Source organism: Citrus clementina, unplaced genomic scaffold, assembly GCF_000493195.1.
Source record: "Citrus clementina cultivar Clemenules unplaced genomic scaffold, Citrus_clementina_v1.0 scaffold_1, whole genome shotgun sequence".
NCBI classification, from domain to species: Eukaryota; Viridiplantae; Streptophyta; class Magnoliopsida; order Sapindales; family Rutaceae; genus Citrus; species Citrus x clementina.
In genome coordinates, this window is record NW_006263303.1 from 25,898,113 (window position 1) to 26,015,947 (window position 117,835).

The window sequence follows — 117,835 nt, forward strand, 5'->3', positions numbered from 1 at the left end:
TTTGGGGTTTAGATTTGAGGAATTTTTTTTTAGCTTATTTGTTTATTTTTTCAGTTTGGCCATCTGGATGCTGAGACTTAGATGTTGCTACTTGCTAGTGATTCAACTTGTCAATCAATTTGGTGGGTTGAGTCCCATAGACTTTGTTAGGATTTTGCTGTGGTTGTGAGAAATGGAACTTGCCTGCTTAATATAAATATCTGTTTTCAAGAATTTGATTGAGTTTCTCTCTTTGATTGCCGTACGAGAGCACTTTATAGTTTAAACCTTGAATTCAAGGATTGTTTGTTAAACATGACTGTGGTTCAGTTTGGTATGGTTGTGGGGCCATAGTTTTGTATTTTCCGCATCTTCTCCACTTTTCTTGGTTGCCTTTCCATATATAGAGATGCTCTCCCCGTCTATTCATTTGCAAAGATGGAAATCCTGAGAATGGTTGGTGCTGTTTTTAGTTTCCTGCTATTTCTGCAATTTTGGGGAATCTTTGCGTCTGGGTTTGCAATACAGTCAAAGGTTTGAAGGCTATTCTGGAAGTGATTACTGCGGGTTGGACCTCTCACTAGGTATGTACTTATATGAAATGTTGGTTTGGATTTTACATTTAAAAGATGTGCTATAGTATCAGTATCACAAATGTGTAGCTCTATGAAGTTTGGTCTATGTTTGTGATAAAAATTTTGGAGCTTTAATATCTATTACCTTTTCTCAGCCAAGTTGTCTTTCAGTCCTGGAAGAAAAAATTTACAAAAGGAGGTGAAGGAAGAACCGAAAACCCATGATGCTGGTCAAAATTTCCATCCTAGAGAAGAGAAGAACTATTCTGGATCTCTTTCAACTACCAAAAAGGTTGGGATAGCTGCAACTGGATTGTTCGTCATGTCTTGTGCTCTTCTCTGTCCTTGCTTTTATAAAAAACGGAAAGCAACTGCCCACACTGTTCTTGCCAGGGACCCAAATTCAAGTAAGCCTTCTTATAGGAATCTCATACAATGTCATGATGACAAAATTCTAACCATTTATAGCTCCAGATATGCTTCACAATTTTATGCAGCTATACAACTGAATGATTTTTTTTAATTAAGAATCCCCTGTAATGGCATGTACAATTTATTCATCTACTATTCTACTGTATTCTTAGTCTTCATTTCCTCTTTTTGGTGATAACTTGGCTAGCTTATGTTTTATGTAAATCATGTCACAATTGGCATTCTTGATTCTCGATGCTATATTAACAGAGAAACAATTCTGTTCTTGCAGTGGATTCTGCTTCCTCCTTAGACGTGAATTCTGGTTCTGAAAAGGTTTCTGGTGCTGATAAGGTTCCACCAAGTCCAATGAGGGTACCACCTAGTCCTTCTAGATTCACAATGTCTCCAAAACTTAATAGAATTGGATCTGTACATCTCAATATGAGTCAGGTTGTCAAAGCTACCCGTAATTTCTCACCATCACTACGAATTGGTGAAGGTGGCTTTGGAACTGTCTACAAGGCCCAGCTAGAAGATGGCCTGCTGGTCGCCATTAAACGAGCAAAGAAGGTAAGGCAGTCCTCCATATGTTTGGCAATTCTTCTTGTGCCATAGTTTTTCACCATTTTAATATTTTTGGGAATTCTTTCTCCTTGGTTGGTGAAGTTTATCTTATGGGAGATATCCATATCAAGGCTCCTATATTATTGGGTTGACTCTACTACCTAGGAGTTCTTTTCTAGAGTACATGGCATTGGGCCTCTTGAACCTTGGATGGGTGGTATTCTAGGCATAGAGTGCCTTTAGAATTATGTCTTGTTTGGGATTGAGGTGTTGTAACTTTTAAGTTACAATTGCTATAGAAAAAAAAGTTGTAACTATGAAGAAAAAGTTAATAGTATGTAGTAAATATAAATTTTAAATAATAATTTTGACAAAATTATTAAAGATATAATAGATCTTTCATTATACAATTGAAAAATCATATCAACATAACTTTTAAGTTACAGCAGTTAGTGTTTATCAAACACTTTAGAGCTGTAACTTTTAAGCTACAGCTGTCCAACCTTAATCCCAAACACATCCTTAGACCTCTATTATATTGATTATGTTCTAGGGAGGAACCATAGGTTTGGTTAACCATGACTTATTTAAAGATCTCACTGTAGACATTTGCTTAAAGGTTTTGAACATGTTGGGAGATAGACTCAATCAGCTTGGTTAACAGTTCAATATCAATTTGTTATCCCATAGGTAGAGAGTCATGTGGGCTTTACAAGTCCATTTTAGTGCTAGTAATATCATCTTTTGGGTTAGTACCTTATTTACTCCGAAGGGTTAGGTGAGGCTGCTTAATTTCAATAAGAGTCTGAGTCCTGACTCTTGCAAGGTTATGGGCATAAAAGGAGAAAGAAAATAAAATTTTGAGGCAGTAGTGGCCCCTTGCAGCCTAAACTTGCTATGGTTTGAAATCATTCAAAAGAGTGGCAGCTACGCAGGTTTGAATGATAAATGCTGTGACTGGAGGGGCCGGAGAACAAAAGTTTATCAAGTTATCTTATAAATAATGGTGGAAATGTAGGATGAACCAGAGTTAATATATTCTAAAGCCATAAGTTGATGACATGGTTAATATTTATTTATTCGATAAAGGAGTCCTTATATTGTGGCATTATAAGTCTCCTTTTACCGGATAACGTTGCCTAATTTTCAGTTCTCCTTAACCTTATGTTTCTAAATTGATTGTATTGGTAATGAACATGCACATGTCAGAAGTTGATCTTCTGATCAAATGAATGATCATGGGAAATTAGCTTTCTTCTTATCACTGGTTTTGTCAAATGAATGATCTTAGATAACTGAATTTTCTGGTTTTATTCATCTCACTTGTACAGGAGCAGTTTGAGAACCTGCAAACCGAATTCAGTAGTGAAGTTGAACTTCTATCCAAAATTGATCATCGGAATCTAGTGAAGCTACTTGGTTTTGTTGATAAGGGAAATGAGCGCCTTATTATAACAGAGTTCGTACCAAATGGTACACTTAGAGAACATTTGGATGGTAAGATTGCTAAAATTTGCTATTTAACCAGATTGCGAATGCTAACATTTTTGCTGTTTCTTTCTTTCTTTGGACAGGTCAGTATGGAAAAACCCTGGATTTTAATCAGCGGCTTGAGATAGCTATTGATGTTGCCCATGGACTAACATATCTCCATTTATATGCAGGTGAAAATTTTTGGACTTGGTTAATAGTTTCTAAGATTATCAATTTATCATCTAGAATTGCATTTTGTTATTATTAACACCTAATGACCAACTGTAGAACAAAAGGGGAAGAAAAACTATGTTGAATGTACTGTATTGTCTGGAATTATTGGTGTAATACTTCAAACTTATTGGTAGGGTTAATGATAACTGACCTTGAATCAAATTGCAATGACGGAATGAAACTTGCCTTAATTTTGTTCAAGTCTCAATTAGATTCTGTTCTTGACTCTGTTTCCATTGTAAATGCAGCCTTTTGAGTTTTGATGCAAAACAATTGGTCTCTACTTTTAAGTGTCAGATCTTAGTATTGCCTATAAGATGAAAAGAGAAAATCATTATCAGACCTTTTATTTCATAAATCTTTATGATTGTATTGCAATTCATAACTAAGTTATTGACTTCTACATTTATATTCTTATCAATGGCACTACCTCTATGATATTTTGCATGATTGTAGTAAGTGGTGGTCTTCCTAATCCATTGAGAAATCCTACAATTGCAGCTGCAACTTTCTTATCCCTCTGTTAGCCCTCAGTAATTAATTCTATTCTCATGCTCATTTCATCAATTCTGTATTTTCTTTTATTAACAAATGGCCAATTTTATATCTTTTCTTGGAATAGAGAAGCAAATTATCCATCGAGATGTGAAGTCATCCAACATCCTTCTGACGGAGAGTATGAGAGCAAAAGTGGCTGATTTTGGATTTGCAAGGCTTGGTCCAATGGATTCTGATCGAACGCACATTTCAACCAAAGTGAAAGGAACAGTTGGTTATCTTGATCCTGAATATATGAAGACCTATCAACTCACCACCAAGAGTGATGTATACTCATTTGGGGTTTTACTTCTTGAGATTCTAACTGGACGCCGTCCTGTAGAGTTGAAGAGACCACCTGAAGAGCGGGTGACCCTTAGATGGGTAAGATTGTCTTCTTTTGACAATATTTTGATTCTGACAGATTGCTTGTAAGCTAAATCTGCATGGAATAATGGTAATTGCCCTTTCATGCAACAGAAACTTGTTGGATATGTTGGATCCTTAAAAGTATATATTGTTTTCGTTGTGCAGGCCTTCAAGAGATACAATGAAGGAAACCTATTGGATATGGTGGATCCTTCAATTAAGGAAGTAATCAGTATGGAGATACTTACCAAAATGTTTGGTTTGGCAATTCAGTGTGCAGCTCCAATACGAAATGATCGGCCGGACATGAAATCAGTTGGAGAGCAGTTATGGGCAATTAGAGCAGACTCCCTTAAGAGCGTAAAGAAAGGGTAGCAATATAAATTTGAGCGTGGTTTTGCTCTTAATTTTATTTTAGCTTTGTTGTAAAAAATGAAAACCAAAAAGAGAAAGGGAATATGGTCATTTGCAGCATCTCAACATCACTTGTTCTTTGGCTTTCCGGTTTTTATGTTTTTTTTTTTTTAAGTTGTTTCTTCAAATTGTTATTACAAAGATAATTGCAAACTTATGGCAAGTGTCAGCAGGAAATGGGGCATCTCTTCTTTGTACGTCTCTTTGCTGTTGGCCTACTCGTTGACAAACATTTTTTTTTTAAATGTTATTTATTTATTTATTTATTTATTTTTAATACTCTTATACAGGATTATTATTAATATTATATCAGATATTATATTAATTATTACAATTAATATTTACAAATAAATTATACAACTGGAACCTCCTCTTGACATGTATTCATTTGAATTTTTGTCCAAATTCTTTAAACCCTCTCTAATATTAGAGGAGTGTCCACTCTACTAATATTTCGTAAGAGAGAAATCGTCTTTACTCAATTATTTGATATTGAAAGAGGACTGAAATTAACTCTCATAATATTTTTATAGAAAGGTTCTTTCTTCACCTGGTTGTTGATTCAAACTTTGATTTTTTTCTAACTATGCATTGTCGTCTTCTTTTTAATGACTTTCAGGAGGGGGATAAATATAATATTTATCCTAAAGTTGGGTGATGATTTATTGACTAAGGTCAAGAATGCTGTACACCGTCATAAATAGTATTTCAATTTTTCTGTTTTTGATTAAAATGATATTAATTGATCGGATGGTATGGTGAGAAAAAGAAAAAATGGCACCACCCCTACCTTTGCATGATTCAGGAGCTTTGTGCGGCTCAAGAACATTATTTAGAAGCTTCGATTTTCGAGTGTGTGCGATGAGTGATGACTGAGATTTGCTAAAACAGTTTTAATGAAGGCGGGAAGCGAATCCTCAATCTTTTCCACCTGCTCCTTGCCAGCAAAGGATTCAAAGCCAATATATGTTCTGGCATGAAATCGTGCCTTGTCAGGATACCCACAACCGGTGATCCCTGCAATTAAGTAGCAGTTGAATTACTAATGGGACACATATGATTGTCAGAAACTATCAATAAAACCACACCATTCCGCAGCAAAGCAAAAGAAGAGATGGTGCTCATGCAAGGACAATAAGAAGAAACTGCAAACCCCACAACTGCAAACACAAGGGCAATGCGCTTAGGGGATCAAATAATTTACTTCAGAAATATCCATAGCAGTAACCGAACTGGCCCATAAAATTGGACAGATAAAATGATTGCAAGTCTAACAAGTTGAGTAATCGATCATTCTAAAAGCTTAGCTCCTAGGAAACAGTGCAACAGGCCTCTTCACAGGTAAGATAACATGTCAACCAACAGACTATCCACACAGGTCCAAACACATGCCGTACAAATACACATATTAATAACAAAGATCCTCTTCTTATGGCTTATATAATTTGATTCATATAGTATGGACATTTCCGTAGTTTCAAAGAGGAGACCTCCAAGTCAGGCTTCAAAGCATATAACAAATAATTTCAAAATTTTGAACTTTTTGAAAATGACCCAACAATAGTTCTAACTCGAATAAAGCACATTGTGTAATCGAGGAATCATGACCAGTAAAAAGGAGAACCACTCAGCACACAATAAATTGGATATGTGGAGAATCATATTACCATTTGGACGTGGTTCAAGAATGAAACTTGACAGAATAAACTAAAGATAGCTGATGTAGTTCAGGACCAAGTAAAAAAAGAATAAAAGGTAAGCAAAAGGATAGAGTCTCTTACATTGGAGATCTTAGGTATCACCAGCAAGTGCCTCAAACCAACTTCTCGAAAAAGAATGAGAGCCTTAGCCAGTGACATTGTCTCCACAACTGTATAAGGCGATGCATTTGCGAACGGATGCAAATCTACATACATCTCCATCTCTTCCTCTGATAATTCGATATCTTCTATTTTGTCACCATTGCCGGAGCCCCTTTTTGCAAAATCCACTGCTGAGAACTGACTGAAAGCATCATTGACAGTTGGATTTGGAGTGGGCAAGAAAGCTTTCTTCTTTAACAGTGTAATGAGGTGGGCTCGAAGGATTAAACCATAGAGAATTGGGGTCTCGGAAAGTGGATTCTCGTCAATTACAGGAAATCCGTTATGCCTTGTAGTTCTGAGAACATGAACTACATTACCAGCCTTCTCAATTCCATGAAACAGCTGAAGAGGGGCTGTAACTACATCACCAACCGTCAGCTGTCTCATGTAAGGCTCAACATGAGTTTCCAGATAAGGAAATCCCTTTGCCTTCATTATCAGGTCATATATATTGCCATTGAAAGCATCTGCTACAGTCTTGGAAATGAGAAGAACCAGCATTATCATAGGCAGCAATAGTAGATTATTAGTTAGTTCTAGGATAATAACACATAGAGAAACTGTCATCCTCATGGATCCACCAAGAAATGAAGCAGCACCCAGCACAGCATAAAGGCCATGATTAAGATTTGAGTGTGAACCAACTAACATTCCAACAAACCGTCCATAGGATGCTCCCGTAACAATAGCAGGAACAAAAAGACCGGCAGGAGCAACAATCCCATAGCTTAAAACACTAAGAGAAAAGCATGTGACAAAAAATATGAGCATTGATGAATGCTGAAACTCCTTATCAGTGTCCTTGCTGAAAAGGTTTCTGATAGCATCATCATTTGTATTGAATATTAGGCTAGCAAGATCATTATAATAACCAGGAGCGCACTGAAATTTCTTGTAGTTTCCAGACCGGCCAATTGTTGGACATGCTTCCGATGCATCAGATGGACAAGGACGGCAAGATGCAAGCCATGGTAATCCGAAAAGAAGACACGATGTCAAAATGGATATTGTGCAAGCAAGAAAAATTTTAGGAGCAATACCCTTCCTGGAAAAGGAAAAACATAATGGAAATGAGCTTCCCAAACAAATATTAGATCAGATACTGAAAAAGTTTTATTTTTTCTCCAATTGCTTACTCATTAATGAAGTTGTAAATCCGGAGAACCTTATCTAAAAGAAAATTGTACAAACTTCCCAATATGCCTCCTACAACTCCAAGGAGAAGCACAAGGGGAACATCAGCTAGGTGATATGAAGCATCTGCTGAATATACATCATACATTATCAGTCCCCCTGTGCCAAATAGCCCACACTTGCCACTCTTACAAATATCAATAAAAGCTCTGAGCAGAATTGCAACAATAGCTGTTGTGAAGAAAGCTCTCCATAGAAGGGCACTTCTCCACCTGCAAGATAAAATTTTCATATCCAGTAAATATTAAAGAATCCACCTTTACAAGGAGAACCGAAGAATCCATGTTTTATACCCACTCATGGAGATCTGCTGAAAATGTGCTGTTGCTAATAGAACGATGGATGATCTTGGCAAACCATTCTACTTTCCCTCAGCATACCAAAAGCATGAACCATGAAGGATTCTTAGCTAAACATTAACTTAACATAGCAATACCAGAAAAATGGGAATTTCTAAATTTTAAGCAAATGAAATTGTGGTAATTCTTTTTTTTTATATATATATATATATTTTAAAGCAACAAATAAAAAATGACTTCCAAAGACAATGAAAGGAAGTTGAGATGGGTAGATTGGTATACCAAGATGCCATTTCTTCAATAGCAAACAGCAAACCACCAACTGGAGCACGAAAAGCGGCAGCAATACCAGCTGCTGACCCACATGTTACAAAATCTCGCCGGTCTCGGTCATTTTTGAAAAAGCGTAACCATTTCCATGTTAAGCCATATTTCTTTGACCCACCCTGCCCCAGTAGGGATGCAACACATGCACCAGTATGCACCATGGGTCCTGCTTTTCCAACTAGAAGAGAAGATGAAACAGCAGAAATGCTTCCAATTATCTGCACATTGAACAAACATGAAAGATACCTTTACTTTAGAAAACAATAAACTTAACTTAAAAGGTACATGAAACATTTATCCTAGTGTAGAATAGAATATCCAAAGACTTTCAGCAAGTTTGGTCAGATAAAACAAAGAATCCTATTAATGTATAAAAACTACCATCAAAAGAAAATCAGAGAAGAGACTGAGATACCAGAGTTAGTAGTGACTGAGTAATTTTGAAGCCTACAACTCTATCCAAATTAACATACTCACGAAGCCCTTCTGAAAGCTAACATGAAAAAGCAAGCAGTAACCAACATGTATCCCTCACCATTTACATAAACAATCACGATACCGCCTTAAAGCATGGCTTATCAACCAATTAAGTATGAATAATATAAACAAACGTACCTTAATAACCAAAGTCCGAAACGACAATATTCCCGGGGCATCAACACCATTAAGGTAAGCCTTCACTTCCGGTATGCCGGAACCAGCTGCCGCCGGCGCAACAGTAGCCGTAACAATAGACGCAAACAGAGTAAGTACTAAATTCGGAATTGAGAAGGCCAGAAACGCCATTCCAAACCTGTAACGACAACAAACCCACCACAATTATAATTACATCATCATCACTATAAATAAATAAATAAATAAATAAATAAAAATTAAATTAAATTAAATCAAGAGTGAGAGCATGTATATAAATACTTGTTGGCGAGCATCATATTGGAAGTAACAACAAATTTGGTGCCGGCAATATTCTCAACGGCAAGATTGTTTAAAAAGCCAATGAGGCCAACAATCAAACCAATCAAGAAGCAAAGCGACCACTTCATGAATATGTACTGAATCATCTGGTTTCTGCCACGTGTCCTCCAATCCTCCTTGAAGAAATCATTCTCAGCTATCTCGTAGTCAAGACTCTCGATGGGGCACACATCAGCCCCGACAAGCGCTACTTGGGAAGTTGAGTTGCTGATGCTCGATCTTGATCTTTGATGCGACAGCAGAGGCACCGTCAATGATTCCGGGTCCTGCCCTCCCTCCACCCCCGCCGTATTCAAGTTTTCAAAAGCAGCAGCGGTGGCCATCTTTTCTGTTGGTGGTTGGGTTTTCATCTGTGGATGATTATATTTATTTATTTACCATTGTACAGAGAGATTATAAAAGATTAGAAGGCGGAATTAAATTGAATTGAAGTCGAAAGAGATGGAGTTTGAGAGCGAGTTGGATTCTACAACTGAAAACGAAAAGTGCTACAATTACAGATTTCCACCTGGAGTTTCAGACTTTCAGCTTCAGTTTTCCGTTTCAGTTTAAGTCGTGCTCTCTTAAACGTCACACCTCACTGGTCTCATGGCAGCACGTATTTTGTCGTGTGCAATAAAGTTCGATTCTTTTTGTTTTTCCAATTTTTTTTTAATTTATAGTTGTTGGTTTTTTTCTCTCTCTCTCTCTCTCTTTTTTTCTCCCTAGTTTTAATAGAACAACTTTTTCTCTCAGGGGAATCTTGTTCAAATTTAAACACGTAATATCTTTTCCGCATGAGAACAGCGAGACAAAAAAAAGTAAATAATAAAAAAAATAAAATTATTTTATCTCTTAAAAAAAAAAACGTACTCATGAAATAATATTCAAATCTCTCTATTAAATTCTCGACATTACAATTTGACTTTTAGATGGAAAGTTTATTATTTCTCATTGAAAAAAATTACTCCCTTTTAAATGGAAAGTTTGTTTCTCATTAAAAAAACAATTATTTTCTCGGTGTAAATAACTAATTTTTAGTTACTAAATCAAGATTGCAGAATGCATACTTTTTAAGAGAGAGATAAATCATAAACGGATCTTCTCACCACATTTTTTTTTTTCCAAAAAAAAAAAAAGCATAAGAGCGTTTTTTTTTGTATTTAAGCAAAATGCAAAGTACCTTGTCGTAATTTTCCTATGCAAACAAATTGTTGGAGCAATCGAGATCCACGTCACTTGTATCCGTATCCAGTTGTCCCCATGTGGCGCCAAGTTTTGGGACTCCGGAAACTTCGTTCGAAGTTCGAACAAAGAATTGATGGCGCCTACCGCTACGGAATCTCAAATCTGTCCCTATTCCCGCAACTGTTTATATGTCCCGGTCGATCAGAGGCTCGGCTTCTCTCCCCCACCCCTAGCCGTTTTCGGTTTGGACGAAGCACAAGGGGGGACCTTTTTTTTTTTTTTTTTGGGTTTCCCGTTTCGTATTCTTATCGGTAGATAGCGTCTTGAAACGCTTTTATGTTGGTTCTTCTATTAAAGAAGAAGCCTCACCGGTGATGGTCGGCCTGTCTAGAGAGGATAGTCTGCTTCTTCGCCTATTCGGCTGGTCCTGGTGGCGGACTGGTAGGGGCGCCACGAAAGAGGGTAATGATCGTGTGTAGCACGGTACGTCTGGATCAAAATGAATTAACCACCACTACTATCCAATACGTGTCCCTATGACGTCGTTTTGTTATTATTATTAATATTATGGATCCGCCCACGGTGCATAATCTGCAGTCTGCACCGTGCAGCCAAAATGATATGAGCCGTTAGATAACGACAAAGAAAATAAGTGGTGTAGAAAATTGTCAGATGAAAAAATGAATACAGATTGATTAGAGGGGAAATCGGGTAGCACTGAATCACTGATGTTACTGAAAATATATATGTACACATAAATGTGAAAAGTGAAAATCCCTCTTTCTTCTCCGTTCCATCAGTGCGGCTATGATGAAGAGTAGGAATCCATATTATAATAGGATTAGTTTCCTTATTAACTAAAGTTTAAAATTTTTAAATTCCTTTTTAATTTAGAATTTTGTTTCCCTTTCAATTTAGGATTTTGTTTTTCCTTCATGAATTAGGATAATTACTACTACTATAAATAGCTCCCTCTTGTAACATTTGAAGGAGAGAATTTTGAGTTTAATAATATTTCAATTTTCAAATCTCTTTGTGAGTATTTGAACAGTTAATTCTTGGTATTCTACGGAATCAACGAGTCTTAACCCCTAAATTTACGGTATTCTTTTGAATCAACGTGAATTTAGTTGTTCTTTTGTTCCGGTATTCTCTAGAATCAACGGAATATTTTGAACATTAAACTTCCGCTGCATCAGTTTGGTATCAGAGCAAAACCTGGTATCACCAATCTAACTTCATCTACCACAAAACCTTTCCTTTTTCCCTTTTTGATTTTTTTCGTTTAGCTTAAAAAAAAAAACATAACTTTTTCAGACAAACCACCACCACCATCATACTTACCAACCCAAAATCTTTCAGATCCACCCATCCTTACTCGATTTCTGACCACTGTCATCGGAAATCTAAAACTTTTGCTTAATTACAGTTTCGGCCTAAGATTTTTATTTACTTTCAGTTTAGCCCCACTACCTTTTTAAACCCGAATTTAAAAAAAAAATGCCTCCAAGAAAAGCTCGTGATGCTCAAGAAGATGTTTCGAAAGATGAATCCCTGGCTAGTATGACAGCCAGAATTGATATGTTAGCTGCACAAATGGCACGAATGGCAGAGTTACTTGACGAACGCCATTGTACTCCAGAACGTGAAGACAAATCAAGTGGAAGCTTTGCTAACCCATTCTCTGGGCGTCGCCCTAAAACTGAGTCTACTGATGACAGAAGACGGGAATATGGGTTGAGAATTGACATTCCCGAATTTCAAGGAAGTGGTCGACCTGAAGAATTATTGGATTGGATTAACGCCATTGAGGAAGTTTTCGAATACAAAGAAGTTCCTGAAAATAAACTAGTTTCGCTTGCTGCAACTCGATTTCGTGGAAGAGCAGCAGCTTGGTGGCAACAAACTAAGCTCACAAGGATTAGGCAAGGCAAAAAGAAGATTGATTCTTGGGAAAAGTTCAAGAAGCACTTGCGTGGAGCATTCTTGCCTCATAATTACGCCAAACTGTTATACCAACAGCTACAGAATTTAAGGCAAGGTAATCGATCAGTGGATGATTACACTACAGAATTCCATTGGTTGGTGGCACGCAATGACTTGACAGAGACAGAAGAGCAACAGGTTTCCCGCTATATTGGAGGCCTACGATCTCAATTTCAAGACCAATTAAATTTACTTGACCCATACTCTGTTTCAGAGGCACACCAACAAGCCTTGCAGTTGGAGAAGCAATTTAGTCGACGTACTAATGACTCAAGCTTTCGGGGTGCTCAAAGTGTTGTTCGTGATAATTCAAACCCGACTTCCCAATTTCGTACTTTCACTCCTCCAAATCCTCCAAATAAAACTAGTAAGCCTAGTGAAATCGGTCAAAGCAGCAAAACCCAATCCTCGGGTTCGGGATTACGCTGTTTTAATTGCGGAGAAAATGGGCACCGAATGACAGAATGTAAAAAGGGAGGAAAATATGGTAAAGGCTTATTCGTAGGCACAGAGGAAAGCGAAGACTATCAGGAGGAAGAAACTGAAGAGTTTGCTGTAGAACCAACTTTTGATAGTAGTGGTAGCGCTCAATCTGTTGAAGAACATGGTGATAGCGGACCAATGTTGATCGTGAACCGTGCATTCTTCACTCCTAAAGGTCAGGACAAAGACAAGTGGCTACGACAAAATATCTTTCAGACTACTTGCACAATTGGGGGTAAAGTATGTCGTATGGTCATAGACTCCGGCAGTTGCGAGAATGTCATTTCAGAAGAAGCCATAACAAAGCTAAATTTAAAGACAGAACCTCATCAAACTCCATACAAGCTCACATGGCTGAAGAAGGGGAATCAAGTGACAGTATCGAAATGTTGTTTAGTTTCCTTATCCATTGGTTCAATTTATAAAGACAAAATTTGGTGTGATGTTGTGGCTATGGATGCTTGTCATCTATTACTGGGTAGACCTTGGCAATATGATCGAAACGTAGTGCATGATGGGAAGAGAAACACCTACAGCTTTATGTTTAACAACACCAAGATCGTTCTCCTACCTAACAAGGAGTTTACTCTCCAGCAAGACTTGGGTAATTATTTGTTAAGCAAGAAGCAATTTATAGATGTTGTAGCAGAGACAAAGAGAATCTACATTTTATTGGGAAAAGAGAGTAACGGTAATTCAAAGATTCCTGAAGCTGTGACACATATTCTGGCGGAATTTCAAGATTTGTTCCCCAAGGAGCTACCACAGGGTTTACCACCTCTTCGGGATATACAACACCAAATTGATTTGGTACCAGGTTCTACACTACCAAATCGACCTCATTATCGTATGAGTCCTATAGAACATGAGGAATTAAGGCGCCAAGTAGAAGAGTTACTAGAAAAGGGATTTATCCGTGAAAGTCTTAGTCCCTGTGCAGTCCCTGCTTTATTGACTCCAAAGAAAGATGGTTCTTGGAGGATGTGCGTGGACAGTCGAGCTATCAATAAAATTACAGTTCGATATCGTTTTCCAATCCCTCGATTAGATGACTTGTTAGATCAACTCAGTGGAGCAACAATTTTTACCAAACTTGATTTGAAAAGTGGCTACCATCAAATTCGAATACGACCTGGAGATGAATGGAAAACAGCTTTTAAAATTCGCGAAGGGTTATACGAGTGGTTGGTAATGCCGTTTGGCTTATCCAATGCTCCGAGTACTTTTATGCGAGTCATGAATCAAGTTCTTCGCCCTTTCATTGGAAAGTTTGTGGTTGTTTACTTCGATGATATACTTATATATAGCACCAGCCACGAGTTACATCTACAACATTTGAGAGAAGTGCTTTCAGCCTTAAGAGCAGCAAGTTTATACACAGCAGTAAACAAGTGTATTTTCTTAACAGAGAAAGTATTATTTTTGGGATATGTGGTGTCGAAAGATGGTATATCTGTTGACCAATCAAAAGTGGATGCTATTCGAGATTGGCCTCCGCCAACTACTTTATCCGCCACCAGAAGTTTCCATGGATTGGCCTCTTTTTACAGGCGATTCATTCCTCATTTCAGTACTATTATGGCACCAATCACGGATTGCATGAAAGGAGGAAAATTCTCTTGGACAGAGGCAGCTACTAAGGCATTCGAGATTATCAAAGAAAAGTTGATTACTGCCCCAGTACTTGCTCTACCAGATTTTTCGCTCACTTTTGAGGTACATTGTGATGCTTCTAAGGTCGGCATTGGAGCTGGTCTTAGCCAACAAGGATTACCCCGCACTCAGAGGGGTATGGATTTAATATTTGTTGTTGTTGATCGATTCTCGAAAATGGCTCACTTCATTGCTTGCAAGAAGACTACAGACGCTTTGACTGTTGCTCGCCTATTCTTCAAGGAAGTCTATAGATTGCATGGTTTACCAAGTTCTATAGTATCTGATCGGGATACACGATTTCTTAGCCATTTTTGGAAGACATTATGGAAATTGACTAACACTCGCCTGAATTTTAGTAGTGCTTACCACCCACAAACAGATGGTCAAACTGAAGTTGTCAACCGCTCTTTAGGAAACCATCTGCGTAGTCTAGTTGGCGATAACTTGAAGATGTGGGATCAAAAGTTATATCAATTCGAGTTTACTTATAACCGTGCAGTTAAGCGTAGTACTGGTTTAAGCCCTTTTCAGGTAAATTACAGATATAATCCACGAGCTCCCATTGACTTGGCTCCAGTTCTAAATTTAGTTCGCAAAAGTGGTAAAGCAGAAGACTTTATTGAGCAGCTTCAGAAGATTCATGAAACTACGCAAGAGTCTTTGAAGCAGACGACCGAAGGTTATAAAATTATGGCAGACAAAAAACGTCGAGCTTTAGAATTTCAAGTGGGAGATTTTGTTTGGATTATCCTAACTAAAGATAGATTCTCAGTTGGTGAGTACAACAAACTTTCTGCCAGGAAAATCGGCCCTTTGGAGATTATAGAGAAGATAAATCCTAATGCCTACAGATTAAAGCTTCCTAGTCATATCCGCACTGCAGATGTATTTAATGTTAAGCATCTTATTCCTTACAGAGGTGATCATGATGAAGATGTTGCTGATAATCCGAATTCGCGGGCGAATTCTCTCCACCCTGGGGGGAATGATGAAGAGTAGGAATCCATATTATACTAGGATTAGTTTCCTTATTAACTAAAGTTTAAGACTTTTAAATTCCTTTCTAATTTAGAATTTTGTTTCCCTTTCAATTTAGGATTTTGTTTTTCCTTCATGAATTAGGATAATTACTACTACTATAAATAGCTCCCTCTTGTAACCTTTGAAGGAGAGAATTTTGAGTTTAATAATATTTCAATTTTCAAATCTCTTTGTGAGTATTTGAACAGTTAATTCTTGGTATTCTACGGAATCAACGAGTCTTAACCCCTAAATTCACGGTATTCTTTTGAATCAACGTGAATTTAGTTGTTCTTTTGTTCCGGTATTCTCTAGAATCAACGGAATATTTTGAACATTAAACTTCCGCTGCATCAGGCTATGTCACCGTCGCCGACCACCTCTCATCACTCTTAATAGGGATATTTGCGGATTGAATTTTACATATTAAATATTAATTTATATCTGATTTATGATTTTATAAATTATAAATTTATAATCTAATCTAATTGACGGATTGGTAAAATTCAATCTAAATATAATATATATTTTTGTAGATTAAATACGGATTTGACTCAATCCATATCCAATCCATTATTTTACGAAAATCTTTAATTTTGTCCAATTTACGAAGTAACTAAATTAAAAAAAATATAGAGTAATGATACAGCCACAAACTTTTGTACAAACTTATTTTGTACAAACTGATGTGGCATGGGTTGAATTAAATATCACTTGGCTCACATAATTTATTTTTATTAATTTATATTTTCATTCGACCAATGAATTAATGCCACGTCAGTTTGTACAAAATTAGTTTGTACAAGAGTTTGTGGATGTATCATTACTCTAAAATATATAATATAAAATAGTTTTACTATCAATTAAATTAAAAATTGAATAATATTTAAATAAATTAATTGTTTAAATAAAGCTAGAATAATACTTCCAAAGTTTCAAAATATAACACATCGAAAAGAAAAAAAAATCTTATTTGTTTAGATCAATACATGAAAATTAACTGAAATTATGAATTTAAATATATATACAAAATTTGAAATCTAAGAGCTTGGATGAAACATGAAGAAATTAAGAAATTTGAAGAGTTCGAAAAGCTTGAAATGAAAATAAGAAATTAAGCTAATTACCTCAAGTGATGAAGCGAAATAGTGATGACTTGTGCGGCAGCCAGGTAGAGGTTTGATGTTATATGCTAAAATGTTTTATTTAGCTTAGGATTTTTTGTTTTGCTTTAGGATTTTTAATGTTTAAGAAGCTATATTTGCTTATCTAATTATTCAAATTTTTTATTTTATATTATTATTGAATAAGATGTAATATGCTATTAATTTAACTATATTTTAACTTATTTATTTATTAGTAAGTAGCAATGCTACATTTATATTTTATTTTTTAATTAAATAAATATTTTTTTTGCTGATTCACAGATTTTTTTCCGAATTTACATAAGTAAATCCGTATCCAATTCACCGACTACGGATTTTCGAGTTGTCAAGATAATTCAATACACGAATCCACAAATTAGATTTTTACGGATCGTTTTTTTTTTTATCACGATTTGAGCGGATCAAATTGGATTATGAACATCCCAACCTCTTGCATCACTGGACCCAACCCAAATCCGCCACAAATTTATGGACCCATTTCTTTATCGTTTTAGTTCTATTGCTTCATCTTCCTCTCTTATTTAGAAGTGTTTGTCAACTGAGCGTCTAAAGGTCATTATCATTTTAGTTCTATTGCTTCATCTTCCTCTACTATTTAGAAGGTTCCCTCAGCTGAACGTCTAAAGATCATTACGCGGGTAAAAAGCTAATCATGTTACTCATTTAATAAAGAAAAAAAAAACTAAGGGAATGAGGGTGGATGCCAGTTTTATTTGTAAATATCCTTGACCTTGGAATATGTGTCCGCACTAAACGGGTTTAATTTTCATTCTTTTAGTATTATTAATTTAGATATAGTAGGAATTTATCATTCTTTTATTAATATGTAAAAATTTAGAAAATGTTCCATTTAAGGTTTGTTTGTGATTGCTTTTAAGTAGTTCAAAAGTGATTTTGAAGAGTTAAAAATTAAGTTTAGTATTTAGTTAATCTTTATTTTAATATTATATCCATTTCATTCATTTGTATTTTTACGGCAATTTAATAATTAAATTTACCAAACACAAATAACTTCTTTAAAAAATTCAAAGTACTTTTATAGATAAACTTTACCAAATGTTAATTAATTCTCTTCGCAACTAATTATTTTTATAACATATCTAACAATAATTCAAATAAACTATCTTTTCTATAAAATAAATTTAATATTTACCAGCTCCATTATAACTTCAACCTTCAAAAAAACTAAGAGAATATGCTTTCACAACATTTTGATGCAATTTAAATTTATGTCATTTTATAATTATTAAAGCTACTGATTTTTTTTTTAAAAAAACAAACTTTTAGGAAGAAACTTTGAGAAGTAAAATATTGATTCTTTTACAAGGAAACTCTAGCAGTTTAGATATATGATCGATGAGATGTTTTTTAAGGAAAATTTTTCTTTACCATCTCTTGAGTCTTGATGAGGTATGTGAAGGTTGGATCTAAAATTACATAAGGCCAATTTGGGATTATTGTTTGGAGGCTCACATATGATTTTGAGAAGTTAAAATTGGTTTTTTATTTTAATTTTTTTTTTCCAGAATCACCTAATTATTTAGTAGATTTTGAAAAACATTTTCAATATAACAGTGTTTATTGTATTTAAGCGAAGTCCTTGTCGTAATTCAGATGGGTATGGAGATCGACGCGAGCAGTGTCCGTAACTAGTTGTCAGCATGTTGCGTCAAGTTGGGGGAAACTTCCACGTTCTTCGAACAAAGTTGGGCAGTTTTTTAGATTTTTTTTTTGGTGACAAAACAAAGACTGGTAGTCTGGTCCTGGTACGGTAGGTAGGGCAGGACGCCACGTCCGATTCAAATTTAATTACCATATCACCTCTATGAACTCTCCGGTAAGTGCTGCTATGACGTCGTTTTGTTATTGTTATTCGCTTATTCGTTTTATTTATTTGGTTGGATAAATTTTTTCAGTGGATCTGTGGGTGGGCAATTCTTGGAATAACGCGTGTTACAACTTATATGAGGTTGCCAAATTGATAGTGGGTATTTTTTGAAATTTAAGGAAATTTTATAGCGAGATAACTAGGTCTTCAAATTTTAAATTCATTAGGTCACTAAATGAAGAATAATTTTTTTTTAAAAAAAAAACAAATGAGAAAAATTTTAATAAATGGGAAAGCTTTATTAATATGAAAAATTGAGAGCAAAATTACAAGTTACATAATAACACGATACTTAGGCAAATCTCAAGTATCTTATAAAAGATTCTTCCAAATGAAAACTAAATGATCCTGCTAAGTGAAAAAAAAAAATTGCAAGATAATCTATGTTTACCCGAAGAATCAACAACTAAATTCTTCTTTATGTGAATATGAGAACCCTTAAATTCCATCTCCTTTAATAAATGAAGACAATTAACCCATTTATTGTGAAGAGCCCCAAGAGAGTTATAATCTTTGATTAAAAGTATTGGGGAGAAGTCACTCTCCAACCATATTCAACGCCAATCATTACAGAAGACAACCTCAATAATTAAGATAAAAGCATATAACTTTGTAAAAAAAAGACGATTTGATGGCCAAGACACAAAGCAAAGCAACCTTTGACGACGCCGTTAAAGCCTCTATAAATAACAACACAAGACGAATAACTTGAATTCATTTTCACTAACCCATCCATAGTAATCTTAACCCAAGATATTATTGGTGAATGCCATAATATCAAAATACCGTAAAAATCTTTGGAACTCTAGGTAAAGCCTGTTCAAATTTAAAATGTCATAGATGGGGGCATTTCCAATAGCATGACCAGGGCATGTCATACTTCAATAAACTAGATGGGAAGACATCCAGGTTTGAACACGAGGAGCTCGAATCATCAAAAATAAATTTCCATTATTTGAGAACCTTTCAATATTTAGGAAAGAAAAAAGACATCTACACCCTTAAGTTTGAGAAAATAGTTATTAACACCCTCAAGTTTTTTTAAAATGATACCAAAATCTCCTTTTTATTATTATACCCTTTATTTCTATTATCTCAAAAGAATTGACTTTAAATTTTTTAATAAATGCAAATATTATATAAATAACATAATCTATGCCGCAGACTAACAACACTAAAATATTTTAATAAATTTAACTATGTAAATTATCAAATTTATTTTAATAAAATATTATTATTTTTTGTAGATATTTTAAATAAATATTTGCATTAAATACATTTTACAATTAAAAAAAATTGACATACTAATAATGTTAAAATCATTATTTTATATAATATTTAAAATAATTTAATTTTTAATACATTTATTTTAATATTTTTATTGTATTTATTATAAAATATTAAAATTAATTTTATTGAAATAATAGAGATAAAAAGTGTTATGATCGTAAAACCATTTCTTTAAATTTTGAAGGTGTAGATATAAAAAAGAATCTTCCATTATTTGAGAATTGAAATTTCAACCTCATCTTGAGGAAGATAATAATAATAATAATAATAATAATAATAATAATAATAAAGTTAGAAGAAACATCATTCCTTACCTTTTTTTTTCTCTCTAATTTATTCCATTTGAAGTAGGTAGTCACATGACTCACATGGAACACATTTTCTACTTGATGATCAGATTCACGTGATCAACACTCGAAATAATAATTAAATCAAGTGTCACCACCACAAATGGCTTTGAGGTACCAAGTTGATCAAACAATGTTACTTTTTTCCCTGATCAATTATTACATTTAAAAAATGATTGAAATTTACAGATTTGGATACTTTTAAAATCAACGTTTGGACAGAATCTTTGCCGTCGTATTATGCTACCCAGTGCGCCACCAAACTTAGAAAATGCATAAAATCTTTTGCTAAAAAAAGATAAATATCATTCCCAAAATTTGTTTGTTTCTTTATTTTAATAAAAAGTTGCTGCTCAACTTTGTAGATTATATTGAATAAAAGAACCCAGAAGCTGGCAGCAATTCAACTGATACATCATCATCATCATCATCATCACCATAATAATACCACTTCAAGAGCTACAAAAGGCTATTGGCCTTTGGAGAGCTTCTGCATTTGGAATTAGCCGGAAGACGTGGACCCTAATTTAAAATCAACCCACCTTCCTACATCTATTAATCCACTACAAACACAAAATGTTTGATTCCGAAAATTTACTAGCCAAAATATCATTATTCAGTGGGTGGCTGGGCCGTGGCCTTCTTAATACTAACTCAAAATGGGAATATCATTGTAACGAAGTTGGGGGTTGAATATCAGTTAGTGTACCTATATCTATATCTATATAACAGTGCTTATTTGGTGAGAGTTCTCATATTTTGAATAAAGTGTGAGAAAGTTGTTACGTCATACGATTTAATAGTATAATAGGCATTATATGTAGAATTAAATTCGATTAAGAAATCCCGCACCGTAGTTAAATTGGAATCTCAATTTAAACGATTGAATTTGAATTCAATTGCCTATTATCTTTTCATTTTAAAATGAGAAGATTTCTAACTAGATTTCTAACTACACGTACGTTTAGGAGGTACGGTTACAAATGAGAAGATTTCTAACTTCATTTATATCCAGAAGGCAGAAGCTTATAACCCCGACTAGTCACCATGGTCGAATGTCGATCGATATCGGGGACTTGGCCACTTGGGCACTTGGCAGTGTTGTTCCGCAGTAGCATTCTTCGGCGCACGATATTTTTTCATGGTAACATATAAAGATATCATTGGTCAACAAATAACATGTATAATTATTTTTGCAATTAATTCTTGGCCATAAGTAAATTATTTTTGTTATGAATTAGAGGGAATGAATGTTATAATTTAAAGGAATCGTATGTAAGTAATTATTTAAAAATGATATGAACAAATGATGTTTAAATCACATAAAAATAAAGATTGAAGAAATAAAAATAAAATACTTTAAAATAAAAAATGAATTGTGTATTGTCATTAGTAAAGAAAGAATAATATATAAACATTAGTAAGTGGAGCACTTATATTTTTTAATTATAAAAACATTAATAGAGAAATATGTCCATGTTGTTAACAAATTCAGATAGTTTTAACATTTGTCCATGTTGCCCATTTTACTTTTTGGCATGTAGCTACCCTCCAAACTAAAAGAATGACATTTTTTTTCTTTTTTCTTTTCTTTTCATTGTGCTTAAAGAATATAAACAACTAACATAAACATATTCTAAACTTAAATATTTTAATTTCATTATCATTAAACAACCGTCAAGTAATAAAAGCAAGCCCTAAATAGGCCGCTTAATCTCATCGATCTATTGCTTCATTGACTCCAAATTAATAATGATGATAATTTTTAAAATAAACATATTATTTCAAAAGCAATTCGTTCCTTCATTGGCTTAAAATTATTACGATTTTTTTTAAAAAAATATTATTTATATCATATATTAAAATTTAAGATACTACAGGGGGGTTAAAAAACATTTCCCTGTCCTCCAAGCGTTATTACTATACTAAATGAGGTTGCAGTAAAAGCAGGCTCAAGTCAACAACCGGATCAGGCCATTATTGGATTTTTGACAGCCGCAACGGAAGCAGGCCTAACAAGAACACAAGGCTGGGATTGAGATTCAGTCTTTACCTAAGGCAACAAAACAAACCCACCGGCCCACACACCCAATAACGGCGCACTGACGCCGACCGGCTGCTGCCGTCTTCAGCAGCTTCTCTGCCACTGTCCAGCCGCCGCCGTCGTCAGCCGCGCAAGGTACAGTTATTGTATGTATTTGTGCAAGCTTCCAGCCACTACGATTTTGTGCAAGAACTGAAGAAATTATTGTATGTATTGAATTTTTTTCAAACTCGGCAGTATGTACTGAAATTTTAAATACATGATTCGTGATGTATAAGAATTGACTTTGGAATTAGGACTTCTATTTGGCTAAATTATATATGTATATATTATGATTTACTGATTTAGAATGAATTTGAAATTGAATTTGGCCAGGTTGGTTCCATGATGAATGGTCCCAGCACGGAAGATAGGATCAGCTGTTTACCCAATGCAATCCTTTGTCACATCCTTTCATTTCTTCCCACAAAGTATGCCGTGGCAACTTGCGTTTTATCCTCAACATGGAAGCTTGTTTGGACTTCGCTTCCCAATCTTTGCTTTGACGACAGATTATGCTTGGAGTTTCAACGCAATTTAGATTTGTCTACCGTTGCTTCGACCAGGTTTGAGAATTTTGTAAATCGTGTGCTTCTTTCTGCCTCGGGAAACATTAACAAGTTTTCTCTCCGTTGTTGCGGGCTTGTGGACTCTTCACGTTTGAAATTATGGGTTTCTTTTGCAACTATGCGTAATGTTTGTGAAATTGAAATTTCTCTTAATGATGATGAGTGTATTGAGTTGCCTCATTGCATTTACACTTGCAAAACACTTGAAGTTCTTAAACTGGATATGAACTTTTTTATCAAGACCCCTCCTACAATTTTTTTCCCAAGTGCCAAGACTCTTCATGTTATATTAAATACTATAGATAACAACTTCTCTGACTGGCTATTTTCCAAATGCCCTGCCCTTGAAGATTTGTCAATAAAGGGATATATTTATGGTACTGATTCAGTGACTTTAAATATTCCATCCCTTACTTTGAAGAGGCTAAGGTTAGAATTAGAGGCCCCTGAAGAAGACTATATCACAAAGTACAAGGTTATCATCAGGGCCCCAAACCTTGAACAACTCTACATCAGGGATCACGGCCCAGGATTGTATGCGGTGCATGAACTACATTCCTTAACCAAAGCAGTTGTTGATTATGGAATTGAGTGCATCCTAGATTATGATTCGCCTGAAGATGTGGCGCAAGCAGATGTGGCGCAAGCAGTGGTGGATATGCTCAGAGATATCAAAAATATCAAATCTTTGTCCTTGTCTAGTGGCACCATGTTTGTAAGTCTTAATCCAATATGCTCTTTCTATTATATTTTGAGCCTCTGCTATACATATTTAGTGTTCACTTTGATGCATGTCTTCTATTAAATATAGTATTCTTGAAACTGACTGATGGTGCGATTTCTATTTTTTGAGGAAAAACATTAACAGGAAGTTCTATTTCCACCTGAATGCTTTTTAATTATTGTCTTTGTCTTCATGGAAGGCTCTTGACAGACTTGACTATGCTAATGACCACTCCTTTCCTACATTTCCCTTTCTAAACCGTTTAGAAGTGGAAGGAGTTGGAGCTTGTGGTTGGCAATCAGTTGCACACATCTTCAGTAGAATGCCTAGGTTGGAATCAATTGTCTTTGAGGAGGTGAGGATGTGATGAACTTTTGCATGGACTGTTACGGAAACTTTTGCCTCTGATGTTTATTTTATTTTGTTTTTTCAATCAGGGAGTTGATTTTGAGTGGCCTGAACCATCACTGGTGCTTGGTTGTTTGTTGTCACATGTCAAGATAATCGTAATTGGGGAATTTGAAGGTGAGGAAAATGAAATGAAACTGATCAAATACTTGTTAAAGAATGGTGAAGTTTTGAATGCAATGATAATTGGGGGAGAGCAGTTTCAGAGAAGGGGTTCGAAGGAAGAGGTTTATGAGCAAATATTATTGTTTGAAAGAGGCTCCAAGACTTGTCAAGTTAGGGTCCTCTGATAGTTTTCAATTAGATCTCCACTGTTTTTTGTATACGGCCAGAAAAGGTGGTGAAGGTGAAGAAGGAAGTGGTTCTCCAGGTAAAAGAATGAGATACTCAAATAGTTCAATTATTGCACACTGAAATTAGTCTTTACATACAAAGTTAGTTGGGCTTGATTTTGTTATCATATATATCACTGAGGTGATGGTGGTACTATAGATTTATGATTCTTTTTTTGAAACTATGATTGCTTTTTAAAGGTTTATAGTGGTATAAAATGCCAGTACTGATGTCTCATGAATGTCATTAGCTTGTAATGCATGTGGATGCGAATTTTTTAGGAATTGAGCCGATGTCCTTGTACAACTCGTGCATGGATTTAAAAATAATTCACTCTACAGCTCATATGATGATAATTTTGCACAACACAATGGGAACGTGTACTCGAATGGATGTTCAAATCTATTAAGATTAACATACTATCCCACAACAGATAACTGTCTTACTGAAAAGAAGCCATGTTGGAACGGATGGATGTTCTGAATTCTTTGTTCAGTTTTTAAAAATAGTATATGAGCTCCTGTTTTAGCACTCATCCAAATATAATGATTGATGGCTAAAAGAATATTACCAGGACTAGAGAACAGTGAGGTAAGTAGGTAATGGAATGTCAAGCAGACTTGAACACCGGTTGCTTACAGAAGCATGATCATAAATTATATCAAGTATGTAAGGCTGTAGGGGACAGAATGAAATTCAACTCCTGCTAGCTGCAGAGCAAGAATGACAGCAAATTGTCAATGTTACCATTACTGAGCAAAGAGTGACAGATTAAAGCAGGGCAAAGAAGAAGCAGAGAAGTTCGTTCCTCACTTTCAGATAAAAGGTTACGGACGGTAATGGGGACGCAGGTGCTAATGCATGAAACAGATGCCAAGATCCTGCAGACAGAGGCTGCTAGAACTAGAACACCCCTTTATGTTGTAGGTGGTGCCGAAGCACCTGACAACTTAGAAGAACTAGGATCTTCTTTTGGTTCAATGGCCTAAATTCCTAAATCCTTGTTACTGAATTTTTTTCATTAAACTTCAATTTCCAGATTGATGATGACTTATTGCTTGTATTTCTAATTTGTCTGTGAGATGTATTATTGTATCCACAACAAATAAATATTCAAGTCATAGCTACCTAGCCAACTCCAAAATAACTCTTCTATGTTGGATGTATGCATCCAGATTATTGCAAGACTCTACCATGGCTACATAACAATTATTGCGATAATCCATCTCTGACCGCATATATAATTCACTACTGTTATGATGAAATTCTATTGGTGACATATGAGTTAGGACTTGGGATGGTTAGTACAGCATTAGTGCATTACTCAATAACAAAATCCGGTAACTTGCCCTTAGAGTTTTGTTTTGGGTTGTTAAATCTTTAAAATGATATTTTTCTAAATTCATGACCACAAAAAGTAAAATAATCTAGTAAGAAAATAAAATAAAAAGAGGATTTTTATTGAAAATCAAATATCAGAATATAAAGAAGATAATAAATTAATAATCTTATTCCAATCCAAATTCGGACCTAAATAAGTAAATAACTTCAAATTGAAATAATTAATGTTACTCAAATCGGTTTTACTTGTTTGACGGGAATAAATAAAGACGCTTTTGTTGTACATATGTAATTGTAAACTGCAGAAGCTAGCGACTAGTCATTTATCTTAAAAAAAAAAAAGAGAGAGACAACATGGCACGTGTAAGTAAAAACTTTACAAACGATATGTCATCTTGAGGGCGACAATAGACAAGAAGTCCTACAGTGTGTGCATCAGCGCATAGTCTGTATAACGTGTCATTTATTATATTTTGATAGTACGTCATGTCGTACACTAAGAAAATAATAGGAAGACATGTCCCTCAAATACCTAACTTATTAAAATTTTATGAATTAAATATTATTGTATAAGATAAAGGAAAACTCTAAGCTACAACTTTTTTGAGACTCTAATGTTTAAGTTACATTACAAACACAAAAGAGAACAAAGAGAACAAGGATTGAAAAGTAAAAATCAATTCATTGTGGATAGACCACACCTTTAATCAAGTATCTTGAATAGAATATAAGAATCTATTAATGAAGGTACAATTCAAATTATTTATATATTTTCTTTATATCTACTATAAAAAGGACCTTTCTACAAGAAGACCGATCCTTAGGTGCCTAAAAATTGTACTTGTTCTCAGATTTCATCATTTAATTTCATAAGGATGCATTGATTTCGTCAATTACTTGAAATTTCTTATAATTATTCCAAATTCAACATTGACAACTTAATAAAATCAGTCAATTGTTTGATTGAAACTAAAAAGGAAAATAGGTTCGGTAGAAGTTTAAAGTCTTGAACAAATTTCAGAATCATCCTATGAAAAATATTCGAACAACCTTCAAAGAACAAATGAACATTAACATGGTTGTATGCAAAATGGCTTAAAATTTTCATGAAAACGTATGTTAATTAAGATTTAAACTCAAAATAATAAATAGGTAAACGTTATGTCTCTACACGAATAAAGTATAAAAATTTCATGAACTTATTATTCCTTAAGTGATGAACACTCGTGAATTCATCATTAGAAGGCTATACTACTTTTTACTCTGCTACATCGACTTTCAATTAGTCCTAGTTTTTCATGTAATTTTGGGCTCTATGAAAGGGCAAGCTATGATCTCTTTGTTTTGATGCACTAGCTTTTTTAAAAAGCACATCGTATGTAGTAAGGAGTTCTGGTATTGGATTATGACAATAAAATTTGATCATGTAATTTGTCCCGTTGGATAAATCAATCACTTAATTAAGAGCATGACTTGATTGTTTGTATTCTTGTAGAGAAATAAAATTAAAAAAAGGAATTGTATTGAAAATATCAAAATCTCTTTGGGACAATAGTCCTATTTGGATACAGATATAAGTAAAAAAGTTCAAATTGTAGTAAAACAAAAATAAATAACTCAAAATAAAGAAAACTTAAAGACTGTGTATGTTATTCTATATTTGTGTATATGATTGTAAACTAATAAACTAAAGTAACCAATTACTTGTTCGGCAAGGACAAGTGCAAATTGTAGCTGCCAAGGCCAAGCAGTTATTCTCCTCGAGATAAATATAACATATCTAAATAACTAAATTTTATTGGTGACACATCAGTTGGGATGATAAGGATAATATTACTCAACAAAAAAAAAATCGATAACTTGTCTTTAGAATTTAGTTTTGGATTTTTAAATCCTTAAAAAAATATTTGTCTAAATTCTTAACCACACAAAGACAAATAATCTAATAAGAAAATAAAAAGAGAATTTAATAAAACAGCAAGTTTTAGCTGTTGAGGAATTGTTTCAGATGCTGCTAGCTTCTTGTTCTAGTTATCATGCTTGACATTTTTGCTCCGGTTATTTATAGCGATCGATAAAAAAGAATTTTGGACTTGAATATTTTCAGGATAAAGTGCCACCTCTGCCGGGATTTAGGAGATACCATTTTAACTTGGGAGATTTCAACTTGGAAATGACAATGATTTAATCTAAATCTCAAGGATAAAAATATTTCAACAAGAAGAATTAAAAAAGAAAGAGGTTGACTAGTTTCCCGTGCTGTGCTTTATTCTGTTTGTTTGAAAAGTTGACGAACAAATTCTCCGGGGAATTCGTACCCTTTCGCGCAGTTTATTTGAGATGGTGACGTGGCACGGTTGTACTGGTCCACCATTTCCAGTTGGCTCTTCCCTGCGGTTGTACCGTCCAAAACCAAAAGCATTGGCCTCGTGTCGTGTCGGCAAAATGGCCTTTCTCTTTTACTTTTATCCAACAGTAAAAAAAATAAGAATTATTGCCCTCAAAATACGGCTTTGCCACTAACCCCCCAATTTGCTGACATCTGTCCGCTCAATCCCTCGATTTCAACGTTTTAATTATTCAAAAATTATCTTTTCAAAAAAAAAGAAAAAAACAGAAGAAAGAGAAGAACAGCTCTTCTTCTAACTTCTTCCAACTCCCGAAACCAACCGCAGGGACTCACAGATAGATAGTTACTGAATTTCTCGCGAGCAAAATGGGATTTGTTTTCGGGCTAGTTGTCGGGCTAGTGGTCGGGCTTGGAATTATCGTCGGATTCGTGCGATCGGAGAATGCGCGATCCAAGCTCCGCTCTGAACTTGTTAGCACTATTTACTACTCGTATTATTGATTATTAATTACTGTTTAATTAAAGTATATGTCGTTAATGATGTTGTGTTTTTATTTTGTATTTTTTAATTTTGTTGTTGTTGTTGTGGTTGTATTATTATTATTATTATTATTATTATTATTATTACTGTATGAAGGCAACAACAATAGCGGCGTTTGCACGGATGACAGTGGAAGATTCTAAAAAGATCTTGCCGGCCGAGTTCTATCCATCTTGGGTGGTCTTCTCGCATCGCCAGAAGTTGACTTGGCTTAATCATCATCTTGAGAAGCTCTGGCCCTATGTCAATGAGGTAAATAACACTATCATTTCTTTTATTATTACTCTTTCTTTTTAATGAAATTAATAGGATTCTAATTTATTTTTATTTTATTTTATTATTATTAATTAATCTTTTAATAAATTCGGTATTGTAGGCAGCTTCTGAGCTGATAAAGTCATCGGTAGAGCCAGTGCTAGAACAATATAGGCCGTTTATATTGTCTTCTCTCAAGTTTTCCAAATTCACTCTTGGTACCGTTGCGCCCCAATTTACAGGTTGGTTTCATTTGTTAATTTTGCTTTGTTCTTGCTATCATTAATGGCTAGTTGTTGCACTTATGTTACATAATAGTGTGCAAAATAGCAATTGAATTCGAACATATGTCAATTTTGCAATCCAATACTGCTATTGTTGTCCTTTTTGTATATATTGTCCTTTAAGAATATTCTTTTTCTGAAAGAAGGTTGCAGTAACTTGGCTCTTTGTTTTAATATCTTTTAATTGTACGAATCGTCAATCTTTAGGAGTTTCAATTATTGAAGACGGAGGCAGTGGCGTTACCATGGAGTTGGAAATGCAGTGGGATGCTAATTCAAGTATAATACTTGCAATCAAGACCAGACTTGGGGTGGCGCTACCTGTGCAGGTAATCCACACTTGTGTTTTTGCTTCTGTTTACTATTATCTCCTTTCTCAAGAGTTTTTTTCTGTATATTATATTAAAGCCAGTACAAGCCTCAATTCAATTGAATAGTGGCCTTATAAAGCATTAAAGTTTTGCAATATGAATTGTTTGCCTGTCAGTGATTCGACGTGTTTAAGTGGATTGAGTCCTGTATAAGTACAAGACAGTGGCTCTTTTTTTCATATGGACTGTTAAAAAGGATTCGGTGGAAACTCTACTCTATGATAGTAGCATTTATAAAATGAAAGCCTAAAAGTTTATATGTCACCAGTCTTTTTCCAAAAAAGAAAAGAAATGTACTCAATTCTTGTGTAGTAATATTATTGGAAGTTCCGTGTGCCGGGGTTCAGACGTTTCGATTGGTTTTAAGGCGTGCTGCTTAAAACTCATTGCAATTGCGTTCTACAATGATATCAATTGATTTTTTTTTTTTTTTTGGGGCATATAAATCTCCTTAGGTGAAAAACATTGGATTCACTGGAGTTTTCAGATTGATCTTTAGGCCGCTAGTGGACGAATTTCCTGGCTTTGCAGCTGTTAGTTATTCTCTAAGAGAGAAGGTACAGTATCTCTTTCTGAATTCCTAAAGGTTTGGTTGAAATCAGAAGTAATCCAAACACCCACACACACACTGAAAGAGGAATTTGATTGAGATGCATATGTTCACAATAATGAGCATATAAATGCTTGCAGATATTTTTATATGCTGTGATGCAAGCTAGTACGCATCTTGCCTACAAGTTTAATATTTACATGAATGAAGTCAGATTTTAGAATTTCTATTTTATATGTAACAGAACATAAAAGCCGGTAACTGCTGATGGATTGAATTTGGATATTGCAAAATGCAATTCACTCAGATTCAGAGACTTAATATTTGCCTATCATTTTATCAATAGTATTATTAAAAGATATATTTTCTATATTTCATTCCCCATCCACCCCCTCCCTCCAACAAAGGTCTGATTCAATCTCTCTGAATCTGAAAATAAAAGCATTGTCGTAATATGATCTATTAAAAGGCCAGCAGCAGGTCAATACCTCTTTCTGACGCATTCACACAAACTTGACTTTGTACAGAGATGCATCCATTTGCATGATCTAATGCACTCTAAATACTTACGAAAGATTCAGTTTTTGGCTTGCAGAAAAAGTTGGATTTTACACTTAAAGTTGTTGGTGGTGACATATCAACTATTCCTGGACTTTCTGATTCTATTGAGGTTTGTGCAACTTCCCTCTTTGCTCTTAGAAATTAAGTATGATTTTTAGTGCATTAATAACAGATGATTATAAAGTTTAATGGATATTTTTGCATGTGCTAAGAATTTTAATTTTTGTTGAAAAGTCTCCCGATTTGATGTCGTCCTCTGAAAATAGTGGATCACAAAATTTCAATAATTTGTTGAATTTACTAGTGGCATGTTTCACCTCTACAGGCAACCATACATGATGCAATTGAAGACTCAATCACTTGGCCAGTTAGGAAAATTGTTCCTATTTTGCCTGGGGATTACAGGTATGTTAGCATAAAGGAGGATATATGAGCAGACTTTTGATTTAAGCAACCGTTTTCAGTAAGCAGTTTGAACCCAGATAGGAAAGCATATGTCTCATGATGAACAACTGCATTTAGACTAGCTGAGTGATTTATACTATGATTTTATTTGTAACAATCTATTGAAGAAGCTGATATTTTTCTCTTTTAGTGAACTTGAGTTGAAGCCCGTGGGGACATTAGAGGTGAAGCTTGTGCAAGCAAAGGGTTTAACCAATAAAGACCTGATTGGGAAATCAGATCCCTATGCAGTATTATTTGTACGACCTCTACCTGAAAAAACGAAGAAAAGTAAAACAATTGTAAGTTGTCTAATCTTTTATTTTTTTCTCTCATAAAATTTTCAATTTAATAGGTTTTGAAGGAATTTTGTTGCTTCTTCTTCAGAACAATGATTTAAATCCAATCTGGAATGAACACTTTGAATTTATTGTTGAAGACGAATCCACTCAGCACTTGGTTGTAAGAATTTATGATGATGAAGGGATTCAGTCATCTGAATTAATTGGATGCGCTCAAGTACGCCTATGTGAACTTGAGCCTGGCAAAGTTAAGGATGTATGGTTGAAGCTGGTTAAAGATTTGGATGTTCAAAGAGATACCAAATATAGGGGACAGGTAAGTATCAAGTACCCTCCTTACAAATAGTATTCCTCTAAAAGTTATGTGATTTAGACTAACTATGAGAATCGTTATAAAACTTTAATTTAATACCAATAACAGTTTAGAGAATGGACTAGCTAAATCAAGTTGAATGTGATGAAGGGAAATGATCTGGTGAACCAGCCTTTTTATTCTTTGAATTGAAATGGCAAAAAACCAGCATGCCGGTGGATTATTATTGGAAAAACAATAAGGAACTTATTATGAAGTTTGATCTAATTTCAGAATTTCCAACTATATATATATATTTTACATAATTTGACACTTGGGTTTAGGTGATTTTCCATGTTATATATATATATATATATGTAATTTTTTTTTTTTTGGCAGTTACTGCTATTATTAGTTCATTTTATTTTTTAATTTTGGTTTTAGGTGCACTTGGAACTCTTGTACTGTCCATTTGGAATGGAGAATGTGTTTACAAACCCTTTTGCTCCCAATTTTTCAATGACCTCCTTGGAGAAGGTTCTTACAAATGGGGAGAAGGCTCTTAAAAGTGGGGCAAATGGAACAGAAGCTATTGAACTTGAAAAAGATGCTTCTCAGAAGAGAAGAGAGGTTATTATTAGAGGAGTACTTTCTGTTACAGTAATATTAGCTGAAAACTTGCCTGCATCAGATTTGATGGGGAAGGCTGATCCCTATGTGGTGCTCACTATGAAGAAATCAGAGACAAGAAACAAAACTAGAGTAATATTTTGATATCTTTAATATGTTTTCCCTTTTCTTTTCTGGTCTTTTCCTCCCTTGCGTCTGCAGAATACCATTAATAGAACTCGTAAATAAGAAGGTTTCACTTTTTCTTACTTGTTTTCCTTGTTTTCCAAGATTTTTTTGCAGATTTTAGCTCTCTTCTAGATTCTCTGTTTCCTTGATCCTTATTTCTGTTCTGTTTTTAGGTTGTGAATGACTGCCTGAATCCAATTTGGAATCAAACTTTTGACTTTGTTGTTGAGGATGGATTGCATGACATGCTAATTGCTGAAGTATGGGATCATGACACATTTGGGAAGGTAAGTCAATTTGCAGCTTTTTCAAGTACTTAATTTTTTTTTTTTTGAAAAGACAGCTTTTATGTAGTTAATTACTTGTTCAGTATTATCTTTTTCCAGGCCTGAATAAGACAGCTTTTATGATTTTGATAGATTCCAAAATCCTATTAATTTTGCTGGTTGCTTTTAGATTAAGAGATTTGACTTGCTGATACAGAATATTTGAACTTTTATAATTTGTAGTATCCTCTGGTTGAAAACTTTTTCCTTTTTATCTTTATAGAGATATTTAAGCCGCTATTTTCAGAATCGGAAAACATGGTTGCATGATGGATCAGAAGCTCTTCGATTATTTTGATGAAATAGCTGAGAAAGGGAAATAAGCAATCTTTTGAGGGAAATAAGCAATCTTTTGATGATCTACTGAAACTTTCTAAGTTCAGCTTCCTGTTTCTTTCTAAGAACCTAAAATTTAAAAAGCCAATTTGTCCGGTCAGTAACATTGATTGTAAAAATGTTATGACTGCTAACAGTCTAACACATGTAATCAAAATCATGCAGGACTACATGGGACGATGCATCTTGACATTGACAAGGGTTATATTGGAAGGAGAATACACAGACTGCTTTGAGCTTGATGGAACTAAATCAGGAAAATTAAAGTTGCACCTCAAGTGGATGCCGCAGCCTATTTATCGCGATACCTGAGTGAAAACCAACGCAATCTGAAATACTACATGATTTTGTAGCCAACAGAAGATTCCCAAGCTATCACACGGTTGTTCAAGCATATAGATAATTCTTTAGGGAAAAGAGAGGAACAGATATTTGTGAGGTTTTTATCTGATGCTCTGCGTCTGATGTACGGTTTATAGAATAAAATCTGTGAAGCAGATGCAAATCATTTTCAAAGGTGGTTGTAATATGTAACGTGGCATTTCTCCATATATGTCAATGTAGCTTGCAAATATTGTTACAACATATTGATTCTTATTGAAATATACTACAGGTCTACAACATGACAAATAAGGGATGAATTGTATGCGGCGTAATCATACAAGTTGAAGAATTTGACTGAAATCCCCCGTGAGTTTGTATCCAATCGACCATATATATATCGGAGACTCTCTAGATACCTCCTAGTTAAGCAAAAAGCTCGCCAACAACGCTTCTTAAATAGTGCTTGTTCAGTTTTCTCCTCCTACGGTTGCTTGCCCTGGATGTCCAAAATTCAAACACGGCGTAAAGATGGTTTTGTCATGAAAAAACCAGTAATATTCACATGACAACATGGTGTTGCTTTTCCACATTATTAAGCATTTACTAGTTGGATACAATATTGGTTTTCTAAATAATAGAGATTGAACTTATTTCATCTTAAAGAAGCCATAATTAACACCTTGATACTATGAGTCTTCAGTTTGAAATGCAAGCACTACTTTGGCCTTAAGCAAAAGTGAAAAAATGGTTAATTGTACTCACCAGTACTGATTGTGCAATATGAATGAGTCCGTTGCCACTTTTTTCCCATCATCATTGCGGTTCCAGTGGTAGAATGCATGTGTCCTGTTTTTAATCTCTAGTGTAGAGTGCCCATAACTGGCTTCTCGAAAGGCAGAATAATCTGGCTGTGGATATCTGAACCTGCACACCCGGCAGAATGTTTTAAGTGACCAAGATTTGAGTTTTCTGTTAGATAAATAAACAATAAATTTGATGTACGGGGCAGGAAGATTATAACAATCATGCAATTCAACTTGACTCACTTTCCAGCTAAACCTTCTTGATTTCCACCATCCCCAACAGTGATGTAAACAGGAGCAGATTTGTCTGGCACAGGGAAACAGTCACCACTTGATATGTTGTAGTGTAGATTCGAGATTCGATACTGAAAGCAAAAACTTTCTTTAGAATCAAGGAAAAAGCATATAGTACTATCAAAGAGGACCAATATAATATTTTGATCTAATATGTAGACATCTAACTACATCAAAATAATGTAAACTTAACTATGTAGTCATGAGGGGCATGGTATGAGTATACCATTCATTTAGCTGAGACAACCTCAATTTGTGGATATTTAACTTCAATACTAAGTGAAACACTTAAAATTTATCCAAGCAGTTGCTGTCAAAAGAAGTATGCACCTTTCACCTATCAATTTTGAGTAAGATAATAGCTACTTCGCAATTCAAGATGGTCCAACTGTACAGTCTGTCTAAATTTGAATCAACACGTTACTTTTGTGGCTGTTAACTACAATTAGACAAGGAGCTTTTACTCATTTTCAGCTACGCACTGGCTATTATCTGTCAACCTAGTTTGGTTCTATTTTTGTTGCTCATCTTTATTTCACTAAACTTCAAATCAGTGGCTTCTGATAATTGAAATCAAACTTAAAATGAAAGTATGTAAATGTGAAAAAATGGTGGAACACAGAATGCTCCCGTCTTGCAACATTGACTCATGAGTTTTATTTTTGGATACTAAATGCAAGACATCATTGAAGTTAAAAAACATACCGATCTTTCATAAGCATGGACATGGCCAGCAAAGACAACATCAACTTTATATCGGACAAACCAACTCTCAAAGGCTGCTCGCATACTTTCACCCTCCATGAAGTGTGCTTCATTACTGTTGTAGATTGGAACATGCATGAGAACAATTAGCCAAGGCGTTTTCTCCCTGTCAACCTTCTTCAATTCTTCTCTGAGCCACTCCCATTGAGGTGTGTATTTTACTGTAGATTTTAATAATTGAATCAAACTAGATGTGAAAATTTAGGGATTAAAAATTAACTAGCTCCATTCATAAAGAAAGCATGTTATTCAATATTCACTATAAAATAACAGAAAGCCTTGATGATCAATTTTAAGGAAAAATACAGGAAAGGTCAAAACGATCACTAACGCCCAGTTTATTTTATAATAATAGGGTTTCAGTCTCACGTTTGTGCACATAAAAAGCTGAAAACCTCACATGTTGCAGTTAATTTTACATTTCTTGAATCTATCTCAGTTTTCACCAGTAAAATTTTTTTCAATTTCAATTTACCAACAAATGAACAGTTAAGAAGAAAAAGGACATTACCAAATGGAGAATAGCTGGATAGCACAATGATATGGGCAGATGCGCGTCTGATAGCATACCAAAGAGGACTGCTGCTTTTGGATGCCAAATGAGGTGTAGGGTAGCGGTGGAGATAGGATTTGAAAGGAACAACTTCCCCCTACACACAAATATTTCAAATGTTGATAGCCCAACGAGAATTATTTTGTAGATTATTTTATACTGCCAAAAATAACTATTCGCAAGCTAATTAATACACAGTGGCCTTGCCTATAAAACTGGCAATGGATTAAAAATAATATCAGAGCAGAATCATAACCCTATATGTGATCTAAACTTTATAACATAGAATGAAAATAACTACATGGCTCGTCATGTTCTTGGAATTCTAACTGGTTTAGTAAAACAACAAGTAATGATACTAGAAGCCCATTCACACAATATCCACATAGAAGAAGCTGAGACCAATCATCCAATAGTGCTACTGGAAACTAAATCAAACAGCGGCCCATTATTTATTACATTCTAGCAAAGGGTCGTTATTGATTCTAAACTTCTACAGATTGTGAAATAGATGGAACCCGAGATATGCATAACAGAATAAACAATTTGCTGAATGTTACTGTGCCAAATAACCTAAGGCATGGATGACACCAGTTTGCTTTGTAATCCAATAAGGTAGCGTTTACTTTTTAGATTGGATTGGGAATCCTGGGGAGTGGGAATCCTAGGATTGGGAGTGTGGAGTGGGAGTGGGAGTAGGTTGTTCACTTACACTGGAATGGAAGCATGGAATAGAGATCAGAATCCAATTTATGTGTTTACTTTGTCTCGGATTGGGAGTAAATAGTTTCAAATTACAATTTTATCCTTATTTAAAGAATTATAGTTTTTAATTACAAAACTAATAAAAAATATATTTAATGAATAATATTTATTTTATTATATTTGTAAATTTATTATAATTATTAATATTCTTAATTATGAACAATAAATTATTAATTGTAATTTTAATATAAAATGAAATGTTATTTTATTTTATTTAATATAATTATATTAAATTTATTATTATATAAAATAATAATATAATATTATTTAGTACAAAATTAATATTTTCTTAGAATAAAGTATTTATTATTATTAATATTAAATAAATATAGTACTATTATTTTTAAAATAAATATAATAATATTATATTTATTAATTCTCTATTAATATAATAATATTATTTTAAAATAATTTTAACTTAGAATCAATGTAAATTATTATTTAGTTAAATATAATATTATTATTTAAATAAATATAATATTATTATTCAAATAAATATAATATTATTATTTAAATAAATATAATATTATTTTTCAAATAAATATAATATTATTTATTTTATTTTATTAATTATAAAACATAAAATAAAATAAAAAAGGGTAGAAATGGGAGAGGTGGGAGTGGACCCAATGGGAGTCCCACTCCCACTCCCCACTCCAAAAATGAGTGGGGCCCACAGAATGGGACTCCCAATCCCTCCCCATTTTAAGTAAGTAAACGCTGGAGTGGGAGGAATCCACACTCCTCACTCTCACTCCAGCGAGTAAACACAACATAAGGGTATTCTGTTGGTTGATTCATGCATATCCCCAAAAGAGGAAATAGAAAATAGAAAATGAACCACAGAAGTTAAGAGATCAATAAAACCACAACGTAAACAGGCCGAAAAGAGAACAATAGAAATGACAATTAAGGAAAAATGAAAATATCCTATTCTATTGTTCGAAGAGAGTGGGCACTACAACAATATTGGGAAACAGTTGTCTCTCAATGATCCACGGGGCATTCACTGTTTCTTTATAACCCATTTCAGCAAGAACAGGAAGCAACATTCATCACAAGGATATGCTCAAGGCAAGAATATTTTAACAATTTAAAATATCAAATTAAATGATAAGTTTCAATGATATATGTCTAACACTTTACCATGTAAGTCATGTACTCTATTTCATGATTTCCAGCAGACCAAATCCAAGGCTGATATGCTGCACTTCGCTCAACAAACCGACCCCATGAATCCCAACGTACACCAACATCAATAAACTGATATCTATCAGCATAAGAAAGATCTCCAAGGAACAAAACAGTTTGTGCTCCACTCTCCATATAATGCTCAAGAGTGGACAGAGAATTATATGTCTGCCCCAAGTCACCTGCAACATACATGTAATATATTGCAACCAGAATTAGTAAGAGAGCAATACACAAGAAACACACTGATAAGAGTCCTGCAATATAGGAATAAATTAGGACAAATGCACTTCTAGATGCCACAGTTGGTGCTTACTCCAAACACAGATGAGAAAAGTCATAATAGCACCACATAGACTAATCCATGCATGAGTTTGAGGGACTTATCAAAATCATGATCCAGTTGCAGCAAAGGAGACATTCCAAAAAAGAGTCTTCAAAAGTATTTGTATAAATCAAAATGAAATTAGAGATGAAATGCATTTCTAGAAGTAAGTCACGCCTAGGATGGACTGGTCAAGTAAAATCAAGACCAAGATACGCACGTGAATTGATACATAATTTAAATAAGGCTTAAATCAATACAAGAACAAAGAAGAGAGGTCCGAGATATACATCAACATATAAGCAATTTGCTTTTATACACGAATGTGTGAGTCATTCAGATATTATTAGAAGAGGTACGGAGAATATACAACTCACCAATGATTCCAAACTTGTAAGAAGCATCAGGATCAATCTTTGGAGGCGTTTGAAACCAAAATTCTCTAGAAGAATCGCCACTCCCAATCTTGTAATAGTACTTGGTATCATACTAAAAACAGGAAAACACTTAAAGAGTAAGGAGCTAAAATTCACCAAAGAAAGCCCCTGGTAAAGTCAAACAATTCATATTGGTGTGAATTCTATGCAAAACATGAGTTGAAAGATCAAGTTCAAACTGTTGACCTGGCATTCATTTTCATATATAAAAGTTTGGAAGTAGACAAATCTTTACTCCTTTCCAAAGAAACTACTAAGTAAATCCTACCATTTGTATGTATTAATGTACGTGCATGACTTAATTTTATCAATAAAAAACAAAAATTCTCATTAATACAAACAATTCATACTAGAGAAAAATTAAGCTATTATATAATATATAATTCACGGTAATGTTAAAGCCACAAACTCATTAATTCATAATCAAGAAATAATAATAATTACCTCAAGGCCATCAACGAGACATTGATGGATGTAACCGGACTTGTATTTGTAAAAGGTATAGTTATTCACCGTCCCCTCAGCAGTAAAATCAAACTTGTCCTCCGACGTGCCATACGACACCGTACTCGGGCCCGGTTCATGAGGCGTCACCCATGAGATAATCACGGCCTTCCCGTCGTAGTCGCCTTGCGTAATATGCACCTACGCCGCAATTGCAGATTGCAGATTACCAATTACAGACGGTTAAAGAGTGAGTGGGTTTCAAAGGCGTAAGGTCATAAGTGTAATTTTCCAATTGATATACGGACAGTTGGGGAGTGAGTGAGTGAGTGAGTCTCAAAGCCTAAGGTCATAAATGGATATTTAAAAAGAGAATCATCCGTAACATTTTGATTTAATTTTTAATGTTAAATTTGAATTCTTCTTCTTACATACTTGTTGAGGGGAATTGTGACCTTTAGGAACAGCGAATGCTTCGTTATCGAGAGGAATGTCGATGGATGGCCACTCTGTGCGGATGAATTTACTCGTGATCCCCGCGCTCCCGCCATTCACATCGCTCAGCAACACGATTGCCGTCGTCAAGGCCAGATGAAGCAGCAACCACATCTTCTCCATTACAACAGCAAGAGAGAGAAATGGAGATTGAGGAACGAGGAGGCAAATGCTTGCCTTAGCTTTCGTGTTTGTTTTGTCGACAAGTCCAATCGCTGGACCGTGAGATGCGTACGTTAGCAGCGATGAGGTGGTCGTGGCGTAGGTTAGAAGGGATGGTGATAGTACTCCTATTAGCTTGTCGTGTTGTCGTTGGTTGTTTGGTGACTAGCAGAATATTTAACTGATCCGATAAACGGAGGACAGTCCCACTTGGACCATGTGCGTGTCACATGTGACTGCTAACTGTTTTATTACATTTTCACACAACAGCTCCCGTTATTATTTTAGTTTATTTAGTTTAACGACAATTCAGTTTCTTCGAGTAAGGTTCAAACCATAAAACTGTAATAAATTAATAACTTAAATTAGATGATATTTTTTATCCGTTCCGAGTTAGAGTGTATGTGTTAAATCAATAATTCGATGATTTTACAAAATAATATTTTTTTAAAAAAAATCATATTTTTCTAAGTAATTATTTGAGATATTATACTTAATTTTATTTTTTAAAAGTAAATGATATGATAGTTAATTAAGTAAATTTCAGAAGTTATTAACACCAATTACTATACAAAATGTATTAAATTAACCAAATGGGAGAGTATGATAATTTCTATCGGAAGGTAATGAAACCTTCATTACCAACTTAATATACCTTTAAGAAGACTGCGTGTTCATGTTCAATTAAAAAAAAAATCAGGATTTAAATATTTAGCTTTATTTTTCAAGTTACAATAAAAAAAAAAAAAAAATCGATCTTGCATGTTGCAACACAAAAACAGAAAGTAGCCATCACGCGCATTTGCCAAGTCCAACCAGAGACGAGTAATTATTAATTAATTTGCAACGCACTTTCACCCAATCACCACCACAAATCGACTTTCTATTTTTAATTAATTTACATCCTTTTTTTTTTTATTGCTTAGACGTCAAGTGTTATTTTATGGTTAAAATATATTATAAGTTATCCGCGATCACTAGTCAGTTTATATGTTGCACGTTTTGGCTCTGGAGGCGGACGATTGATTATTCATTGATTAGTAGTTGGATACATTACGAAATTTTAATTCGTTTAAATCGTGTTTAAAGTGGTCAAGTCCCCAGCAATAAGCTGGAATCTTCCGACGACAAAATTTCTCATGTTTTTTAAATTTAAAATTAAATACAAAAGAAAAATCCTGTTCCTGGTTGGGCATCCAATAGCCAGAGTTTTCAATCGGCTCATCATTGACCGTCCATCAAACGGATCAGATCCAAAATTGACCACGTGGCAAACGTCCGTCTGTGAATCATGCATCACTTCTCACGTTTATTGTTATACTTTGAATATACGTAAACAACTTTATTAATTCATCTTTTGCACACAACTACCCTCTTAATTCTTTATTTATTTTTAACGAATTACATGTACCAATTAAACTAGTCATTTTCTTCTACATTAAGGATACTTGCAACTATATTTTTATTTATCGCAAGTAAGAGTATATTTTGTAGTTTTTTCCACGCAAGTCCCCGCTAAATAAATAATAAAAGAATAAGATCAATAAGGTACCTGTTAATACCCTTAAAATTGTTATGAAACACTCGGCTCTCCACACTTCATAATCTTCAGCATCATTGGTACATCACTTTCAGTGCATCTGTTCTGCTATTTTCTTCGGCACCGCACCACTTGGAAATCGACTCATGGCTGTGAAATCATTTCAAATGGGCAGTAGATTTTTAATAGGCTTGATTGCTTTGTAAATGATACACAATTTGAATGAATGAAATGCTTATCTCCGCTTGATATTCACTTGGTTTCTTTCATTTTAATCTTTAAGGTTTTATTATTTACAAATACTTAATCAAAATTATAATACTTTCCACACATAGATCCATAATAAAAATTAGTTTATCCAAAAAAATTTATGTTTCTAAGCATTCAAAAATATAGTATGGTGGAAATAAGAAAAAATATAAATCAGGCTAATTTTTTTAAATTTTAAATTCATTTTACATCAATTGAACTCTATAATAACACAATTTGACACTTTGGACTAAATAATCAAATACATAAGTAATTGATTTTATTAACCGATTATCAACGAAATCAATAATGACTAGGGAATGTTGGTTTATAAAAATTCTTCTTAAACCAACTCTTAGTCGAATCACCTTAGTACATTGAATGTAATTGATTAAGTCTAATTAATTTTTTTAATTTTTTTTACGTTTCCAGTAATGGTTCAATTTTTGAAAGACTCAAATTATTCTTGAACGGGGAACTTTAGGAATTTTATTCATTTCTCTAAGCTAATTGTTATTGGGGGGGCCTATACGTAACAAATAAAAAAATAAATATCTATTTACAATTTTTAGAAAACAAGGAGATCAGAATATTATTAATTCATACTCTGATTCTACACGACATCATACGTATATGTGTCGCTCTCTCTCTGTCTCTATTTATAACACAGTACCGTACTTACACGCGCGTTTGACAATTCAAACAAAAACTGCTCTCTTTCGTAGCACAAACTGGTTGGTCGTTGCGTTCATTTCGCATAACGCCGTGGACAATCAAAAGGAAAGGAGTTGCGTGGATGGAAGACCCATCGGTGCAGGTACAAGCACCGCGAGTGCTCAACGTTCTTGAAGCTCTTAAGCAAGCCTCAGTGGACCTCCAAGCGCACCCCAGTTCCAACTCGGCCGAGTTCAACTCATCCGCCATTAAAGCTCTGCTCGAGCTCGAGACCGAATCCGATGCTCTCCTCTCCGAGGACCCTCATCTCTCCACCCTCTCTCAACACCTCGCCGACCTCAAAACCCTCGTCCAAACCCTCCATAAATCCCGCGGCCGTAATAGCCTCAGAAGCTTCTTGGCTCGCCGGGTCTCGACTCACTCCATTTCCCGAGTCGCCGGCTCCATCGAGACCGAAATTCAAGCCTGGATTGACAGAGAGCATATCGAGAGACTCACGAAGGCTCTGAAAGATCTGGATGGAGGTGGTGGCAACGAGGACGAGTTGGTGAAGCTGCTGACTCGGTTCGAGGGCCGAGTCTCCCAAGGGTTCAGTCGCGAGTTGCAAGATTTGGTGCTCAAATCAAAGGTTTTTTCATTACTTGAAACGATTCTCTGTAACCCCAGTTGTTCCAAGAGTTTAAGAGAACAATCTGCTTACTCAATAGCTTCTTTAATTAGATTCAACAAAGATGTCTTTGTGGGTCAAGTGTTAATGGGTCCAACCGTTCAAGCTTTGTTAACAATGAGCTCGACGCATTCGATCAAAGTTCTTTGTGAGTTGATCAAGTCAATTAAGTCACCACTTGTCGATGAAATTGAGTCAAATGGTGAAATACCAAAGATTATTAGCTTGGTAGATATGAAAGATTTGCAAATGAAATTGCTTGCAATGGACTGCATACTTGAAATTGGCTATTTCGGGCGGAAAGAAGCCATTGATGCAATGTTAGAACAAGGGCTGGTGAAAAAATTAGTGGAGTTGCAAAGATCAGAACTTGGTGGGGATTTGATTGAAATGGAGAGATTTGAAGAGAAAGAAAAGAATGACAGAGGGGTAGGTGCTGGTGGAGTTGTTGAGAGCAAAAGAGAGAGTAGAGAAAGGAAATTCTTGAAGCGCCATCCATTTGCAAGCTGTGTGGCAAGATTTGCAGTGCAATTAGAAGTCGGTGAGGGGCTGAGGCAAAGAGAGAGAAGGGCATTGAAGCAAGAGATCTTGTTGAGAGTAAGGGAAGCATCTGCTTCAGATGCTGAAGCTGCCACCATTGTTGCTGAAGTCTTGTGGGGTTCTTCACCTTGAATTAAATGAAACTGTAATGCAAAGTTTAAGGTTAAAAAAGAAAAATTCTGTTTGGTTTAGTGATCATTTCGTATGTATATGGACTGTAGTTGATTCATTGCCTTTTGTCCTTTCTTTTGTGATTTGTGCTTATAATCAATTATATGGGGTAACATGTAAATGATTTATTCAATAAAGTGAATGTATTGGATCGGATGGTATTGTTAGTGTGAAAAGATGGGCGGAGGAGCATAGTTTGATTGATTTGATTCTTATTGTTTTTGTGTGCATGTGTATGGTTTTTGTGGAGAGAATGTAATCTTGTTTCTTGTTTTTCTTAGGGGAATAGGATTAAGAGATTTGTCATTAACTCATCATAATGACTTAACGAAGAGAACCCAATGATTATACGTGTGGAGCTGTGTGTGTGTGTGTGTGTGTATTTTGTTTCTGGGGCTTCGAGAGTTTTGAGGAATCAGGATATCAAAAGGTATCATAGCTTGGCATATGCTGTCGTCCAAAAAGAATCCGATTCTTTATTCAGTGTTTTATGCCTACTGAGAAAAGTCAAGAAATAAAGAATAAAAGAAAGTTGAAGACGTAAGACTCTGGAACTTGTTGCATTAGCAGAAGAGACTTAATATTGATTTGATAATTTCTTTTTAAAAGAAAACAAATAAATAAATTTGTCTCTTTGAAGCATGGCACTCGCAAAGTTTAACTTCCCAGATTTTGAGAGCAATTCTCAATTCTATTTACTTTTGTTGAGTCTTGAGTGAGAGAATGGTAGAGCGGAACTAGCAATGTGTTAATTAATATTTTTCGTTATATTTTACATACTTATGACTAAAATTATGATGTGTTAAATAATATTTAAAAAATATAACAAAAAATTTAAAAATTCGTGAAAATTCAGATCAGGAGAGGATCTTTTTCCAAAAAATAATATCTTTCTTGCTTTAAATATAAGCACAGGGAGGGATTCCAAACGTTATTTTATTTGTCTCATCATCTTACCAAGCAAAATAATCAAAATGGTTTTACAATAAAATCAAGTGGATCATTCCAAATGCCACTTAAGGAAGCTCAAAGGATCATAATGATAATTGAATTGTAAGAAAAACCCCCCTTTAGAAAATTTCCTGTACAATTATTACCACTATTACTAAATTTACGTACTAACGACCACAATAGGTATGACCAAAGCTGGAAGCCTGACTAAATGTTGATGTCAAAATGAATCATAGGTTATTGCTTTTGAGCATTAACAGACGTATCTATCTAGCTTTTTCTGCCACAATCTGAACATTATCTAATAAAATTGAGGTGAAAAAAATCTGGAACGGTCGCGACAAAACTGCTTTCTTCATTTTTTCCTTCACGTCCATGATAGACTTGAAGAGAAATTCCAATTTCCAAAAATAGATCGCTTTACCACTATAGTTTCTTCTCTGAGCCAATGAGAGAATTTCAAAACCCGAAGAAGTATGAAAACTTATCCTGTCTCCAATGCCTCTGTGCTTTTGTTTTCAGCTGCCTTTCTACGTAAAAGGCCCCTGAAAATTGAGAAGACTGCAAGCAGAGCAATTTCCATGTGTGCAGAGCTATTCAACTTTATACATACCTGTCCCATTTTCCGGCTATTTAAGTTGGCATTTACCGACATATTCAAGCCCCTGATCGGCCGGAACTCAGATTGGAAACCTCCAGTTAACACCACCTCTTTATTAAAGGATAAAGCTGTCATTGTCAAACTGATATTGTCATTCCGCACAGGGTAGTCCGCCCCTCTTAAAATTGCTTCAAAACTCCCACCATATGCCACTTGTCCAGAACCACCCATTCGGCCAGCATTCATGACTAGCTTTAGTCTTTTCCCAACCAATAAACTATCTTCAAGCTTTGCACCAACATAATTCTTGTTGCCGAATGATGTCAAAGAAACCCCACAGTCAGTAACGTTGTGCTTAAAATTCCTCAGCTTAGTGTTGCCGTGAACAGTATAGATCATATCTTTACCAGAAGATTGAACATCAAGACCTATACAGTAGGTGGGGCCCTCGGGATCTACATAAGCTGCAGCACTCTCAGAATGAATATTGAAATCATGCTTGTCCTTGGTTATCTGTCCCGCAATGGAGGCAAAGACATTGCTTTTTATCTCCACAGCTGTCTCCAAGTTTATTCCGTCAAAGCCCACGTCATGATCCCATCCTTGGAGATCAAGAACTGGCCTCACAAGCCACTGGTCACTTGTAACTAGGCAGCGATACCTGTATGCAAGGCAATCTGGGTCAAAACTAGGAGGCACTACCATATCTGGTAACATAACAGCTTCTGAAGACGTCTGTTCGTCAGGAGTACTGTCATTTGGAAGACATTCCTCTTTAGAAAGCTTATTCTCCTTTCGTCTACGGGACTCTTCTTTTAGTTGTTTCTTAAAATAAAGAATCTCTCGATAATCGAGCTCATCAAGATAGGACTTTTTCTGGGATTTACTCAGCCTTTCAAACTGAGATTTTTTCAGGATTTTTATTGGTGGTAACTGATCATATTCATCTTCCTCATCTATCTCTGAAGCTAAAATTTCATCAATTTCATTCTCTGCTTCACTCGGACTTGACAATGACCGGTGACGCAGAAAAGATGAAAGGAGATGTGGCATAGAAGGTACTCGAGTATTACCCAAGGGCCCCAGTTCAATACTGTCTCGAAATCCCAAGAGCGCGTTAGCATCACCAAGTACTTTGGTACATATGCACAATAATAAGAAACGAGATTTCCAAATCTGTCCATTTGGAAGAATCTGTTCCCCCTTGACATTTCTTCTGCACTGAGGGTGATTTTCCACTAAAAGCACTTGATTTTCAAGTCTTGCATCTGATACTGCCTGGTGTATACGCTGTTGCACCAAATCTGTGCATTGGGTCACATATGACTCGTAGCTAAAAGGATACCCACTGGATCCTTCAGGAAGAGTTGAAGAAGAATGAGTCATGACAAGGATGGTGTTGAACCATATAGCAGTACCAAAAACTTCAGTCATAAGCTTCAGAAGGGGAAAATCACTGAAGCCCATGCTGATGAGGTCGAGACGTTCAAAATACAAAACAATATCAGGTGGGGATCTTCTAATGAATTTTTTCACTGAGAGCATAATCTTCCTATTTCTCTTCACATTTCTTACACACGAAGGTAGGAAACCAGGGGTATCAATAAAAGTTACTTTAATCCCATTGACACTTCCCTTTACCTCTCTGATGCAATCAGTGGCAGGTTGAAATGCATCAGTCTCGGTCTTCGTCTGATCAAATATAGAATTGATGGTTGCACTCTTGCCAACACCTGTTTTACCCAGGACAAGTATTCTTATTGAGAAATCTAAATCAGGGATACCAGCTGCCTCTTGCTCTCTTGCTATCGCTCTGGTTCTATCACTTCTCAGGTTAACCATTTTCATATCAGATTCTCCTGCTCGAATCAATGTTGCTAAGTGTAACCGATATAACACTTTAACTGCCAGAATATTATCCTGTGACTGCCCAAAACGTTGGAGAAGGCGCAAGAACTTAACTTGGAGATCCTCAATCTTCACCAAAGGATCCATCATTTTATCATCAGTATTTTGATTATGAGGAGAAGGATCTTCAACTGGAACTTGTTGTGAAGTGGAATAACGCCGGTTATCCTGATTCACATCAGAAGAGCACCCAGCATCAGCAAGCACTGGTGGTGCTACCAAACTGGATGTGCGAGCTGAACCAAACGAATGATGACACAATAAGCTCTCACTTAACAAGTGCAACAAACAACAGAACAAGCTCAATTAAAGACTCAAAATTGAATCAACTTTAAGAAATTTCTAAAGAATCTTGAAAAAAGGACCATTAAAATATATCATTTAAAAACTAGGGACTGCGCCAATGAGGGATTTTCTAGGTAAATTGAAATTCTTCCAATGCAACAAGCCTAAAAAAGGCAACCAAAAGCTCAAAATTTGAGAACTAAAATAGCTTCCCTAATCCTCCAAAAGTATAATTAGAAAGAGCTTTTGGCCAGCAGATCGGCCGTGCCAAGCAGGCACTAAATGATGCTCATATTTAATAGAAAATCAGTTAGCCGAAATAACACTAAAATCAACATAGAAAGCAAGCAATACTGCTAACTGCTAATCAAACAACTTATGCTTAAACAGAAATTGAAACAACCAATTTCTCCATTTCATTTCATCAAAACCCGTATGGCAAGAATCACATATTCCTCTCTCTACCCTTCCAATAGAAATCTATATCCCTCCACAGATAAACATATGAAGATCAAAATGGTCAAAATTAATAGCAAAGAAGTAATACCTTGGTCATCAAATTCTTCACCAGTAGGTCCCCCATGGAAGAAATTTCCATTGCCAGACAATTGTCTAGATGATGCCAACAACTGAGAGAACACCCAGTCTCTCACACTCTTCATTAGCCCTAAAAAAACAAAAATTCACACAAAAGCTAAGATTTTGCAAAGTAATAAGCTCATAACAAATCAATTACACACATAACAAAGCCAAATTCCAGCAACAATAATTATACGGCTAAGGTTGCGGCAAAGAATCAAATTACCTGTAAACCAAGAAACTAAAAGTCAAAATTTTGTTTCGAATTAGAAGAAAACGAAGAGAATTAAACGTCGGCTTCAGCAAAAAGAATTCAATTTTTCACTCGGTGTCTGGTATCGGCACAGGGACAACCAAGATGATGAGGCTGAGGCTGCGAAGGAGGAGGAGGAGGAGGAGGAGGAAATCAGATAAGACAGACAAAATTTGTTGTAATCGAACAAAAACACGATATGGTGCGGATAAACTCGTGTGCAGAAAACGTGACGCGTGGCGGAATGAATTAGTCGGATGCGGTGGTAGAGTGGGCTCGGGTGTAGGCGATTATTGGATGCTTTGTGGTGTTCGTATTACGGGTGATTTGATTATGTTGGAACTTGGAATATCTCGTGCTTCGTGATTCAGGGAACAAAACCAATGGGACGACAATTTCTCGTTTCAAGAAACTCATCATTGGGTATGGAAGTTGGAATATAGTCCGTTCAATCACTGAAGCCCATGGGCCACTGGTACCTTTAATGTCAAACAGATCTGGGCTAATCCAATTGGGCTTCATTAGATAAAAAATATCCTCCCAAAATGTTCCGCACACAATCGTTTCATGACTTCAATGGTCCGAGACGGGCCGGGGTGAATTTGACAATCTCAATTCTGTCCGGAACACTTGGGAACAATGAATGTAGTGAAAGTAGTTTAAATTATGTAGTTTCATGGCGTCAATAGTCCCATATAAATTAATGTAGTGAAAGTAGTTTCTGTTGTTATTTGTTAACAGCATGGCTGGTGTTGCTATGACAACAATTGGGAAGACATGGACTGCAGATGAACCTCAATCAAGCATATCCAAGTATGTTTTTGCTTAGAATTACCGGCTTGCTTTATTAGTTGCACTGGGGCTTAATGGCTTATGAGCTTTTGTGGGGCTACAGGAATAGGAAGCATTATCTTGTAGGAGATCTTTTCGCTCTTCTCTCAGCCATGACATACGGACTTTTTACAGGTTAAATACCTCTTCAATTTAAATATGATCATGAACAAAATTTAGTCGGAGACTAAAATATCCATAATGCAGTGTTGCTCAAGAAGTTTTGTGGAGAGGGAGGAGAAAAGTTGGACATGCAAAAGTTAGTAGGCTGCATTGGATTATTCACTCTTGTTGCCCTTTGGTGGCTTGGTAAGATTTAACTGCTTCCTAGCTTTCTAACTTACCATGGCCATTTGATTTCTTTCACAAATTGGGATAACCAATTCTCTTGGTGGCGTGCATTGTCATTGAATTGAATCATTGATTGAATACATTTTTACATATTCTCATTTACAGTTTGGCCTTTGACCGCCATGGGCATTGAACCCAAATTTGCATTTCCCCATTCAGCCAAAACAGCAGAAATAATCATAGCAAATGGTTTTGTTGGAAACTTTGTCTCTGATTATTTTTGGTATGTTTAGAGATTCTTCTAGTTTTTGCTAGGATTTTGTTCTTGATATTGATTTCTCCTGAGTTTACGTGATGGATACAGGGCATTAGGAGTTGTTTGGACATCACCACTAGTGGCGGCACTTGGTGTTTCACTTACCATCCCTCTTGCCATGCTGGAAGACGTGTTTATACATCATCAACACTATTCACCAATTTACATAATTGGATCAGTTCAGGTAATTTCAAAATGACAGCTACTACTTTGGAGCATCTCCAACGTAGAACAGCTCCCAGAACCGTTGGATGTATATAACTGAATTTAAAACAATTGTAACAACATGCGTCCAACAATTCTGCGACTGTTCTACATTGGAGATGCTCCAACGTAACTCAACCCAAATGGCATATACTATTTTACTATTCACGTAAGCCTCCAAAGACATTGTTGCATTTATTGATGGGTCATTTGGTGATTCTGTAGCAGGTATTCCTGGGATTCGTACGTAGCATATACTGCGGATTGGATTTCACAAAAACTGAAACGATAGTTTCTTTCAAGAATTCAAGGTATGGTTATGCCACTTGGCTCAATAATAATAATAATAATAATTGAGATGATATTATTCTATATCGTGTAATTTTTCAAAAACACTTACTCGACTTATCGATTTTAAACCTGAATTGTTTCTTGCAGAAAAATGAAAGGAACGGATGTTGGTAAATACTGCCAAATAAAAATGTGTTAAATTAGACACTTCTGCTGCTCTCAACATTAAGCAGAAGCACAACAATTGCAAATATGCCCCAAGGATTATCTTCCCATTTCGATATAGCCAATTGTAAATGTAAATTTCACAACCTTGATGATGGATGGCCTACGCCTATGGCCCTCGACACAGTCCTTGCATTTGTGCTTTAGACCTGCTGAAGCGAAAGAGTGTTGCATGCGTGATGTAACCTGTACTTTCCAAATTTTTTCTTTCTTTTCCTTTTTTTTTTTTCAGTACGCAATTATGAAGAAGAAATACGAGTTAGATAGAGTGCGCAGTATATTTGTTGTAGCAAATTTCTTCTGACCTGCTTGTGGTTCAAAGTTCTGATGGTTTGCGGCACCCAGAAACAGAGTAACATAAGCATATGATGGAAATTGAACAGCATCACTCTTTTCGATCACAGGCGAAACAAGATGACGAAACTGACTTGGGAGAATGCAAGGACCAAGCAATTCAAGCTTGTGATTCAAAACAAAATACATGTACATGATGTTGATATTTTAAGCAACGTGAAAAAGGACTAGAACACTGTTAACCCACAAGAGGATCCCGGGGGGAAAAAAGATCAACCCGCTGATAACACATCAACAAACCGGGAAAAATTGTTATATTAGAAATCCATTTTTAATGAATTCATGTCTTTTCCAAATCAATTTCCCAAATGTTCTAACGCCTCAAAAATTTAGGCTCGCTCACACTCCAATGGAGCATTATATAAATTACCATTTGAAAACACCTTGGGCGATTTTGCTTGGTCTTCCATCGCTGAGTATAAGCAACTTGGAGAATTATGTATTCACTGTATGGTATACCTAAAAAGTAGCCGTCGCGGGCAATAAATAACACACGGTAACCACAACTTCCAGTAAGGCAGTCAAACTTGCTTTCTGCACGGTTTCATCAACATACAATTCCCTTCAGCATATCATGAGGTACCCTGTTTCTCACTTGCTTTGTAGTAAAGCATCTTCTGCACATAGAACATCATGTACCCTTGGGCAGCCCTCACAGTATTCTCATTAACTTCGGTGATCCAAGCATCATCACACTTGTACCATTTGTTACTTAACCGCAAGTAAGTCACATAGTGGCCGGCATCTAGTTTACCAGTGTGAGTGACAACAGCAAACAACTCGAACTCTGACGATGGTTCATTCAAGGTATTTGACTCATCCCCATCAAAAGGGAAAAATCTATTCCCAAAACGACTCCTCAAGATTGAAGAAGAGAGATAAGGTGCCATGTCCAATGACAATGGAAACTGAAGATAACGGTCAACCTTTCTTGACATTTTTCTAACAGAAGAATGCTCAAATCTTTTGATGTGGAAGCAAGAAACCAATGGAAGCTTTCTTATGGACATCTGTTTAAGTGACTCCTGCCTAACCTGACATTGTTGGCAGAAGAACTTTTGATCAGAGCCCAATCTCTCAGGTCTTGTAAACCGGTCCAAGCACCCCATCAAGGTAGATATTCCACAGTTCTGGCTTGAATTCATGCCATCTGCCTCACAATTGCAAGAATGATTAGACTTTGTAGACGATGTCTTCATGGAACTTCCTTGGTTTGGTTCCAAATCCAGTGAGAAGTCAACACATGGATCAAATGTTGTTGATGTGAAACCACAAGCCATACACATAACATCAGATCGCAAGATACCAGAAAACACTCTGTGAGCAATACAACAGTCTCCATTTCCTACAGCACCAAGGAAATAAGATTATCAAAACAATCAAGATGATAAATAAAGGCATTAATTTCCTTCTTGTAATTTATTTTCTATCCATAAAATCTGAAATTTGAAACCATATAAATCTCCCTGGCAAACATATGATCTCAAATGCTTTCCTAAGTACATGATTAACAAATTCACAAGAATAATAACTCAACTGAATGGAGTCCTAGAGTGAAGTGACAACCAAAATGATCAGAACCTAGACAAATCAAACCCAAAGAAATAGTACTATCTTATTTTTGCACAGGAAGATATAGAAAGAAAACATTGCAGCCAGAGTAATAAGCAATGACTAACATCTGATGAAAATGTTATACGGGTTTATTTCCTCCTTTGGCTTTCCAAAAGAGAGAAAGTGTCAAATTCTGGAAGCAGGCTTGTCATAAGATGGTTGCATATGGCAACACGTGCCATGGCTTATTACTATTATTAAACAAATACCAAAAGATAAAAACTAGCAAAAACTGAAAGACAACTAGTGCAGCTCCAGGCCAGTAATGGAGGGATGGATAAAGAAAGTTGAAGCTAGAAAATGACATACAGTGAACTAGCAGGAATTTCATCAATCTCATAAGGAATTCTGATACCTCTGCTAACACAAGGAGGTGCTAAAAGGAAGTTTGAAGCAGAGAACGGATGAGAATCAAAGTTCCCAATGATTGACAAATGACTCTACGCTTGAAGAAAACCTAATGACATTCGCCTCCATTCTGTGAAACTTGTATCAGCTTGTCCATTAAATACCCTATAAATGCCAAAAGGTTGAGTTACAAGACAATTATGATGACAAGAAATTCCTATGATGAAACCAGTAGGCTAAAGAAAAGTTTGACTTACAGGGTGAAGCAGATGACATCATCAAGCTTGCAGACTGAGGTTGAGTATTAGCACTAAACATGGTACCACTTGGCAACTCCTAGGGCAACAGATATAAACCCTAAACCTTAGACCCTGCAGTTAAACGTTGTGGTTACTCTTATTGTTTGACAATATTATCTATCATCTTGATCAGAAAGAATAGTAAAAATTAGGCCTTCAGCAGGTACTAACAGATTAAGATATCTCTAACTTGATACTCTTTTGGCTTAGCATGACAACAAGTTTCATTAATGCTTCATACTTATTAAATGACCAGTTTAACTACCTTAGGTACTCTTAAGCCATCTACAGGATCCTTCCTGTCATTAACTAATTCCTTGCAATTCGACCTTAAGAATTTGATACTCTATTGATGGTGCACTAAGCTGCCTAATGAGGGACAATCACAATGCCAATCTAAAATCAACAGCCAGGAATTTTCATTAAAGTTGTCATGTCATACAGATAACAAACAAACTGGCAGATTGGAAAAAAAAAATGCTATAGTACCATTACAGCATGATATAAGAAAAACTTAAAAAAAAAAAATTTGGCAAACTAAAAGTCAAGTGAACTTAAAGAGATCCCTTCATTCATGTGAGCATTATACAAACATTCGGGTTGAAACACCTTATGCCTCGAGTAATTTTGCTCATTGAAACAAACAAATCTCAGAAAAGCAGATAAAAGCCAAAGTAAAACAGAATTTACCCATTGAGTATCTGCTAGTAACTATGCTTCACAATGCATGATAAAAATATGGGACCACTATAAAACAAGTCAGATCCATTGACCATATAAACAAAGAATTCACCATCTCGATTCTAATCAAGCAACACTATTAGAAAAGGGCAGGGGAAGGAGTCACCTTGACTGCGAGGCTTATGTTGATCCTTCTCCACTTTCTCATGAATCCCATCAAGCATAGAAATGAAAAACTCATGGGCATCCTGTTGTTCATAACTAGCCAGATTCGAAGCATGCCGCCACCAACTGCAAAATCCCAACAAAGATTTTCACTTCAATTGAAAAAAAAAAATTCAATTTTTTTTTCCAAATGTACATCCCGCAGACTCGCACAAACCTGTAGAGAAACTTGGCGGGACTATAGGGCATCCGATCCCCGCAAAAAATAGCGGAAAACATGGTATCTAAGTCGCAGGCCAAACACAGCCTAACGCCATTCTTCGACTGACAGTAATATCTATTGTGTCGATCACTCAAGAAGTAGTTTCGCAACGGCGGCGTATGGAACAATGCCTGTAAAACCGAGTTCATAAAGCAAGTATTTCCCAAATTATTCAGCCCACGTAATCCACGCGGCAGATCCCCATCGGAGGAACTCATGCTATCAATTGGACTCGCGTTGTTCACCATCAACGAGCGCTCGCGTAAGTCTGGGCTCCACGGGCGGTAATCGATGCGTCGTCGTTTTCGGAGATTTTCCGGTTTTGACGACTGGATTATGCTCGTCGTGTGGGCCAGGACTACCGCCGCGTCGAAGTCGCGATCGTAGACCTGATCGCGGCAAGCGCAGCAGAACAGCTCCGCGCGGTCCACGTCGACTGCAATCTCGTGACTGCACGCTGACGACGTCTTCGTCGCGTGGATAGCGACGTGGGAGGAATGCGGGGGCACGTGACATGACACGGCGGCGCAGGCCATGCAGGCGTAGAGGCGCGGGCAGGAGGAGTCTCCGCACACGACGCAGCGGGGTACTTCGGAGGGGTCACGCCGAATGGCGGCGCGTCCACCGGGTGGCTTGATGTGAAGGCAGTCCTGGATCGCGCGGAATGGCTTGGTGCCGTTGCGGGCGCGGAAGTCGGCGAGGTGGGGACAGGGTTGGGGAAAGATCTGGCCGTTGGTTTTGTCATTCTGGTGGTGATGATTGATCTTGGATGACATGGCGGTGACGGCGGTGGTGGTGGTGGAGGAAATCCCTAGATTTGATGTTGTCGAACATAAGGGTCATCGATCGGAGGCGGGGGATTGTGGTGGGATCAGATCAACGGCTGACATTGAGGGACCATGATGATCTATGAGTGTGTGATTGTGAGTGATGTTGTTCGGCTAGGGCTTCTGTTCTTGATGAAAAGTTGAGTTCAGGATTTGTTATTGTTAAAATTTTTATATAATTTTTTTTTTAAAAAATGTATAGAATTAAAAAAATATTAAGGATATATTCTTTTTTCTTTTACTATTTATGTTGTCTTTTGATCCAAAAAAAGAGGAATGACCATGAAGACTGAGTGTTTTGTTTTATTTTTCAGTTGTTTTTAATAAATGTGCTTTAAAAATAGAGCAAGATTGTTTTGAGTAGAAAGTTCAGCGGCAAAGACTGTGAGAGTCAAGAGTATGTGTCCGTCTACTACCTGCCGTTGGTTTTCTATTTTAATTTTCTTCTCGTCATTACGAATAGAGGGCAAAAACGGCACATAAAAGAGAACTTATATCCGCCATTCGAAGCGATATTCAACGTGGAATGATCATCAGTGCACACTTGTTGGACGGTTGTGATCTTTTCAAGCGACATTTATCTGCTATGGATGCGGAGTATCCTGTGTAAACTTCATGGGTGGGCATTTTGCTCAAACCGATATGGTTGGGACTTGGGAAATCCGCTTATCATCGGTTCAGAAAGTTTGAACCGATTGACTTCGGTTCGAGTCTTTTTGTTCAAAAATTGGCTGGTGGCCGGGGGGTTTCGGTTGATTTCGGACCTTCAAAATTGAACCAAAACAGATTATACAGACAACCATCGAGTTCGATTTAGCTCAATTCACTGGTCAAGGTTGGTTCAAAATTTTCTAAACCAAATTACAAAGTGTCCCATCCTTTATTATTATTATTATTATTATTATATTTTTTCTTAAAAGATCTAACCTTGATGAGTTGCTAATATAAACAAAACTACAAGTGTGATAATCAATCTTGATAATCAGTGAATATTAATTATCTTTCGCTAATTGTGTTATTTAGATGGATGATATTGAACACAAAAATTTTAGTAATTTTTTAAATACAATATATGGCATAATTTTGTTGTAAAGCCTCATTTAAGTCTCTCTAAGTTTTGATTACTATGCGAAACTTACAAAAATATTTTAACTTCAATGCGTTGTATTGTATCATTATCATTCAACATTAACAAAATTACAAGAGGAAGAAAAAAAAAAAAAACCTCCAGCAATCAGAATTACACTCTATATAATTTTGAATAAATATTTTGTAGAAGTGTTAGTTTACTAACAAGATAATGTTCCACTTTTACTATGCTTAAGGAAAGAATCCCTTTCTTTCTTTAGTTTTCCCTTTTCTTACAAGTAAAACACATACCACATAAGTGTTAAGAGGAAGTTTAGAACTAGCAACTCTTTGTTCTTCAATTTTCAGAGCGTAATAATTTCACATAAATGCATAATCATAATAGACAACTACAATTCAAAAAATAAAATAAAATAAACAACTACAATTCAAATTTTTGGGGTAGAATTCTCTGTTGTCATAATCAAGGAGTTATACAATCACAATAAGGTGGGCATCTTAACCTCCTATTAGAGAGCTCTGCTGTGGGGCCCACAACCTCCTAATATGAAAAGCTAACCGACTCAGTTGCGTACCTAATCACCTCACATGACCAAGAAACAAAATGCAAATCACATCACATCACTTGGCTCAAATAATTTCCCCATACGTTGTTTCCAAAAGACGGGCAAAGCCACCAACACCAAGAAGTTGAATGATCCGGATATGTCGTTTTGATTGCCACAGGTTAGCTGGAACTCTTAGTTTGGTACTTGGGGCTTGATCTTGCCTACCCAGCCGCCCATAATTGGCATTCAAATTAACACTCTTAAGATAAGCTTATCTTGTTTTCTTCTTTAAAATTGGCAAAGGAATCAATGTCATTATATCTTTGCATGTTTTTCTTCTTTTGAGCAAAACTTGGCTAGCAACACCTGCATAAGACCTCCTCGAAAAATTGAACAAAAAGGACCACCATAATGTGTTTCTGTTGTTCCATCTTCTCCTCCTCTTGTACTTCAAAAGGAAATAAAGAAAGCAAAATATCGTGAACTTCCATCAAAAGCAATTAAGAGTTTGCTCCCCTAGTTTCATTACTGTTACAGGCTTCAAGGCAAAAAAATATGGCAATTCCAGGGATGAAACAGTTCGAACAAATGAATAAGCCTCAAGTCAAATTTTTATTACTGTCAATGAAAAGGAATCATATTTTTTAGAGCATATATAAGAATTTCAGAAGCTACAAGTTGGATGGATGCACAACAAACTGTATTCAAGGAACAATGATGTTCATGAATTTCCTCTTGGCAAATGCCAACCACCATTTATTTGGTGTGCCGTTAGGTCTATATGCAACACTCAACAGTCTCCCACTTGTTTCCTCTCTTATCTGCTTCAGATAATTCCTGAATAGCTCTGCATTTTGGAATTCGAAAGTCAAAAAACAGGAAATGAAGATTCAAGATCCACAAAGTCAATGTCGCCAGTAAAAATCACATGTCAACCACTTACCGTGCAGAAGACTCAAAGCAAACATATCAAAGGATCACATAAACATCAACATTCGATATGATTTTCTGATCCAGCAACTCTTAGCGTCATTTCTTGCATAGAGAGCAATTAAAGATGATTTGTAGTATTGTAGCTTTCATGAACTAATATTGGGACTTTTCATAGAGTTATTAACCTCAACAGCTTTTTATTAAGAATTTAAGGAATTATGTCATCTGATCATATTATGAGAGATCTTAAGAAAAAGGAAAATGAAAGTCAAAGATAAAGCTTCAAGCTGTGATGTTATTGACATAAACAGAACTATGTCAATAGAACACTAAGGCTGCGTGCCAGTTTCAGTGCAATAACCTTCTAAAAGTATTAGAATTAGAAGGAAGTTGACACAGCAAAGATATCTACTTTTATTATCCTCATACTTGTCAAAGCACATGTGTCTTTCTCGTATCAGACCATGAAGCTTATTGAAAAAAAAAAAAAGGAAAAGGGAACATGAAATGTTTTAATATTAAAAGTGTATTACTAGTAGAGATTAAAGGATGTCCTGTGCAATTGTAAAAAGCCGGCAAAATAATCCCGACGCATAACGAAAGAAGTGACTAATTAAACACAAAACTGGAGATACAACTTGGAAAAATAGTTTCAGAGATCCTTGGGCACTTCAAGTAAGCATATTAACACACAATGTGATCATGAAAGCAGAAATGGATTGAAGGAGCTTTACCTGCTTCCTTTTGAGATTGAGGAAGAGCAAAGAGACCTGGAAAAGGAAAATTAGGCTCTCCTGGCACAGGAACCTTTTCCAAGCCCAAGTTAATGATTGCCTTGGTTCCCTCAGCCAAAGTTCTACGACCCTCAAGTCTTTTCAAAGCCACATTTATGTAGAATGTCAAATATATTAGCAGCTTATCAGCCGAGCTCTTAATATCAAAGTTTCTAAAGAACACATTGGCCCTGAAGAACGTGATTGCCTCATCAACAATATCAGTTCTATCTGCCAAAAAAAAAAAAAAAAAAGGACACATCTCAAGATTCTCAATGTTGACCAACAAAAGGAGAAACATCCAATCTTCAAAATGTTAGATGATAAAATTATATATAACCTTGATCAGAAGCAGGGGCAGGACCCTTTATATGGCTTTTTAAAGGAAGTAAAGGGCAACCACAAGCTTTAGTAACTCCTTCCTCATCAACAAAACTCGAATGATAAACCTACCAAAAAAACCATCTGTCTATCTTCAATCAAGGAAACCCACATTTGGTTGAAAAGATTAAGGAAACAAAATTACGACTATATTTCTAATCCTTGGAGACAATTAAAGACATAATTTTTACAATACCCATGTTGAGTTTTCAGCTTTACAGTAGCTAAATAAGAAATTATCTGATTATACGATAGAGTAAGAACCCCCAATAAAGAAATTCGAACAAATACTCACAAAGCTGAAAGAGGATTCATTCAATCTGATGATTAAAATAAATGTTTCTCAAAATTATACGAAACGTTCGAGCTTAAATGAGTGAAAGACGAGTGGGAAATGATTCTCATACCATTTCTCGATGACTGGAGCTAAAAAGAATCTGTTTTCGCCCCAATTTGCAAAACCCTAATTTTCCTGCAAGTATCAATTTCTCGGCAAAAGAAAAATGATATGTTTTCTCTGTTGGTTGGATCCGAAGATTTGAAGGTGTCACATTCGCTCAATCGGAGAGGAATTAATCTCAATTTAATTTTATATCTTCAGGCTTCAGCAGAATTTATTTTTTATTTTTAATTAAAAATGACGATTGTAGTTAAAATACAGTTGCCTGCTTTTGTATTCCCAAGCATTTTTCATACTTTTTCTTTAATAAATATATTTTAAAAATTATATTTTTTTTTCTTGAGAAGTACTAAAAATTATATATACCTACTCGGTTGAAATATTTAATTGGAGTCACTATTTAATTAACTTAAACTGTTAATTAATTATTATTTATTAAATTTTATTATTTTTAATTCAAATAATAAAATTATGCTAGTGATACACTTGTATTATGTTTATTTGGTACCTAGGAGTGGAGAATATGGATTTCTCTCTCTAATGTTTACTTACTCGAGAAACGAGACTCCCATTCTATGGGTCTCACTTGTTTTTAAAGGGAGGAGTTGGGATTCCCACTCCCATGGTCTTGCTCCCAGCCTCCCACCTCTTTTTTATTTTTTTATCCATCCATTACTAAATATAATATAATTATTTTTATTAAAATAAAATAATACCACATTTATTTAAAAATAATAATATAATATTTATTTAAATGATATTATTATAATATTTAATAATATTTCATTCACTAAAAGTAATAATATTAAACTTATTTAAATAAAATATTAATTAATAATAACAAATAGTTTCTTCTAAAAAAATTAATTTTGTACTATATCATTAATCATAATGTTTCAATTGTGTTGTTTTTATAATAATTTTTTATTTACATAATTAAAATTAAAATTAAAAAAATTATAATTCACATAATTAAGAATAATAATAATAATTTATATAATTAAAATTAATAATTTTTATTTAACATATATATTTTTTGATTCACTTTATAATTAAAAATTATAATTCTTTAAATAATGATAAAACTAAAATATGAAATAATTCACTCTTAATTCAAAACACATAATTAAGATTCTGACTCTTATTCCACAATCTCATTCGTAAGTAAAAAATATATTTCTACTCCGACTCCACATTCCCATCTTAAAATTTTCACTTCTCATAATTCGTGCTTCAATCTAAAAAATAAACGCTACCTAAACAAAATACAAATATCTTAATTGAATAAGCATACCATACTCTTATTTCATCAGCTAAAAATCAGCTTAGTTTAAAAAGAAGATTTGAAAGTTTTTTAATCAAACAGTTTAGCAGGTTTACTTTACACGCGTAGCTACAACCGTAGCAAATGAAGCCTCAGTTGTGTAATTGGCTCTTCTGATTAATTATTATTATTTTTTATCTGCAACAAGGTCGACAATGAATTTCCTCCAAGGTTTAGAGATGATTTTTTGGGGGGGTTTTTTTTTTCACGACACAGTGATGTCAGTGTCATCATGACATTGCCTTACTGAATCATTTTAGCTTACCAGCCTCCAAAAACACAGCCTTGTTTGTTTGTATTTTCGGTCTATTTCGTTCTATTCTTTTCTATTTTTAATTTACAAATAGACGCAAATGGATACGGGTTATTATATATAGGGGCCGAACTTTGAAATTTGCATTTTTATAATATAGCATCTAACCAATTTATGACCACGACTTGTATTGATATTTTTGACTTTCTTCATTTTTATTTTTTTTTATCAATGTTTTCTTTTGACATTATTTTAAGAGAGAGCCAACATGAGTGTTTAAGCTTAACTTGTAAGCAAACACAAGCAAGGATCATTCTAAATTCAAGCAAACTTTACATCTTGCAATCAATTGAAAGATCCAAGAAGACTGACTCTATTACCAAAATTTGTAACTAGCTAATGGGAAAAAGGAACAAAAAAAAAAGGAAATTAAAACTCTGACTCTTTTTTTTTTTTTTTTTTCCTATGGAACACTTGTATTAATTACTGCAACACCACAACCTTTGGCAACAGACCTTAACTTCTCTAACATAGAGCCCTATAAAAACCAAATCCTAATTCAACGTCAGAGCCTGTTATTGCAGAACTTTTATGGGGAACAGGACTTTGTAGCCAAAGAATGATGTTATAGACAAACTAGCTGTACATGGCATTCCAATGCGGCATACAACAGACCTATTTCTTAGATGATGCTGAAAACAAATTAGATTATGCTCGTGAATGACGCTGTTAACATATAAGGAACTCTGGCTAGAGGACCTCGCTGCGCGGCAAGGTCGTGAATGTCCTTCACGATGTCGACCACTGCCTCCGGTTGGGCTAGTTTAAGTGCATTCTCGGACATTCTCTTGAGTTCATCAGTCTTCGTGCTGAACCATTCTGTTACAATCCTTGCAGTTTCTTTAGGACTTCGAGTGAACACACCAGCGCCATTGTCAACTACATACGGTACATTGCCCTTTTCCTGGTGTTTTCGAATGAAGGGGAAATTGTTAGTACTGTGGTTCTTACTGAGAAATCAAGTTAATTGTATGTGTCCTGTAAGTGAGTCAACGTGTAAAAGGAATTGATGGCTTACTTGTCCAGGAATGTAGTCATTGAGGATAATAGGAAGTCCTCTGATCAATGCTTCCGCAATTGTACCAGGTCCAGCCTACATAATAAATCAACAGAATCAGTTAGATTAATTAGAGCTCTTCTTGATGTCAATTGGGGAAGTATCAAGAAGAATGTTTTAAAACTTACTTTTGTTATAATGCAGTCACAAGCTCCCATCCACTTCTCCATTTGTGTCTCAAACCCTCTAACCTGAAATGTTGAAAAAGATTAAAAAAGGAAAAATGTTTACTCAATGCCTAAACAACGTATGTGTTATTGCAGTGTTGTATCTGTTTATTGCGTCTAGGAAGAGGCAATTACCTTAACTGGGATCTTCCATTCCTCGGATTGCAGGGTAGAGGCAAGAGTTCTGTTACGACCACAAATGATTATCAGTTGTCCAATTGGTCTCCCAGTTTCTTTATCAAGTAGTGATTCTCCCAGAGCCATTGCAGTTTCCTTAACAGGACCCATTCCTTCTCCACCACCCATCAGTAGTACCGCAGGCAAGGTTGGGTCCAATTTAAGTTCTATTCTTAAATTGTCCTACACAATTAAGAAAAGAAACAACAAAATGGACTAACAGTTACAGCCATAATGCCATCTAATTAATTGAACCAAATGTGCATAGATATATCATATTTCTAGGCAAAATTATGTTTGCAAATGTTTTGAACTCCTACCTTAGAAATAACTGCGCGGACAAAAGAAGGCCGAATAGGCAAGCCAAAAACACGAATTTGTGACACTTCTAGGCCAAAATATGAAGCCCTCTTGGCTACCTCCTTTGATGGGCAGTAGCATCTGTTTACCCTAGGATGAAACCTGAGTACAAATTCCGTGTTAACATATGCTCTGTTGTACCATTGATAGAAAGAGTCACACGGATGAAAAAACAGAACTCCCAATGACTTTGTTAACTCACCATGTAGGATGGCAGGTGTTGAGGTCTGTGATGACAGTAACAAAAATCACTTTCTTCTGCAGACCTTGCCATTTTAGAACCCACAAAGGAATGTGCTGCATCAAAGGATGAACACTAATGATAATGTCCGGCTTGTACTCCATGAGACCTGCCTCGACCTCCCTTCAGTTACAGAATGCAACAAATTTAGGAACTTCCACAGCAATAAGAATTCACTTATTACATCCCCTCTACATCTTTCTTGCCTAAAATATGTTTCCTGATCAACTCCAGCCACCGACGTAAATTCATTTTTGCTTAAATAAATTTTTGTGCACCCATCACGATTTTTTTTTTTTTAATTTGATTTGTGAATCTTAACCTATATACGTTCCACTTGCTGCTAATTTATCATCAGCAACGGACATAAACACTTTCAAGACTAAAAGTTAAGGTGTTTCGATAAGAAGAAGAACATACTTGGCATAGTAAGCAGCCATGGCAGCAAGATAGCAGCTGTGTATCCATTTAGGAGAGGTACTATGAAATGCAACCTTCCACAACTGTACATGTTTCACCATGAACTTGTAAGATCTCTCCATATCATTCAGCGGCCACCCGGCATACTCTTTGCAAACATCTTTTACAAATATCTGAAATTTAAAAAAGAAAAAGAAAAATCACATCAGTTGACAAAAAAATTCCAAACAAGAACCCAGATGGAGATGGGTGGTAAGGTTGGAGATTCGAATTATGCTGAAAGAAAAATTTTTAAAAATGAGTAAAAAAAGAAACAAATAAGAAGAAAGAACAGAAACAAAATTACCCTGTATTCATCACCAAATTCAATCTTGAAAGCATCACGAATGGCCTCAGCAGAAGCTCTGTGACCCCCACCGGTATCACTCATAAGAATCAGCACGTTCTTGGTCCTCTCGGCTCCAATCTGCATGAGCTCCACGGTGCTCTCATCATCCTCCTCGCAATCATCATCGCTGTCGAACGAACATCCAAGATTGCTGCTGCTGCTCGTGCTGTGATTCCCATAAACTCTTTGCAACACCTTCTCTGTTAAAGAAACTGCCTTCTTTGGATACGCCACCGTCATCACCATGACTGTTTTGAATAACAAAAATCAACAACCAATAGAATTTGAATGGAATAATGACCAAACCGTCGGATTTGCTCTTCCCGCTGCCGGAAAATGACAGCCTTTCTTTCCCGGCGGAGAGGGCGTGGGACAAAAATAGACAGTGGTATGTTGAGTGTATTAAGGTTGTTACAACATGTAACGTGTCTTAGTTGGCGAAAATGCGTGTGTAGGTGTTTAAAAGAAATTGGAACAGAAAGAAAAATTAAGAATACGGAATCATGCTTCGTGTTGTGCCAATTCGGCTGGAATTGAATTGGATTTATTCGTTTTTTGTTTTGGAATGTTCGGATGGGAAGATTCGAATCTTCACTATGTCCGCGGCCTGTACAGTTGAGTTTTTTTCTTTTCCCCCTCTTTTTTCATTGGTTTCGAGTTTTTAGATGAATTTGCTTGCAACGTCCCTCAACTTTTCGGTTATTTCCTCTCACCGGCTGAGATTTGAATGATAGTTATTCGTTAGATATTTTGTGAAAATACTAGCATACCCTTCGAGTAATCGAGTTGGCATTATGGGGGTTTATAGGGAAAACAGAGACCGAGTTCAGTAAACGTTTATTGGCCAATAACAAAATTACACGTGCAACTCGGATGTTTGGGAGGGCATTTTTAGAACTTGCACTTTTGATTTAAAAAAATGTAAATATTTGTTTTATTTCTAATTTTTTATTTCATTAAAAGCTTACGAATGAAATCTTTATTATTCCCTTGTTATCTGTTTACGTAACCTTCTCTCTCATACGATATTTTATTATACATCTTTACATGAAGTGTATATACTTCATCTGAAAATCATTATATAAATATAAAACCTAAATTGAACTAAATTTATTCCTCGTACATTGACAACAGAACCAACAACCATCGAGTGCACCAAATTGCGTGCAACTTGTCACCATTTTTTCCTGAATAGATAATATTAGAATATTGGCATTTTTCCCTGAATACTTAACCAGTTCTAAGTTGGCACTTGGCAGCCATGAAAGACAGGCCACTTAACAACTACAATGATGGTAAATGGTAATGCCTTTGTAGCTCCAAGTCCCACCTAAAATCAACAATTATTCTAAATAGAATCTGCACGCGTTGTATGCATGGTGGGGGTGGAAATATCAGCAGTTGAGATTTTGATTTACTATTTTCCTCCTTATTTTTCAATATGCATTTTCATGAAGATTAATGAGTTTTCACCATAATGAAAAGGTTTAATCCAATTTCTTTAAAAATTAACTATATATATATATATATTTATTTATCTTTATTTTGTTTTAATAGGTAGGGGCAGGCAAAACATTCTATCCAGATGATTGAATTTCAATCACTCAATACATTTGATTTTCTTTTCATGAAATAATACAAGATATACTTACTTAAGATAATATTTAATCTTTCATTACAAGTACCCCAATTGAGTAAGATGTACATGAATGTTTTCAGTAATTTTTTTTACTTTCATCTTTTATTTATTTATTATTATTTTTTGGTTGACAAAAATTACAAGAGAGCATTAATTTTAAGCACCAACTATGAGTTGATATGTTAGTTGTTTAAAAATTTAAATATTCCTTTCATAATTAAAATCAAGTGAAAACAAGTCGACGCAACGAATCAGTTGTATAATAAAATATCTTTTTATATACGCCAACAAAATTTAAGATTAAACTTTTGATGAATTTCCGCTGAGATTATTAATTACTTAAGTTTCACATATGACACCAACCACAGAGTCGTGTATTATTATTAAAAAAAAAAAAACACCATTTTTAATACTCTTTCTTTAAAGCTAAAGCACACCGCAGAAGACGAATGGGCCCGAGAATGATTTGTTGGAAAAATGAAGTGGAGATATAAAATAAAACAGTCGAAACTTTGCAAGTGGACAAGAGGAGAAACATCGTTTCATGAAGGGGCCAAATTTGTGATAATAGAAAATTACAAGGGTATTAGATCGAAACAGTGTTTAATAAATGAATACCAAAAAAAATTAAAATGTGGGACCCAGGCCCCGCTGGGGGAAACGTGATGGTCTAATTTTGGAACAAGTTGAGCTGGCGGGAAAAAGACAGAGCCAGCAAGTGGGTGCGACGCGACGACGGTCATTTGCCACACTATCTGATGTTCATGGTCATGATTCACTCGTACATCCGAAGAGCTATTCATTTTTCCTTAAATGGATCTCATTTTATTATTTTGATTGCTTCCGGATCCGACCAAACAATTAACAAAGGGTGTGTTTGATTGTAGTATTAAGGGAGTATTAAATTACTATTTACATTAAATTAGTTTTTTTTTTTTTCTTTTGCTTTTAACTTTTGCTTTTTACTTTATTATTATTATAATATTAAAATAATAAATAAATATATCTTTTAGTTTAATATAATATTTTTATTTTATTTGTTTTTACATTATAATTATTAATATAAATTAATAAATAAATAATTTATCATTCAATAATAGTATTTTTTATTTTTATATTGTAATTTATTAATAAATTTATAATTTATTATAACTAATAAAAATATTTAAATATAAATAAATTTGAATAATATTAATTTAAAATTAATAATAATATAAATAATAACATAAAATATTAATGTAATTTAAATATATTAATATAATATAAAACATTAATATAATATAATATTTAATTTAAATTAATTAAAAAAATAATACAGTACAGTGTAGCACCAAACATTGTACAACATTATTATAATACAGTGATAATACAATACAGCATAATACAATACACCAGTATTAAAATAATGCAATACAGCATAATACAATACAGTGTGCCAAACGCACCCAAAACGTATTAAGGAATAGGGATGGCAAAAATTCCCACGGGGACGGGTATTTTCAGAGATTTTTCTCATTCAGGGAGGATATGGGGATAATTTCATACTCAATTTCTTATTCGGGGAAGGGACAAAAAAATTTTCTTACCCAATTTCTTATTCGGGGAGGAGACGGGGATGAGGTGGAATCCCCATCCCCTACCCATTTCCCCATTTTAATTTTAATTTTAATTTTAATTTTTTAAAATTACTAGTAAATAAATAATAAAATTATAAATATTAGTAAAAATACAAAATATCAAAATATTTATATTATTAAACTTTTAGGCCTAATTAACTAATTAAAGTCCTAAATTTTTATTTAGGACATTAAAAAAACCAGGTAAATTCTATTAGCCAAAAAAATTTGTTTTAATTTTAATATTCATTAAATGTTTTAAACTTAAATCTATTTTTTATTTATTTTTAGATGTTATAATTGCCCACAGCGAATCATAATTTTAATATATAATTTAATCTAATCTAATATAATATTTGTTCTTAATTTGCTCCGACTTAATTATTGTGCTGTAAAGGAAATAATCTACATTTATAAAGTGCCCACGCCACCATTGAAAAAATTAATTTTGAATCTAAATTCGATTTTATTTATAACAATTTTGTATTAGACTATTAATTTATTCACGATAATTTGTATCACTTACATGTTGTGTTACTTACTAATTTAATGTATGTGACTTTTGTAAGGCATATTAATGTAAGATATATTTCAAATTTTACTTTTATTTGAATTTTTTATTTTAATATGATTAACTTAAAATCGAAAATAAAAAATGTATTAGTTATTCAGGGGATCACTTGTTATTATTCGAGAAGGGAATGAAGATTCTCTCAAGTAATTCTGGACGGGAACATACTCGAGAAGGGAATGAAGATTCTCTCAAGTAATTCTGGACGGGAACATACGCAAAATATCAGAAATGGATACGAAGAGATTGATCCCCTCCCCTCCCCCTCAAGGAAATATGAGCGACCACAGTGGGAGTCGAACCCACGACCTTTTGATCCGAAGTCAAACGCGCTAATCCACTGCGCTATGCGGTCCGATGAAGCATGGTTTTCAAATTTTTGTATATGTTAAATGGGTACTATCGTTTCACACCCTCAAAGAAGAAAAAAATTAATCTGATGACTGATATGACCTTTCTTTTTTCATGCACTTATAATAATCTTTTAAATTTTTCTATTTAGAAATTCTTTATTTTCATGTGTCTCACACTCTCTATCCGGAATTTGATATTTTTCCTCCCATTAATGAGGATTTTTTTATGCTCATTTTAAATTATTATATAACCTTTTGATAGTGAAATATAGGAGACCAATAAAAAAATAATTTAAATCTTGCTCACATAGATATTAAAATATTTGATTTCTATTCCTGAGATATTTAAAACGAATGCAAAATTCTATACCACAGTCTCAAGTGATTATTTAAACATATCAATTAAAGATGATAACTGATTTAAATGGTAAAATCTCTTAAAACAGTATAAGAAGTGCGGGGAGCAAGGTTTGGATCTCCCTTAAATGATAAAGTATTAAGTTGTAATTTTTTTTTAATGCACGAAATTAATTTTAATGTATCACTCGTATGCTTATCTGAAATTTCGAAGAAACCCCATGAATTTGCTTCTGTAATTTATTATATCCATAGCTGCAATTGCGACTTTAATTTGTCCTTTTCAGAAAAATCATTACTTTTAAGAGGCCTCAATAAAATTAGCCAAATCTCGAACTTCTATTGTTTCTGCGTCCAAACACACAGAATACCCTTCACCATTTTTTTTTTTAATCTTTTTCTGAAAATCTCCGATCGATGATTTAAAAGGAAAAAAAATAGAAAATTACACATATAAGAAGGAAAGAGAACAAAAATAGTTTTAGAGCTTCATTTTGGAGGCCATGTGGTGCGTAGATTGGTGGAATCATTAAGGGTACTTTAGTCTGCTCACTCATAACTTTGGCTAAATAATAAAAAAGTACAAGAATTATTAGTTTTCATAAATAGAACACAATAAATTAGAAATTTCTCCAGAAAGACCCCTTCACAGCCTCGGTCGGTCACCCCCTTAAAAACCTCGGAAATTAGACTCACTTTTCCCCAAATTATCCAAAGGCCCCAAAATCTAGGGTTTTCTTCGTTCTGCAAACCCCAACTCCTCGCAGGTAAAAGCTTCTCTTCTCTCGCGCTACTATTACCCACTAGGTTTTTAAGTTTTAACTCGTTCTTTTTTAAAGAAAATTCTCGCTTTTTTTTTTCTCTTGCAATTACTAATTGCATGTAAAAAAAAAATCAAAATTTTTACCACTTATGTAAACTCCCCCTCTGGTGACTCGATACTGTTTAATGTACTATTAATTCTTGAAATAATTTAACCATGTAATGAATTTTATTAGTATACTCTCATGTTCAATTTGTAGATTGGTGGGTTTTTGCTAAAATGTTTCAAAAGTTAATGGATTTTGTGATTCAATGAATGTTTGTTTGGTTGACTTTGATAGTGAACTTTTTTTGGCTGACCTGCTGTGGGGATCTGCTGACCCTTATGGTGTTTACCTTCATCTTTATCTGGAAATTGGGTATAGTGATTGTATGCATTCTATTTCGTCGCTGGATTTGGTAATCTATGAGTTGTGGTTGATTGAAATTGTTTTTTTTTTGGTTTGTATCCTTGTTTGTATACTGAGTTGTGGCCTTTAGTTATGCCCTTGGCTAGTGTGCATGTGCCTGTCTTTTTGATAAACAGGTTCGTTATGTTTTAACATGCTAACATTGATGATCTTAGAGATGGGGAATAATACAGTAAAATCTTGCTAATTGTGGTCCGGGGTTTGATTCTTCAGTGCTGAAAACCTGCAGGAAAAGCCGTGTGTTTCCTGCCTTTCAAAGATCATAAGGTTCAAGGAGGGCCCCAGTTTCAAACTCCAGTTCACTAAGGCTCCATTTGGCAGCTACTCTAAAATAAAAGCTCTAGTTTTAAAATAAAAGTTCAATAATAATTTTGAGAATGGTAATAAATATATTATAGGATTTCATTAAAAAAATGTGAAATAAAATCACTTTAGCTTCCAAAATGCAGCTGCAACTGCAAGCCTGCAAGTATTTACCAAAAGCATTAGAGTTGTAGCTTTAAAGCCACAACACCCCCCTTAACTTTAAGTTATTTCGTTTCTTACACTAAATTTAGTGATTTATTATAATTTAATTTGATGTGGTGTGACTTCAAGTTTTGTACAACTGTTGGCATCCTTGCCTGTGGTATTGTTGGTTGTCAAGCTTTATATTGAGAAACATAGTTACTACTATAAGCTTTGATTTTTATGGTCGAGCGGCTACTAAGATTTTACTTTTCAGTTCCCAGAAAAAGTACTCACGACCAACAATAATAAATGTGTCATCATTTGCATAATTTAGTAGTTCCATCTGTCCTGAGTTTTATGTTTGAAGTAATTCAATATTATTTAATTTGGGTGTTGATGTCCTGCTGAAATTCGATCCTTTCATTTATGAATGTCAACATCATTTAGAACTTCCTCGTTGGAATATTCTTCAATAGTGATCATAAAATGAAACTGTGTTTGTCTTCACATGTCTTTACATTGTAATTATTGTACTCAGCATGTCAATTTTGTTGTTAGTATTATGGAATAGCTTAGTCCAAGAATCAGTTTTTTATGATAGAAGTAAAATATAACTGGATAATTGTAGAACATCTTTTTCTATGTAACATGCATCTCTTCTGGTTGTTGATGTGAATTTCAGAAGTTGTTTGCAATGGGGAAGGGAAAGCTTATTCTAATCTGCCAGTCTGGTGGTGAATTTGTAACGAAAGATGATGGATCCTTATCTTATGATGGAGGAGAGGCAAATGCCGTAGCTATTAATCCAGAAACCCATTTTGGTGATCTCAAGTTAAAATTAGCCGAGCTCTTAAACCTGGAATATAAATCGTTGTCTGTCAAGTATTTTCTTCCAGGAAACAAGCAGACTCTCATCACCATATGCAATGACAAGGACTTAAAAAGGATGTTTGATTTTCATGAAGGCTCAGTGACGGCAGATGTCTTTGTTATAGGAACATCGGGTTTTGATCGTGAAGCCTTTGCCATCGAAACTGGCAGGTATTTAATCTATTTTTATGTGCATCTTACTTTGGGTAGCATAGTTGCTCTTATGAAATTAATTATTTATTATTCAGTATTTTGTTGAAATGCATTGCTTAACTAATTGGGATACATAGGAATTTTCTTTGTTGGTGCTTTGATGAGAAAAGTTGATGTATTGTTAAATTTGTCCTTTCTTTTGGTATGGTGATGATAGTGCATCTCAGTTTTACTGTGACCTGTAGTGATTGATGGTTTGTTGGTGGCTAGAGGAATTGCACTATTTTTATAGCATTGATTCATATTAGTTGTCGTTTGCAGGGCAAGTGGGATAAAACTAGCTGAAACTGTGTCTCCGTCTAAGGCGTCTAAAGCACTTGTTACAACTGATCCTGTATCAACACCTGCTGGACCTAGTGCGGCTAATCTTACTCCCAATAGTCTTGCTGACCCTGCTGATGGAACTGCTCACAGCCCAATTACATATGATGTGAGTGCTACTCCTGCAGATACTGTTAAGAAGCGAAGGCGTGCAGCCTCCAGGAAGAACAGTACCGATGCTCCTACTGCTGCAGTCACTAAAACTGTTCGGAAGACAAAAAAGATGGCACCTCGGAGAAAACGTATGCGCAAGGACTATCTCACTGAATCAGATGATGACATGGAGGAGGAACGCGATACTAGTGCTGGGCTAGATGGGACCAATGGTGCTTTAGATGTTGCTTCTGAGTTCAATAATTTATCTCCAGAAGAAATGGTGGCCATGTGGAAAGATAGTATAACTGGAGTTGGCCAGGAATTCAAAAGCGTGATTGAATTTCGTGATGCACTGCAAAGATTTTCAATTGCACATCGTTTTAGGTACAAGTTTAAAAAGAATGAAACTAGTCGTGCAAGTGGAATGTGTGCAGCTGAAGGCTGTTCTTGGAGCTTCTATGCATCTTGGGTTCCATCTGAACGTGTCTTTAAGATTAAAAAAATGAACGAAACGCATACATGTGGAGAATCTTCCAAGACTGCCCACCCAACTAAGAACTGGTTGGTGAGCATTATAAAGGACAAGTTACGAGAAAGCCCTCATCACAAACCAAAGGAAATTTCTAAAAGTATTCTTAGAGATTTTGGGGTTACATTGAATTACTCCCAAGTTTATCGTGGAATTGAAGGTGCCAGAGAACAACTTCAAGGTTCATATAAAGAGGCATATAACCAGTTGCCTTGGTTTTGTGATAAGCTGTTGGAAGCAAATCCCGGTAGTTTTATAAAGCTTTTGATTGACAATGACAAAAAATTTCAGCGCCTGTTTATATCCTTTGATGCCTCAATACACGGTTTCCAGAATGGTTGTCGACCACTTCTTTTCCTGGATTCTACATCTCTAAGGTCTAAATACCATGAGATTTTGTTGACGGCCACTGCACTTGATGGGGATGATTGTATTTTCCCAGTTGCATTTGCTATAGTTGATACTGAGAATGACGACATTTGGAATTGGTTTCTGGAGGAGTTGAGATCTGCAGTGTCAAGTTCTCGATCTATAACTTTTGTCTCTGATAAACAGAAGGGGTTAATGGAATCTGTGCTTAAAATATTTGAGAATGCTCACCATGGGTACTCCATATATCACCTGCTGGATAATTTCATGAAAAACTTGAAGGGTCCATTTCATGGAGAAGGGAAAGGTTCTTTGCCTGTCAATTTTCTTGCTGCTGCCTGTGCGGCCCGACTTGACAGTTTTAGGATGTCTGCCGAGCAAGTCAAAAAGGTCTCCTCAAATGCTTTTGATTGGATGATGCAGATTGCACCAGAGTATTGGACAAATGCAGCTTTCAAGGGCGAGAGTTATCAGCATATTACATTTGATATTGCAGAGTCGTATGCTAACTGGATTGAGGAAGTGTGGGAGCTACCCCTCATACAGAAACTAGAAAGGCTTCTGTGTAAGATGACAGAGATGATAAATAATCGTCGAATGAATTCAAGTGGGTGGTTTACAAAACTTATTCCATCAAGAGAGCAACTAGTAAAGGATGCAAGTAGAAGAGCACATTATCTAAAGGTTTTGTTCTCTTCTGATACCTTATTTGAGGTTCAAGGTGATTCTACGCATGTCGTTGATATGAATAAAAGAGACTGTAGCTGTCTGGTGTGGAAAGCAACTGGGCTTCCTTGCCATCATGCTATTGCTGTCTTTAATTCCACAGGCAGGAATGTGTATGATTACTGTTCGAGTTACTTCACTGTTGATAGCTATCGCTCGACGTACTCCAAGTCCATCAACCTAGTTGAAGCCATTTTCAAGCCTCCTGCTAAAGAAAAAGCTTCTGTGGAAGAAGCTGAGCAGGTACTTCCTCCATCCTCCACCCGAACACCAACAACCCATCAGAAGAGAAGACGGAAAATTCTGGGCATAGAGCATAGAACAGTTACTTGCACCAAGTGCAAGGGTATAGGGCATAATAAACTTTCATGCAAGGAAACCTCTTAGATCCTTTATGCTTCATTCGAGTAGTATGTGTGGCAATGTACAAAACTTTAGAATAATTCCCGTCATGTTTTCGCTTTCCCCATGTACATCAGCTCTGTTAGTGTGCTGACTGCGTGAGTACTGAATCTTGTATTTATCTATTATGCCAGAATAGCTAGACTTCATTTAAGCCTGTGTTCAGACTATTTTCTAGGAATTGATTCCGGCAGTTTTTTACTTGTCAGATTCCTAAAATGGTTTCAGGTTATTTTTCCATTTCTGCGCAAGGCTTTAACATGCTCAGTGTAAAAGAAGACTACGAAAAAGGAATATGAGATGATAGATATTGTTGCTTTTTTCCCAAAATTTAATTTATCAATTACCCATTTCTCGTTGAATTCCAGAAATTCTAAGTTTTCTAGAAATAAAAACTTTTTATAAGTACGAAAATATTTGTAAACATGTAATTAGTTACACATGTGACTTCAATGTTCCTATACCCAAAATTGATTCATTCATTTGGCGTGATAGTGAGAATATTGTTTACAAAGTCGTTCATGAACTTGAACCGTATCTTTAAATCAGTATCATCTCCATTTTCGACGAAACATGTGAGCTGGGTTGAACCATTTATTTTCTAACGTTTAAAACAAGTGTAAAAACCAAAGCATATATACACAGTTGGACCATTATAGTACATATTATAAGGCAATTATCAAAATAAATAAATAAATAAACAAAACATAATAAACCGCAAAAATTTAAAGATAGCAAAGCACTTATTAAGTGTTTACAATACTCTTGACGGCTCTAAGATTTGTAAGACAATGCAAGGCCGAAATCCTGGTCTGTATTAACCAGTCAGCTCATATTACATAAACAGCCTATCTATTCATGTAAGCTTCCCATCTAAGTATGTTCTGTCTCTCTCTTAGATGATTAGAAGTATATCATAGATTTAGTTAATTTCAACATCTGTACATTCATTCTTGTACTCCTGAAGATTCGACCTGCGTCAGCGAGCCTAAACACAGTGGGCAGGGTGGGTCACGTATATCTTCAGCAGATGTTCTCTGCTCCAAGCAATCTGCATGATATACATGACCACAAACTAAAACAGCCACAGCATGTTGTTCACCAGAAGGTATTGTGCTTCCCATTCCAAGAAGATGTGATTTCCGTCTCAACAGCTTCTGACAGATCCCACATATGATTTTCACTGTATCAGGTGATGCAGCATTCGTTACCAAGGAACTGAATCTGATTCTCTCCGACCTGCTAAATGGTTTTTCCCTCTTCTCTGAAATGTTGGCAAAAAATAAAAATAAGACCCATGTGCGGAAAGCATTCCAACTTCCAAGAAGGATGTTAGAACACAGAAAATAATATGATTAGGTACTATCCAGAGTATGCATCCATAAATATGTCTTGTCCGTGAAATGACAAGATAGTTTCTTATGTAAGAAACCATGTTACCTGCGTGGCTTCCAGGCTCTGTGTTGCAATGACTAGCCAACTTGAAGGAGAGTCTCTCCTCACGTGAAGGAGGACCCTTCCCAAGAGAACTCGATCCGTTACCATGGTTACCTAAGTTTCTTCGAGAGTATTGGTGGCTATAGTGATGACGCGATCTTTTTAAGAATACAGAACGACCAAGATTATAGTGATGGTGGGCATTCAATAGCTTTACAGAATTATCAGTGATTTCCATTCCAGATGAGAAAGGCTTTAAGTCACTTGAATCAACGAACTGTGAAGGTTTCTACAGTTAAAAAAAAAAAAATCAGGTCACAACCATGATCCTGTTGGATATCAAGGATGCAAAGAAATAACTTGGATGCAGGTACTATTTTGTATAAAAAAACTAACCTGTTTTGATAATGCTTCTGTTCCTGATGAGCATGGAATGTTGTCTAAATTAAATAGGAGCAAAAGTTAGATCAGTCCAAAATTACACATTCTTGTCAAACACAACAAAACAACAATTGAACAAGCAGACCTAACAGCTTAAACTTCTGAATCCAGAAAGGGAAGCAAAATGCAATCACAGACAACACAAAAAGGATCTGCTAATGCAACAGGTGATATCATAAGAAATAGCAAACAAAATTTTAAGCCAAAGAAGAGCATACCAGATAAACGACCCACACTCACAAAAAGTCCCAATTTGAGTGCCAACTGATGTAGCATTTATCAATCGGATGGTAGAATAAAATAATAAGAAATTTTACATTCATCATTCAAGAGATGAGCAGCATGCAATATGGTGATTCAAGTTGGGACTCAAATATTGTTTGAAATTAAAATTCAGATAATATATTCAGTGCAATGAATTCACTATCACAGAAGAATCTTGTAAAGAATATTTCAGCTGGACTTAAAACAGAACTTGCTTATGTACTAAGTGGGGGAAACGAAAAAAAAGAAAAAAAAAAGAAAGATCTTTGGTACAGATGATCAATCTGTGATAATCAATTCCCAAAAATGTTGATCAACATACAAAAATAAATAAAACAGAGATAATAAAAAAATAATAAAAAAACCCTAACCCTACAATTTACTTTTATGGGTATAAAATTAAACTGCAATCAACGAAACCCAAAGTAGAAGTCTCAAAATTGAACTCAAATATAATTCCAAAATTGAAATTTGCGCCTTCTGTTCTTCTAATTGTCCACATTTTCTCGAAAACCAAACAGAACGGGGCAAACAAACTTCACAAATAAAAAAATTTAAAAAAAAAAGGTACCCGAAGAAGCAGGAGGGTCATTACTGTTATGGTGTTGATCAGCACCTCGCTTTCTCTTACCCATAATACTAATAATAAGAAGAAGAAAAAGAAATGAACAATTTTGCAAATGCAAAAGAATTAACGGCTGAGAAAATAAAGGGGAATCAAAGTGTACGGTTTTAGATTCTGCGTCTGTGGTGTTGCGGCGTTAAAGCAGCAGGCAGCGCGGAAAAGAGAAGATTAATTGATAAATTGATGAAATTGATTATGTACGGTCATTCATTTCTCTGGACACAAAAACGCACGCACACTGAAACTTAAGAAGGATGAGTTTCAGTTCACTGTTGCGAGAAAATAAAACGGACGAAGCAGGCGGCGTATGACTTGTCGTTTTAACTCTCCCCTACGTCGTTTTTTTGTCTTCCTTTATAGTTTACACGTGTTGGTATTTATTTTTAATAACTTTCCACCTCCCTCCTTTTTCTTTTTTTTTTTCTTTTGCCTGAACTACAATCAACGGATTACAATCAGATATTTACACTAACAAATATTCAAGAAATATCTACTTTATTTAGAGGGTGTTTATTTTTTTATCTGAAATTTGAATACACTTAAATTAGTCTGAATTTCGAATAAATCTAAATATCTGAATCTGAATAATATGTTTATTTTTTTATCTGAATCTCGAAAAATAAATATTAAGTTGTTTGTTTTTTCAATTGAAAAAGCTGAAAATATTACATTTGTATCCTTATTAAATTTGAATGTCAAATAAATAATATATTAAATACCATAATATTTTAACATTTATAAGTAAAACTATATTCAAGTGAATACATAATTATTTTAGAATTTTAATATATAAAATACCATAAATTTCAAAATTTATCGTATATAATATAAGAAAGAAAAAACAGGGATATTTTTATGTGGGGTAAATGTCTATGGGTGAATTTTGGGATAAACATGAAAAATAAATTATAAAACATGGATATTTTTTATATTAGTAAGTAATTGACTTAATTCAAATTTCTCCATTAAGTAAAAAGTCAAAAAAATTAGCTTATTTTATTAAGTCAAAATTATCTAAAAAGTCTCATTAAGTTATAAAAATAAACACATCTAATTAACTTAATTAATTAAGTTAAGTCACTTTAAGTCATTAAGTTAAAAAACAAACGTCACTTACACTTTAAAAAAACGTTAGATATTTATCCTCACAAATATTAAAGAGAAGTCTACTCCACTTATATCTCGAAAAGGAAAAAACCATCTCCACTCAATTATTTCATAATTAGAGAAAAAAATTAAATCCTTATATTACAATATAGGAACTCAAACTTATAAGAGTATAGATTTTACCACTCGGCCAAAGGTTGATCACCCTTATTTTTTAAGAAAACGCACCTCAATATTAGACTCTACCGGAGTCATATCATAATAAATTTGTTATTGATTTAAAACTTAGGACAATTTTATTATTAGTTCAATTTTAATAATTCTCTATCATTATTCTATTTTTTATAACCATATATATATATGTGTGTGTGTGTAATCATGAACAAAAAATACCCCTAAGCAACCTTGCTCCAAATTTCCTAGTCTAGTGCCCGCAACCATCTGCATGCAGCCAGAATTTTTAAACGTGAGCTAAACCGCCTTACATGCACTATTACTTTTACAGGATTAATTGTTTTTTTTTTAAATAGCTTTAAAAAAAAATTATAATGTTTTTTTATCACTACAATATTTCAAATTTCTAGCTTTAATAGCAATAAAAAAATAAATTGTTCCATTTTGTACTTGATGCATATGAAAGCACCTGATAATGTTTCAATATTTACATATTTTAAGAATGTTGAGACTGCTCAACAAGGGCGTCACGCATCATCATGGACGCTCAATAAACTTTTGAGTCATATCGAAATATTTTAAACAAAACATTCATGTTTTAAATTAGAATTATAAATGAAATAAAAAACAATTACTAATTTTTAATAGTTTCCCTATAGTGTATGTTAATTTTTGCTAATATAATATTAATCCCAATTTTCTTGCATTTAATTTGGAAATTTGAGATCTGTCACTAAAATTGAATTTTATAAAATAATTGACCTGTCACAATTAAAAAGAAAAGTAAGATAAAATAGTCCAAGTAATTTTTACGTAATTTTATATGACTGATCACAATTTTAAATTAAGTAAGATTAAAAAAATCCTACCCCATATATATAGAGACAGAGAGACACGCACACAAAAAAGATGAAGATGGCCCAAATTTCCTTCAGGGCTAATAATCAATAAAAAACAAATTTTGGACCAAAATAAAGTACTAACACGAACTTTCCTTTGCTCAAAATATAGCCAAAATTATGAATATGATTGAATAGTGATAAAAAAATTACAGAACTTCCCATCACTTTTGAGTAATTGAGTGTAACATCCATCAAGGTAATGAATCAAAAGCACTTCCGAAGCCCAAAATCGTCAATTACTGAGTACTTTTTAACACAAAGAGAACTCTTGTCCAAAAGCATCTGATCCCTCGTGCTTTCTTTGACACTTCAAAAAATGTCTTCATTATTTGTTTGTTTAATGTCGTTGTCAATTTCGAATTCGTCGTGCTCATCTCAATTCTTTTACTTTTTCTTCGACTTATTGGTCCTGCATCGGAAACACCTGGCATTTTGCATTGCCTTCGAATAATTCACTGGCGAATCTTTAAAGTGCGAACGTGTGATTGGAAGTAGTGCCGTGAAACAACTCTCCGAAGATTTTAAGAAAGTTAATTACTTCTTGATAGTCTATTAGTTTTAACTAATTAACATTCGTCTTCATTAATGACTTAAGTAATGTGTATTAGGTGATTACGATATTACGAGACAGGAGTCTAGGACCCATTTCTTGTGAAAAGGAAAATGCTAAATTTCATTTTCAAACAAAAAACATCACGATCAATCAATCTTTGACTTAGTGGGAGAATCATTATACTTACAAGGGATATTATCATTTTCCCACTAAAGGTATTCTGATACATCATGTCAGTATCATGATTTGGTAAAACTATCAATTTACCACCAAACGTGTAAACTGTTAGCATTTTCCCACCATTCCGTTAAAACTCAGTTAATATGTAACAGAAAATTCATTAAAAGTCAATTTTACCCCTAGAGCGTAAAAGACTATGTAATTAACTTTTTATGAATTTTGTAATTAAATCATCATTTGTTGTTCTTCATTCTTAAAGGACAAAAATTACCCTTTATAAATTTTATAAAATTGATCGTGTGGTGTTAGGTACTTCATAAATTAATTTAATTAATTTAATTTTTAAAGGACAAATTTATTTATTAAATTGACGAGCTAAAGACAATTTATTCTACTACTAAAACTCAATTTATGAAAGGGCCAAAAAAAAAAAAGAATGTGCAAAAGAAGCAATTTAATCTTTGAAATGATGATAATAATTTTACACAAAAAATTAAATAAATAAATTTGCCTTTTAAAAATTAAATAAATTAAATCAATTTATGAATTACCTAATACCACAAGGTCAATTTTACAAAATTCATAAAGGGTAATTTTTGTCCTTTAAGAAGGAAGAACAATAAATAATGATTTAATTACAAAGGTTAATTACATGGTCTTTTATGCTCTAGGGGTAAAATTGACCTTTTAGGAATTTTCCGTTACATATTAACTGAGTTTTAACGGAATGATGGGAAAATACTAACAGTTTAAATGTTTGGTGGTAAATTGATAGTTTTACCAAACCGTGGTACTGACATGATGTGTCAGAATACCTTTGGTGGGAAAATGATAATATCCATACTTACAATGTGTTAAAGTAAGGATTCTAGTCATTCATAAAAATACTGTGGGGGTTAGTTTCAGTCTTCTAGAGACATTATAATTAAGTGGAGACAAACAAACGTGTACGGAACAACCATAATATAAAACGAAACCTTTTTTTTTTTTTTATACTTTCTTTTGTCTTTCCAACTGAACAAAGAAAGTGAGGACTTTTAGTCTGTTTCTTCACTTATTTTTTTATTATCACAATATTCTTTAGAAAATTCTCTCAAATATTTCTTGGACTATGCTCAAGGGTGGGGCTGGGGAGCCCATTAATTTTTTTGCGAGATATTCGAAAGTTTCATTTTTAATAGAATGTAAGTTCTTTCGTTTTCGAAATGTGAGTGGTCGTAAATGTGAATGGTTATGAAATAACTGAGTGGAGACAACGTGTTAATAATTGATGTCTTGTCCCTGTGAAGACATGTGAAGAGAGTCTTCTCCCCGTGAAGACATGTGGAGACAACCTTCTCCATTAGGAAACGTGAATGTAAGTGAAGTAGTTCATAGTTGAATAAAGATAGTCTTTAGGACTATAGTAATAATCTTGTGTACCACTATTAAAAAAAAAAGTCCCTTAAGATCCCAAATCTTAGAAAGGTCTCATTTTTTGAATATTTATTCAATAATTATGTAATTAATAATTTTTTTTAAATTACGTATTGTAGGAAAGCCTAAACTATATTTGTTAACTTTAATGTTAAAGAAATATAATTAATAACATTGTCTAACCATTAATTCATTTATGATTAGACTTTTCAAGGAAAAAATTGAAAATGTAAAGAAAATTTAATTATTTAACATTAGAATATTTGACTTTTAGTATTTATTTTAATTTCTATTAAAACCTTATAATCTCAAAACGCAATAGATGAAACAATTTCTTAATTCTTATCTACAAAGAAAATTATTACATTCATTAATCTATCTAAAAAGAAATTTTTTTTCTTGAAATATGAAGTCAATATCTATTATTTGATCATCAATTCATCTTCTCAACTTCATATGTGCTACAATTCTAAATATTCTATTTTAAAACAGTATTTTTCTTACTTATTTTTTTATATTTTATAATGGTTTAATGGAAGTAAAAAGGGTAATTTATCGTCAGCCCCCATATGTTTCAACAATTGGCGCCGCGCACCCGCATGTTTCAACCATGTGCGGCGCGCACCCATTTCTGTTAAATAAACGGTTATTTCAAACGGAGTAGGGGTAAAAATGGAAATAATAGCATTGCCGAAAGTTTGAATTTGAAAAGGTAATATTACAAACAAATTCATATCAGTTTTGTCTTATGTGAAGTCACTAACATTACACTCTTGCCCTTCAAAAACAATTTCATTACAATACACATGTGGCATTAGATAAACACATTACAAGCGTAGGTAAAGCATGTGCAGCTGTACATTGTAACAGCTATATATAGGCAGTGGATGGCATCATTTACAGTTCCTTTGCAACGGTAACATAACGGCAAGAGAGTTCCACCAGTTATAAATATTAATGTTGTGCAACCCTCCTTAACTTCACCATGACTAACAAAACTCACTAGCATATTGATACAAACAGCACTTGTTCGTTGTTGAGCTTTAGATCATTATTAAGCCTAACACAAGCATTACCAGCTATTCAAGCTACAACTTATTCAACACATAGATTGGCAGAAGGATGTCTAGCTTCAGGGGTGCTTCAAGTTCATCAAAATCAAAACCTAGTTCAGATAAGAATTTGATAAATGGGGGAATTTTCAAGTTCCACAACAAGGTATGCTATTGTAGAGTCAGGGCAGCAATCAAAATATCAGAATCCAAGCCAAATCCCAACCGATTATATTATAGCTGTCCTAATGATCCTGCATGCGGTTTCTTTAGATGGTGGGCACCATCTAGAGAAGAGATTTCAGAATTTGCAAGTCAGATGAACCTGTTTCAAGAGCAAGGTATTGACAACAATGACAACAATATTATGAATCTTGACATGTCTGTCTTTGATCACAGGATCATTAGAAGTGAAACTCTACTTTCCGAATTGAAGAAGTACCAATTCGTGACAATGGTTATTCTAGTACTCGTTGCAGCTATCATATATTGTAACTCATGACATATGTATTGAAAATAGTAATGTAGATTCAGAAAATGCAGAAAAATTAAGTGTAACATCTGCTGAGATTCATTGTAATTAATAATATCAAATAGTTGATGGAGTAATATACATTGGCAGCATTTGAAATGGTGTATTAATCCCCTATATGGTTACAAAGCAATGTATCCAATAAAAAACAAAAAAGACATTGTTGGTCTACCTACACATGAGTGCTAAATATACTTCGCCAACAACTTTCTTAATGCCACAAACCCCTTGTAACATAATCTAAAGCCTAGTTAAAATAAGATGGCCACTGCCTTTGGCGTGCTTAGTGTGCAAGCACTAGATACATTTAAGCTCCATAAGCAAACTAACATGACATATCAAAATTAAACCAACATAACTAACCAAAAAGTTCCTGATTCCATTTCTTCAAATCATCGGCTGGTTTACTGTGGCATTCTGGAAGGTGTAAAAAAATGGTTTATATACCTTCACTGCTACTTACTGTTACTGCTGCCAATGTCTCCAATTCATTCCAGCAATCACTACATTATGACAACAACATAATGTTAGTAATGCAATCCTAACCCAGTAAGCTAACAGCTGTAAATTAATATTCATTTTAAAACCATTCATTTTAGAATTACTACCTTACCATATCATGTGGGAATGCTGGTCCCTTGCCCTTGTCAATATTCTTTAGTTCAGACCTTTTTGGACCATTGTGCTTTTCCCTTAAAGTTATCCCACCAGCCATTATCTTCTTCCCTTGTACACCCAACCATGGAGCATCAGGCTGAACATTTGCTGGTAATCTTGAAATTATTTTCTTTGTACCTGAAGGCCCTTCATGATTCCCAATCTTGTTTTTTTTTGCTGGTGGTATCTGCGCCTCTTGAGGTTCATGAACCTCAACTGTTACTCTGACTTGCTCATGTGCCTGCATGTGGCTAACAGTGGACCCATTGCCTGGTGCACTGTCAAATATACTATTTGTCCTGCCTTGTAGTCCTACCATGTGATATTTTTTTCATTTAAATGTCATAATGTCCAACATTATATAGTTAACCTTAATAATATAAACAAATTTCAAGAGATAATGAAGATTTAAATATTGAAAAATTAGTTAATAAATATTTAAATATCGACAAATCAACTACTTATGGATATCAATAACACAAACTGTAATAGTTCCAAAATAATACCTCGGGTTGCTGACCCTATCCTTGTCATGTAGCCTTTAAGATTACTCTGTGGATAGACACAAGTGTACAAAATAAGGTTCAATGTTATAGAATGAAACTTGTAAAGGAAAAGACTGCACTGACCTTATAATGCCTTGTACTTTTATTTGCATTTAAAGGATTAATTGGACAGCCTCTCTTGTTATGGCCAAACTCCTTGCAGTACTTGCATTGCATCCTATATCTTCTCTTCTCTGCAGGAACCTCATCAGCTTCTCTTCTCCTATTCATTTTTGGCCTTCCAGGAGGCCTTTTCATCATTGGAGGAAAAATCTCATCACCTGCTGTTATTGGCCATGAAGACTTATCTGAAATAGGGTGGATTATTCCAGCGTATGTACTTAAATAACTCCCTCGATTCAATAATGGACTAATAAACTGGCCCAGCTCCTTTCTACTATGTAAAATGCATGGCATTGCATGAATGCATGGAATACCACTTACTTGCCAGTGGCCACAGTCACAGACATGATGCTCCAGGTCAACTATATAAGTCTTGTGGATGTGATCTACTTCATACAGCCATTCACTAGCTCGAGCTACAGGGTTTGGACTCCCAATTTGCAGATTCTTCATCATCTTGTCGTAGATCTTTTTCGGAATGTCAGATTCCCAAGCCTCAGCCTTTTTCCTTCTATTCACCATCCTCTTCATTAGCTTTTTCCTTATCCATTCAAGCATACTCAGCAGTGGCACCTTCCTTTGAACCCCAAGCCATGCATTAAAAGATTCTGTCATATTATTTGTGCAGTGGTCAGTCTTGCAGCTATTATCAAAAGCATGTCTTGACCAGAATTTTGCTGGTAATCTTCTTAATGTCTCGTAAACACCCTCGTCTTCTTTCATCAAGTTTGTCATTGCTTCATCAAAATTCCTTCTGTTGCACGCCCTTGCAGCTGCCCAAAAATAAGGTTTGAAGTTTGTATGTGGATGTTTTGCTTTCAAGTTTGCAAGAATGTGTCTTGCACAGAACCTGACATGAGCATTTGGGAACTCAAGAGCCAGAGCATTTTGGATGCCCTTCTGCCTGTCACACATGAATGTTAGTTGCCTTCTATCTTCAAGAAATGTTTTCAAATGGCCGAGAAACCATGTCCAGGTACTGGTGTTTTCAACACTGCACACACAGACAGCAATTGGAAAAATTCCAGTGTTAGCATCAATTGCTACTGCCGACAACAACACACCCTTGTAAGGACCCTTCAAATGACAGCCATCAATCCCAATAAAGGGTCTACAACCAGCTTTGAAACCATCTCTAAGGGCTGGAAATGAGAGGATCACTCTATCAAAGTGAGTTCGAGATTGCTCCCCTGGAAACCTAATTACACTAACTAATGCCAAAGCCTCTGGCATTTTATTTAGTATCATCTGAGCATAACTCCTGATCAACCTGTAGCTTGACTCATGATCTGCACCTGCTTTTCGCAAAGCGATTTTTTTTGCCCTATACACCTTAAACCTATTAACCTTACAACCATATATTCTTCTAAGCTCATCTTGAATGAAATCAACTTTTGTGTCAGGGTGATTTATAAAGGTTTGTCCATACTTAGCAGCTATGAACTCAGCAGTGCATTCAGGATTGTCCAACTCTCGTGAGCATGTGTGCACATTATGAAGTCTCTTCAGCAGGTAAACACCTCCAAATCTGGTTCTTGCAGCATGCAAAAACCAAGGACAATTGTACTGTGCACAACCAACAGTTATTCGAGCCCTTTCAAACTTATGCCGATAAACCTTAAACTTGTTTTCAATAGCATATTGCCTGATTGCCCATGCAAGCACTCTAAAGCTTCTAAAATACATCCCTACTCTAAAAATCACAGGATCCCAACCTGGAATGTACATGTTTTCTCTAACAATTGCCTCTATTTTAACCAAAACACCATCAACTTCATCATCGGACACAATGCCTAAATCATCATTATCACTTTCATAGTCAGAAAGCATACAATCCCCATCACTGTCATCAGAAAGCACAAAAGCCAATTGAGGCTTTGACACAGTATTCGCAGCTGGATGAATGACATTAGGAGCACCTAATGGATGAGCTGGACCTTCATCACTATCAAGCAAACTGAAAACACCATCCTCTGAGTCATATTCAGCAGCTGCTGCTGACTTGGAGTTGAGTCTACCAGCCTGTTCAGATGAATCGTTAAAAAGGTTGGAAGCATAAACATGCTGTGATTCAGGATTTTGAGTAAGTGGGGAAGATGCCATATCATTTTGGTAAACGGGTGTAAAGGTAGCTTCAGATGTTTGTTCTCTATCTTTGTGCTCATTCAACAAAGGAGATAGGTTTGGAGATTGGGTAAAGGTTTGCGGGAGCTGCTGAGATGGACTTTTTGGAGTGTAACATGAAGTTTTGTCACCATTGTTATCACTGACTTCATGCATATGCTCTGTATCACTGGTTTGGGTTGAGGTGACTGCTTGTGTTTGTGTTGGAAATGTTGTGTGGTTTTGTGTAGGGGATCTGAAGTAAGTGTCCAAGAAATCCTCAAATAAATCAGAGTTTGCATCAAATTTGTTTTGAAGCTTGGTTATAGTAAGGGATGGTGTTTTTTGTGAATTGGGTTGTGATTGAACATAATCTGGTGCAACCAAACATTTCATGATAGTGGTTGTGGCATTGATTGGAATTTCAGCTTCTAATTTAGGTAAGAGTGTGTCATTTGGAATAATGTTTGAGTCAGTTCGGTTTGCTGAGTTATGTAGGGGTAATGGAATTGGGTCATTAAGGTTTAAAGTTGCTGGACTGTTGGTTTGTGGACTTGTAAGTGAGTTAACTTCAGAAGGTTGGAATAACACTCTCTTTGCGGCACAGACATGGCTTTGGGGTATTTTGTCAAGGTGTAGCTGCATATAGTAGATAAGATGATGATTGTGCTCTTTTAGCTGAAAGATGAGGTCTTTATCAGTATCAATCTGTGCTTCTTTACAGTCCCATGGTTGCCAAATACTCAAATTGAACTTCTCTTCAAATAACATCTTCCTTCCATACACTCTCACCATAACTTTGTTAATCACAGAAACTCTACTGAATTTGTCTCTATCAATAATACCAAGGTTATGTGTCTTATCCTTGTAAGTAACAAAGATAGTGGTATCATCATCTTTATCCATGATTTCCTGTAACCACAATACCTACTTTATTATTATCAAGACCTTTAACTCGTGAAACAAACAAAAATCTCAGTCAACATAAAACTTTTAACAAACTGTACACACAACATTAAACATAGAAATCCTTGTTAATTTCATCGATTAAGGGCATTCACCCAATGAATTATCAACAACCATCTCAGCATTCTCCAAACAAGCAATGATCAATGACTAAAGAAAATTAAATAGAACCAATACCACAACCATCCATAATAAAATCAAATCCAAAAATGCAATTGTACTGATTCAAATCACAAAATATAGCAATTCAAATTGACATGCAAATCAGTATACCTAACGAAAATTAAATAAAAAAGTGCTTTCACTCACCTTAGCTCCTTTAAGGACGGGTCACTGGTTTAGCTCTCAAACCTCTGTTATCTCAGTGCATTTTCTGAATTATGCAGCAAAAAAAATTGTCTCCGTAATATATATGAGAGTAGTAGGTGATAATGGGTGGTATATGAGAGTAGTAGGTGATAATGGGTGGTTTTCCTGCCATTTGGGTCTCTTCATCTTGGATTTCCCTCCAATTTCCAGTAGCTGAGCTTCTTGTACAAGCAAGCTCATTGACATGACGAAGGAAAAGTAAAGCTACAGAGGTTGAAATGATTAGTTAAGCTTTGATTCTGGAAACTAATTGAATTTTTTTTATTTTTCAGAGTACCTATTTCCATTTTTACCCTTACACCGTTGCAAATAATTGTTTATTTAACGAAAATGGGTGCGCGCCACACATGGTTGAAATATGTGGGTGCGCGACGCTAATTGTTGAAACATATGGGGGCTGAGGATAAATTACCCAAGTAAAAAAGATGTTTCTTTTACTATTTTTTAAGGTTTTGTTTTTAAATTTTTTAAAGATTTTCTTAATGATATTTGAAATTCAGAACTAAATGTGTAAAGAACTTTGAGATATTTTATGTTTCTTTCAGTATTGAAATTGTATAATAAAAAGAAGTCTCATAAAAAAAATTGCCTAAAATTCCAAAAACTCTAAAGCCGACCTCGACACAGCCCAAAACTATACAATATTCATGCGCGTAAATAAAATCTTTTATTTAATTTTAGGGTCTTCTTAGGTTACACTAAAATGTAACTTACAATCCAATAAAATTCACACACTGATACACTTAACCCCACTGTTTTATAAGTTATATTTAGAAAATTAAGATGGCCCAACGGTGACAATCTTGTCTCCTCCACTACATCACCGTAGTGCTCACGAAAGCACTCTATTTGCGATGCGGATGCCTAACTATTTTGTTTTGTTCGTTTTTTCCCTCCCCCAAAAAAAAATAAAAATAAAAATAATAATATTATTATTATTTTGGGAAAATATTGTCAAGCAGCAGCGGGGTTCGATGAATTATCTTTGCTTCCCGTTGGCTGAAATGCTTTTATCAAATTTAGGTGGACGTAAATATTATTCGTGGGGGGCCACAATCTCATAAACCTGTACAACGACTTGGCGCACACATGCATTCTCTTGAAAGTGAAGTTCCGTCTAGTTAAAAATTCAACAAGTTAACTGTCTGTATCTTATCCCCCCAAAAATTATAAAAAAAAAAAGAAGTTAAATGTATATATAAACAAAATAAAAATAACAACAAAAATGAAATAAATAAGTAAATATTGAATCAGAACGGAAAAGCAAAGAATCGGGCATGGGGTGCGTTTGGATTACGCACCTTCATCGTGCTTATCCGAATAAAACTGACACGTCAGCTCCGAACCAATCTTCAGAGAAAAGAAACGGGTTATTTTTTACGAGACGGCATCGTTTTTGTCTTTAGCTGGATTTGCTATATTTCTGTCCTTACAAGTAATTTCATTTTTAATTACAAGCAAATGAGCGGTCTGTTGTCCTTACTAGATAATTAATTATGTATGAATATAAATCTTTTTTTTTATACGATGGATAATGATCCTAGTACTGTCTCTAACCCTCTTTCATCTCAGATAATTGAATTATGATAATATTATTAGATTCGTGTGCCATGCTTTAATGGGCCCACTCGTCACTTCTAATCAAACTTCCGAGACCTTGACAGCTTTTCAATTTTCATTTCACTTTTTTATATTCTCTCTCACCCTCCTTCCCCTTTTATCCCTTTTTAAAGGTAATTCGGATCTTTTTTTTTTTTCCTTCTTTTAATAAATTGATAATTAAATTTTACGAAGTTGTTGATATAATATAATTAAAAAGACTGGATTATGTTAAGATACAGTAAATTCATGAAATTATCATTTATGACAGCTCAATTTTTCCACATACTCTAAATTTTTAATTAAATTATCATACTTTAATTAAAAATAACGATAATAATAGGTATAGCTCAAAAAGCTCAAAAATTTTAAAAAATATAAGAAATTTTCATTTTATAAACAATAAATTAACGATAAGTCTGACAATGAATGTTATGAAATATTAGAAAATATTTTAAAACAACCAAATACGATCTTAACATAAATAATTTATAACTAAAAAAGTAACTATATCAAAAAAATAATAATTTATTTAATGCACCGATATGAAACATTTAAAAAATCCTACCTTTAATTTCTTAACTAAAGATTAACTGATCTCCCATGAATAAGAAAAGACTAAATAATTAAGTGCAAAACATGGGAAAAGAACCTGTTTAAAATTAATTAATTTTGGTATAAAATTAGATCAAATAGTAGAAATGGATAAAACCAATGACTCTGAAAAAAACGTGTTTTTAAGTTGTTTAATCATTTTTGTTTTCAGCTACGCAGTTATCTATTTTTAGGTTAAAATCCTTGGACCCAAAAAAAAACAAACAATAAGTCACGCCACTCATCAACCACAATTTAGTAAAAAGACATTTTCTAAATGGAATTCCAGCGCGGACAGATCTGGAAATAATTTTAATGCAATTTAATTTTGGATAAACAAATTAATTAATTAATTTCTATTTTTTTCAAAATTAATACCACACGCTTTCTGTCACTCTGCTTCGCGGTATATAAACGCAAACAACCCCACACATTTCTCCCATTCAATACTTTCACTCCCTGCCAAAATCAATTTCTCATTTTCCCAATTCTACCCCTGCGACGGAGACGAGCACTTGTTTTCGTCCTTCTGAGTAGGTGAAAAATTCAATCCATGGGTGCGGCAATTCTGCCAGATCTCGGAGCGGAGATTTTGATACCGGTGTGCGCCGTTATTGGAATCGCGTTCGCGCTGGTTCAATGGGTCCTCGTCTCCAACATCAAGCTGTCTCCCGCCAGAGACGCGTCGGGGAACAGCCCCGGCGCCGGCGGAGGCAAGAATGGCTGCACTGACTATCTCATTGAAGAAGAGGAAGGGCTTAATGACCACAACGTTGTCATCAAATGCGCCGAAATTCAAAGCGCCATCTCTGAAGGTGAATTGTTCTTTCCAGTTCTTTAACAATTTTTCTTTTTGATATTTTTGAGGGGGATGAAGTTGTAATTTCAGCAGGGGGCCATGTTCTACGTGTCTTCTTTAAAACTATGCTTGTTTCCAGATCGGAGGTGATGGCTGGTCCTGAAATTTGGGCCCACAATTTTGTTCTTTTTATTATTTTATTAAATTTATTTTATTTTGTTTGGTGGCATAAATCGGATGTGAACATTAAAAATATTTTTGACATCTAAAATATATATATAAACACACACAAAATTTTGTTACAGGACTAAAATGATATTTTAATTCTATCATCTGGGAATGTGAAATAATATTAAAAAAATTAGGGTATGTTGGCATGGTTTGATGATTCATGCTGCGATCTTTGTTTCCAATGATTTTAATATATGTATATTTGGTTTATCTAGTAATTAATATTCCTACATATAAAGACTTCCATTAAATGTTTGTGCGTCGTGATGGATCCAAGCGTTTTCCCGTGGATCTAATTTCTGTGTCTTTAGTGTGTGACTAACGCATCACTTGAGCCATTAGATTGAGTGAGATACTACTTGAGAACGAGGCACTATTGTGTCTCTACAGTACATTGAAATGGACAAAACTCCCGATATTGTTATTACAAATATTTTCAAAGGTTGCTGAGTCGCAATATTACAAGTTACATTTGACCTTTAATTAACCCCACTAACAGATGAACAAATTTTTGTAAACCTAAAAGATCAATGTTCTGATTAGTTATAAAGAATGAATATAACATGCTGAATTCTCTGAAATTTGTTTTTAATTTGGTCCGGTGATGGATTCTTTCTAAATTTGTTTGAGTGTCGTTGATGTGACAGGGGCAACCTCTTTCCTGTTCACTGAATATCAGTATGTTGGTGTTTTCATGGTTGCTTTTGCAATCTTGATTTTCATTTTCCTTGGCTCTGTTGAGGGCTTCAGCACAAAGAGCCAGGCTTGCACCTATGATCCATTTAAGATGTGCAAGCCTGCTCTGGCCACTGCTGCCTTCAGCACTGTATCCTTCTTGCTTGGTGGCATCACTTCAGTTGTTTCTGGCTTCCTTGGGATGAAAATTGCTACCTATGCAAATGCAAGAACCACACTGGAGGCAAGGAAGGGAGTTGGGAAGGCTTTTATTGTTGCCTTTAGATCTGGTGCTGTCATGGGTTTTCTCCTAGCTGCAAATGGTCTTTTAGTGCTTTTCATCGCCATCAACTTATTCAAGCTGTATTATGGTGATGACTGGTCTGGTCTTTTTGAGGCTATAACTGGTTATGGTCTTGGAGGTTCCTCCATGGCCCTCTTTGGCAGAGTTGGTGGAGGTATCTACACTAAAGCTGCTGATGTTGGTGCTGATCTTGTTGGCAAGGTTGAGAGGAACATTCCGGAAGATGATCCTAGAAACCCAGCTGTAAGGATCACAATCCTTGTGTTGGTGATGTTGTGGGTTTTTTTTTATTTTTTTTAATTACTATGAAGTTGTTTCATCAACTGAGTTTTATTAATTTTGTTTCATATTTGCAGGTGATTGCTGACAATGTTGGTGATAATGTTGGAGATATTGCTGGAATGGGATCTGATCTTTTTGGCTCATATGCTGAGTCCTCTTGTGCTGCCCTTGTGGTTGCTTCAATCTCCTCTTTCGGAATCAATCATGAGTTGACTGCGATGTTGTATCCTCTGCTCATCAGTTCTGCTGGTATCATTGTTTGTTTGATCACCACTTTATTTGCAACTGATATCTTTGAGATCAAGGCTGTCAAGGAAATTGAGCCATCTTTGAAGAAGCAACTCATCATCTCCACTGTTCTGATGACTGTTGCAATTGCAATTGTTAGTTGGATAGCTCTTCCATCTTCATTCACCATCTTCAATTTTGGGAGCCAGAAAGTTGTGAAGAACTGGTAAGATCTACATTTCTTCTTCACTTTTGTTAAGACTATAAGAGACATTTATTATAGTATTTTCTTTTCCTGTTCAATGCTTAGATAGAATGATTATTTCTCTCTAAAAAAAAAAAAGGCTAATGATTTTAGAATGCTGATGTTGCTTCTTCACTTTTGTTAAGACTATAGAGACATTTATTAAAGTATTGCCTCTCTCGTGTTCAATGCTTACGTAGAATGATTATTTCTCCAAGAAAAAAAAAAAAACTATTGATTTTAGAATGCTGACATTGAATTGAATTTTGTAGGCAACTCTTTTTATGTGTTGCTGTTGGTCTTTGGGCTGGTCTTATTATTGGATTTGTAACCGAGTACTACACTAGCAATGCATACAGGTAATTAGTGTTTGTTGCAGTTATTTTCCTTACTATTCCTTTTGTCAATCATCATTCGTTTAACTTTGCTTTCTTTGCAGCCCTGTCCAAGATGTCGCTGATTCCTGCCGAACTGGAGCTGCTACTAATGTTATTTTTGGCCTTGCATTGGGATACAAATCTGTTATTATTCCTATTTTTGCCATTGCAGTCAGCATCTTTGTCAGTTTTAGTTTTGCTGCCATGTATGGTATTGCAGTTGCCGCCCTTGGAATGCTAAGCACCATAGCTACTGGATTGGCTATTGATGCATATGGTCCCATCAGTGACAATGCTGGAGGCATTGCTGAGATGGCAGGCATGAGCCACAGAATCAGAGAGAGAACTGATGCTCTTGATGCTGCAGGAAACACCACTGCAGCTATTGGAAAGGTTTGTAAAATTGTTTACACTTAAATTCGAACTTGTATCTGTTGATGCATGTCTTGTATCAGCTGCTTTTCCATATTGTTGCTTTGAGAAATATTAGATCTTCATCCAAATAACTTGAGAGATGTTTTATGCCTGTCTCCAGGGTTTCGCCATTGGTTCTGCAGCTCTTGTGTCGCTAGCCCTCTTTGGTGCCTTTGTGAGCCGTGCAGCTATTTCAACTGTTGATGTGTTGACTCCAAAAGTGTTTATTGGTTTGATTGTTGGTGCTATGCTTCCTTACTGGTTCTCTGCCATGACAATGAAGAGTGTGGGAAGTGCAGCTCTTAAAATGGTTGAGGAAGTGCGCAGGCAATTTAACACCATCCCTGGTCTTATGGAAGGCACTGCCAAACCTGATTATGCTACCTGTGTTAAGATCTCCACCGATGCATCCATCAAAGAGATGATCCCACCTGGTGCCCTTGTCATGCTTACACCCCTTATTGTTGGTATCTTTTTTGGTGTGGAAACTCTCTCTGGGGTCCTTGCCGGTTCCCTTGTCTCAGGTGTACAGGTAAATGTTTACCATGCCCCTAATAAGTGATTTATTGCGCCTATGATAGTGAAAGTCACAAATATTCTCCTCTCAATCTTCATCTAAAAAATGCTGATGTCATGTCCTGTCCAAATTTACAGATTGCTATCTCTGCATCCAACACTGGTGGTGCCTGGGATAACGCCAAGAAGTACATTGAGGTATGCATTTGAGTGTACTGTATAAATGCTATTTCATGATTTGATTCTTGAGAAGTGTTGTTTCTGAAACATTTGATGTGGGGATGATAGGCTGGCGCTTCAGAGCACGCCAGAACTCTTGGTCCAAAAGGATCAGATCCACACAAGGCTGCGGTCATTGGTGACACAATTGGGGATCCATTGAAGGACACATCTGGACCATCACTTAACATCCTAATCAAGCTAATGGCAGTGGAATCACTTGTTTTTGCTCCCTTTTTCGCCACACACGGTGGCTTGCTTTTCAAGATATGGAATTAGAAGAATACTCAAACAGACAGGAGCCTGGGCGGTCCACCAACAACCCTAATTTCTGTTTGTTCTTTTTCTCTGTATCCTTCTCTGAATGTATATTAGTATGCTCAGGAGTCAGGACGTTGACCCTTTGAAATTCTATCTCTTAAAGCAGAATTGCGTGAGAAAATTTTCCATCAAGGGGTTGATGATGATGATAATTTGTCTATCTAATGAATGAGTCGGGGCTGCGTTGTTCTTAAGTTTCTTATTTTTGGAAGTAAAAAACGATTTTAGCGTCCATTTTTTCACGACTCTTTCCCTGTGCTCTTTTTATTGCATTGTATGTGCGCGCCAGTACAAAAGGTTTAATTACAGACCAATGCAAAATTAGCAACAATGATAGTGTCAAATATTTTCAAATCACCGTGACAATTTATGAACAAGTTGCAAGAGCTTGAGCAAACTATCATCCATGGAAGAATTGGTTATCTAAAATTGACAAATTTTCTTCCTCTTGTTGGCTGTAGTTGGTTGATTTTATCTTCTTGCTCAACTGTCTTTTTCCCTTCTTGGTGCTAATTGATTCTGATAAAGATTACATTTCAATTACTAATCGCAAAATAATTAATTAACTAAATAAATCATTTCAGTAATAATTTATTAGGGAATTTCTTCGTCCCAATGAAAAGTGTAATGGTCTGTATCATATAAAGAGGAGGCAAGTAAAATATGAAAGTCATTAATTTTTACTATGAGGTAATTTACAACCACAAAAAACAAGATAAATATATATATATGAGACTGGCCTTGCCTGACCCAACTTTTTGTTACTCAATTTTGTATTATTTTTAGTGATTATAAATTATATTAAATGTAAATTTAGAGATTACCTTACTCTAAAGCTAAGTTTCTTATAGATTTCGTGCTGAGCACATGATTTGACAAACGAATTATTATTAGAAGTAAAAATATAAAAAGGTGGGATAATTCCATATTTAATATTGGTAAATTATGTATCTGTGCATTTTAGAATATTTTATAATAAATTTTTTTTATTGGAATTGGACCATTCAAAATATATTCCAGAGTACACATAATCTTACACAAAATGAAAAATATTTAGTAGGACTTCCGACACCCCCTCTAAATTCTTTGCAGAACCCCTTTCAGTTGAAATTACTTAAATAACTAAAGATAAATTAATTTATTTCTTGTTTTGAATGGACATTTAATTAAAAGCAATTATATAAATTATTCTTTTCATAAATTTTTTACACCCATCCCATTTCATAATTTATATTTGCATCTTAAACTTTAATGGAAAAGAATATAAGTTTCTTAGAAATTTACAAGAATTTAGAATTATTGAGCTAGTAACCATTTAATATGAAGAAATTAATCAAAGATTTTAGGATTTATATGCATTGCATTCTATAAATAAAAACTCAAAAGAAAAAAAAATTGTATGGTGAAGTTTTATGACAAGACGGTTTATGGATTTGTATTTTTATAAATTGAATTAGGGATATTTTAAGAAATAAAATTCAAAAGAAGTTACACAAAGATTTTAGAGGGTTATTAAAAGCTCCACTCAATAATTAATCATTTTAAAAATAAATTTACTCGAAAAAAATTTGATCAGTCTATATGAAAATAAGAGTATGATCGGTCTTTATGAAAATAAGAGTGTTATCTCTAGGGTTAGGCAAAAGAGCTCACGTTAGTCCGGCTCGAGCCTAACTAGGCTCAACCCTCATGGGTTAAGTTTGGACATAGGCAGAAAAATATAAGACTCGCACAGATTAGGTCTGGTTAAGAGTCTAGGAAAATCAATTTATAAATAAAAAATAAATCAAATTTTAAAAAAACTCAAAATATTTAATTAATATGTTTTTTCATAGAGTTTTTGTGATTTATTATGTTGTGTTACTAATATTTTGTGTATTGTACTATTATTATATTATGTATTGAATAGCTATCTTTAATTTAAATATTTTTATACTTTATTAAAAATTTATTTCATAATTAATAAAAAACTCAAACTCGGCCTATCTAAACTTGGATGAACTTTCATAGGGTATGGGCTTGTTAATGGCCTTGGGCCTAGGTTTAGAAAAGCATGTCTTGAGCCGACAATTTATCAACCTTAATTATCTTCTGATGTTGTAGAAAAACTTTTTTTTTTCTCTTGTCCTGATTTTTTTTTTGTTGTCTTTTAATGGTAGTGTGTTATTTTTCTACTACTTTTTATGCACATATCTCTGTTGAATGTTTATTTATTTATGTCCGCAACAATTGAGATATGTGCATGGAAAGTGACTATTCATCATATATATAATTAAAGTGCTTTCTAATGTGTAAAACATGGATCGCCCAAGAATATGACATCTCATGCAAAAACACTTAAGAACAACAGATAACCTACACATGCTTTAATCCCAACGTTGAAATTCGTGCATATATTAGGACACAATAAGAATGAGATTAAAAAGGGTACATTTCAATCCTTAAACACATAAGTGAATGATAATAAGATTATGTCATTGTCTATTTGATTAGAAAGAGAATATAATCAGAAGGAAAACCCTAATGCCGCTGTATACTTATGGAAAGAGGATTATCACAAAAAAAAAGAAAATCTCGTTAGGTTATATTGCAAGAGCCTATTGTCTCTTCTTTCATTTTCATACACCTACACCTTTGGTAGGTTTCTCTATATTTTGTAATACATTTTATATATTTAGATACTACATGTGTGTTTATATAAAAACTTATGAGAGTAGTAGAAATCAACCAAAAGACTTTACAATTCTTAAGCTCCAATTAGATTTACCATAGTCATATGGAACTCAATTTCAAAAAATCATGGACCTCAATTCCAGCACCTCTCCAATTGGATTGAGCCGGATCAATGGCTCAATATTTAACTTACCTTACATCTAATCCAATACTTATTAGAAAATAATCCTTTCATAAACTTTTGTTATTTTGGTATGCAATTATTGTTGAAGACTAGTGGATACATTAGCAACAATTTTTTAAATTAATAAATATTGGAGTTACATATCTAATTTTTCGACACCTTCCACAATGCCACTTTGAACCAGGTCTGGACAACATAATTTTTCCCAAATCAAAGTTTATCCTACAGATAAGTTGTTGTTATCTTTTGTGTCATAATTACAGCTTCAATTCAATTAGTTCTTTGCTTGTAAGTTATTTGCAAACAATAGGACTCATTTGTGGTACTTTGTAAGTTGTTGAACATGGTATATATGGTATTGATAAGATACACTAACAATAGATTTTGTGTTTTTGGTTACTATAACTTAAGGCTATGTATATTACTGCCAAAGTCAATGTATGGATCAAAGACAAACTGATATATTGATTTCATATTTTGCTTTATTTAGCTTGCATTATAATATATGATAAACACAACAACAAACAATATGAAAATCATGATTTAATACTTCTTCAATTGCATCATCACTGCTTTAATGTTGCTAAACCTATTAATAAGAACATCATGGTCAAAATTATCAATTTCGCTAACATTGTGGTGCATCGATTGAAATATGTATGTAATGCTCGAATTTCTTCTATCTTTTTCTATGGATGGTGTCCACCATTTCAAGAATCTACACTTTGTCGTTTTAGGACAGTTGTAGTATAATTGGTTTGGATTTGCTTCAGATTAAAAATATTTTTTTTTTCGCTCTCACTCGAGAGTAAAATATTTTATTATGAAACTTTATAAGATCACCATTGATGAAATTCTTCTTTGAGGTGGAATTTGATGAACTAGAAGCACTCCTCGATTCTAACATTTTCTGCAATTTGAACTGTGTGTATTAAATCCGATGATGGAGATGAAGTTTTATAGTTAGTTGTGCGTGTACGATTGTATGGGTAATAATAGTGACGATGAGCTATCGAAGCTGAAATTGGTGTTGCAGTGTTTTGTATATGTTTGATGTTGGAGTAGAGAATGTGAAAATAAAGATGAGATGAGTGCCATTGGATTAATTTATAGCAAAATGAAGACAACTTCACCACTCTCGCAAAATGACCGTTGGGATTTCTAGCCATTATGTTTGAAATTGGCTAATTGTCTCAAAATAGTTAGACAATGCTACATGTGCAGCATAATTCTCTTTATTTAAAAGGATAATAATGTAATTAAATGATTCCAGAACAAACAACAAGACATGGTTGTACTAATTAATGGATGGCCTGGGTTTCCTAACAATTCAGTCATTTTAATTCAAATAATGGGTAATATTGTCCAATTACTCAGTCACCGTTACAGTTGATAGGTAAATTGATGGTTTTGGATGTGTGGTGGAAAATGTCAAAACAAATAAGTGTTTGGTAAAAATTGTCCAAATATTTGGGGCCAGGGCGGAAATAGCCCTATTCAACCTACCTTACATCTAATCCACTACTCTCATAAAATCACTTGGTAATTCATTGAAGTCAATTGGAAAAACAAAATTCCAAACACGTTGCAAGGAGATCACGTTAACAAAATGGGTATGACTCATTTTTCATCCCTCTGTTGTGATGGATCTTTGAATTAATGGTGCATTTTTATTTTATCCGCCGTAAAATTTGCACATCTTTTTTTTAAAATTTTTTTATTAAGAATTTCATAAACTAATTGAGAAGAAGAAGATGATTGAATCACCATGAATTAGATCTTGTAACTTGATGTAGCAATGAACCCAGAAAATTAATAGAAAGTTTATATCAGAAAAACACAAAAAAGAACAAATTCTAAAATCTAACCTTTAAAGAAATCAACGATTAAGGGCCGTCGAGATTTTCTTTTTTTTAAAAAACTTTTCATCATCGTTAGCACCACAAAAAAATCATCGTTTAAAAGGCTGAGAAGGGAGTGAAGAAAATAATTAATAAAAGGAAGAAACCATCATTTAGTATTTTAGTGCATCTTGACTACTCATTATAACCAATGAGAAGTTAAAAATCGAGAGTCTAAATTTATCCTTTTGTCAGCAACTTCGGTCCGTGACTGCAGTCTCCTTCTCATTTTCCTAACCTAACAAAATTGCCAAGGGAAGAAAAAGTTGAGTAAAATAATGAAAGGAAAGGATAGTGAAAGTGGATAAATTTCTCACAACTTTTTCTTATCTTTCTCTTCCCTTAACACCACTCTAATAATTAATTATTGAACAAAAATAATTGGATAGAAAAAATGCTTTCTTTTTTTAATGAATAAATGTATCATGCTGAAAATAGACAAAACGTGGAGGGGTCCTCTTTTTTTTTTTTTGTTTTTTTGCAACTTTTTACATCAACTTCAATTAATTTAATTCTACCAATATTTCTTGTACGCTTTTCTTTTTGTCTCAACCTGGTCTCGATCAAGCTTGCCGGCGTGGGAATGGCAAATGGCAACGATAGCAAATTCTTGCGGGGAGTTGTTTTCCAGTCATTTGCTGGCTCTTATTGACTAGACTTTATTTATTTTTATATATGCTGCTGAATAGGAGGCTTTGGAAAAAAGGCAGGTGCATGCATTGGAGAATTGTTTGAAAGCATATATTTTGTATGTCAGATAATGTTTAAATAAACTAATCCACGGTCATTTTCTTCGCATCGTCCAAAATCTCAATGCGATAATAATTTCAACAACGGTGGGCATACCGGATCGGGCTTTAATCATCGAACTAACCAGTTAAGTCTCACGTGACCAACGAGAACCATTTAACGAAGTGATGTGATGCTATCCGACCCCAGAAACAAAAACGTCTGAAACTTTTGCAGCGCAGTCTTGTTTTTGTTCAGATTTTTGCGCTCCATGTGATACCAACTCATCATTCTATCTTGGAACGGTGGTTATAATAAGTATATCGGGTAAAAGTTCATTTAGTCCTTATATTTTAAGGTAAAATTAGTAATTTAATTATTTTTTTTTATTAATGTCCAAACAAAAAAATTATTATAAAATGGTAGTATTGTAAAAGTAAAATCAAAAGAAATAAAAAATAACGGTAGAGGTATCAATACTTTAACAGCAGGAATATTTTGAGACATTTTAAAACATACAGGAACTAAATGGATACTAATATTAAAATATAGGGATTAAATAAGCTTTTACCCTAAGTATATCATATGATAGTAGATGTACGGGAACTTATTAAAAAAAAAAGTAATTACCTAACGACCATTTTTTTTTACATTTTTTAAAAATACATGTATTTTTTTTTGTAACGCTCCTGCTATAATATTGTTAGAACTTTATTGACATCATAAGGGTAAAATTATCATTTTACAACGATATTATTTGAAGATAGAAGTGGAGAGGTGCAAAACAATATAATTTTAAGTGGAGTTTAACTATTAAAAAAAATTAAGAATTGTGTATTTTTGAAAAAATACAAAAAAAAAGTAGTTGGTGAATAATTGTCCTTTTACATTTAGAAGTAAAAAAGTTATTTATACAATATTCTATTAGTTCTCATAACAATTTGAAGACGGAAGTTGACTGATGCAAAATAATTTAAATTTAAATAGAGTTCAGTAAAATAAATTAAGAATGGTGTATTTTTTTAAAAAAATACGAAAAAATAAGTGGTCGGTGGATAATTTTCCTTTAAAAAATTATCATGTAAGTAATGGTTATAATAAATTTAATTATACATATCATATATATATTTATTAATTATATTGCTTCTGATAAAATTCCTTCATCCGCGATGGCAAATTGGAGACTTCCTCTTACTAATATAGTAGTATTTGGGGGGTTAAAAAATTGGTCCCGTTTTGCAACTTCCAAAGAGTACAGCGCCGCCAACCCAATTAAAATGAGCGCAAATGTAACATTCCCCGTAATGCCGCATCATTTCGTATGACCGAGTCCAATTAATAATTATGACACGGGGAATCAATTTAGTGCTATCTATCTAACACACACATATGAACTTTAGGAGTATTTGGTCAATAATGGTGGTAATGCAATTTAAAATTAATTGAAGGTTGAGCGTGTTTATACGTGTTATGGGAGCGGAGTAGCAGCAGCCGAGCGGGCGTTGAAGAACACAACAGAAATCAAATAAAATATAGAGGGCATCGATGACTTGTTTAAAAAAATGGATTGACCTGCAACTAGGTCTTGGTTCAGCTGAGTGTGAATTCCAGTCGTTATGGGGATTCAAATACTTTATTCGTGTAATTACAAGTGTACATAAATAATTCCTTAAATGTATGTTAGTAGAATGTAAATTTTAAACCGATTTTACTTATATGTATTTAGATTTCCAATTACCATTATAATATCCTTTTCCAAAAATGATTAGAGATGAAGCGAAGTTACTCTAAATTATAAACCCCATAAAATTTAAACTTTAACTTTTAAGAATTATAAAAATCTATATTTTAATTAAAAATAATGATAGCCCACCACCCAAAATATTTTTTATTATAAAAAATAAGATTAATTCTTCTATTTTCTATAATAATAGTAAAGAGAACGTTTTCAATAATGAAACTCATGAAGAATCATCTTTAAAATTTGATGAGATAAATGATAGTTTGATTGTTTATATAGAAAATAATAAATTTAATAATATTAATGACGAGTCTATTGCATAATATTTTTAAAATATAAAATTTTATAAAAAATAATTATAAATATATTAACAAATATTTTATATATTTAAATTTAAATTTTTAAATTTTATTATTATTTAATTTAGTCTCGATAAATTATTTTTTTAAATCCGTCACAGCCAACCAAACGGATTCAAAAGCAGAGGGGTGCTGGCGAAAGTCGCCTTCTTTCTCTTGCGGACATGTCGCCGATATTTTAGATTCTGTGTAATTTTAAATTAATGTTAAAATATTAATATCTTTAAGTTTTGTAATTTACCACAATATCCTTTATCTTGTCTCTTCTCGCCAGGCTTTTCCCTCCTCCTTGCGTCTCCCCTCCACCGCAGCTTCCTTCTCTTCTTCTTCAATTTCTTTTCTTTCTTTCTCTCTCTAGTGAAAGCTTGGAAAGACGAGATGACTATTTTATTTTTGATATTTAAGTTTTGGGTTAGTTTTCTTTTAATTTTCTACCAATTTACTAGATTTTAATTCATTTGTTTTACATAATTATTTAATCGTAAGTAACATTTAATGACTGTTTTATTTTTATATTTAAGTTTTGGGTTAGTTTTCTTTTAATTTAAATTTCCTTTTACTTAAAATTATGGCTTAACATCTACATCCTGTACATCTAACTGAATATTTCTGATATTTACAATGAAGATTTTATGTTTGTAATAATGCAATATATTTTACAGTTTTCTTTGTTACATTAGAAAATGAATTTGATTGGAACTTTAAAGAGACAAAAATGTCACTATCACCAGCGATAGTGATAAAAACACTTTTTAAAGAGACAAAAACACTTTTTTCTTTTTTTCCCCTCATTTACTTCGTTTTGCACACTAATAAACACCGAGAGTTTGAAAATAAACTGAGAAAACTATTCAATTATGTATTTGGCTTTGCAAAATGCAAACGATTCCCCTCGTATGACTGAGACGACGACTGATGACTTTTAATAGATTTTCCATGTGAGGTGGCGGCTGGCTTGCCTTCATTTATATATATAACCAGCGATGGTCTGCACATACATTCGCCATTGTCAAAGCAAGGGTTGCACTGAGAGGTCTTTCTCGAATCCATGAGCATCTCAATGCATTCCCTTTCTCACGCTCATTCCCTTCACCACAATCACAATCGCCATCACCTTGTTTCTCCCCCAAAGCCATTTCCTGTTCCTCGGTTTTCAATCAGACCCCGCAGAGAGTGGTCTCCTTCTAGTCTCCGCATGCAATCATTCCCCGTTTGCTCCCACAACTCAGTAACCAAACCCGAACCCATTAACCCGACCACCCACTTAGCCCCCTCTCACCACCTCAAAATCGCCGTCATCGGCTTCGGCAACTACGGCCAATTCCTCGCCAAAACCCTCGTCTCTCAAGGCCACACCGTCCTCGCCCACTCGCGATCTGACCACTCCCACACCGCCCAAAAACTCGGCGTCTCGTTCTTCGCCGACCCACATGACCTCTGCGAAGAACACCCTGATGTTATTTTGCTCTGCACTTCCGTTATCTCCACTGAACAGGTCCTCAGGTCGTTCCCTTTACAGCGTTTGAAGCGAAACACGTTGTTCGTCGACGTTTTCTCAGTCAAAGAAGTCGCCAAGAACCTTTTGCTCGAAGTTTTGCCCAATGACTTCGATATTCTTTGCACTCATCCCATGTTTGGGCCGCAGAGCGGGAGGCAAGGCTGGGCTGGAATGTATTGTATGTTCGAGAAAGTGAGGGTCGGGAATGAGGAGTCGAGAATCTCTCGATGTGACAAGTATTTGGATATTTTCGCGAGGGAAGGATGTAGGATGGTGGAGATGAGCTGTTCTGAGCATGATTCTTATGCGGCGGGGTCACAGTTTGTGACGCATACTGTTGGAAGAGTGTTGCAGATGTTGGAATTGGAGTCTACGCCGATTAACACCAAAGGGTACGAGTCTTTGTTGAATTTGGTAGAAAATACTGCAGGGGATAGTTTTGATTTGTACTATGGGTTGTTCATGTATAACAAGAGTGCCCTTGAGATGTTGGAGAGGCTTGATTTGGCGTTTGAGGCGTTGAGGACTCAGTTGTTTGGGAGTCTGCATGAGGTGGTGAGGAAGCAGTTGTTTGAGAATGGGAAGGCGCGGAGAAGGCAAAGGAGTTTGCGAGAGACCAATGGGAATGGGAGTGCAGTGGGACAAACTTCCATGATTCATATGAGGTAAGCTAGAAATTTTTTATGTTTCTATTTCGTGACGTTGGTGCTGTATTTTGACTTGTGTGCGTGGACTAGCACATTTCATTCTATATATTTGAACTTAGTTATGAGGCTGTTTTTGGTTATCTGGGTAGAATGGATTGAGATGAGTAACTAATGATCAATTTGAACTTTTATGGGAATGTTCAGGTCTAAAGATGTTCTTCAACCACACGAGTACATACCACAGGCCTCTGGCTCTGTAGATGCCAGCTCGAAGCTGAAGATTGCCATTGTTGGATTTGGAAACTTCGGTCAGTTCCTTGCGAAAACCATAGTTCGTCAGGGCCACACAGTCTTAGCCTATTCTCGAACTGATTACTCTGATGTAGCTCGAAAGATGGGGGTTTCATACTTTTCTGATGCAGATGATCTTTGTGAAGAGCATCCAGAAGTTGTTCTTCTCTGTACATCGATTCTTTCAACAGAAAAAGTTCTGAAGTCATTGCCATTTCAGAGATTGAAGAGAAGTACTCTGTTCGTTGATGTACTCTCAGTAAAAGAGTTCCCACAGAAATTGTTTTTCCAACATTTGCCACCAGATTTTGATATTCTCTGCACGCATCCTATGTTTGGACCAGAGAGTGGAAAAAATGGATGGAGTGGTCTTACTTTTGTCTTTGATAGGGTTAGGGTTGGATATAATGAAGCAAGAAGATCAAGGTGCAATAGGTTTCTGGATATATTTGCTCGAGAAGGGTGCCAAATGGTGGAGATGTCTTGCGCAGAGCACGATTGGCATGCAGCAGGGTCTCAGTTCATCACTCACACTATTGGAAGAATACTGGAGAAGTTCGGGTTGGAATCAACACCAATTAATACAAAAGGCTATGAGACTTTGTTGAAGTTGGTGGAGAATACTGCAGGGGATAGCTTTGATCTTTATTATGGGTTGTTCATGTACAATGCAAATGCGATGGAGCAGCTAGAAAGATTAGATTTTGCTTTTGAATCATTGAAAAAGCAACTTATCGGTAGATTGCATGGTGTCCTTCGGAAGCAACTGTTTGACCATGAACAGAATCTCCCTGAACTCCCTGTTTGGAAGGAGAATCCTGCGGCAGCAAAGCTATCTCAAAATGGTGCTCAAAACGGTGCTGCACATGCATCATCTTCAGAGCTTCTTAAGATCCAGAATTGATCTCTATGCTTTTGCCTTATAGCCAATGTGATATTTCTATTGTAAAGTTTGCCAATCGATAAATACCGCAAACTGCAGATATTCTCATAATTATGTTTGTTGTTGCCCTGTGTGCCATTTAGAAAAATGGATGCATTGGCAAGCAGGGATTTGATTCATGTCGAGGAAGGTTGGTTAGTTCGGCCTGAAGTGGTTGTAGATTGACACAACGTATGAGAATATATCACTCAAGAGAGAGTTCCATTTCCACCCTCACCCAATAGATGGGTTCTGTAATATCTTTTATGTGCAGCAATTGGAGCTCCTCTGTTTGTTTGTATATTTTATGTGGTGCATCTCTTCACCATTAATGTAAAATTAAGGTGATAATAATTGGGAATCTCTTCTCAGCTGTAAAATTTTGAGCAGATTGTGCTGAATCTGAAAAAAAGTTAAATTGAGATGAGTTAGGAATAACTTACTGACTAGTACCATCTGGGTGTGGCGTTATGCATCTCCAGGATTGAATCTTTAATATTGCCAACATCCATAGATTTTTATTTTTCCTTTTTTAAGCATGACAACAACCCAGTCTCGTCCCTACTCGTTGCATAGTTTGAATCTCAGATATCTCGTTTTTAGCACTAGAGATTTTACTAAATCCAACTAATGGGTACCCGTATCTTAAAATCAAGATTGTGATTCTGTCTGACATTCTTTCCCTTTTTGAATTTGTCCCGGCTCTGTGTACTGGACTTTTGAACATTCGGCATTGCATAACTCATTATCTGCACCATACCATGCCCCAACAATATGATAATAATGAAATGGCAAATATTTGGCACTTGATTATGTTCGCGAATTACCTATGAGATATCGCCTGCATTAATAACAAGAACTTGAGTAATGATTGGAACTCTATACCATTGACTGTCTTTAAGGGATTCGGGGCCTCCCACTTGTTTATCTTGTAAGAAATTTGGTAAATGCTGATCCGTCTGCATACGTCTTTGGGCCGGTAGATAGCCAGATCAGGCTGTGGACATGGGGAAGTTGAAAAATGCAATCACTGTGCTTGTTCTTCATACATGTCCAAAAGACACAGTTGTCTTACAAATTTAAGGATATTGCCATGGTGTTGAGCAGCATTTCATATATCCGTTCCGAGTTTATGTTTATGTAAAGTTTCAGTACAACATTTATCACCAACAAAATTAAATTGTATTGTTATCGAAACCATTTTGACTCAAAGCTTATGGTGCACTTACCAATTAGTAATTAGAATAGACTGGAATTGGAATGAGAAATGAAAATCATAATTACTTGTTTACTAAAGAGTTTCCTCCTCAGAAATAATCAAATCAGTCAGTCCCATATCCTCGAGTGCAACTTCCCTGGAATATTTCTGCTTCTTTTCCGGAGAAAGAGCAAAGAACTGCTTGCCAACTTCACTCATGATCGCCTGAAACTCAAATATTTAAGCTCTGAGCAGCACAAGTTATCCAAGACCTCTACAATTTTTGAAAATCTAAAAGCAAGTAAATTTTTACAAGAAATAAGTGGCAAAATTAAACGGCCGCAGAATTAGACGAGAGCTGAGTGAAGTTTCTCAAGTTCTTGCGTGCTTGAAGATGGAGATGTCAAGAGCCAAACATCAATTACTGGAACTTCCAAGAGTGACAAAGAAGCATCAAGAGTTGCAGCTTCATTCCATTACAGGCATATCTTTCTGGCAATTCTTGACCACTTAAATTTTGGTTGCACTCAAGTGAAGAAGGTGTTTGGTTGAAGTGAAATAATGCGTTTGGTGCAATTTTCTTGAAGGACAGCAAGGCAACCAAGAACAAGATCAGACACTTGGGTTGTTTACATGATTAGGTAAACGGCATCCGCATGAATGGGGACCTTGGGGCAAAAGAATAGAATCGTAGCTTTAGCGTATAGGTCTGCGAACTCATTACTTGGGCTCTTTACACTAGTCTTCGCAATATATAGCCACTCTCGCTGACCATGACATGAATGAAATTTACAGCAATAGTGGCATCTCTAAATCTCTCTCCTCAGTCCGAACTTAAACGTGGGCCAAGAAAACTCTCCCACAAGGCCTGATGGTCCCCATGATCCTCTCCTTATTCACCCAAAAAAAAGAAAGCTGAATCTGCACCCTTGATAGTCTTGATTATATGATTTTTCTTTTCAAAAATAATTTTTACTCCTTTTGATTTCGTTTTTAAATTTGAAGCAATTGTTCATAAAAGTAGCTGTTCTCCAAATTAAAATACAGTTAAAGGGGACTTCATATAAGTAATATAAGAAAACAATAAGTAAAAATGGAAAACAATTACACATGATAAATACAATTAGTTTGTTGATGGTGTCTCTACTTGGGCAGAGCAGGGATGAACAAGTGTCAGCCATCGTTGTTCTCAGAAAGCAGTTCCACAATTTTTGCCCAGATTAGAAATTTGGATTTCATTTTTGTTCTCTTTTCAGAGAATTTAATTTGGATTGTCTTTCTCGCTTTTGTTATCTAAAACACTAACTTATAGCAAGTTATGGAAAATTTATCAATATTTTGTGCTGTTCAAAGTCATAGCACATGTCCACAGCATGTAAAATAATCATTTTTCTAAAATTGTGTTTCCTAAAATTAATAAATTTCTTTTAAAAAAATAAAACCTCTTCTACGACGTGGTTGCACAACAAATTAGAGAATTATAGGTGTTTGGGAGAAATACGTCGACGAGACCAGGCATGATGAGTAGATATTTGATGGCAGAGTTCTGCGAACCGGTCTGTCCCGTAAGAGCCTTGTATCCGGGGGAGCAGGAGCAAGAATATCCTGCTCATCCACGAGCACGTCATCCGCGAGGCCAATTTCCTGTAAGAAGCATGAAGCCATTTCTGCTGTATTCCTGCTAAGTGCTGATTCGAGGAGACCCGGTCAATGACGGTTGGCGAGGCATGCTCTCCAATCCGAGAATCTAGGCACGATGGCCACGCAGCCACCCGCAACTACGGAAATGGGGAGTCTACGTTCGAGAGCTGGGAGGATAACGAGCGCGAATGGAGGGGAGACCCGAGCTCAGAAGTAGCCTATAAAAAGGTAGCCAACAAAGGTAAAAGGGTTAGCAATTTTGAGATTATAACAGAGATTAAGGAAATTCTAAAGAAGAGAAAACTACCAAAAAGCCATAAGATCTGTGGCAAGCGTTCCCAGAGCCTTCATATCTGACTTGAGCGTCGGAGGGTTTATGCCAGGAAAACAACCGGCGTGTTCTGACTTGTTTCTGTGGACGCAGGAATACTGGGAGAAGAAAGCATACGAGGAGAGATCCTGATCGAGGTGAGGTTGATCGAGCAAATATCCTGGTCGTAGGAAGAGCGTAACCAGAATCTCGCATCAACATTTTGGCGCCGTCTGTGGGGAGCTGAACAAAAAGCTTCTGTTGATAGCAAGAAGAGGGGTGAAGCAAGTGAAAAGTAATGGAGACAGGAGGAAGTAGTGCACAAGGGGGTGATATGAGGCTTAATGATTCCGTGACGCTGAGAGAGATAGCCAGTGAAGCACGGGAAAAAGCCATGTTCGACCGGATGGAACGGATGAAAAAGTAGATGGAGACCCTGACAACCATCCTACATGAGTTGCGGAGTGAACGAAGGGGAACCCATGAGGAAAGGGTGAGAGGTGGTGGAGTGGCACCAGGTCCCAATAGTGCGAGGAGAAGTCAAACCACCGGGAGATTTGGTGGCGAGAGAGGTAACATACCTTTGCGGGGAGAATTTTATAGAGAGGAAGAATAGTCCCCGGCAAGACAGATTTTTGACGAGGACGACGGGGTGGCGAATGCAGAGGAAACAAAGTTAAGGCAACACTTGCATGATGTAGTGCAAGAGCGGGATCAAGTTGCAGCATGTGACCCTGGTCGTGCAGTGCAACTGGAGGAGGAAGTGCGCAGACTAGCGCAGATAATTGACGACATGCAAGGAATGAGCAGAGCTCCTAGTTGGAGGATAATGCTGGACGGAAAGTCACCGCTCGCAGCAGAGATCATGAGGGCAATTATTCCGAGAGATTTCCGCCTCCCAGACCTTAGATACTCGGGAAGAACTGATCTGCTGGTGCATAGAGAGCTTCAACGACATAACTAGGGTACAAGGATTGTCTCAATCCCAAAGGTGCAGGGTGTTCCCACTATCCCTTGAGGGACGTGCACGAGAGTGGTACAGAAAACTTTCTCGGGGCAGCATTAAAACCTTCGAACAGATGTGCCAGGAATTTACAGAGCAGTTTAGTGGGGCAATGGCACCAGAAGATGACATGATGGAGCTGAAAAACATGAAACAAGGGGAGCAAGAAACCCTTCGGGAATTCATTAAGAGGTTTCATCGTGTTGTCCTCGACTTGAAAGCCTTCAACCACCCTCAGGCGTTAAGGGGATTGAAAGAAGGGGTGAAGATAGGAAGGCTGTGGTACAATTTGAGAAGCCCAGTTATTCAGACGTATGCAGCCGCATACGAGCAGGCTAAGAGAGACATTGAGATTGAAGAGGAGAATGCAGCACGGATTAAGACAGACCAGTTAGAATGACTAGGGAGGAAAGAGAAGAAAGCATTACCGGGGAATGGGCCGATCAGGAGGAGGGACCACCAGGCCTCGGGTAGTGGAGCAGGAGGTCGGGTAATTGCTTACCAACCTCATCAGAGGCCACCACAGTATCAGCACAGCAAGGCGCAACCTCCTCGTTCCCTAGCTAGGGAGCCTTGGAGAAGGCATGATTCGGCATATGGTGGTCTTCATCAACATTCCCACGGTAGTAGAAGAAGCAGACCAGAAGTACTGCCACCACCCCCAGCTCAGAACGGAGCAAACAGAGAAAGAGTAGTGCACCTGATCGACCAGAACCAGGACTATGGGCGGTATACTTCCTTGAAGATGTCCCTAGACGAGGTGTACGAGGCCATAAAGGATCGATGGTTGCTATACCTCCCTGCTCCAATAACAAAGATACCCAGCAGGAGGGATAAAAGACGCTATTGTAAGTTCCATGACACTCATGGCCACACCACAGCAGATTGCAGAGATCTTAAGACCCAGGTTGAAGATTTGGTGAGAAATCGGTATCTGGATGAGTTTGTAAATGGGACCTTCTCAATGGTAGCCTCAACAAGTGAAGGGGAGCAGAGTGACAGGAACTTGAGGCGCGAGCAGCCTGCAGTAAGGGTTATAGCTGGGGGCCCAACATTGGCCGGAGATTCCAACAGGTCGAGGAAAAATTATGCTAGATACGCCATGACCAGCAAAGAAGTATTCTTCAACACCCCAGCAGCCAAACGTGCAAGATTCAGGCAAGTGCCAATCATGTGGACAGATGAGGATGAAGAAGGGATCCTATACCCCCACGAGGATGCTTTGGTCATCAAGGCCACTGTTGCTAGCAAGAAGTTTGACAGGATACTGGTTGTTACAGGGAGTTCAGTTGATGTGTTGTTTAAGTCAACCCTGGAGGAGATGGAAATAGCAGACCTGAAGTTGGATTACACCAATACCTCCTTGAAGGGGTTCGAAAGAGGAAAGCTGGTCCCTCTGGGCGTGGTCGAGCTGCCTATCACGATTGGGAGCTCCCCAACAGAAAGGACAATGATACTGGACTTTGTGGTAGTGGATGAGGAAGGTCCTTACCAGATGATCCTGGGTTGGCTATTTCTGAGGATGAGCAAAGTGGTGATGTCCAACCATTATCTGGCTCTGAAGTACCGGGTGAATCGGGTAGTTGGAGTGGTACGAGGAGACCAGATGATCGCAAGAAACTGCTACTCATCGGCAGCAAAGGAAGCAATACAGATAACATCCCTCGATACCCGAGTGGAAAACAAGAATGACAGACAAGAACTTGTAGAGGATCTGGACACAGTAAGCCTGGGACTAGAGAATCCGGGAAAGATGATCAGAATCGGGTCGAGACTTAAGGGAGAGCAAAATCAGGAGTTGGTGAAATGCTTACAGGTTCATGCAGATGTGTTTGCTTGGACACATGAAGACATGCCAGGGATTGACCCTGAGGTAGCATGTCATAAGCTGGCCATAAAGAAAGGTGCTCGGGCAGTAAGGCAGAAGATGAGGTGCTTCAACCAGGAGAGGTATGAGGCTATAAATGGTGAGGTGGAGAAGCTCTTGAGAGTAGGGTTCATTCGGGAAGTCAATTACCCTGAATGGATATCGAATGTGGTGTTGGTAAAGAAGGCAAATGGCAAGTGGAGGATGTGTGTGGATTTCACAGACCTTAATAAGGCGTGCTCAAAAGACAGCTTCCCTTTACTAAAGATCGATCAGCTAGTAGATTCAACGGCTGGACACGGTCTACTTAGCTTCATGGACGCGTTCTCGGGATACAACAAGATCTCCATGCACGAGCAGGATGAGGAGAGCACGGCTTTCATCACTAACCAGGGTTTGTTCTGTTACAGGGTAATGCCATTTGGTCTCAAAAATGCTGGGGCCACCTATCAGAGGCTGGTGAACAAAGTCTTTAAGCCGTTGATTGGGAAAACCATAGAGGTGTACGTGGATGACATGATCACCAAGTCTAAATTCCCGAAGGAACATGTCAGACACCTCGAGGAGACATTCGGGCTTTTGAGGAAGTATAAGATGAAGCTTAACCCGGAGAAGTGTGCTTTTGGGGTCGAGTCAGAGAAATTCCTTGGATTCATGGGGGGATTGAAGCAAACCCCGAGAAAATCCAGGCGATTATGCAGATGAGGTCTCCTCGTAACCTGAAGGAGATGCAGAGCCTCACAGGGAGGTTGGCGGCGTTGAGCAAATTCATATCCAAGGCTACGGATAAGTGTCAGCCATTCTTTCAAGTGATAAGGAGGGGAAAGAAAACAGAATGGACCCTAGAATGCGAGGAAGCCTTCCAGAACTTGAAGCAATACTTGCAACAAGCTCCACTGCTGTCCACACCGAGGGATGAGGACAAGTTATATCTGTATTTGGCGGTATTGGATCGGGCTGCCAGTTCTGTTCTGGTGAGAGATGAAGAATGGAAGATCGGTTATGGGTTTTCTGGTCTTGGTACTTGATTGGAAGTAATACCAGCCGGCGTCTTTGGGGCTGCTTTTCAGCTGGTACAAGTGCTTCACCTCGTCGACCGTGTGCTCGCTTTGGCGACATCTGTCCCACAGTATGAACAGACCAGAGAGCACCCTCCACCCGTTGGGGTTCAGCTGACCAGGAGATAGGTTTAGCCCGTGAAGAATCCGAGTAAAGTAGGGTTGCAAGGGACACCTCAGCCCGTGCCTAAAACTCTCCAAAAACAAGGTAACATATCCCCTAGGAGACCTGCTAGGGGTATCCTTCTTTCCTGGGACCTTAAGAAGTATTTCACCAGGAATGCTATACCTAAGCCGGAGTCAAAAGCAGGATCGGTGAGCAGACTAGGCAGGAAGTCCAACTCATCGTCCTCAACCTCAAGGACTTTCTCTTTGCCTTTCGACATTCCCTAAGCTCTAACCACAACACCACCAACTACTACCCAAACAAAAGAGAAGATAAATTATCTACAACTATCCGAGACCAAGGAGATAGAAGAAATACCTTAAGTAATGGTTCAGTCGGGGAAAGACAGAGATGAAGGCCTTTATGCCGGAACTTCTTTGCCGGAGAGACAGAGACGGAGACGGAGTGAATGATGAATTGGCCGTTCGAGAGGATTTGGGTTTCCTAATGGGGACGGACTCTTGGGTTGCCAGCATTTAACGGCACCAAATCCCAAGGGCCTCGTAACCGTTGGTTTGAAATTCAAATAGAGGGGTAGATTTCTGCCACATCACCTCGTCCGCAATTAAATGCGACACGACTCTTGGCAGCCTTTTCCAATCCCACGCGAGCAAGTACTGTCAAGTTTCTACTGCTGGTCCACTACATTACCCAACACCAGAAACTGGGGGACCGATGTTTGGGAGAAATACGTCGATGAGACCAGGCATGATGAGCAGATATCTGATGGCAGAGTTCTGCGAACCGGTTTGTCCCGTAAGAGCCTGGTATTCGGGGGAGCAGGAGCAGGAATATCCTGCTCATCCACGAGCACGTCATCCGCGAGGCCAATTTCCTGTAAGAAGCATGAAGCCATTTCTGCTGTATTCCTGCTAAATGCTGATTCGAGGAGACCCGGTCAATGACGGTTGGCGAGGCATGCTCTTCAATTCGAGAATCTAGGCACGATGGCCACGCAGCCACCCACAACTACGGAAATGGGGAGTCCACGTTCGAGAGCTGGGAGGATAACGAGCACGAATGGAGGGGAGACCCGAGCTCAGAAGTAGCCTATAAAAAGGTAGCCAACAAAGGTAAAAGGGTTAGTAATTTTGAGATTATAACAGAGATTAAGGAAATTCTAAACAAGAGAAAACTACCAAAAAGCCATAAGATCTGTGGCAAGCGTTCCCAGAGCCTTCATATCTGACTTGAGCGTTGGAGGGTTTACGCCGGGAAAACAACCGGCGTGCTCTGACTTGTTTCTGTGGACTCAGGAATACTGGGAGAAGAAAGCATACGAGGAGAGATCTTGATCGAGGTGAGGTTGATCGAGCAGATATCCTGGTCGTAGGAAGAGCGTAACTAGAATCTCGTATCAACAATAGGGTCTCTAATCAATGCTCCAACCAATAATGATATGTGCACAAAAAATAGTATCATCACAAGAAGATTCAAAAAAAAAAAAGTAACTATAAATGAAAAAAAAAGATTTATTACAAGATAATAGTTTTTTCGTCTTTTCTATCTTTTATACTATTTTTTTTAATACTATTATACAAATAGCATATTAGCATTATTGTACTTCAACTATTTCTCCATCTTCATTTAACTTAAGTTTGACCAAGATTTAAAATTTAGAAGATTCAATCAGCAATGAACCATTAACTATAAATCTATAATCTATAGTTTATTCTGGGAGGAACAAATCCATCAAAGTGAGAAAAAGTAGTTCAAAACTTCAAATTATATATACAAAGGCATCCTCATCATTCATTTCATTTTGACAGGAAAAATGATTGGCGCTATTACTGCATAAACTCACGGGTCCAGCTAAGGGTGGCAAATTGGTCCATCCAAATTAGGCATCCATATATCTAATCCGATTGGATTGGATAATATCCATCCAAAATCTTCTTGAATATAAATATGGATATTTTTAAAAATATCCAATTAGATATTGGATGGGTATGGATATTTAATGGATATCAAAAATCTAATTAATTTATCCATTTAAAGTTAAAAAAAAATTATATTGTTAAACTAAAATGAAAAAAAAAACAACAAAATTTAATTTCCTCTTATATTAACTAGTGAAGAATTTAAATCTCTTATATTAAAAACTAAAGTTTTCAAAATTACCCTTCATTTTTTTAACTTATTTAATGTCATTAATAATTATTATTTTATTTTATTGATTTAATATTATAAATGGACCTCCACCAGAATGTCGCCGGACCACCGCGGGACCTCACCGGAAAGTTGCCGGACCTCCGCCACTGGCCACCGAACCGCCATTTTATTATATATATATATATATATATATATATTATTACTAATATAAATAGTTTAATAGCCAAATTTGATATTGAAATTTTAATTATTTTATATTATTATTTTTATATAATAAAAATAAAATATCCATGGATCTCCATATCTATATGGATAAAATCCATATCCATGTCCAATATTAAATACTGGATATGGATATGAATATATCTATTATGGATAATTATGGATTTGTATTTGGATGGATAATATCGATCCATAATTAGATATTTGTCATTCCTAGGTCCAGCTATGTTGCAACTGTGGTATCATACCACAGTTGTAACATAGTTTTGCCCTAAACTCACTATTTGTTATTTAAAATTCTTTAACATTTTTAACCCATAAACGATAATAGAGAGCCATTTTATTATAAGATTGAAATTACTTAGATTTTGAGTGTGGATTGAGTGTGAGACTTGATTTTTCAGCCAATCAAGGTGTATGCAGCTCTCACTGTCTCACGTTGAGAATGGACTCCTCCTCCTCCTATTATTATTATTATTATTATTATTATTATTATTATTATCATTATTATTATTATTATTATTATTATTATTATCATTATTGTTATTTTGCTTTTGAGAATTAACTTTTATAACAGTAGTGCTACACATCCCAAATTTTTTATCCCAAATGATGTGTCATTAATTGAGTGATTGATAATTCTTTACAATATCCAAGTGAATTAATTGTATTATCTCACCAACCAATTGATAAATGACACATCATTTGGGATAACTTTTTGAGATAAAAAATTTGGGATGTGTAGCATTTCTCCTTTTATAAATCTTTGTGTTTGATTGCTTGCTTACTCTTTTATCTTTAATTTATTGTTTTCATTAATAATAAATTAGGCTAATTAGTTCTAACGATCTATTCTTTGTTCATACTCATAATAAATTAATACTATTGAGATGGGGGAACAAAAACATCAATAAGTATACAATTGTCGGATAAAGTGACTTGAATAGTTAAAATTCTGTGTATATTATAATCCATTGATGCTTCTATTAAAATCTATTGGAATAATCCTAAATCAACTGTACTTAAATGCAGTCTAAATTTCTTCCTCACAAAACTCAAAGAGAAATATATTCTATCCACATTAGCGGGAGAAAAGTCTATCTCCACCTAATTTTTTTTTTAAATTAGAGGAGGAATGGAGTCTCAAATCCATCGTTTCACCAATGGGCTATGGATCCATTCGCCATTTGTAGTAATTTTTTTTTATGTATATTATAATCTATTGATATTTGTAATTAAAATCTATTAGAACAATTGCAGATCAATTTTACTAACATATAGTCTAAATTTTTATCTCACAAATTTTAAAGAGAAACACACTTTACCCACATTAGTGGGAGAAAGGTCTGTCTCTATTTTTCTTAGAATTGGAAGAGAAACGGAGTTTCAAATCCATTCGCTCGAAAATTTTGAGAGCATCGTTTCACAAATGGGCCACTGGTAATTAATTGGTAGCAAAAGTTGAAAAAAGAGAACTAAGAATTTGCATGCATTTGTTGGAAATTTAGTTAGTTTCTTTTGAAAACTCGCATGGGCAGCAGTGATCCTTTCGACTTCTTCTGCATTTTTTAGTTGACTGCTTCTTGCATTTGAATGAATGGACGAGTGTTAAATGCATGCAAAGATTTATTTGACTTGTGCAATAATGTCGGCGAGTTCGGTTCAAGTTCTCAAGCTGATTTCCACGTAAATGGTTTGGTATATTTTTCATTTTATTTTTTTATTTATTATTTATTTCACATATTGCTTTTGGGGGTCTTGGTGGAAGCCGAAAATTTCCAATAATAGTATCAAAGACATTATTGGATTAAGATGTATCATCGAAGCTTCGTAGTGATCACAATGCAGAACCACTGCGTCAATTCAGCAGGAGCTAAAATGAAGTGATTACAAACTCAAGGTGGTCGTGATAATTTGTAAATCAAGTGGAAAAAAAAATGTAATATATATTTCTTTAAAAAGATTAAATTCAAATAGGGCCCTTATCTTTTTTTTATATATATATTTTCCACAAAAAAAAATTGTATGCACATAAGTTGGATATATTTTAAATAAGAAAATTGATAAACGAACACAAAGGCGACAAGATGGTGACATAATAGTGTATATACTTGGTTGGGGTACAATATTACAAATTAAGTGATTAAACATGACTAGGGCATAATTAATTTTATTGTATTTTTAAAATTTTTTTGTCCAAATATCGTGCTCTTAAAATAATTTGCTTACGTTAAAGATTTAATAAGTTAAGTCATTGTGACTTCTAATAATTTTTTTTTATAATTTCAAGTTAATTTTATTTTTCATAGTCGGTGGTATTTACTAATTTTTGGTAATTAGTTAGCATTAGCATGTAGATTTTTTTATTGAATAAACGGATTAGGTTTGTCGCGAATCTTTTACAACATCAATTCGGATTGGTCCTGATCCGATTATAAAATGTGATTAAAGAAGCTATATGTGGACCAATTGGACATAAATTGATGCCAACTCCTCAAAATTTGATAACTTCAACTCCATGAACAACCATTTATGATTATTATTTTTGGATTACATCCATTATCTCAAGATTTGGATCGAACTAATCCAATATATATTTTTTTTAAATTAAGAACCATAAAAAAAATTAAAACTTATTTCACATGAAATTATTAATTGTGCTAACTATTTTAGCTTATCATCGCTAATCTTATGGAGTAGTGTACACTTGTTTGATTAGCATCAAATTAATATTAATCTTAGAGTAATGATATAGTTACAAACTTATTTTGTACAAACTGATGTGGCTGATAGGATCGGTTGAATTAAATATTATTTGGCTCACATGATACGTCAGTTTGTACAAAATAAATTTGTATAAGAATTTGTGACTGCATCATTACTATAAATCTTATGGAAAGTCTTTACTGCGAGAATCTTCCCTTCTAAAATCTGTCCACGTTATACAATTTGTTTCTTAATCAGGCAAACACGATATTAAAAAATAAAAAATATAAGTCAATCAAAAAAATTGGGATTAATCATTAATTCTGTGCTGGCTATCATTGCTCCTTGAACGATACGTTTTCAAAAATCAAGCAGAATTTAGATTAAAACCCTAGTCAACTTTTCGATTTAAGAGAAACTTTGAGTGCTCCCGGAGCACAACTCACAACTGCGATTCACTCGTGTGGCACTGTTGAGGGAAAAAAAAAACAGGGGAAAGAAAATGGTTGGCATATTATTAATGGCATCTATAAGCATTAAATTAACGAGAATACGTGAGAACAAGTGGGGGATTAGTATTTCTTCAAATGATGTTAAATCACGTGTAGTTGGAGTTTGATAGAAGAAGTCAAACATTGCGTAGTTTTCATATTGTCTAATCACATGACATATCATATAATCTACTACATGTGATTTTAGAATCATCGTGCTTTTTATTCATAAAATTTTATTTACTACGTGCGTATTTTATTTTATTTTATATGAAATTTAAATTAATTTTTTAAATTATTATAATCAAAGAGTATAATATTTAAAAAAGAGTCTGTATGGTTTCATATTTATATAAGAAAAAAAGCCACCCACGCCCTTAAGATTTACTTAAATCGTCACAAATATCTCTTTAGATTTATAAACGATCACTCAGGTCCCTTTTTAACTATTATACCCTTGATTACAATAACCCAATAGCTGACTTTAAATAAACTTCTATAATAAATATAAATTAAAATTAAGCCAATATAATATACGAAATAAGATAAAATTTATAAATTATTTTAACATTATTAATCTTTCATGTTCTTTTAATAATAATAAAATCTAGTTGACATGCTAATAATATTAAAATAATTATACCTAACATTCAAGTAATTATAAATTTATATTATTTTATTTACAACAATATCTTCTTTAATTTTGTCTATATAGTATAAATCTAAGTCAATTTTATGATAATAAGATTTAGTATAATACATATGTGGGATCGATAA

At 35.2% G+C, this 117,835-nt stretch overlaps 13 protein-coding genes and 1 non-coding gene across 25 annotated transcripts; 6 read left to right on the plus strand and 8 right to left on the minus strand.

Moving 5' to 3' along the window:
* The first annotated feature begins 294 nt into the window (after nucleotides 1–294).
* Nucleotides 295–4,760, plus strand: LOC18055833 (calmodulin-binding receptor-like cytoplasmic kinase 3). The gene is made up of 8 exons (XM_024177917.1): nucleotides 295–313; nucleotides 432–563; nucleotides 710–961; nucleotides 1,258–1,538; nucleotides 2,864–3,029; nucleotides 3,107–3,196; nucleotides 3,862–4,160; nucleotides 4,311–4,760. Exons 1-8 carry the CDS (start codon nucleotides 295–297, stop codon nucleotides 4,518–4,520), a joined length of 1,449 nt encoding a protein of 482 aa, XP_024033685.1. The 3' UTR covers nucleotides 4,521–4,760.
* A 569-nt stretch (nucleotides 4,761–5,329) lies between these two features.
* LOC18055834 (putative chloride channel-like protein CLC-g) lies at nucleotides 5,330–10,915 on the minus strand. 2 transcript variants are annotated; one of them, XM_006453038.2, is made up of 7 exons: nucleotides 10,382–10,915; nucleotides 9,160–9,569; nucleotides 8,860–9,037; nucleotides 8,200–8,462; nucleotides 7,561–7,830; nucleotides 6,341–7,469; nucleotides 5,330–5,576 (listed from the first exon to the last, which is right to left on the minus strand). In XM_006453038.2, exons 2-7 carry the CDS (start codon nucleotides 9,567–9,569, stop codon nucleotides 5,442–5,444), a joined length of 2,385 nt encoding a protein of 794 aa, XP_006453101.1. In that variant the 5' UTR covers nucleotides 10,382–10,915; the 3' UTR covers nucleotides 5,330–5,441. The 2 variants fall into 2 exon arrangements, with proteins under 2 accessions (XP_006453101.1, XP_006453100.1); XM_006453037.2 differs by lacking the exon at nucleotides 10,382–10,915 and adding an exon at nucleotides 9,728–9,867.
* An 11,253-nt stretch (nucleotides 10,916–22,168) lies between these two features.
* On the plus strand, nucleotides 22,169–25,467 carry LOC18055835 (F-box/LRR-repeat protein At4g14103). Of its 2 annotated transcripts, none has more exons than XM_024177655.1 (4): nucleotides 22,169–22,472; nucleotides 22,642–23,589; nucleotides 23,798–23,953; nucleotides 24,036–25,467. In XM_024177655.1, exons 2-4 carry the CDS (start codon nucleotides 22,651–22,653, stop codon nucleotides 24,294–24,296), a joined length of 1,356 nt encoding a protein of 451 aa, XP_024033423.1. In that variant the 5' UTR covers nucleotides 22,169–22,472; nucleotides 22,642–22,650; the 3' UTR covers nucleotides 24,297–25,467. The 2 variants fall into 2 exon arrangements, with proteins under 2 accessions (XP_024033423.1, XP_024033422.1); XM_024177654.1 differs by having other exon boundaries at nucleotides 22,169–22,401.
* A 2,795-nt stretch (nucleotides 25,468–28,262) lies between these two features.
* On the plus strand, nucleotides 28,263–33,720 carry LOC18055836 (synaptotagmin-5). Of its 3 annotated transcripts, none has more exons than XM_024177656.1 (12): nucleotides 28,263–28,501; nucleotides 28,668–28,823; nucleotides 28,948–29,068; nucleotides 29,318–29,439; nucleotides 29,937–30,038; nucleotides 30,627–30,701; nucleotides 30,918–30,997; nucleotides 31,188–31,338; nucleotides 31,424–31,654; nucleotides 32,075–32,392; nucleotides 32,602–32,715; nucleotides 32,978–33,226. In XM_024177656.1, the coding sequence occupies exons 1-12, from the start codon at nucleotides 28,397–28,399 to the stop codon at nucleotides 33,050–33,052; spliced, it is 1,650 nt and encodes a 549-aa protein (XP_024033424.1). In that variant the 5' UTR covers nucleotides 28,263–28,396; the 3' UTR covers nucleotides 33,053–33,226. The 3 variants fall into 3 exon arrangements, with proteins under 3 accessions (XP_024033424.1, XP_006453105.1, XP_024033425.1); XM_006453042.2 differs by lacking the exon at nucleotides 32,978–33,226 and adding an exon at nucleotides 33,256–33,720 and having other exon boundaries at nucleotides 28,264–28,501; XM_024177657.1 differs by lacking the exons at nucleotides 31,424–31,654; nucleotides 32,978–33,226 and adding an exon at nucleotides 33,256–33,720 and having other exon boundaries at nucleotides 28,264–28,501.
* On the minus strand, nucleotides 33,609–39,783 carry LOC18055796 (bifunctional purple acid phosphatase 26). The gene is made up of 9 exons (XM_006453043.2): nucleotides 39,427–39,783; nucleotides 38,992–39,192; nucleotides 38,488–38,599; nucleotides 37,741–37,967; nucleotides 35,788–35,926; nucleotides 35,217–35,437; nucleotides 34,461–34,582; nucleotides 34,177–34,338; nucleotides 33,609–33,910 (listed from the first exon to the last, which is right to left on the minus strand). Exons 1-9 carry the CDS (start codon nucleotides 39,607–39,609, stop codon nucleotides 33,838–33,840), a joined length of 1,440 nt encoding a protein of 479 aa, XP_006453106.1. The 5' UTR covers nucleotides 39,610–39,783; the 3' UTR covers nucleotides 33,609–33,837.
* Nucleotides 39,784–44,456: 4,673 nt separating this feature from the next.
* LOC18055798 (translocase of chloroplast 90, chloroplastic) lies at nucleotides 44,457–48,451 on the minus strand. 2 transcript variants are annotated; one of them, XM_006453045.2, is made up of 3 exons: nucleotides 48,041–48,451; nucleotides 47,783–47,902; nucleotides 44,457–47,186 (listed from the first exon to the last, which is right to left on the minus strand). In XM_006453045.2, the coding sequence occupies exons 2-3, from the start codon at nucleotides 47,895–47,897 to the stop codon at nucleotides 44,926–44,928; spliced, it is 2,376 nt and encodes a 791-aa protein (XP_006453108.1). In that variant the 5' UTR covers nucleotides 47,898–47,902; nucleotides 48,041–48,451; the 3' UTR covers nucleotides 44,457–44,925. The 2 variants fall into 2 exon arrangements, with proteins under 2 accessions (XP_006453108.1, XP_006453109.1); XM_006453046.2 differs by having other exon boundaries at nucleotides 44,457–47,118; nucleotides 48,041–48,450.
* Nucleotides 48,452–50,688: 2,237 nt separating this feature from the next.
* LOC18055799 (ubiquitin carboxyl-terminal hydrolase 22) lies at nucleotides 50,689–55,196 on the minus strand. Its single transcript, XM_006453047.2, has 3 exons — nucleotides 53,904–55,196; nucleotides 53,688–53,812; nucleotides 50,689–51,924 (listed from the first exon to the last, which is right to left on the minus strand). The coding sequence occupies exons 1-3, from the start codon at nucleotides 54,722–54,724 to the stop codon at nucleotides 51,152–51,154; spliced, it is 1,719 nt and encodes a 572-aa protein (XP_006453110.1). The 5' UTR covers nucleotides 54,725–55,196; the 3' UTR covers nucleotides 50,689–51,151.
* A 1,809-nt stretch (nucleotides 55,197–57,005) lies between these two features.
* Nucleotides 57,006–59,144, minus strand: LOC18055800 (actin-related protein 2/3 complex subunit 3). Of its 3 annotated transcripts, XM_024178608.1 has the most exons (5): nucleotides 58,907–59,144; nucleotides 58,459–58,567; nucleotides 58,080–58,349; nucleotides 57,356–57,447; nucleotides 57,171–57,259 (listed from the first exon to the last, which is right to left on the minus strand). In XM_024178608.1, exons 1-4 carry the CDS (start codon nucleotides 58,907–58,909, stop codon nucleotides 57,401–57,403), a joined length of 429 nt encoding a protein of 142 aa, XP_024034376.1. In that variant the 5' UTR covers nucleotides 58,910–59,144; the 3' UTR covers nucleotides 57,171–57,259; nucleotides 57,356–57,400. The 3 variants fall into 3 exon arrangements, with proteins under 3 accessions (XP_006453111.1, XP_024034376.1, XP_024034375.1); XM_006453048.2 differs by lacking the exon at nucleotides 57,356–57,447 and having other exon boundaries at nucleotides 57,006–57,259; nucleotides 58,907–59,137; XM_024178607.1 differs by having other exon boundaries at nucleotides 57,173–57,447.
* A 1,805-nt stretch (nucleotides 59,145–60,949) lies between these two features.
* Nucleotides 60,950–63,829, minus strand: LOC18055801 (monogalactosyldiacylglycerol synthase 2, chloroplastic). The gene is made up of 8 exons (XM_006453049.2): nucleotides 63,305–63,829; nucleotides 62,959–63,131; nucleotides 62,500–62,661; nucleotides 62,258–62,399; nucleotides 61,896–62,120; nucleotides 61,722–61,784; nucleotides 61,555–61,629; nucleotides 60,950–61,440 (listed from the first exon to the last, which is right to left on the minus strand). Exons 1-8 carry the CDS (start codon nucleotides 63,590–63,592, stop codon nucleotides 61,180–61,182), a joined length of 1,389 nt encoding a protein of 462 aa, XP_006453112.1. The 5' UTR covers nucleotides 63,593–63,829; the 3' UTR covers nucleotides 60,950–61,179.
* Nucleotides 63,830–67,453: 3,624 nt separating this feature from the next.
* On the minus strand, nucleotides 67,454–67,527 carry TRNAR-UCG. The gene has a single exon. It is a non-coding gene; the product is annotated as a tRNA-Arg (tRNA).
* A 1,002-nt stretch (nucleotides 67,528–68,529) lies between these two features.
* LOC18055802 lies at nucleotides 68,530–73,300 on the plus strand. Of its 4 annotated transcripts, none has more exons than XM_024177434.1 (3): nucleotides 68,530–68,649; nucleotides 69,328–70,605; nucleotides 70,909–73,300. In XM_024177434.1, the coding sequence occupies exons 2-3, from the start codon at nucleotides 70,259–70,261 to the stop codon at nucleotides 73,073–73,075; spliced, it is 2,514 nt and encodes an 837-aa protein (XP_024033202.1). In that variant the 5' UTR covers nucleotides 68,530–68,649; nucleotides 69,328–70,258; the 3' UTR covers nucleotides 73,076–73,300. The 4 variants fall into 4 exon arrangements, with proteins under 4 accessions (XP_024033202.1, XP_006453114.1, XP_006453113.1 ...); XM_006453051.2 differs by having other exon boundaries at nucleotides 69,344–70,605; XM_006453050.2 differs by having other exon boundaries at nucleotides 70,247–70,605.
* Nucleotides 73,301–73,798: 498 nt separating this feature from the next.
* Nucleotides 73,799–76,147, minus strand: LOC18055803. Of its 2 annotated transcripts, none has more exons than XM_024192273.1 (5): nucleotides 75,961–76,147; nucleotides 75,828–75,871; nucleotides 74,924–74,967; nucleotides 74,531–74,816; nucleotides 73,799–74,354 (listed from the first exon to the last, which is right to left on the minus strand). In XM_024192273.1, the coding sequence occupies exons 2-5, from the start codon at nucleotides 75,865–75,867 to the stop codon at nucleotides 74,038–74,040; spliced, it is 687 nt and encodes a 228-aa protein (XP_024048041.1). In that variant the 5' UTR covers nucleotides 75,868–75,871; nucleotides 75,961–76,147; the 3' UTR covers nucleotides 73,799–74,037. The 2 variants fall into 2 exon arrangements, with proteins under 2 accessions (XP_024048041.1, XP_006453116.1); XM_006453053.2 differs by having other exon boundaries at nucleotides 75,804–75,871; nucleotides 75,961–76,146.
* A 13,009-nt stretch (nucleotides 76,148–89,156) lies between these two features.
* On the plus strand, nucleotides 89,157–93,581 carry LOC18055804 (pyrophosphate-energized vacuolar membrane proton pump). The gene is made up of 8 exons (XM_006453055.2): nucleotides 89,157–89,544; nucleotides 90,407–90,981; nucleotides 91,095–91,474; nucleotides 91,765–91,851; nucleotides 91,932–92,262; nucleotides 92,405–92,815; nucleotides 92,938–92,997; nucleotides 93,088–93,581. Exons 1-8 carry the CDS (start codon nucleotides 89,283–89,285, stop codon nucleotides 93,295–93,297), a joined length of 2,316 nt encoding a protein of 771 aa, XP_006453118.1. The 5' UTR covers nucleotides 89,157–89,282; the 3' UTR covers nucleotides 93,298–93,581.
* An 8,047-nt stretch (nucleotides 93,582–101,628) lies between these two features.
* On the plus strand, nucleotides 101,629–104,648 carry LOC18055805 (arogenate dehydrogenase 1, chloroplastic). Its single transcript, XM_006453056.2, has 2 exons — nucleotides 101,629–103,089; nucleotides 103,276–104,648. The coding sequence occupies exons 1-2, from the start codon at nucleotides 101,975–101,977 to the stop codon at nucleotides 104,264–104,266; spliced, it is 2,106 nt and encodes a 701-aa protein (XP_006453119.1). The 5' UTR covers nucleotides 101,629–101,974; the 3' UTR covers nucleotides 104,267–104,648.
* Nucleotides 104,649–117,835: the final 13,187 nt, after the last annotated feature.

What these genes read in the sequence shown, in the direction of transcription:
- LOC18055800 (XM_006453048.2), bottom strand. An exon ending in TGCCCCTGCTTCTGATCAAG is followed by an intron (nt 58,350 to 58,458) that starts GTTATATATAAT and finishes TTTTTTTGGCAG; the next exon opens with ATAGAACTGATATTGTTGAT. An exon ending in TCAATCTCAAAAGGAAGCAG is followed by an intron (nt 57,260 to 58,079) that starts GTAAAGCTCCTT and finishes TCCAAAATGCAG; the next exon opens with AGCTATTCAGGAATTATCTG.
- LOC18055836 (XM_006453042.2), top strand. Translation starts at nt 28,397, where the DNA reads ATGGGATTTGTTTTCGGGCTAGTTGTCGGGCTAGTGGTCGGGCTTGGA. An exon ending in GGGTGGCGCTACCTGTGCAG is followed by an intron (nt 29,440 to 29,936) that starts GTAATCCACACT and finishes AAATCTCCTTAG; the next exon opens with GTGAAAAACATTGGATTCAC. An exon ending in CGAAGAAAAGTAAAACAATT is followed by an intron (nt 31,339 to 31,423) that starts GTAAGTTGTCTA and finishes CTTCTTCTTCAG; the next exon opens with AACAATGATTTAAATCCAAT.
- LOC18055833 (XM_024177917.1), top strand. An exon ending in TGCCAGGGACCCAAATTCAA is followed by an intron (nt 962 to 1,257) that starts GTAAGCCTTCTT and finishes CTGTTCTTGCAG; the next exon opens with TGGATTCTGCTTCCTCCTTA. An exon ending in AGCGGGTGACCCTTAGATGG is followed by an intron (nt 4,161 to 4,310) that starts GTAAGATTGTCT and finishes TTCGTTGTGCAG; the next exon opens with GCCTTCAAGAGATACAATGA.
- LOC18055799 (XM_006453047.2), bottom strand. Translation starts at nt 54,724, where the DNA reads ATGTCATCCAAGATCAATCATCACCACCAGAATGACAAAACCAACGGC. An exon ending in CCCGCCAAGTTTCTCTACAG is followed by an intron (nt 53,813 to 53,903) that starts GTTTGTGCGAGT and finishes GGGATTTTGCAG; the next exon opens with TTGGTGGCGGCATGCTTCGA. An exon ending in ACATAAGCCTCGCAGTCAAG is followed by an intron (nt 51,925 to 53,687) that starts GTGACTCCTTCC and finishes TTGGTGCTGTAG; the next exon opens with GAAATGGAGACTGTTGTATT.
- LOC18055835 (XM_024177655.1), top strand. Translation starts at nt 22,651, where the DNA reads ATGATGAATGGTCCCAGCACGGAAGATAGGATCAGCTGTTTACCCAAT. An exon ending in TGTCTAGTGGCACCATGTTT is followed by an intron (nt 23,590 to 23,797) that starts GTAAGTCTTAAT and finishes TCTTCATGGAAG; the next exon opens with GCTCTTGACAGACTTGACTA. An exon ending in AATCAATTGTCTTTGAGGAG is followed by an intron (nt 23,954 to 24,035) that starts GTGAGGATGTGA and finishes TTTTTCAATCAG; the next exon opens with GGAGTTGATTTTGAGTGGCC.
- LOC18055798 (XM_006453045.2), bottom strand. Translation starts at nt 47,897, where the DNA reads ATGAAGAGTGTGAGAGACTGGGTGTTCTCTCAGTTGTTGGCATCATCT. An exon ending in TGAAGAATTTGATGACCAAG is followed by an intron (nt 47,187 to 47,782) that starts GTATTACTTCTT and finishes CGTTTGGTTCAG; the next exon opens with CTCGCACATCCAGTTTGGTA.
- LOC18055803 (XM_006453053.2), bottom strand. Translation starts at nt 75,867, where the DNA reads ATGGGTAAGAGAAAGCGAGGTGCTGATCAACACCATAACAGTAATGAC. An exon ending in TGACCCTCCTGCTTCTTCGG is followed by an intron (nt 74,968 to 75,803) that starts GTACCTTTTTTT and finishes TATTTAATTTAG; the next exon opens with ACAACATTCCATGCTCATCA. An exon ending in CAGAAGCATTATCAAAACAG is followed by an intron (nt 74,817 to 74,923) that starts GTTAGTTTTTTT and finishes TTTTAACTGTAG; the next exon opens with AAACCTTCACAGTTCGTTGA.
- LOC18055801 (XM_006453049.2), bottom strand. Translation starts at nt 63,592, where the DNA reads ATGGTGATGACGGTGGCGTATCCAAAGAAGGCAGTTTCTTTAACAGAG. An exon ending in ATGGCTGCTTACTATGCCAA is followed by an intron (nt 62,662 to 62,958) that starts GTATGTTCTTCT and finishes CTGTAACTGAAG; the next exon opens with GGAGGTCGAGGCAGGTCTCA. An exon ending in TCCGCGCAGTTATTTCTAAG is followed by an intron (nt 62,121 to 62,257) that starts GTAGGAGTTCAA and finishes TTAATTGTGTAG; the next exon opens with GACAATTTAAGAATAGAACT.
- LOC18055834 (XM_006453038.2), bottom strand. Translation starts at nt 9,569, where the DNA reads ATGAAAACCCAACCACCAACAGAAAAGATGGCCACCGCTGCTGCTTTT. An exon ending in AATATGATGCTCGCCAACAA is followed by an intron (nt 9,038 to 9,159) that starts GTATTTATATAC and finishes TTGTCGTTACAG; the next exon opens with GTTTGGAATGGCGTTTCTGG. An exon ending in TGATACCTAAGATCTCCAAT is followed by an intron (nt 5,577 to 6,340) that starts GTAAGAGACTCT and finishes ACTTAATTGCAG; the next exon opens with GGATCACCGGTTGTGGGTAT.
- LOC18055796 (XM_006453043.2), bottom strand. Translation starts at nt 39,609, where the DNA reads ATGGAGAAGATGTGGTTGCTGCTTCATCTGGCCTTGACGACGGCAATC. An exon ending in CAAGAAGGTTTAGCTGGAAA is followed by an intron (nt 34,339 to 34,460) that starts GTGAGTCAAGTT and finishes CCGGGTGTGCAG; the next exon opens with GTTCAGATATCCACAGCCAG. An exon ending in ATATTGCACAATCAGTACTG is followed by an intron (nt 33,911 to 34,176) that starts GTGAGTACAATT and finishes TTGGACATCCAG; the next exon opens with GGCAAGCAACCGTAGGAGGA.
- LOC18055802 (XM_024177433.1), top strand. Translation starts at nt 68,957, where the DNA reads ATGAATGTTTGTTTGGTTGACTTTGATAGTGAACTTTTTTTGGCTGAC. An exon ending in CTATTTCGTCGCTGGATTTG is followed by an intron (nt 69,104 to 70,246) that starts GTAATCTATGAG and finishes TGTGAATTTCAG; the next exon opens with AAGTTGTTTGCAATGGGGAA. An exon ending in TTTGCCATCGAAACTGGCAG is followed by an intron (nt 70,606 to 70,908) that starts GTATTTAATCTA and finishes TGTCGTTTGCAG; the next exon opens with GGCAAGTGGGATAAAACTAG.
- LOC18055805 (XM_006453056.2), top strand. Translation starts at nt 101,975, where the DNA reads ATGAGCATCTCAATGCATTCCCTTTCTCACGCTCATTCCCTTCACCAC. An exon ending in ACTTCCATGATTCATATGAG is followed by an intron (nt 103,090 to 103,275) that starts GTAAGCTAGAAA and finishes GGGAATGTTCAG; the next exon opens with GTCTAAAGATGTTCTTCAAC.
- LOC18055804 (XM_006453055.2), top strand. Translation starts at nt 89,283, where the DNA reads ATGGGTGCGGCAATTCTGCCAGATCTCGGAGCGGAGATTTTGATACCG. An exon ending in TCAAAGCGCCATCTCTGAAG is followed by an intron (nt 89,545 to 90,406) that starts GTGAATTGTTCT and finishes TTGATGTGACAG; the next exon opens with GGGCAACCTCTTTCCTGTTC. An exon ending in ACGCCAAGAAGTACATTGAG is followed by an intron (nt 92,998 to 93,087) that starts GTATGCATTTGA and finishes TGGGGATGATAG; the next exon opens with GCTGGCGCTTCAGAGCACGC.